The sequence below is a fragment of the Sarcophilus harrisii genome, chromosome 2 (assembly GCF_902635505.1).
Source record: "Sarcophilus harrisii chromosome 2, mSarHar1.11, whole genome shotgun sequence".
Lineage (NCBI taxonomy): Eukaryota > Metazoa > Chordata > Mammalia > Dasyuromorphia > Dasyuridae > Sarcophilus > Sarcophilus harrisii.
Window position 1 is genome coordinate 472,348,463 of NC_045427.1, and position 144,179 is coordinate 472,492,641.

The window sequence follows — 144,179 nt, forward strand, 5'->3', positions numbered from 1 at the left end:
AATGTAACTTAAGTTACTGTCCTGAAACCTCTTCTTTTCCCTTTATAGTCTCTCATTTGTGAATCTCATCATCTCCCAAAATGCATTTTTATGCATGTGACTCCTCGACTTCTCTCATGAACAGTGGTCAAATAGTTCTAACTGCTAGTAGTCATTTCAAATGAGATAGGAATCTCAAATTTAAAATTTCTAAAATATAACACATTATATTCCAACATTTCCCCTCCCCCCCAAAAAAACCTTAATTGCATTCTTGTTCTGGGTTTCCCCATTTTGATGATGCCACAATCCTTTTAGTCTTTCAGGTTCACAACCTCAGGGTTATCCTTCACACTTCTTTATCCCCATAATCAGTGGTTTATACCAACAACCAAATCTTGTAGTTTCTACCTTGACTACATATATCACTCACATCCTTCCCTTCTGTATTCATATCACTGTCACCCTAGATCAAAGCCTTAACTCTTTTTATCTGGATTGTTACAAATCTCTTAATGGGTCTTCCTAATGCTATTCTTTCCTGTCTCCAATCCATCAACAACTGCTGAAGTTGATCGTGTTGTTACCATATTCTACAGATTTCAGTGACTCCTAGTTACATTTAGAATCAAATGTAAACTATACAACCCAAATCCTCCCTTCTAACCAGATAGACTGACCTTTTGCTGTTTTTCATACACAACACTATATTTCCTATTCCCATACTTTTGTACTGGCTATTATCCATCTCTGGAATGTACTTCTTTCTTACTTCAATCTCAAAGATTCAGCTTTTTCTTCAAAACTTATATTAAGCACCAACCTCTGCATGATTTCCTGATCCCCCTAATCATCAGTCCTGCCCAACAATTTTTGGTGTCTCTCTCTTTCCCAGGTGAAGAAATTCCATCTACCAAGGTAGTTTGGTACTACCTTGCATTGCATCCTAGAATCTTAAAGAGTTTCTTACAACACCTTTTCAAAAGGTTGAGTTACTTGCTCAGAATCATATAGCTAATATATGTCAGAGGCAAGACTATTACTCAGGTCCTTCTGACTTCAAACCCAACCTTCTATTCAATTCACTACACTATGAATATGTTTAATATATTCATATGTTGCCTCTCCAAATAGAATATTATTTCCCTTTGTGGGCAGTTTTTCTTCATTCATTTTTTGGTTTTGTATCCCTAGTGCCTAGCATAGAGCAGGTGTTCAATAAATGTTGGTGGATTGATTCATTATATACTTCATTCTTTCATTCAAAAATCACTTATTCCATGCCAGTTACAGTGTTAGGGAAGATAGAAATTTTAGGTAAGACTAGTTCTGGGTCCTCATGCAACTTATAATTCTTCCCAGATAAAGCAGGAGAGAAGTTTATTAGTGGGATTTGGGTGTTATTACTAAAAAAAATCATTAGATCTGAAAAGTTCATTTGAGAGGCAATAATAGCTCAAGGTAACATCATAATTTGGTAGGGAGTATGAACCTACTTGTTTATGGGAAGATACTACGTCTTAGAATTTTAGAGTAATTAAAATAACGATGTCTTGAATGTGATAGTAGGGCTCTGCTTAGTGGGTTTTTTTAAGTTTTTCTTAAGTTATCTTGAACAGTTTCTACTCTAAAGAATCACTAAGTAAACACTTTTCTTCCTTTCTTTGATTTTCTTTCTTTTGAATCTCTCCCACCTTTGGAACACTTAACATGCATGCTTGGTACCTTCTCCCTGTTCTAGCTAAAGGACAATGTGTCTTCATGCCTGCAGTCAGAATGACTTGAGCCTTCATCACTGTCACCATAAATGTGAAATGCGTATATTAAATCCAAATATTTTATTGGTACATATAAATGTGATTTGTAAGATGAGTCAAATTAACAATCCATTACATACTAATGGGCTCTAATCAATAAGTTTAATTTGACTAAAAGGAGGAGGGGCACAAGGAGGGAAGCAAAAAAAAGTCTCATTTTAGAGCTGCATGCTGCTGTTTAAATTATAAAGGTGATTGACATATCCACCTCTTAAGGTTAATTTTGACTTTGGGGTGTAGGGCCACCAGAAAAGATCTGCATTAGTAACATCAGTGCTTAGACCCAGGCACTATTGACGTCACAGAAGCCATTTTTTCCTCCAAAGCTAGAAGAAATAAGCAAAACTGTTGTTGGAGGGAGCAATTATAGTAGTCTTATAAGGGTTGAATGCTGAGATCCCAAATCTACAATTATTTTTGTGACTGCAGACAAGTCATATGACTAATATTTTGAGGACCATTTTCCTCAATTATAAAATGAGGGGGATTCAACTAGATGTAAGGGTATCATTTAACTCCAAATTCTATGAACCTCACTATAATGCATATGATCCAAGGAGGTCAATGATAGAAAGAAAGAAAAGAAGAAGAAAGAAAAAGAGGAAGAAGAAAGAAGGAGGAGGAGGAGAAAGAGGAAGAAGAGGGGGAGGAGGAGAAGGAATAGGAGGAGGAGGAGGAAAAAAAGGAGGAGGAGGAGCCCTCTATGGAAGTAAAAAAAAAAAAAAAGGAAACAAAGCAATTGTCCATTGATTAGAGAATGGATTATCAAGTAGTGGTCTGTGAATGTAATGCAATTTTGTTGTATCCTAAGAGATATTGAATATAAAGAATTCAGAAAACTTTAGGAAGATTTTTATGAAGCAATGAAGAGTAAAGTAATCAGGGCCAAGCAAGCAATACACAACATGATAAATATATATATATATATATATATATATATATATATATATATATATATATGAGAGAGAGAGAGAGAGAGAGAGAGAGAGAGAGAGAGAGAAACAATAATAAATGACAAAATGTAGACTAAAGCAATGAACAGTCTGGAATCCAGAGCATTAATGATGAAATATAATTTTTTTTCTCAGTAAAATAAATGAAATCTAGATACAGAATGTAGCAAATACTATAAGATATTGTCAACCATTTGTTTTGCTTATCTGTACTGTCTTTTGATATAGGAAGTTCTCTGCATAGTAATGGGAAATGATAACATTTTGTACAATGATGATATTTATGTACTATGGTAGGAGAAAGAAGAAGTAAAGTGGCCCCAGATCTGAATCTATGATCTTGATCTGCCTACAATTAGCTTTATAGCCGTGGAAGTAATTCTATTTCTGCAAAGCTTCAGTTTTTTTTTCACATGTAAAAACATAACAATAATAGTTTCAGTATTTACCCACAGGTTATTTTACAGAGATATCTATATTACTATGTGCTGTGAACTCACATCACTCTTTCCTTTGGCAAGTTTTCATACCTTTTCAATTCCCAAATTGATTGGGAAGAATCCTCAGTGGCCATCTAGTTCAATTCCTTATTTTACAGACAAGGAAATTGAGTTTCAGAGAAGTTCTATGATTTGCCCCCATGTTACTTTTAAAAATTGTACCAAACTGCCTTCCATTTTATGGGCTATGCTCCTCAAGTAGCAATTTTAAACAAAACGGACTGGTGACTTTGGTGCCCTATTTCCCCCTTCCTTCTCCTTCTTCACCCCATTTTCCTTTCTTTTTTGCCTGGAAAGATTCAGACCACTTAAAGAAGAGAAAAGACAATGATTCCATTCACAGCACCTCCAGGCTCTTCAGACAACTGACTACTTGAACTCTATCAATAATCCTTGTGTCAGCCTGCTCCCTAGTGTTACCAGAGGTGTCCAACATCTGACAAGAGTTAATGTAAATCCACACACAGATCATTTCTAAGGAAGACAGCACATAGCCCCAGCTGCAGTCAGTTAGAAGAGATACAAAGCCAAAAGGCCTATCTTGCTATCTACTGGGTGGCAAGGAAATCTCAATTATACACCCAAGGGATGTGGTTTATGAAAAAGTAGAAAGAATGTTTAAATTGTATACATAAATTGTTTTGTTTTACAAGCTGGAGTAAATCAGCACATTTGCAGCCCGTATTTATCTGATCCACTCAATAATAATCTTTTTGAATGTGTGCCATTGATGTGGTATTGGGGCCTTTGCAGAACATAACCAGCCCCCTAAATTCAATTAAGGCATTAGTAAAAAATAGAAATGTTGCTCGTGGGCTAGTCACTACTGCTGAGAATTATAGGAATATTTCCTTTGCTGCACCAGAGACTGAAACCAAAGGATAATATTTCTAGAGGAATAAGAATATTTTCTCATTTTCATTTTTGGAATTCATTGGATTGAGATTCCAACAACAACAACAATAACAACAAAATTTCTTTATCAAACTTAACTTTGAGTTCTTATGGGGAAACCTTAAAAGAGCATTTGTCAAACAGCACCTTCTTGAAAGCTCAGTTTAGTATTTAATCTCAGTTAGACATGGAAAGGATGTAGAGAATTGTGGATGCCTTGTGCAGCCTTCAATAGAGGATGTGATCTCAAAAACGTTTGTGTATAATGATGAGTACTAGACAATAATTATTATATTATGTCTTTAAATGCTGGAAAATGATAACATACAATCTTGTGGCATGTCCTATAAATCCCGTGGGAAAACATCCCAAAGAAAGTTCTTAGAAAGCACTCAATATTTCATTTTCAAACCATTCTTCCTAGCATTGCCAATAACTACAAAAAAAGTGAATAAAGGCTACTCAAATGAGTAAAGTTCTAGTCTGTCAGTACCATAAGGAGAATTCATAATGTCATTCTTCTGACAGCAGGGGCTGCTGAAACCTAATCAGTGATAACAGTAATCAAACAATCCTATAAGTTTCATTGTATATTGATGTGGCATTTACAACTCCAGCAAGTCTCCCACTATGGTCGGCACTTATGGCAAGATAATTAATAGTCTACTGAGTTATAGATTCGGAGCCAAAGGCAATAGTACATAATGGAAGCCAAGGTCACCTATAATACAGTAGCTTCTGTAACAAAGGGGATTATTACTGCAATTACCACCCTGTTGGAAAGATTTTGTAAGTTTTCATAATTGAAATTCTTAAATCTTTTTCTTCTCCAGTTAAGTTTTAAAGCCCTCTGATTTATCACAGGAGGATGAAAAAAATCTCTCTTTTGACATGGAAAAAAAGCTTTCCCCTTCTGAACAATCTAGGTGGTTTCTAAGGTTTTCGAGACATACAGAATAAAGAACATTTGCCAAGGTAGGAGTTTGCCCTGGCCTTATAGATTCAGATGAAGTTCTACCTAAACTCTATAGTGTCTATTTTTGAGGGGGGGTCTGGAAAAATGCTTATTCCTATTGAAACAAAAAATATTTTAGAGCAACTTATAAACATATCAGGGTCTAAAAAATTGCAATTAATTTAAAAAGACATCTTTTATGGATCAGATCATCAGCTTCTAGGACTTCCCATAATTTGTGGTATAAATAAATGGGTTGACAGGAAGCAGCATTTGGAATTTTTTCAGAATCCTTCTCCTCCAAATGTTAGGTATTACTAGTTCATATGATCAGGGCATGCTTATGGTTTCTGTATTCTGGACAAAACAACAAGCAGACACAATCATCTTTTAGTATGATAGCATAGCTATTGTCTGCATAACAGGAGCTATAATTAAGCACCAGAAATAGGACAGCTAAGAATGGACAAAGGAGAGTGTGGAACAGTGGGGAGGTAGTTCTATGAGTTGCCAGAGTAAAGATAGTAGCTGAAATCATATGGCTCTACACATGAGGTCACCTTGGGAAAAATGGAAGCAAAGGAATAGAATTAGAACTAAAAGCAGAGTGCAAAGGGGGAAGAGCTTTAGAGAAGGGGAAGAAGCTTTAGAAGGGGAAGAGCTTTAGAGAAAAGAGTAGTTAATGAAGATTGCTGAAAAACTCAATTCTACATGATGGGGCCTGCACATTAGCTTTCTAATTCCTGCTGCTTACAGTCTTATTTGGCATTTATAATAACCACAGCCCCTCAGAACACAAGACCCAGGTTTGAAGATTGTTGTGGGTCACTAGCAACTTAAAACTCATTACTTATTGGTCTTCAGTAATGTATTTTCTTTTATTATCCCAGTTAGATGATACATTAGTTCAAAAGAAAAGATACTAATTAAAAAGGACAAACAAATAAATGAAATGAAAGATGTTTATGTCTGCCTATACCAAAATTTATGTATGGAAACTCAATCAGTACATATTCAATCAGAGGGAAATTATATATGGAAAGTTACTTAGGGAATAGACGTGACTAAGACAATTTACAAGTTGCATAATCTTCATTGTCCTGTGGTTATATATTGCTCTCTTCTCCTCTTAATTTGCAATGCAGTTGCAAGAAAGGGTCTCATTTCTGAAAAATTCAAAAGCCTCAATCTATTTCAGTTCTTTTGAGATTCAGTCACCAGTCAGCAGCACCCAGTTAGTTAGAAAAATCCTTGAACTTTTTCTTATCTGTCTTTTGAAATTTTTCTTCCATTTTACAGAAGTAAAAAAAACCTTTGCAAGTCCTTTTAACTCCCATAATGCTAATTATGGTTTTTGTAACTTGTTTTGGGGTTAGGGTAGGAAAGACAAAGAGGATTGTGACCTTTGTCCTACTTTTCCCAAGCAACCAAATTATCGCACTCTCTTTGCTCTCCTTGGGTATTAATAAATATTGATTGATGGTGATAAAATATGGGCTTCAAAATAGTAAATTTCATCTATCCAATTTTTCTTAGCATGATAATTCATGTGTGACTGGCTCTTTCTTGGAACTCAAGAGACCACTAACTGGTCATTTCTTTAATTGGAGCACAAAGATTTTCAAGGTTATATGTTCTTACAAAGATTTTCAAGGTTATATGTTCTTATATGTTTTGCTCTAGGAATCCAATAGAAAATAATTCAGAAAATATTCTAGAATGGATCTTTCTGTGTCACATCAGTTTCATGCTCAGAAACTTGGAGGGACTGTTTGGCAAATAGTATATGTGATAAGAAAAACCCTCTAGTATTTTTTTTTTGTTTGTTTGTTTCTGGGTTTTTTTTTTTTTTTGATACCTCTTTGAAATTCCTAAGTCTTCATGTTGTCTCTACTCTAGATATCCTACCTAGTGTGTAATATCCTTGTTCTCATCTAGAAACTTTCATGCCCCCTTGGTGTAATCAAATGGACCTTCTGTTGCCAATATTAAACTTTTCCTTGCTTTTGTTATCAAAGATGGAAAATTAACCAGTGGTTCCTAACCAGAAGTCTGTCTCCTTCCTATAAAACCTCTGGTTTGGGGCAGTTAAGTGATACAGTAGATAGAGCACCAGCCCTGAAGTCAGGAGGACCTGAGTTCAAATCTGTCCTCGGACACTTAACACTTCCTAGCTGTGTGACCCTGGGCAAGTCAAAAAATTAAATAAACAAAGACAAAAACCAAAAAACCATGGATTTACCCGTTCCCTTAACCCTAAATTCGCTGCACCATATTACTTCATTTCAAATATGTATCACTTAGTGATCTAGTTACTCTTTGCTCTTGATCATCAAAAATCATATATTTTAAATGTTGTACTTCTACCATTAATTTGTTTCAGCTATGTCCAACTCTTAATAATCCTATTTGGAGTGTTGTTGACCAAGATACTAGAGTGGTTTGCTATTTCCTTCTCCAGTTCACTTCAGAGATGAAGAAACTGAGGCCAACAAGATTAAGTGACTTGCCCAGGGTCACACAGCTATTGTCTGAAATCAAATTTGAACTCAAGTCTTTTGTGATGACAGGCCTGGTGTTCTATCTACTGCATCACCTACCTGTCCTCACATTTTAAAGAGTTTTATGTAGTAACTGTAGTAATAATAGTAGCAATAGTAATGATAGTGATAGTGGTAATATCAGTAGTAGTAGTTGTTGTTGTGGTAACAATAACAATGTTAGATAATTGTTTTTGATTTTCTTACTTGATAGATCTGTGATTTTTATCAGTGTGGGTATTCTCTATAGCAGTGGTTCTCAAACTTTTGTTTTCAGTATCTTTATACTATTAAAAGTTATTGAGGATCTCTCCAAAGCGTTTTTGTTTATCTGGATTATATTTATAGACATTTACCATATTGGAAATAAAAACTATTTTTGAATTTGTAGGCCCTCTAAAAAGGTTTCAGAGATCCTCAGGATTCTTTAGACCATACTTTGAGAACCACTGCTAGCAACCCAGATTCCAACTCATTTAAGTCTTCTGATCCTTTTCTCAATGAACTTTATTTAAAGGATTTACTTACCGTCCAAGAGGTCTTTCTTTTCTTTTTTCTTTTTAAAAAATATCTTTTGATATCTCAGGGGTGCCAATGTATTACTTAGGTTATTTATCTCTTGTCTTTCATTCTCATTATAATGATATGAAATGATACCAAACAACTAACTGCACAGACCCTTTGATTTCTGAAACAAGTATACCTAAGGAGCTGTATACCTAAGGAGCTGTGGAAAGATCAGAACTGAGCAGTCACTGACCTCATGACACAGATTCATTAATGTAGAGCCATTTGAAATATTCTATGCCTAAGGCCTCAAGAGATTTAAGCTAAATTCAGTGAGGATGATTTTCTTCAGGGTTAAGTACAACAGATGCAAATATGAACACAAAAACTGTATGAACTGAAAACTTTACAGGTAAATATGTTCTCCACAGCTGTACTGTCCCATTACTTGGAAAATTCACCTGCTTCTTTACCTTTCTCATTTTAAATAATTTTCTATTGTAGCTCTAAGGAGTCTCAGAACAGAAGAGGGGCTGGTAGTCTCTTTAGGATTATTGGCTAAGTAAACTTCTTTTCTGACTCCACAATTCAATTTCTCTGCTTTTATGATTGTGCCACTGTGATGATTTGTAGATCTTGTCCATCTATCATATTTTGTCTTCTGAATATGCCTTCTGTTTTAGTATAAACTTTCTTTGTCAGGAGTGATGAGATGATGGTGGTAGATAAGAAGGGCAAGAGAGGGGTAGGAGTGAATGTATCATTAAGAAAAGAAGATGGGAATAGCAGGAAAATCCATGTAAGTGACATAGATGCTTCTGCCATAAGTTATGGGGCTTGTTGTCCCAGGTTTTCAGAGTACTTGTCTGGCTTGATTTCTCAGGGGAAGTGGTAAAGCATTTTAATAAATATTCTCTCAAGTTGGAGAACTGCCAGTATCACAATAGATCTAGACACCCCAATGGTAAAGAGCCTGGCTATAGGGAAAAAAGACTCCCCCTCCCAATAATGACCAAGCCAAATGACTTGAATCCCGTCCCAAGGGAAGTGTTAGGCACCCCTATGTCAGACCAGTGGTAGCCTTTTGTGAGGCAGCTAATCTACAAGCATCCTGTCACTGAAGCTCAGAGAGAAGAGAGCCAAGCCACAAGGGGATATTTTTACTCTTTATGTTCTGAGATTATGATAGTGGGGAGAAAAAATCACTGCATCTGTGAAATCATAAATTTTTAAGGTCTCTCGGCTCCATTTTTAAATTTAATGCCTGGATAAAATGCTTGGCTCAAGCCCATTTCTGGTTATTTAAAATAATACTTGAGCCTGGGAAACAAGTATTTACACATCTGGCTGCTCATCTTAATACACACATGCTAAAATGTGGCTCCCATCAGAATACTGTTTAGTAGAAAAAAGAAGTATAAAATGTGGTGCTCAGAAGACTTAAATTCTATTTCTACTTCTGCCCTTAACTTATGGTATGATCTTGAGCTAATTACATCTCTGGATCTCAGTTTTCTCCTCTGCATAACAAGGACACTGGACCTGGTGATCTCTAAGGCTTCTTCCACCATTGACATTTTTTCTATCATTCAGTGCTATGGAATGGTAGAATAGAAATTGAATGTAGAGTCAGAGGATGTGGGTTTGAATCCCAGCTGTCACAGTATCTCTGTGTTTTAGGGTGAATCACATAGCCTCTAAGAGCTTCAGTGTCTTCATCTATAAAAAGAGAAAGTTGGGTTAAATTATCTCAAAATTCCTTTCTAGCTCTAAATTAAAGATTTTAGTGTAACATGATCATGCAAACGCATTTACCAAAGAAAAAAATATTGCTTGAAAAGTTTAAAATTTTTATTTCTTATCTTATTGAAACAATGAAAAATCTACCTTACTTTTAAACCTACAAGTTCCCCTTAAACATTTTAAGCAGTCTTATTAATAATCAATTACCAACTCTCCTTCTAAAAAATCAGTTTTGGTAGTCTTAGTAGCATTTCTCAAATCCATATCTATTTTTCACTTACTCTACTATTCTTCTAATTGAAGTCTTTATTACCTCTCACATGGAATCTTCGAATGGCTTTCACAATAACTTGTCTTCAGTCTCTCTATTTTCCAAATCACCTTTTACTTAGCTGACAAAATAATCTTTCTAATACAAGGTCATAATATCCATGCCACTCTATTGCTCAAAAAAATTCCAGCTGCTCCCTAACCATGAGACAACACGCAATTACATTCACTATAATTGGGACCAAGTTGTACCATGTTCTACTATTCAAAGTCCCCCATAATATATCTGTAAGCTTCTGTCTCCATTTTATTTCTTTTAATTTATAACATGTTCTAACCTATAAGATTAGGAAATATCATTCTGCTTTTCCACACCTCCAAATATTCACAGAGACCATTGCACATGCTTGTAATATATTCTTTCTTCATTGTGATCTGTTGAAATCATTCTCTGTTTTAAAGATTCAAACATTTTTACTATATTCTCCATGAAGTTTTCCCTGATCCCTCAGGATTTCTTTCTCAAAAGAAATCCCCAAATTTCAAAAATTATATTTGGCAAAAGAGTGTAAATATCTAAAGGAAAAAATAACTATTATAATTGAATTATAATTGAAAGGCATTTCTCATAGTATTTGCCTATATCTTTCCTTTGCCTTTATAGGTTTATTTTATAGAATGCTTACATGTGTATTTATATACCTACTTCCACTATTAAGGTATAAACTCCTTAAGAATAGAGACTATAAATTTTCAACTCTGGATCTCCTTTCCTTGGCACACCAATTTGTATACATGGTTAATAAATACTAATTGAATTGAGTTGTTATAATTCAGTCCTTTATTCCCAACAAACATTTGTGTGTATGCATTATACTCAGTGCTGGATATACAAAGTCAAAAATATAAGTCTCTGCCCTCAAGAAACTTATTTTCTATTGAACAGGGCCACTTCATTTTAGTAAATATAACCAAGGGATTGCATTTAAAGCCTGGTGTTAAACTTGTGCAATACCAAGCAAGGAGAGAAATCTCCTATTGTTCCTACACTTATATACTATATCTGACTGAAAGTCTTATTCAATTATAACATACTTTAGGGAAAGGAATTTTAATTATTATTAAAATACTGGATATTTGGGGGAGGTGGATATGAATTCTTAGTGTGCTATTTACTAGCAGTATAATCATATTAAAAATCTCTTCATTTTCTTTGGTCTCAGTTTCCTCATCTGTAAAATGAGAGGTTTGAACCAGATGATTCATAAAGTATCTTCTAGTTCTAAGACCTATATTCCTAAGCTGCAACTTTGAGGGAAGTATAGATGTGCTTTCCCTTTGATCATAGCTTCCTGTTGGATTTGCATAGATGCCTTTGAGACAGTACAATATAGATGTCATCTTAGTAGGAAAGATGAATTTTCAGAAGAAAAACTTGAGAAGCAGGATTCTGTATATCAAATTCTATTTTTGCATTGCCCTTTAATTATTTGTTTAAAATGGAGATCCATCCCCATTGGAAAATGTTTTACCTCAAGACATAATTAAAATATGTTTTATTTTGTCACAGGAAAGTAATATGTTTTTAGAAGTTCCACCCATAAAAGAAAATTAATTTTGCAAGCTAAGCAAGCATTCTCAAAAGAAATCCCCAAATTTCAAAAATTATATTTGGCAAAGGAGTGTAAATATCTAAAGGAAAAAATAACTATTATAAATATCTAGAATGAAAAACCTGTTTCACTGAATGTTCTACAACATTTGAAATGCAACTATCTATGGTTTCTCAGAGCAGTTCCTCATTTGTGGGCCACAACTAAGAAAGCAGGACAAATGATCTCCGAAAAAAAAGGGAGGCAAGGATTATTACTAATGATTCAGATTAGAACACAAACTTCCCTCTGCCTCTGAGGCTGACTCTACTCAGATTATGAAACAAAATCAGTTGAGCTGCCTGGGCCAGTATGTTCAAATCACTGAGTTTATTTTATAACAACAATAGAAAGTATTTATATAGCAATTCAAGGTGTGCAAAGCACTAACATATGTTATTTTATTTGATCTTCTTAGGGCACTAAGATTAAGGAAGCTAGAGAAAAGCTTCTTGTAGAAGGGAGGACTTTAGCTGAGATTTTAAGAAAATCAGAGAATTCCCTGGAAGTATGTATAAGAAGGGAGAACATTCTAAGAATGGGGAACAGTGAAAATGCCCAGTTTTAGGAGATAGTCTTGTTGTTCAGTAGTCAGGAAGCCAGTGTTACTAGATCATCAAATACAAGTGGGGAAGTATGGTATAAGAAGGCTTGAAAGCTAAGGAAGGGCTTTGAAAGCCAAATAGATGGTTTTTATATTTGACTGGTAGTAATAGGAATCCACTGCAATTTATTGAATAGGGGAGTTGTCCTATTAGAGTTTATTAAATAAGAGAGCCCATAATTGCTATGTCCATGGCAATATCTTCTGAGCCCTTATAATTTTCTTTGATGTGTATGCTTCAGAAGTCCCAGTACCCTGGTAGTCAAAGGTAGTGGTACATTTAATATGTCATGAAAACTACTAACCTTTAGAATGCATCAATGGGTCTGGGTTGAAGGGAAGAAGAGATGTAGAAAGGTAGCAGAAGCAACACCTTAAAGTTTAATAAGCAATAAATTAGCAGGAGAGCACATTTACTGCCTACAAGATTACATGAAGTAATGAGGGAATATATTCATTGAAAATTTCAGCTGAGAAGAACTGAACTATTTGGAAAGCAAGATTCTGAGTAATGGGCACATATCAAATCAGTTCCTAGATTTATGTATTCTATGATAACAAATATTTGTATATAAAATTTTATTTTTTAATGATGTTAGATTTATAGGGAGCTTTATTGAAAGTTTAATAGCCCAAATTGGGGCCATATGCAGGAATTTTATCCTAATGGACCCTGAAAACAGTTATGGGATACATAAGAATATGTTAAGATTAGTTAGAAATGTCTGGTCATTTGCAAGATCAGAGGATCATAGATTTAGAATTTGAAGACACTTTATAAATTTCCTAATCCAAAGCCTTCATTTTATTGATGAAAAAACTGAGATCTAGAGTTCATAGATTTCCTCAATATCACATCAAGTAAGTGACAGAGATTAGGATTTGAACCCAAATCTTCTGACTCAGAGAATTATTCTTTCCACTCCTGGTTAATGGGTCATTAAACTATCACTGAGTAATGAGGAGGTTGGACCAGGATAACTAATTTAGAACTGAAAGTGTCTTTTAAGATCATATCCTCCAACTTCCAACCAGATGAGGAAACCCATACACAGTAAGATTATGTGATTTGTCCAAAGCCACATAGTTAATGGAAGACTTCTGAGTTTTCTGGGGTTCAATCTCAGGACCTTGGACTCCAAATCCAAATTTCTTTCTACTATACCATATTTCTTGGGGTACCTCTCATCTCTTTGTTTCTATTTTCCAGAAGTAGAAGGAGTAAATACAATCAGTCTTCTGGATTTTTGTTGTTGTTGTTGTTTAGTTTTTCACGATTGGGTCTCATTTCATCCAGTTAGAAAGTGCAGCAATTACTTATTGACTAGCTCAGAAGTACTATGTCCTGAGATTCACTATATTGATGCTAGACTTTGTATAGACACCTGCTTGGGTCTGGTCCTATTGCAATTCAGAACTCCTAAATTCAAGAGATCCACCAGCCTCAACCTCCTCAAGAGTAGAATTTCTGCTGTCCTTTACCATAAATCCCTTGCCACCACCTCCATTTCCCCCAAGTTTTGGTGAGTGTCCTGCCCTCCATTTTTACAGAGCCATGCTTGCAGCGATAAGCTAGTATGCTAACAGAGTAATAATGATGAAAGGTTAGGGAATTAAAAGTTGAACAGGACCTGAAACAACCTTTTTTTTTTTTTTTTACTGATGAAGAAACTGAGGATGTGCTACTACCTCCGGCCCTTTGGTTCTTCTAATATTTTTGTTCCATTGTCGTTCACTTTTTCTATAGAACTAGTCCACCTCCCCTTTGAATCATATACATTCTTCTTAATGTCCTTCACTCTAGTCTTCTTATAAAAAATAAGAGTTGTATCACAAAATGATATAGCAGTCTGAGAGTCCTCACAAAGCAACATCATTCTCAACTGAATGAGTGAAGTAGACCACTGGGGCTAGCACAGTAGGAAAGACATTGCTACAAACCAGAAGACCCAGTGATCTAGTTTCAACTCTGCAAGTAGTTAGTGTGATCCTGAGCAAGTCATTCCTTCATCTATAAGTCTCCATTTCCTCCTTTGCAAAAGAGTTAGATTAGATAGTTTCCAAGGATCCTTCTAGGACTGACATTCTGTGTTCTCATCATTTATGGGATTATAATTCTCCCTGATGCCCAAAGAGAAAGAGTTCACTTTATGCTAGAGTCAGATGGGAAGGCCTGATGAAAAAGGAATGACAGAGTGCTTTTACAAAATAATTTAATGAATCAAACCATTTGTACACACAAACACAGATGTCATTTATAATTTCATTCAAATAAAGGGGAAGAATCACCTTAGAAATGCTCACACCATTTAATTTCTTGGGTTTGAAAAAAATTAACATAGAACTGTAACCTCCCCTCTCACCTGCTACACACACACATACACACACACACACACACACACACACACACACACACACACTGCCCTCCTGACAATTGCTGTGATTTAGTTAATGGCATTCCTGCTTCAAAGATCCCCACACAATGCCCTTTTTACAAATTTTGCACACCCTTTCTGCCCCTACCCCCAAATCATTTTTGACCCTGCTTCGAGGAGACGATATTGAAAACAGTTGAGAATAACCTCACTAAAAACATGAATCAAAAAGCCAGGGCTCATGGACATGTTTTTAAAATTGCCTGGTTGCATGCAAGTCCCTTTAGTGCTTGAAGGACTTTAATAAAATTGATTTTCTGAGGAGAGCCTTTTAGCAGCTACTGTATAAGCTTGAAATATGAACCCTTCATTGTGGCAAGTGTTTCATTTTTGCCCTGTAACTAATGATGAAGGGAGAGCGTGTGTTCAGAATTCTCCATGGCTGCCATTTCCATAATTAAATAGTGCTAATAATAAGGCTTTGCAGACTTTAAGCAAACTGGCGCTGAAATGGAATGTGCTTTGCTGTATTTCATTTGGAGACCACTGCAATTAGCCCTTAATGAATAAGGACACAACCCAGAGGGAAGGGAGGCACATCAATGGCTGGCTCCTTTACCAAATCACAAAACTACCACACTTTCAACTGGAGGTTATGGAGAATCCCAAGCCCAGGATGCCCAAAGAATGTTTCTTAAGTAATTGTTTTGGGAGACTTATTTAAAAAATAAAAGAATAACAGCAAAAATAGCAACATCCACAAATCTAGACCAGTAATTATTTACTATCTGAGGTCTGTTTTCTACTTTAGGCTAGTCCAGAATAATTCCTTTTTTTCCATTAAATTATTGTTTTAATTAACAAAAATTTTGTTTTTTTCCTTCCTCACCATTGAAAAAGTAAAGGGGAAAAAAACCAAACCATTATAAAAATATGATAGTCAAGCAAAATTAATTTTCATATTGACTATGGGCAATAGATGAACATCCTGGTCTGAGCAAGGGAACATTTTGAAAAAGAAAGCAAATCATGGAAGACACATTTAAAAAGAATATTTCATTTTAAGTTTAAGAAAAAGTTATTTTGCACTATATGTCTCTTAGGATCCATGCAAATGGTATTTCCTAAATGGACTTTAGTGTATTTTCCTTCCCTCCCCCTATTTGCTCTGACCTCATAGAGCTCACACTGTAAATGAAAAGTGAAAAAGCACTCCCTAGATGCCAGGGTAACATGGGTGGCTGAGGGAAGTTTCTCCTTTACTTGCCTTTGCTGGAGTTCTTTAATTTAACTCAATTCACCAAACATTTATTGAGTACCTGCAAGGTTCAGGGCACTGTGGAAAATACATGTTATATAAAACAAATTCCTTTCCCTCTAGTTGCTCCATAGGGAAGACAGGGATACAAATAACCACAGTACAAAACAGAAGATGATAAGTATATGAGAGAGATAGTAGCAATAACAATACTTTGTCACACACAAAAAAGTAAAAGCATACTTGATGTCCTCAGATGCCATGACAAATAGACTAAAAGCTTATAAAAATACTTCTGGAAAAAACAAACTCCACAGAGACATAGTAAAGCATGACATAAGGTACACACTGCTCTAGACTTACCTTATATAATCAATAAAGGTGTATCTTTAGAACTAATGATATTGACTAAGATCCACCTCAACTTCTTGTGTTCAAATCTGGCCTCAAACACTTATTAGCTGTGTGACTCAAGGCAAGTCACAACCTTAATTGCTATAGTTCATCATCTGGAAAATGAACTGGAGAAGGAAATGGCAAACACCTCCAATACCTTTGACAAGAAAATCCCAAATGAGATCATGAAGATTTGGGCACATGTGAAACAAGTGAACAACAAATGATCCAAGAACAGAAGCAAAAGACCTGTGACAACCTTAGAATTCAACCAATTAGAACTTAACAGTGAAGTGTTGAAAAAAAATAACTAAGTCATGCAGATTTGTTTTTAAAAAAAAAAAAGGGGGGGGGTAGTGGTTATATAAGATTAGTTTGATACCAGAAATTTGAGAAAGGTCATTCTGAAGAACTTTGAACTTATTGATCAATCCAGATTTTGAAAAGAAAAGGGAGAAAGGCACCAAAAATTAAAACATAGTGAACATCATAACTAAGCTGTCAAAATTAAATATCAAAATCTTATTATCCTTTATAAATTAACAGACAACTGTAACCCAGGGCTCACGCCTATTTGCATAGGACTTTTTTCATTGGTAAAAAAGAATTACTCAATGTTCTTCCTTGTATGAGATGTGAAATTGTGGATAACTCAAGAAAGGAGAAGCTCTAATTCTTTTGGCTTCCACTATTTTATTTTTGTAGAATGCTTCGAACTGTATTCAGACTCACTCAGTTCCTTCTCCAGGTATGGATAGGATTTTTCTTCATAAGTCCTTCAGAGTAGTTGTGGATGATTATACTACTGAGAAAACAAAGTAATTCACAGCTGATCATACCAGAATATTGCTATTATTTTGTTTACAATATATTTCACATTGTTCATGGGGGACTTCCCTGTTTTTTTTTCCCTGAGAGCCTCCTCTTCCTCATTTCCCAGAGAACAATAATATTCCATCAGAGAAACTTGCCTCAAATTTTTTTTTTACAATTACTACTGCTAATAATATATCCCCCATTTATTCTTTCTCTCCTTTCAACCTGTCCCTCCTCAAAAGTGTTTTGCTACTGACCAATCCCTCCCCCAATATGATCTCTCTTTTATCATTTACCCCCCCTATTTTCCTTCAGGATCATGCATGATCCTATTCATCTCCTATTTTCCTGCAGGATAAAATAGATTTCTATACCCATATTGAGTATGAATGTTACTTCCTATTTGTTGGCTTCCACTTTCAAGAGAGAAGATACACACTTCCTGATTCTTTTCAAGATGTCTTCGAAGAAACTGGAAAGAAGCTGAGAAAAAAACAAAAATAGTGCCTGGATCATGTCCCTACTCCAGCTAACCACACTAAAGCCTTCAGGGAAGACTTGGGTAAGATCAAAGACAATCTCAATTTCTGTGTCTCTGTGTCTCTGTCTTTGTCTCTGTCTCTGTCTCTCTCTCTCTCTCTCTCTCTCTCTCTCTCTCTCTCTTTGTTGAATGTTCAATCATTTTGTGTATTATCTGGTATATTCTTATCTGTGCAGTTTCTCTGATTTACTTTTACTATCAGATTGGATAAATGATTTTCTTTGCTATATGTTATGGTCTTTCTGTAACTAAATGGGAAGGGACTCAGATCTTTGTGTATATAGCTTAGAGTATTCCTATTAAAGGATAACAATCAAGAGCACAGATTGAAACTAAAAAAAATTTCTTCAGAATAACAATATTTAGAAGAACAAATAAAAGAATTCTAGCCTTGTACCCTCTCTCTGAAGAGAGCAAAGTAGCTAGCTTGTGATCAGTTTCGTGTCTCAACTTCCTGGATTTCTCCTGGCAGGAATCAGTCTCACCTGGAGAAGGATAGATGCAGGAGATTCTATTTTTTATTAAAGCTTTTTATTTTCAAAACATATGCATGGATAGTTTTCAACATTCACCTTGCAAAACTTTCTGTTCCATTTTTTTTCTCTTTCTCTTCCCCCTACTCCCTTTCCTAGACAGCAAGCAATCCAATATATGTTAAACATGTGCAATTCTTCTTTAAACATCTCTAATTATCATGCTGCACAAGAACAATCAGATCAAAAATGGAAAAAATGATAAAGAAAACAAAATGCAAACAACCACAAAAAACTGAAAATACTATGTTGTAATCCTCATTCAGTCCCCACAGTCCTCTCTCCAAGTGCAGATTGCTCTCTTGATCATAATGGAACTCTCCTGAATCACCTCACTGTTGAAAAGAGCCACATCCATCAGAATTGATCATTTTATAAACTTCTTGTTGCTGGGCAGCTTATTCTCTTGGTTCTACTCACTTCATTAGCATCACTGTATGTAAATCTCTCCAGGCTTTTCTGAAATTATCCTGCTGATTGTTTCTTATAGAACAATAATATTCCATAACATTCATATACCACAACTTATTCAGCCCTTCTCCAACTAATGGACATCTATTCTGTTTCCAGTTCCTGGCTACTACAAAAAGAACTGCTACAAACATTTTTGCACATGTGGTCTTTTTTTCCTTTTTTATGATCTCTTTGGGATACAGGTTCAGTAGAGACATTGCTGAATCAAAGGGTATGCACAGTTCTATAGCCTTTTGGGAATAGTTCCAAATTGCTCTCCAGAATGGTTGGATCAGTTCACAACTCCCCCAACAATATATTAGTGTCCCAGTTTTCCCACATCCCTTGTCTCTAGAGATTCCTATTCATGCCTCTCTATGAGCCACATCTAGAGAGACTCTGTGGACACACATACTCTATGTGGGTAATATATACATACACACAGAAACACATACTCACAAACTATTCCACAAAGCAAATCTTTATTTTCCAACAACATATCCCAAAGTATCCCTGATAATATGTACTGGAGATAGATTATCATCCCAGAAAATGAAAACAAAAACAAACTGTTATTTTTATAAGGAATAAAGGAATAAAAACCCTTCAAAACATAGAGACCTAAAAGAAGAGGTCAATATCCTGGGAGAACAGGCCATAGTATGTCATTCCTATTCATCCCTATCATCGTCTGCTACCAGAGTTGACCCAAAAATGCTTTCATTAAGCAGGAATCCTGATACTGCTATTCAATTACAAAGAACAATTTTTTTATCCATTCATGCAAAAGTTGAACAAACATTGAATATAAAATAACAATAGTAAGATAAGAACTTCTTTTAAGACTATTTTTATCTGAAACTCACTGAAAAGTATAAAAACAATAATAGCAAAGCTGAGGGGGAAATTGTATTATATTTGAAATCAGGAATTACACTTCAGATACTTAATAGATATATGACCAATTTACAGATCACTTAACCCCTAAAATTTAGCTTCTTGACCTGCAAACTGGAGATTATAATATGTGCATAGTGTGTTTCACAGAGATTTGTGGGGGGAAAAACCCTTTGTAAGTTTTAGAGGAAATGTGAAATGCTATCATACAATGTGTCTCAAAATTTTTAGGGTTGTTTTAAGCTTTAATAGAGGAAAGTAGTATGAATATTTTCTTTTTTGCTTGCTTTCTTCATTTCTTTGTTTCTCTTTTCTTCTTTCATTCTTGTTTCTTTTTTTCTCTTGTAAAAATGAAGGAATTAAGGTTCAAAAATCCTTATATACTTATTAACAAAGTAACTTTTAAAAGTTAACAGAGTTATTATTCCTTTAATTGTCAGATCCAATGGTCTTTTCTCAATTTTCAATTTTCTTTTCCTTGTTGTGGCCTTTGATACTATTGATCAATTTAATTTCTTTTTGTTTCTCTCATCTCTGTATTTTAGGACAGACTTCTTCCTGGCTCTCTTCTTACCTATCAGACCTCTCTTCAGTCTCTCTGGCTAGGTCCTCATCCAGAAAACATATCTATTCATTGTCATACAGAGTTCTGTCCTATACCCTCTTCTATTCTTCCTCTATACTCCTTCACTTGGTAATCTCATTACCTCCTATGGATTTAGTCATCATTTGTAAGCTTATAATTCTCACATCTACCCATCCTGCCCCAACTTCATTGAAGACCTCCAATCATATATCTCCAACTATCTTTCAGACATCTCAAATTAGAAGTCACTACACATTTTAAACTCAGCATTCAAAATTAAACTCATTCTCTTCCCTACCCTCTTCCACTATCCTCCTAGTCTCTAAAGCTTGCAACTGAGATGATTCCTCACTATCTTTCACACCTCCCCTGATTCACATCTAATCTTTTGCCAAGGTCTATTGATTTCATCTTCGCAACAACTCTTGCATACACTCCCTTTTCTTCTCTGACATTTCACTATTTTGGTGCAGGCTCTCATCATTTCACATCTGGACTATTACAATAGCCCTCTGGTGGGTTGTCTGCTTCAAACCTGTTCTTACTTCAATCTATCCTCCATTCATTCAGCCACTAAAGTAATTTTCCTAAAGCACATGTCCAACCATGTCATGACTTCTCAATAAATTCCAATTGTTCTAGGATAGTTTACCTCTCAGACCTGTGGAAGGGGAAGGTCTTTATGACCAAAGCAGAACTAGAGATCATTACTGATCACAAAATAGAAAATTTCGATTATACCAAACTGAAAAGTTTTTGTACAAACAAAACTAATGCAGACAAGATTAGAAGGGAAGCAATAAACTGGGAAAATATTTTTACAGTCAAAGGTTCTGATAAAGGCCTCATTTCCAAAATATATAGAGAATTAACTCTAATTTATAAAAAATCAAGCCATTCTCCAATTGAAAAATGGTCAAAGACTAACTATACCCAGAAAAAGAACTCTGGGAGATGACTAAAAACCATTACATTGAATTCCCAGTCCCTATATTTATGCACACCTGCATCTTTGATTTCCTTCACAAGCTAATTGTACAATAATTCAGAGTCTGATTCTTTTTGTACAGCAAAATAATGTTTTGGTCATGTATACTTATTGTGTATCTAAGTTATATTTTAATATATTTAACATCTACTGGTCATCCTGCCATTTAGGGGAGGGGGGGGGGTAAGAGGTGAAAAATTGGAACAAGAGGTTTGGCAATTGTTAATGCTGTAAAGTTACCCATGTATATATCCTGTAAATTAAAGGCTATTAAATAAAAAAAAAAAAAAAAAAAAAAAAAAAGAAAAATGGTCAAAGGATATGAACAGACAATTCTCAGATGAAGAAATTGAAACTATTTCTAGTCATATGAAAAGATGCTCCAAGTCATTATTAATCAGAGAAATGCAAATTAAGACAACTCTAAGATACCACTACACACCTGTCAGATTGGCTAAGATGACAGGAAAAAATAATGATGATTGTTGGATGGGATGTGGGAAAACTGGGACATTGATGCATTGTTGGTGGAGTTGTGAATGAATCCAACCATTTTGGAGAGTAGTTTGGAACTATGCTCAAAAGTTATCAAACTGTGCATGCCCTTTGATCCAGCAGTGTTACTACTGGGATTATATCCCAAAGAGATTATAAAGAAGGGAAAGGGACCTGTATGTGCACGAATGTTTGTGGCAGCCCTTTTTGTAGTGGCTAGAAACTGGAAACTGAATGGATGTCCATCAGTTGGAGAATGGCTGAATAAATTGTGGTATATGAAAATTATGGAATATTACTGTTCTGTAAGAAATGACCAACAGGATGATTTCAGAAAGGCCTGGAGAGACTTACACGAACTGATGCTGAGTGAAATGAGCAGGACCAGGAGATCATTATATACTTCAACAACAATACTAGATGATGACCAGTTCTGATGGATCAGGCCATCCTCAGCAACGAGATCAACCAAATCATTTCTAATGGAGCAGTAATGAACTGAACTAGCTATACCCAGAAAAAGAACTCTGGGAGATGACTAAAACCATTACATTGAATTCCCAATCCCTATATTTATGCACACATGCATTTTTGATTTCCTTCACAAGCTAATTGTACAATAATTCAGAGTCTGATTCTTTTTGTACAGCAAAATAATGTTTTGGTCATGTATACTTATTGTGTATCTAAGTTATATTTTAATATATTTAACATGTACTGGTCATCCTGCCATTTAGGGAGGGGTGGGGGTAAGAGGTGAAAAATTGGAACAAGAGGTTTGGCAATTGTTAATGCTGTAAAGTTACCCATGTATATATCCTGTAAATAAAAGGCTATTAAATAAAAAAAAAATTCCAATTGTTCCCTATTAGTTCCAAAATCAAATATCTCAATTTGCTATTCAAAATCCTTTACAGTAAAGCTTCTTACTAACTTTTCAATCTTCTTATACCTTTTTTTTTTTTTTTTTTTTTTGCCACGCTCGTCTCTTGTCTTATTCTGTGAACAAAACATTTCATCTTTTAACCCATTTTCGCTGGCTAGTCCTCTTGTCTGGAATGCTCCCTTTCTACATTTCTGACAACTGGATTCCCTGGCTTCTTTTAAGTTTTAACTAAAATTTAACTTTCTACAGGAAGTCTTTCCTGGGCTTTCTCAATTCTAGTGCCCTCCATTAATTATTTACAATTTATTTTTGTCTCTATTTGCATGTTGTCTTCTCCATTAGATTGTGAGCTGTGTTGGCAGGACAATGTTTTGCCTATTTTATCACTTCGCACAGTGCCTGGTACATAGTAAGTGCTTACTAAATATTGATTGATTGATTGATTGATTCAAAGCCTGCCTCTGGAATGGATTAGATGAATGATCATAAGAAGATTCCTTAACTTCTCTGAGCTTCAGTTTCTTCCTATGTAAAATGAAGATAATAGGTATGATACTTTTCTCATATAGATTTTACAAGGATCAAATGAAATAATATATGTAAAGGCCTTTGCAAACTTAAAATGATAGAAAAATGTAGTTATTGATTAGGCTATTGGAGATGGTGATGATAATAATTATTCAAATGCTGAAGTACTGAGCACATTGGAGGAAAAATGCCCGGGCAATGTAGAGGGCCCTCAACCTAAGTTATAGTATTGGTCTCCTTTTATTCTCATGTAGCACATAGTACATAGGTAGCAACATGAGATGTGTGAGTGTGTGTTTGCCAAAAGTTTAACTTGCTAACCCAAAAACATTTCAAGAATAACAATAATAATTAATGAATAAGAAAAAGTAAAATCTTTTGCATACATGAGGATGTTAAATCAAAAGATATATCTCTCTTCCAGAGCACAATTATAATTAAATTTTAATATAAATCACCTGTCACCAAGATCCCAACTTTTAACCCCACTGTCTCCAGCTTATTCAATAGCTAAGGAACAATTTTATCTCTCATCATTATTCACATTGGATAACTTTCCATTAAAATTGACTTAGAAAGCCAGCACTTTTTGATGGCTCTGAAATTAAAAATAGAGAATTGGAAGACAAGGAGATGAGAACAGGGAAAACAGAATGTGATGGGTACATAGGGATGGGGAGCTCACTGGGGGCAGATTGCCACTTAATTAAAGATAATTCACTTTTCAAAATGAACATCTGGGAAGCTCCTAGAAAAGTTTTCTAATGGGTATGTCATTGACTTCTGGGATGAAATTCTGTGTTTTTGCTGGGATTTGAGATCAGAGTAGAAGAAAGGAAGGAAAGAACCTTGAACCAAAAGCCAGGAACCTAGAACAATTTTCAATTCTTCCACTATTCACTAATCTATGTAATGCACTTCCTCTTTCATGCCTCAGTTTCCCCCTCTGTAAAGAAAAGAGGGAAGGGGAGTTGGATTTGTGTTATCTGAGGTGCCTTCCGATCAATTACGATTATAACAGCCACCCACCAATTTCAAGATCATTTTTCCATCAATCTTTGTAAGCTAGTTTAAACTATTTAAACTATAGAAAAATGGCAAAGACTTCTAAGAGTCTAAAATAGCTGCCACCAACCCTGTATAATTTCAGTCATACATAAATATTACTTACTCCCTTTGGTCTTCATTCAAAGCCCAGTTAACTGATTCAGCATTTGAGATACAATTAAGTGGAATTTTTTTTTGCCAAAATATATACAAAAGATTTAATTGTCTGGAAAATTCACTCATGTGGCATAATAATACCAATAATACATGTATATAAAACATTCATATATACACACATGTGTTTATGTGTGTCCATTTGCACATTTAGGTATATTGGAAACACACATACATATATCTATATAATACAGATACACACATACAAAGAGATCCATATTGAATATATATATCCACATAATATATATATATATAGATATAGATATTTGATAAATGCACATACAGAAAGATAATATATATGTGTATAGATAGATATAATTTTAGCTATTTATTGGACTTGACTTGTGATTTCATCCTAGTGAGGATACTCCTTCCACCAAGGCAGATGTCAACTTTTCTATACATTTTTAGTCTTTTATAAGAAATGTAAAACATGCAACGTGTGGGGCTCTGGAATATGGCCCAAACTGAATAAAAAATATAATATATCATAGGTAACATTGCATGTTAAAACATTCAATATGTGGTCTGCAGGGATCCTTATAGAGAGTTAAGAGGCTTCCATTTCTATTTTAGTTTATCATCACTGGTCTTAGAGAATTGCATAGAGTCCTAAGAGGTTAATGATTTAGCCAGGCTCATACAGCTAGTATGTGTCAGAGGGAGGAATATATAAGCCTACATCTTCCCCACTTTGAAGATAAATCTCCACTGCCACTCACATCAATATCATTCATTAATAGGACTGATAATAATAACCATTACATTACTTGAAACTACTTCCATAGCCATTATTTTCGTCCTTATAGGCGACAAACATTTATTTTTTTATTTTGTTCCACCATTTTCAGTCATTTCTGATTCTTTGTGACCCTATTTGGGGTTTTCTGGCAGAGATATTATAGTGGTTTGTCATTTCCCTCTCCAGCTCATTTTATAGATGAGGTAGCTGAGGCAAATGGTGTTAAGTGACTTTCCCAGGGTCACACAGCTAGTTAGTGTCTGAGTCTGTTTGAACTCAGGTCTTTCTGACTTTAGGCCTGGTGCTTTATGAAATAAGTTACCCAGCTGCCTTTATTAGTACCATTTAGCTATTGCAATGTGCTAAATACATTACTAGTTGCTGTGATATATAGAAAGCTTAGCTAACACATGGGCCCTAGCTTCATGGGACTTACAGTCTAGAAAGGGAGAAGACACCAACATAGGCAGATAATCATACTCCTCTAAAATGAATAATGTCACAATAACTCCATGAGAACATGGGAATAGGCATAATTTTACAAATGAAGAAACTGAGGCTCACGTGTTTGGATGCCTTACACCAGGGCACCAAGCCATGGCCGAAGAAACCCTGGGAACTGGCGCCCAGTCTCGTGCTCATGCTCTTTTCCTTATGTCATTCTGTCTCTCTCCCCACAAATACTGGATGAATGAGGTCATTGTTTTCATTCTTGACCTGAAGAAACCTCTGGGCTTAATCAGAGAAAAGGAGCAATCTCCTGATTCCTGTCAGGGCACTGAGGCCTCTGAGCTGTGCTGTGTCTACATTGCTCACACCTGAGTTTCATGAGTGAAAATGACCCAGCACATCCAGGTCCCAGAGCCCCAAAGGCTCCAACACCCAGTCTTTCCCTGAGATCTGCTGGTCTGGGCAAGAATAGCAGCAGGTTTCAGATGGTCTCTATTTCAGAAGCTCAAACAAAAGTGTGTGTGTATCTGTGTGTCTGTATGTGTTTGTGTCTCTGTGTCTGAGTGTGTGTGTGTATGTGTGTGTGAATGTGTCTCTGTGTGTCTGTGTGTATTTGTGTGTCTGTGTAAGTGTGAGTGTGTATGTGTGTGTATCTATGTGTGAGTGTGAGTGTGTCTGTGTGTGTATCTATGTATGAGTGTGTCTGTATGTGTGAGTGTGTGTGTGAATGTGTGTATCTGTGTGAGTGTGTGAGTCTGTGTCTGACTGTGTTTGTGTCTCTGTGTGTGTCTGAGTGTGTGTATGTATGTGAGTGTGAGTGTGAGTATATCAGTGTGAGTGTGTCTGTGTATGAGTGTGAGTGTGTCTATGTGTGTGTGTATCTATGTGTGAGTCTGTGAGTGTGTGTGTCTGTGTGTTTGTGTCTCTGTGTGTGTCTGAGTGTGTATATGTGTGTAAGCGTGAGTGTCTGTGTGTGTGTATCTGTGTGTGTCTGTGTGTGTGTCTGTGTGTGAGTGTGTGTATCTGTGTGTGAGTGTGTGTGTGAATGTTTGTATGTGTGAATGTTTGTGTCTATATGTGTGTATCTGTGTGTGTGAGTGCGTGTGCGTATCTGTGTGTGTGTGCCTTTCCAAAAACTGCAGACAGATTCTTGCCAGTTGTCCTGATGTCACAGTAACACAAGCCCAGAGAAATACAGGCCCCACCCACAAAAGCTCTCTCTTCCTTAACCTTACTTTTGATAATGTAAATTGCCTTTTGTCCCAGATCACTTAGCCAGAGTTTAGAGGAGCATTTTCTAGAGTCTGGCTAGAATCACATTCTGCAAAGAAATAGTTGGTCATTTTCTTTTTAATCTGTCAATTTTAATTCCATGGTATGGAAGTGTGCCTTAATCCCTTTGAGAAAATGATATCTATTTTCTTGTGTGGCCTTGAACTGAACCATAAACCAAGAATCAATTCAAACTGTGCTGAATGCTAAACGGAATGGAATCTCAAGTCAACAAGTATTTGTAACATCTGTTTGTTAGGCACTGTGCTATGTTCTGTGGATACATAGATAAAAATGAAAAACATTGCTTCCTTTAAGAAGCTTATATTTTACTGGGTGAAAATAGCATGTACAAAGATAAATAAATATAAAGTTCTGATAATTGATGGGAACATGCAAATTAAATTTTACTATTAAATGAATTGACACAATGAAAAAGAATTTAAATTTGTTCTGTGAATGGGCTTGTACTTTTTAATAAAATTTTTAGAGAATCAGTTTGAACCCCAAACCTTGGAATTTTCTAAAATCACTGAATTAGTGCAATCACTCAATTTGGCCCTGGATGAGTCCCTTCTCTGTTGATATAAAAATAAATGTTAGTGAATAATGTGTAAGCTGTGAAAAAGAAGAAACCTATCTGGCATTTCTGAAAGCAAGCTCAGTAGGGCCTCCAAAAATATTCATTAGATATTTTCTGTGGCATTCTATGCTCATTAGTACTGATCAGAAAAAAGTACTCAATTTTGCTTTCTCTAGATTTTGTTCTAGATCTCTCTTTATCATATCTCCATGTCTAATTAATTGCCTGGTTTTGTCAATTCTATTTCTACAGAATCTCATAGATGTGTCTATTTTACTCCACTCGTGCAGCTACCACTCTACATCATGACCCCCCTACCTCTCTTTTGGACTAGAATCCTAAATAGTTGTCTTGTTTCTGTGTTTTTTTTTCTTTTGAATTCATCCATCACAAATTTGCCAAAATAATCTTTTTAAAGTATAAGTTTGGCCATACCACAACCCTATTCAGTAATTCTCATTGGCTCTCTATTATCCTCCAGAACAAAATATAAAGTGTCCTCTGTTCAGTGTCTGAAATCATGTACAATCAGACTCCTTTCCAGAATTCAACATTAGTCGCTTTGACACAATCCCTGTTCCCTCCAAAATCACCAGCTTGTTCTTTCTCTTGCTCAACAAACCATCTCTATTACTGGGGCTTAGCACAAGCTGTCTGTCCTCCAAGCCTGAAATGCACTGTCTCATCACTTCCTCCTCTAAAATATCAAACTTCCTTTAAAACTCAGTTCAGGTACCAACACCTACCTGAGATTTCATGCCTTGTATTCACTTATAGGATGCATATATATTGGTAATACATGATGTATCCTACAGGGGAACATAAGATTTTTGTAGGGAGGAAATACTTCATTTTTATTTTTTTATCCCCAGGCCCTAGTAAAGCATCTATATGTAAGGTGTTTGTTTGTTAAAAAATTTTTTCTGAATTAATTTGAATTTTTTATTTTATTGTCAGATGACTGAGACCAGACAGAGAATATGTTTTTGTTGGTTTTTTTGGCGTTTTTTTGCATCTTGTTTGTTTTTTGGTTTGTTTTCAGACAGTAAAGTTGTTAATACTATGGTTAGAATATAGATAATATTCTAAAGCTATAAAGGGAGGGAATGACCATTTGTTTCAACCTTTGCTGAGATCTCATAAAAAAAATAGGATCATAAATAAATAGTTTGGGTCAATGTTAGAGGTCTTTCACTTCACCCCTCTAGTTTTACATATATTAGCTGGTATTTATATAGTGTGGGCTATATGCCAGGCATTATAGAAAGTACTATACAAATATTATTTTATTTTATCTTCATAATAACTGGGTAAATGCTATTATTATCACCATTTTACAATTGGGGAAAAGAAGGCAGATTGAGGTTAAGTGACTTGCCCAGCATCACAAAACTAGTTGGTATCTGAGGCTGGATTTGAATTCAGGTTTTTCTGACTCCAGGCTCAGAGTTCTGTTTGCTGAATCAACTAGCTGCCTTATATACTGCACATATGACAAAACTAAGGGGCAGAAAAGTTGTGACTTGCTCAGGATCAAATAGCTAAGAAGTGTGTGAGGCATTATTTGAATCAATATTTTCCTTACTCTTATTCCAGTGTTGCACCCTTTACACTAATGAATGGTGTCAAACTCAAATCAGAAGAAGAGGAATCCCTGCAGGCAACATATTGACTTAGAAAATCACATATAAGGAGTGAGACCAAGATGGTGAAGTATAGGCAGCTGAAAGCTTTCAACATTCTTTCCCAAGAAGCAGCAAAAGGTGAGAGTGAGACAATTTTCCAGCCAAGACAACTTAGAAAACTATCCAACACATGGTGGCAGCAATACTAGTGTAGATTTTGGAAGTGGCAACAGTAGCAACAACTTCTGAAGCTCATGGCCCAGAAATAGTAAAGCTGGACAACTGGTCAGAAAGAGATTACAATGAGCCCTTTGTTACCACTTACTACAGCTGACACTGACTGGAAACTCTATTAACCATAAGCAGTTCTATGTTTCAGTTAAAGGAGAGGAGTACTAGCACTTGTAGCTGCAGAAGAGTAGGGAATCTGGTCACAGTTCTAGGGCCAAGAAGGATAAGAAAAAGAAAAGAGATAAAAGTGATTGGGGAAAGAAATTAGATTAATGCAAGAAATTTATTGAAAAGAGAGTTAATAACTTGATAAAAGAGGCACAAAAATTCACTGAAGATAAAAACTCCTTAAAAAGAAAAATTGGCCAAATGGAAAAAGAGGCTTTTTTTTAAAGCTCATTAAAAAAAATATTACTTCAAAGTTAGAATTGGGCAAGTCAAAGCTAGTGTCTCCATGAGACATTAGTAAACAATTAAATAAAGTCAAAAGGAGGAAAGTATAAAAGAAAATGTGAAATCTTATTGGAAAAACAACTGACCTGGAAAATAAATTGAGGAGAGATAACGTAAGAATTATTGGATTACCTGAAAGCCATGATCAAAAAAAGAGCCTAGACATCATATTTCAAGAAATTATAAAGGAAAACTGCCATAATATCTTATCACCAGAGGGTAAAATAGAAATTGAAAGTCTCCACTAACTGCCTCCTGAAAGAGATCCCAAAATGAAAACTCTCAGGAATATTATAACCAAATTTCAGAGCTCCCAGGTCAAGGAGAAAATATTGCAAGTAGCTAGAAAAAACCAATTCAAATACTATATAGCTTCAGTTAGGATCACACAAGATTTAGCAGCTTCCCTGTACAAGGAGCACAGCCATGGAATATGATATTCCAGAAGGCAAAGGAGCTGGGATTGTAACCAGAATACCTTAGCCAAAAAAATTAATTATAAATCTTAGGGAGAAAATGGGTATTTAACAAAATAAATCATTTAGAAGCATTCCTAATGAAAAGACCAAAGTTTGAATAGAAAATCTGACATTCAGACACAAGACTCAAGCATAAAAAGATAAGCATAAAATCATAAGGAATTTAAAATGTTTAAACTATTTACATTCCTGTATGGGAAAATAATACATGTAACTCCTAAAACCTTTATCATTATTGGAAAAGTTAGAAGTCTGCTTAGATAGAGGGCATGAGTGTTAGTTGATTATATTGGATGATATCCAAAAATAAAAATTAAAGAGTAAGAAATGGAATGTATTGGGAGAAGAGGGAAGGAAAAGGTAAGAATGGGGATTTTTTCCCCCTACATAAAAGAAGCATGAAAGCAAGAGCTTTTATAATGGAGGAGAAAGTGTGGTGAGGTAATACTTGAATCTCACTTTCACCAGGATTTGTTCAAAAAGGAAAGACTGTGTGTGCCTGTGTGTGTGTGCATGTTGGACCTAGAAATCTATCTGACTATAGGGAAATAGTAGGGTAAGAGAATGAGAGATGTCAGGAAAGAGAGGGCAGATTAAGGGAAGAAATGATCAGAAACAAAACAGACTTAAGAAGGAAGAGAGAGAGAGAGAGAGAGAGAGAGAGAGAGAGAGAGAGAGAGAGAGAGAAAGGGTAAGCAGAAGAAAATAAGGTGGAGGGAAAGACACACTGTTAAACATATCTGTAATGTCAATGGGATGAACTCATAAATGGAAGCAGATAGCAGAATGGATTAGAAACTAGAATCTAATATTATTCTATTTATAAGAGACACATTTAAAAAAAAAAAGAAAGACATACACAGAATTAAAATAAAAGGCTAGAGCAGAATCCATTATACTTTAGTAAAAGAAATGAAGTGGAAGTGCAATAAGCAGGAGTAGTAATCATGATCTTAGAGAAAGTAAATGCAAAAATAAACCTGATTGAGAGATAATCAGAGAAACTGCATTTTACTTAAAGGTACCATAAACAATGAATTAATATTTTTCAAATATTAAAGCAATTTTCTTTGATAAAATCCTCCTTTCATAAATATGTAGGGAACGGAATCAAATTTATAAAAATAAAAGCCATTCCCCAATTGATAAATGATTAAAGAATATGAACAGGTAGTTTTCAGAAGAAGAAACAAAGCTATCTATAGTCATATGGAAAATGCTTCAAATCACTGTTGATTAGTAAAAATGAAAACAATATGTGTGTACCACTTCGTACCTATCAGAAATGATAAATGTTAGAAGGACTGAGGGAAAATAGATATGCTAATAAATTATTGATGGAGTTTTGAAGTGATAAAACTGATAGTTGTGAACTAGAGTGCAATTTGGAAATATGCTCAAAGGTTATCTCAAAGAGACTAAAGAAAAAGAAAAGAAACTTACATGAAAAAAAATTCTAACAACTCTTTTTATGATGGTAAAGAATTGGAAATTTAGGGGATGCTCATCAATTGAAAAATGACTGAACAGGATGAGGCATATGAATGTGATGGAGTACTATTGTGTATAAGAAGTGATGAGGGCAGTGATTTCAGAAAAATATGAGGAAGATCTATATAAATTTTTGAAAAAATGAAATTAAAAATGCAGAATATCATTCACTGTACATAGAAACAACAATATTATAATGATGATCAACTATGAAAGACTTGATTATTTTGTTCAATATAATGATCCAAGACAATTCCAAATTATTCATAATGAAAAAATGCTATCCATTTTCAGAATGAGAAATTATGAACTCAAAGTGCAAATTAAAACGTAACTTTCTTCCTTTTTTGTGCAATATGGTAAACATGGAATTATGTTTTGCATAACACAGTCTTTTCATTGAATGGAGAAGAAAAATATTTAAAACTTAAAAATTAAACAGAAAACTGTCAAATAAATAATAAAAAATTTGAAAGAAGAAAACCACATATTAACATTTTATAGGTTCTCTTGTATTTTTATTTACTTTGTTAAATATTTTGCAATTACATTTTAATCTGATTTAATTTGAGTGTTGTATGTGGGTCAAAATAAAGCCATCACACCTCATGTTGAACATCTGTGTTCTACACTATGATGCCTGAGCTTCAGTACTATCAGTTCCATCTTAATGTCTTCTTTCCCAATAAATCAGTATTATGATAGTGCTGATTTCTTCTCTGGCACTTTGAAAACCATTGTAATGGGTCAGGTTTGAGGCAGATTAAGAGTAGGATTATTACATCCCTTTAAAAGTTTATCTCAATAAAGAACAATTTCCTTTACTTGCTGAATCTTAAATGGACCCAATCCTGGGAAGGTAATAAGACTCAATAGTTGCTACCCCAAACCAGTAGGATCTAGCTTCAGCAGGCATCTACAGACATCTACTACATTGAAAGAAATACAAGAATTACAGTAAGGATTTGTGGAATTGAACCCAAAAGAAATAATGTCTCTCACTTATGAATTTTGCTGACTAGTTGGGAAATGCAGTCCATTCACAAACAACTAGGATGCTATATAATGCAGAATAAAGGCTTAAAAAATATACAAAGTAAGTACTAAGCCACCTCGAAGGGAAAAAGAAATGAAGTTGGATTCCATAAAGAAGGCCACATATAAGCATAGCCTCAAAGATATTAATAAGTTTTTCAATAAGCCAGAATAGGGAAAAGGAGAGAAGAGCAAAGAAAAGGAGGAAAGACATTCCAAATGTAGAAATGATAGGGAAAGTAAGACAACAGGACAGTGTTGGGCATGTATATGGGACAGGGAGCATTCATTTTGGCCACAGTATAGCGTATTTGGAGAAAATTATGTGAGATAAAGTTGAAAACTTAGGAGCTATCAGATTATGGAAGGCTTTGATTACTATGTTAAAAAGTTTGAACTTGCTTAATAAGTCATTAGGGAGCTATCAAAGATTTCCTGGAGCTAAGAAAAGGAATATTTATTTATATTTCCTGTTTCTATTTTCCTTTCTTGCCTGTATCCTCTTTGGAATCTGTTCTTCAAAGTATTACTAATATTTGATTATTAAAATATAATACTATGACAAAATAATATGACAAAATGGGGCAACTAGGTGATGCAGTGGACAGAGCACCAGATCTGGAGTCAAAAAACCCTGAGTTTAAATCCAGCATTGAACACTTATCTATGTGACCCTGAGCAAGTCCCTTAACTCTGTTTACCTCAATTTCTTCATCTGTAAAATGAGCTGGAGAAATAAATGACAAATCATTCCTGTATTTTGCCAAAAAAATCCCAAATGAGGTCATTAAGAGTCAGACATAACTGAAACAATTGAATAAATATGACATAATGGACAAAAAAAAAATAACAGACTTAGATAGATCTGAGTTCAAGTCCTACCTTGGACATGTACTATCTAATTGACCCTGAACAAGTCTTGTAATATCTTATCCCACTCAATTCTCCAATATTATAAATTGTAGGAGACTTGCTAATATGCACTGGTAAAAGTAGTTTTCTCACCAGGATTCCCCTATTCTCATAAAATCCCAGATATGTACCAATGATATTTTAAGAATTTTGCAATTAAATAGAATATCAACAAAGCAGGAGCAGCTTTTTGTGTTATGGATTCACCAATGACTTTTCAAACTCAGCACATCCAAAAGGGAACTTATCTTTTCCTCTAAACTGTTCCCTCTTTCTTTCTTTCTTGTTATCAAAGGCACAATTACTGAAGCTCACAACCTGTGTCATCTTCAACTCCTCACTCACATCACCCAACATATTCATTATAAAGACAAATCTTATCATTTCTAACTTTTTAACAACTCTCCTGTATGTCTCCCTTTCTCCACTCATATAACCACTACCCTATTACAGCCCCTTTCATTAACTCTTGCCTGGACTATTACAATAATTTTATAATTTGTCTCCTTGCCTCAAGTCTCTCCCCATTCCTCATCCTTTAGTCAGCTGTCAGGGTGATTTTCCTAAAGTATAGGTCTATAAATGTCACTCACTAAATAAAATCTGGTGATTCCCTATTAAATATAATATCAAACATAAAACCTTCTATTTGACATTTAAAGCCATTAACAGTCTGGCCCCTTCCTAGCTTTCTGGTCTTCTTAATACTTTATTTCCCTCCATATACCCTTTGATCTTGTTACACTGATCTCTTTATTTCCCTCCAACAGGATTTCATTCAACTCTTTGCATCCCTGACTTCCTTCAGTTCCTACCTTCTGCAAGAGGCCTTCCAGGATCCCTACCTTTCTTCTAAGATTACCTTCAATTACACTGCTTGTATCTTTAGGTATTATTTGCATGTTGTCTCCTCTATTAAAATATGGATTTGTTGAGAATAAGGACTATATTTTTTGCCTTTTTAAGAATCAAAGTCTACTCCATCATGCTGTTCCAAAATAGGGCCACAACAAAGAAAAATTCTAAGAAACATGAAATGGTTTTATGAACTAATGCAGAGCAAAGAAAATGGAACCAAGAGAACAATGACATAATGACTGCAATGCCATAAATGAAAATAAGATGAAAAGGCAACTGAGCTCTGATTAATTTCAATGACTAATTTTGGTCTGTGAAAACAGATGATGAAACATTTTTCTTCTTTTAGTAGAAAGGTAGAGGCCTATGGCAGTACTATTGAATGTTTTGTCAATCAATTTTCATAACTGTTTTTCTTTGTAATAAATGAAAGTTCAATATATGTCCTTAATGTTAGTCCTTATTCTTAGTGTATCTTTGTTGTATCTACATGCTCGATACTTGAAATACTTCTATTTCAGTCCAAAGACTTATATTAGATAGATTCATACATCTTGAATGAAAAAGTTATGAGTCAATTAAAGTTTTGATCATATAAAATGTATATTTTATTCAAAATATTATTGATGAATTTTTGTTTTTTCAATTTTTGAAATTCAGCCATATTTTATTTTTCCAATTACAAGTAAAGATAGTTTTCAACATTTGTTTTTGTAAGATTTTGAGTTCCAATTTTTTTTCTCCCTTCCTGGCCAAGGTAGAAAGCAATCTTATACGGATTATACATGCACAATAATTTTTGAAATATTTCCATATTAGTCATTTCTGAAAGAAAAATCAGAACAAAAGGGGAAAATCATGAGAAAGAAAAAGCAAACAAAAAAGTGAAAACAGTATGTTTCTATGCTAATACAGTTCCATAGGTTTTTCTCTGAATAGAAATAGTAGTTTCCATTGGAATCTATTGGAATAATGTATTGCTGAGAACTAAGTCCATTATAAGTTGATCATATTGCTGCCTCAATGAGTTCACAGTTTATCAGGGAGACTACATACAAACAACTATATACAAATGAGATATATAAAGGAAAATTGGAGATAATCACACAATGAAGGCACTAAGAATAGGAACTAACATTAAGGACATACATTGAACTCTTATTTATTACAAAAGAAAACAGTTATGAAAACAGATTGATAAAACATTTGATCGTGTGTGCAACATTGTGCTGCCTTAAACTTTAGCATTCTACTAAGAGGAAAAAAAAGTTTCATCATCTGTTTTCTCAGACCAAAGTTAGTCACTGAAATTAATGAGAGCTCAGTTGCCTTTTCATCTTATTTTCATTTATGGCATTGCAGTCATTATGCCATTGTTCTCTTGATTCTATTTTCTTTGCTCTGTATCAGATCATAAAGCCATTCCATGCTTCTTTGAATTCTTTATGTTTGTCACTCTTTATTGTGACCTAATATTCTATTACCTTACAATATAATGGTTTTTTCAGCATTCATGAACTTTTGAAATCCACCTTTTTTCCAGTATTTTTTTTTTTGCTACCCTAAAAAGTGACTGTGGTATATGCTGAACTATCCTTTCTATAACCATTCATTCTACCCTTCTCAGTTAGGATGTATTTCTTCTCTCCTCCACAAAGTTCTGGTCTAAAAATGGTCTTCATCTAAACAAGAATCACAACAATAATGTACTATAATGAATAAGTGGTATAAGGCATTAAACAAAATCTGTCTTCAATTTTGTCCCTATGATAGTAGCTGACATTCCAATAGTAATTTAAAATGATAAAGCACTTTGTAATCATGATCTCATTTGCTTCTCCCAATAGTCCTATGAGAAATTTCCCATTTGAAAGATGGGAAAATTGAGGCTCACAAAGGGAAAGTGATGACACTCCAAATGTAGTAATGGAAAGAGTTGAGTTTGAAACTAAAGATCCCTGATTTCAAGTCCAACATTCTTTCCTCTCTATTATGCAAAACATAAACATCACAGTTTGAAAGATGCCATTTGTAGAAGGAAGCCATTTGCAGAGTGGAGCTATTTCCAAATCTTCTCTGTCTCTCTCTTTCTCTGTCACACACACACACACACACACACACACTAGCTCTTGTATGGCTGCAAATAAGAAAAGTTGAATACTTTTCTTAGTGTAATTCATCTCATTTATTGACAAAGGGGTACCCATCTCCTCCCCCAATCCTGTGCATTTGTCTGCCAAAGCTCTGAGATTCTTGGCATTCAGTATGATTTGTAATGTAAATTATATAATTGTACTTTCACATATTTTAACATCAAATGGAATGATTGACTACAGAATCTGAGCAGTCTACAGGTGGGGGTCAATTATCATCGGAATAATCACAGGACCACACAAGAATAGCATAGCCATAGAGTATGACATATTTTTATCTCTATGCATTTCAATGAAGTCAGGCTGGTACATAAAAGGTTATCACCTAGGAAACATATTTTCCTAAGCACAAGTTAAACATGCAAGCCAGATCAGCATAGATATTCAATTTAGCCAGTCAACCCTAACCTATTAATATTTTAACAAAATCCAGTGAGGATAATTTTTTTTCTTTGATCCCATTTCGTTTGAGCAGTCGGGAAAAAGAAGAAAAATTAAAAACAAAATAGTCAAGCATACAGAATGAGGTTATGTATTAAGTGGGCTATTTAATGTTTCTGGCATTTCATAGCCCTGGGGAAAGTGTGGATGGATTTAACAATCAAGATCTGTGTTCCCTTGGCCACAAAGTTCGAGGAACATAAAATAATCTATACTTCCAAGCTGACAAATCTTACCTGACACTCGACTTCATCTCACCGGGACTCCCTAAATCAGCATTAATCATGTGTTACAGGGAATACACAGAATTGTAAAACACACCCAGCTGAAGAGGGAGATGGAAGGTCTTCAGGCAAAGGTTTTAATCAATACTAGGTGGGACGATAACCAGCAGCTATTGTTTTAATCTTCACATATGAGAAGGAACTGATGCAAAACATAAGCTTACCAGGAACCTTGGCAGCTTTAAAGGTGGCCTGTGGAAAACAAAAATTGAGTGGGAGGTTAGCCAAACGGTAGAGGTATATTAGTCAACCAACACATATTATCTTTTATGGATGAGTTATGGTTAGACTAGATATTTGCACTGAATCTTTGCAAGGGGCCTGGGATCTCAGAATCTTCCTTTCCCAAGATTCAAGTCACATGCATTTATTAAGCACCTACTATATGCCACTTATTGTGATAGGCAGTAGAAAAGATATAAAAATGAAGTAAACATTGGCTTTAGTAATTTACATTCTACCAGGAATGTCTAAATAAAAGAGGAAATTCTTTTTAATTTAAATTTTCAGTCTCAAATTCTCTCCCTCCTTTTGCCCCTTCTTTATCCATTGAGAAGGCAAGAAACATATTATCACTTATATATATATATATATATATATATATATATATATATATGTATATCAGCCATTTTTACATTGGCTATATTGCAAAATAAATAAAACAACAACACATACACATGCACATATACATATACACAAAAAAAAGAAAGGAAGGAAGAAAGAAAAAGAAAGAAAGAAAGAAAGAAAGAAAGAACGAAAGAAGGAAGGAAGGAAGGAAGGAAGGAAGGAAGGAAGGAAGGAAGGAAGGAAGGAAGGAAGGAAGGAAGGAAGGAAGGAAAGAAAAAAAGAAAGAAAGAAAGAAAGAAAGAAAGAAAGAAAGAAAGAAAGAAAGAAAGAAAGAAAAAGAAGTGAAAAAAATATATTTCAATCTATACTTAGAGTTCATCAGGCCCCCTCTGGAGGTGAATAGCATTTTCTAACATGAGTGTTTTGGAATTCTTATGGATCATTTTATTAATCAGAGTAGCTAAGTCTTTTTCAGTTGATTATTATTACAATATAGATGTTCTTTTTCTTCTTATTTCACTTTGCATTGGATCGTATAAGTCTAAGGGGAACTTTAAAAAAAAATATGATGCATAAGGGAAAATGAATTGAATTAACTACTTGTGTAATCTCAGGCATTTCATGTTTCCTTTATGGAATTCAAATTCTTTGTCCATAAAATGAAAGAATTGGACTAGGTTTTGTCTAAGATAACTTGTTTCTCTAAAACTTACCATCCTGCTCAGTTCTTTTTACTCTACTCTAGCCAATTAGTCAAAGAGGAGAATATGAAACCTGACAATGTTTAACCATAATATCAACTTTTCATAGAATTGTAAGGGAGAAGTTCTATCTTAATCTCAATAAATATAATCACAAGAGTTAATTGAATCACTCAATGAACCAAAGTTGTAAACTAGTTTTGAGCAGGCCCTTATTAGTTTGAGACTATGACTTGATTTTATTCAATGGATATAAAGCAGATGATGCTAAATAAGAAACATCTCATGATTAGTTGAAAAGATTAAGTCAAATTCCTGACATATGTATAAAACAGTATATAAGGTCACAGTCAACCAGTTAATGGGATAATCCATACTAATAGTAGAGGAGTTCTGGTTCAAAGGATTCTGATTCAAAAGTTGGAGCTAAGGGGATGGGGAGAGTGAAAAAAGGATAGAGGAAGAAAAAAGAGACAGACAGACAGACACACACACACACACACACACACACACAGAAGAGAGAGATAAACTGGGACTATTCTCTCCCTGCCACAATCCCCCACACTCACTGGCCATTTCAACAGAGATTGGACAATTAGAAGATCATGCATTTTGTTGGGATTAAAGAAACTGAATGAGGAGACAACACAGGACTATAATTATCCAGAAAATGGCAACATTAGAGATCATGTCTCTCCCAGAATCATAGTGTTACCTGTGGTTCAGACTACTTCCAAAAGACAAACAAATGTTATGGTGTTCACTGTAAAGATGATTATGGCAAGTTCAGATCACTAATCCCCTGTTTTTATGAATTTAATTATTGTTCCTCCAGCTTCACAGACCCATGGATGATACTCTTCTTCCTCTGACAGGCATGTTATTCAAGAAATTCCCTATTCTCTAGGCGATTCTTGGACTATGGCTAAATTTCAAGGAATCTGTGAGCTTGGGTAGAGAAAAACATTTTTATTTTCACTCACCTTTGATTTCCATTGTAACCCTATGTATTTTATGTTAGGCATTTAAAAACATGGCTCAAGAGGAAATCCAGAAACTTCATTGTTAGAATCTTTACAAACTGTTAAGTCATTGGAGTTGATTTGATCTTAGAAGAAGATATTTTGGGCCAGAACTTGAAACAAGGTACTAAGTGGAACTGATAGAAACAATGCTTGTGTTCACACCTTTAGAGAGCTCATAAGTATCTAGGTACTCCATGGAGTTCACATATTTGGGAGATTTCAGAGAGCATGCTGGGAGATATCCCACAATCCCACTCTCAGAGAAGTAGCATAAATACAGTTCCAGTGAGCCACTCGAAGGAATTTTGGGGACTAGGGTCGGAGACAGAGCATTCTGGAAGAAAGCCTACAAGCCCTATCTTCGAGGAAAGAGATTCATTGCATCTTCCAACTTGATACTGACTGGAGGCTGAAGAAAGCAGAGGCAGAAGCCAAGGGCAAAGCTTCAAGACCTCTTGGAGCCAAGCAGAGAGTTAGGCCTCAACTAATCGGGCTATTTTGGAAGGAGAAATAAATGTTTGCATTTTTACCACCTGGCTGCATTTTGGAGTAATTATTGATTGAAACTAAGGCTGCCTCCAAAAAACCTTCACATTTTGGAGCCCAATGTGGGGCTCGAACCCACGACCCTGGGATTAAGAGTCCCATGCTCTACCAACTGAGCTAGCCGGGCCATTTTGGAAGGAGAAATAAACGTTTGCATTTTTACCAGCTGGCTGCATTTTGGAGTAATTATTGATTATAACTGAAAACTAAGGCTTCCTCCAGAAAACCTTCACACTTCATGAACCCAGTGGGGTTTATGACATGCACATAAACACACACATACACACACACACACACACACACACACTACACACAGAATTTAACACCTCCTGCTCTAATCCTAGACTCTTGAATTTTGGATAATTCTTGAAAAACTACTTAATCTCCTTTCTTTGAACAGAAGTCTAGATTTGATATGACTGCATAAGAAATTCCCATTCTAAGGAAAAACTGGATTCTAAGACTTTTATATTTAGGAATATTTGCAGAGTAATATGCAAGGCTGATGCTGTCCCACAAATCTCTAATTTCTTTCTAGAAGCTAGATTATAGGATCATTCTGTCTAGAAAATCATAGTCCGTAGGAACCAGGGGTATTGTTCATTGTCTCCCTCTCAAGCCAAGTAAGCGAATATATTTATGCTACATGCTTTTGCAGGAACACTATCATTGTCCAAGTTTCTGCCACCTTTTGGGTTGAGCAATCCAATTTCAGAGATGACAGTCTCTTGGGTTAAAAATTTTCTTGGTTGAGAAATTAAGGTTTCCATACCTCTGATCCATAGCAACTTCCATTGTTTGATTGTTCATTAGTTCCTGAGAGGAGAAGAAAGGCAGAGGAAACTGCATAAGAACAGTCATCTCTCTTTCTCTTAAGTCTTCATCACCATTTGAATCTGTCAGTTTTTAAGTTGATGAAGACAGTTAACCCTAAATTTTAATCCATGTAGCTACTACCTTTTAATGAGTGGCTATTCCCAAATTCTAGGTGAAACAAAGAAATAGAACAAAGTTTGATATGAATTAAAGGTCAGTTTGTCCAGTGGACTTCAGCTAATTGTTTTTGTTCTGGGAGAAGGGGAATGAATTCTATCATACTACATGGTCCTCAGTGACTGCATCCTCATTTTCATTAGCAATATCTTTACCCAGTTGGTTGCAAAGAGCCCACTGCAAATTCTGTGCAGAATTCATATTGATGCAAAATAATTTGGCAACTGCAAATGAAAGAATTCTTTCCATCTTGCCCAGCATGAATGTGAGACGGGGCAGAGTCTGCCTGGCAAATTGAAAGAGGGAAAAAAAAGAAATGTCTGTTCACAATCAAGAAAACATGAGCACATTAAGGAACAGTTTCCATTCTCCATGCTTGAAGGGAGACAGCCACCACCAAGCTACTGAAAACAAAAAGCCTAGTTTGAGAAACCCGCCTGTCACTCTCTCCTTGTTTTCATCACATGCTTTTTCCTTGACCTAATTAAAGCTCTTGCTTTATGCTAAATAATTTCCGAAGCTGGCTGTCATTTTCCAAAGCTGGTCTTTTTAAACTCTATCAACACCTAGAACAGAATCATGCATCCAAAGTACCCCAGTAATTAATATGAATGTCTTAAATGCTCCTTCACACCAAGGGAAGAAGGTACTCTGCTTTTTGCATTTGGAGATGACAAATGTCTTGAAAGGGCAAATGCTTTCTCTTGGTTGGAAGAGTACATTTGAAAAAGTCCTGTACCTGGTATAACAGCACCTGAGTTCAAATCCTGCCTTTTTCACTAGTAACATAACCTGTTGTTGTACTTTCTTACTCTGAATCTCAGTTTCTGCATTGAGAAAAAAAAGATGATTGAACTAAACAATCTCTAGGATATTCCAACTCCAAAGCATGTACTGCCTTGCTTAATTTTTAAACCAACAAATATAAATACTTCAGTGTACAAGAGAAAGGATTGCAAATGAAACCATGAACTTCTATTATGTATAGTTTATTTATTAAAGTATATTTTGGGGCAATTAGATGGTGCACTCGGTCTGGAATCAGGAAAATCTGGGTTCAAATTCAGCCTCAGATACTTATTAGCTGTGTGACTCTGAAAAAGTGACTCAACCCTATTTATTTTAGTTTCCTCATCTGTAAAATGAGCTGGAGAAGGAAAAGGGAAATCACTTCAGTGTCTTTGCCAGGAAAACCTCAAATGGGATCACAAAGAGTTGGACATGACTGATACAACTAAACAATAACAATATATTAAGTTGAACACGCTTTTTGTTTATTGTTTTTTGGCAGGGAAATTGGGGTTAAGTGACTTGTTTAGGGTCACACAGCTGATAAGCGTTAAGTGTTTGAGGTCAAATTTGAACTCGGGTCCTTTTGACTCCATAGCCCAGTGCTCTATCCATTGCCTTCTAGCTGCCCTTGAACAAGCCTTTAACAGAATGGACTCATTTGTATACCCTTCTGAACTTTTTGGGCATTTTTCCTTCGTACTTTTTAATGCCTTAGTGATGTTTTCTGTCACTTTACTCCTGTCTCTCCCTCAACTCCTACCCTCTTCACCCCAACCTTTCTCTTATGTAGTCAAATGAAGCAAAATCAACACACTGGATCTGTATAGAGATGTCTGTCTTATTCCAAACTGCTAGTCCATCACCTTCTTCCAGAAAGGAAGGAAGCATATGAAACTGAAATCATGATTTCACCCCTTGTTTAACACATTTGCATATATGGATGATCCCTTTTAATCCTCAATTTGCAGGTCTTTTTTTACAAAACAAAAAATAAAGCAATCACTATATTCTGAATTCAGTCAACATGGACTTGAAACAAACAAAGTTTTCTTTCTCATCCTGACTGCCCAGATTTGTTTTTTATACATCTCTATGTACACACGTGAATGTGCATGCACAAACACACACATCACTAGTTTGAATTTTAAATACATTTCCAGACATCTTACACAGGAGGTTGACTCAAGATTGCTTTTTCCTAGAGGATTAGAGAGAGAGTCTGAGTCTCCTTAGGTGCCAGAATAGCTATACTCTTTATACCAGACCTTTAATTCAGTATCTAATAGGTATAATATTTGTCAAGTTCTGTGTCCTTGGAATTGGACTCTGTGCCTTCCATCGCTCCCTTCTCCAATCTATCCTTTATATAACTAACAAATTGTTATTTCTTTTTTTAAATAATTATAACTTTTTATTGACAGAACCCATGCCTGGATAATTTTTTGCAACATTATCCCTTGCACTCACTTCTGTTCCGATTTTTCCCCTCCCTCCCTCCACCCCCTCCCCCAGATGGAAAGCAAACCTATACATGTTAAATATGTCACAGTAAATATGACACAGGTACAATATATGTGTGCAGAACCGAATAGTTCTCTTGTTGCACAGGAAGAATTGGATTCAGAAGGTAAAAATAACCCGGGAAGAAAAACAAAAATGCAAGCAGTTTACACTTATTTCCCAGTGTTCTTTCTTTGGGTGTAGCTGCTTCTGTCCATCATTGATCAAATGAAACTGAGTTAGAGCTTCTCTTTGTCAAAGAAGTCCACTTCCATCAGAATACATCTTCATACAGTATCGTTGTTGAAGCATATAATGATCTCCTAGTTCTGCTCATTTCACTTAGCATCAGTTCATGTAAGTCTCTCCAAGCCTCTCTGTATTCATCTTGCTGGTCATTTCTTACAGAACAATATTCCATAACATTCATATACCACAATTTACCCAATCATTCTCCAACTGATGGGCATCCATTCATTTTCCAGTTTCTAGCCACTACAAACAGGGCTGCCACAAACATTTTGGCACATACAGGTCTCTTTCCCTTCTTTAGTATCTCTTTGGGGTATAAGCCCAGTAGAAACACTGCGGGATCAAAGGATATGTACAGTTTGATAACTTTTTGGGCATAATTCCAGATTGCTCTCCAGAATGGTTGGATTCGTTCACAACTCCACCAACCAATGCATCAGTGTCCCAGTTTTCCTGCATCCCCTGCAACATTGATCATTATTTTTTCCTGTCATCTTAGCCAATCTGACAGGTGTAGTGGTATCTCAGAGTTGTCTTAATTTTCATTTCTATGATCAATAGTGATTTAGAACACTCTTTCTTATGAGTGGAAATAGTTTCAATTTTATCATCTGAAAATTGTCTATTCATATCCTTTGATCATTTATCATAAATTGTTATTCCTAAAACACAGGATTAACCATTCTACTCCCTGTTCAAGAAATTCTAGTGATGCCCATTGTCTCTCTGATAAACCACTGACTCTTCTATTTGACAGTTAGTCCCTTCACAATCTTTCTACAGCCTACCCTTTCCTTGTTATTATCTTTATTCATTTTGCATTTTAGCCAAAATGGCCTATTTACTTTTTCCCCATGCAAGATATTCCAATTTTAGCTTCCCTGACTCCCTCCCCAGTTGTTGGTGAACCCCTTCATCAGAGTACTTTGTTTTTATATGCAAGAGGAAGTTCAAGGAAATTCCCAATCAATACGGTAAGATTAAAGAAGGAGGAAATTGATCTGAATGGTATGTCTTTCCTATGGAGGTGGTCATGAGGCCCCAATAATCTTGCTGACTCAGAGAACTCTTACTGGTCCTCATGTAGAGGTTTTCTCCAAGATGATTGGTGACAGAAGGAAAGCGTATGATGGCAAACTCTTTGCAAAAGCATTATCTTTTTTCTTGGTTTAAAAAAAAGTGAGTCATGAAATTGTTCATTTTCTTTTCTCTATTTTTTTCTCTCTCTAAAATTTCCAAACCTGAGTATAGCAGAAAGGTTGGGAAAGATTGGGAGGGCAACGTCTTCCCTTTCCCTTCCCCTTGGAGAGAAAATTGGCAATTTTAAAGAAATCTAAGACATCTTGTACTTACTACTGCCCTCCTGATTTCTATTCTGAGCATTGTGTCAAAGATAAAAGTTTCTGAAAATAGACTTCTCATGCAAGCTAGAGAGTTCCCACAAGATTTGAAAGTCCCTATGTTCTATTATTTGGGAATCAGCCTCCCAGAGGGAGAGTTCCATAACAACATAGTAAGAAAAGGAAAAAGAACGAATATCTCAAAGCTGAAGGACTAAAGTAATACTGTGCTTGGTCAGGAAATCTGGACTTTGTCAATCTTCCATGACCTTATAGTGAATTATTTGGATAGTATAGTTCTGAAGTGAATGGAAAATGTTCTTCAGTAACAGCTATATATTTTTACCTTTCAGAGAGAATATGATGGACTATCTGGGTACTTATGTTTTTACATTTGTTCATAGATTCTTGTTCTTTTGCATCTTATATATTTGTGATGTTGGATAAAATAAAAGATGTCCCACACCTAATATCTGTGTATAAGTAAACAGACAGACAAAGACAGAGACAGAGAGACAAAGATCAGACCCCTTCCTGTGTTTTAACAGGAGAATAACAAATGAGGGAGAAATTAACTCTTTGGGATTAAGCCCCTAGGATCAACTCCATTTTATGAGTCCAGAGATCCTTGGGGGATGAACTCTAAGTGTACCCACAGAAAACCTGTATCTGTTATATGTTTTATCCTCACAATTATATGCAATGTCCTTAAAAGCATGAATTATTTCATTTTAATCTTTGTATCACCAGGACCCAACAGAGCACCTGACATAACGTAGTCATTTAATAAATGCTTCTTAGATAACTTAATAAAATATACCTCCAAATCATCTCATATATCTTACTAGGATGACTACTAAGCATTTATTCTATAACCTTGATGACCTAAAAGTTGTTGAGTTATTTAGGGGCCAGAAGGCTCGTGAGGCATTGCTTTAAAATAAACTCTATAATAATGTATTTTTTTTACTCTATTCCTGGTATTGGGAGTCAATATGAAAAGAAGAGATGATCTGTTCACAATAATCTATTGATACAACATCACAGAAAGAACACTGACTTTCTTCAGTGGAATCAGAGAATCTGAATATGAATCTTGGATCTGCTGGGTCAGTTTTAACTTTCCCTTTCTGGGTTTCAGTTTCCTCCTTTCAAATACTGAAATTATTGAAATTGAAAATAAAGGAATTAAACCAGCTAAGGTCTAAGTTGTGTAATATAATAAATAAAGAAAATCCCTGTTGATGCTGCCAAAACATTTTAATATCAATTATATTAACTTTCAGTAACCATCACAAATATGTAACTTCATAAAGGATTTTGTTGTTCAATTTTGTCCAATTCTTTATGATCCCATTTGGGTTTTTATTGGCAGATACTAGACTGTTTTCCATTTCGTTCTCCTGCTCATTTTACAGATGGGGAAACAGAGTAAAGTGACTTTCCCAGGGTTATACAGCTAATAAGTGTGTAAGGCCAAATTTGAACTCTGAGAGGTGAGTCTTGCTGACTCCAGACCTGTCACTATCCACTGCACCATCTAGACTTAGGTTAAAGTCTTCCCTCTTATACATATTAGCTGTAATGCTATGAACAAAAGTCACTTAACCTCTCACTGTCCCAAGAATCACCTTAAAATGATGAGTTGCTTACCTGTAATTTGGTATAAGGAGTTTCCACATAGGAACATTTGAGCTGAAAGGGATCGCAGAAGCCATTCAGTTCAATTTCATGTTAAGGATGAGTAATTGAGGCACAGGGAGCTTATGTGGTATTCCCAAGGTCAGGGAGTCAATGGTACAGGTTGTATTTGTACACAACTTTTGATTCCAATTTATTTATTCTTTCCATTTTGTCATGCTGCCTTGAATTTCCAGCACCAGTGAAATCATAACTACCATATAGGAGCACAGGTATTTCCAAGGTAACCATTTTCATACATATTTATATATGTGTGTGTGTGTATATATATGTGTGTGTGTGTGTGTGTGTGTATTTATATTTATGTAGCTAAAATTTATATAGGATCTACTGTGCCTGGCACTATGCTAAACACTTTACAAGTTTTAATTCATTTGATCCTCACAACAATTCTAAGAGATATTATTATTCCCATTTTACGGATAAAGAATCTGGAGTAGAAAGAGGTTAAATGGCTTGCTTAGAGATAACACACTTATTGAATGATTAAGGCTTGATTTGAACTCAGGTTTTTTTTTTTTTTTTTTTTTTGTTGTTGTTGTTGTTGTTGTTGTTGTTGTTGTTGTTGTTGTTGTTGTCTCTAGGGCCAGAGCTCTATTTACTGAGCCTCCAAACTGCTGAGGTGATTCATTTGAAATTATCAGTGCAAAGGGTCCATAATTATCTCTTCTGGATTGGGTTTAATGAACAACATCCAGACTTCTGAGACAGCCTAATATAAGAGAAAACAAAAACAAAAAATAAGTTAACTCGAAGTCAGAAAACATTGGTTTGAGTCTTTGCTCAGCCACGGATTAGTCATGTGGCTACAAACTTGTCACTGCATTTTTCTGAGCTTTTATTTGCAAAATGAAAGGTATTTTAGCTTAGAACACTTGGCCTGGAGTCAGAAAGACAGCTCTCAAACATTTACTGTGTAACTCTGGACACATTATTTAATCTCCATTTCCCTCACTTTCTCCATATGTAAAATAGAGATGATGATGATAATAGCACTTACTCCCCAAGGTTGTTGTGAGGATCAATAAGAAAATAATTGTAAAGTTCTTAGCATTTAGTAAATGCTATTGACAAATATTGATTATTATCATTATTAAAATGGAAACAATAATGCTAAATAGTTGATTTCCTGACCATAGGGAATTTCTTTCACCAAAGCAGATTATCACCTTTCTATGATTTAGTTGAGAAGTTCTAAGCAGATGCCTGAGGCAGATAAGGATCAAATATATCAAGGTGAAGAATGTGAGTTTGGGGCTTCCTGAGAAAGCCCATCTCTCTATCCACTCAACCACAGTTTCTGTGATATAATGATAACCAGAGTATAACATTGTCAGTACATTATTTTGTTTGATTCTTATAACAACTCCATAGAATACATATACTCACCACTAGAATGTGAGTATCTTGAGAGCTGGAATTTTCTTAGTTTTCTACTGCTATTCTAAGAACTTAGCTCCATGCTTTGCACATAGTAAATGAATCCATTTATACAATACACATTATTATACTTAAATTTACAGATGAGAAAACCAAGGCTCAAAAAATTTGAAATAATTCACCCGTTTTTCACATCTAGTAAGACTCATAGTTAGGATCTGAACCCAAGCTTAATACTTCATACATAATTATGCTGCCTATTTGTTTGATCTTTATCTAAGAACTATCAGGAATGATGAGCCTCAGGATCTCACAAGGCTTAATCCATTAATTTTGTCAAGTATGAATAAAGTACAATAGAGACTATGGTTCTACCAAAAGCTCATATACACAATTATATACAAGATTGACCTTTGAATAATGCAATCATATAATGGGGTCTTTGATATCATCTTAGGCATTACCCCATTTAATAGATAAGGAAAATGGAGGCCTTGAGAAGTTAGGTGATTTGTCTAAGCTCCCTACAGCTAGCAAATAATAGAGGTAGGATCTGAATCCAAGTCTTGGGACAGTACTATTTCTATAGACTGCACTATTTTGAATTCTCAGAGAGCGGTTTGCTAATTAGAAATTTGAGTTCAACTACCAAAAGACATCAATAGTTCTGAGCACAATCAGTCAAGATCCATGGTCAATTAAAGGCCACATTGGATTCTCAGACTTGGGGGATAGTCATTTTAATCATGTAATTTTTGGAAAAACAAAGAGCTCAAGGATCCTAATTTGGGACAGTATTTCTGAAAGACTGTTTTCACCCATGTTGTGCTTAACAAAAGGGCAGATGAACACTGTATTGTACTTAGCCTTACTCAGTGATTTTCTTTCCCTCAAATTTAAAGTCTACCAAAGAGGATATTAGTACTCAAGGCAAGTCACTTCCCAAGGAATCTCAGATACAAAGTAGCAGTTGAGGTAATTTGAGGTTGAGAATAGAAACAAGCTTTGAAAGAAACTTTTTCCCTCTCTCTATATGTTCAACTGCTTCAGAAATCCATCAGAAAGTTAATTATAGCAGCAGCCTCAGCAAGAAAGAGACACTGACAAGCAAGCTCTCTGGGAGCCTGCACAATGCAATGTTGCACCCAGAAAACCCATTTGCAGGAGTCCTTGTTTTAGGTGATTATAGAAAAGCGAGAAGTTTCAAGAAAGAAAAATATCAGGACAAATCATTACTTAAATGTGGATTACTTTATCTTTCAAAAAAGCACATCAACAATTAGTAAAGTAGGATTGCTTAGAGCCAAGAGAAATGTGTAATACAATTACATCTGTAATAGACACCTTCTAATCCCTACATATACAAAAATTCAATGGGAGAAGGTAATAATACCTATTACTCTCAGGTTCCAATTACTCTTTAACTCATTTTCATTCCCATTCTCTGGTCACTTCTCATCCTTTTTTGAAACTAGTCATTGCTAACAAATTACTTAGACGTTATGTCAGTAATAAAGAACAAAGCATTTACTTTGTATTATAAGTATTATAAATTCATTCCCTACTCAAACCCTAGCAGATTACTTGTTGATTCCAAAAGACTCAAGGAAAGAAGCTGGATCCAGTAATGGTAAACCCAGTCCCAGTGCTGAAGATAACCTAGAGAAAGTGAAAATATTGAGGGTAGTAATTTACCCATCCCATGGGATTAAGAAATCCTCAGGATTATAAAGTTTCCGTTGTTTGAAACAGGAATTTGACTCCACCTAGGAAATTAATTGTACTTTGAATAGGATACAAACATTAAGTAGTCTGGCCACAGAGCCTATAAACTAGGCATTAGTAGTAGCAAAAGGATCCCCATGACTAGTTTAGAATTCAATGTCCTACCTTGGAAGGAAAGGAATAAAATCACAGTCTCATACCCCACCATAGAATAAAACATATATAGTTACAGATGTTTCAGCCCTTTGTTCCTTTTTTACTTCTTCCAAATGTTCTTTCTACTATATACTTAGCCATAGTAGTAATAATGGAAATAATAATAATAAAATAGCTAAAAGTTATATGTAATTTTTAAACGTTTGCAAAGCATTTTACAACTGCAACATCTGAGTATTCTCTGAATCACACTTCCACTTTTAGATCACATTGCCCAAATATCAACCACTTATCTGATCAGAGTAAATGGAGACTAGAAGTGACTTTTCTCTTAGTGTGTTTCTCCCCATGTTTCTGATTTGCTAAAAGTCATTCAGACTTAATTAACTTTTAAAATAGGTTATTTACCAAAGTGGCATAATAAAAATTGTCACAAAACATCCCTCTCCAACAGTTATACTAAATCTAGGGAGAAGGTGGGTTCAGTGTTAGAGAGCACATGTAGCAAAGAAATAACTAACAATCCTAGTTTTTGGCAATCCTTTTCCCTCCATTCTGGAGTATTCATAAAGTTCCCCTTAGGCATAGTATAACTTTTATGCTGGGTTCCTAAAAGTGTTTCTCAGTCAATCAATAAACATTTATTAAGCGCCTACTTTGTTCTAGATACTATACTAGGGGCTAGAGTGCAAAAAAAAAATAAATAAATAAATAAAAAAAGCCAAAAGTCAGTCCTTGCTTTCAAGGAACTTACCATCTAATGGGGAAAGAACAGGCAAACAAATATTTACAAACAACCAGATACAGGAAAAATAGGAAATAATTAACAGAGGAAAGATACTGGCATTAAGAAGAGATGGAGATAGCTTTACTCTGCCTTCCCACATCATATCTAGTCTGTTATTGACTCTTGATATAGACAATGCGTTATACTGGGATTACTTCTAGCATCTCAAAGAATAAGCCCCAAATCCACTGTTCCTCCAAAATTCACTAGATCCTTTTCTAATCAAGGTTGAGCAGGAGAATAAGGCCAAATTTGAGGCTCTCTTATGCTATTAAAGCAACTATTCAGGCGACTGGCCAGAAATGTTCTTTCCTACCCCCCTATTTACTTGAATCCAGAAGTGAGTCAATATTTTATAGACAACCTGAAAGTTTCCTTAACTAACCTGAACATACTTCCTGTGCAGTATTATTTCAAATCATTTCATTGCTTTCAAGGACTTTTTACTTTCCCCAAGCAAGATTTCTTAACCCAGGGTCTATGAACTAGATTTAAAAAAAAAGTTTTAACTATACTTTAATATTATTTGTTCTCTCTATAAGTCTACACATTTTATTTTATAATGTTTTTTTTCAGAACAGTTCTTTAGGCTTCACCAGTCTACTAAAAGGGGCCATGTCACAAAAATATTAAATATTTTTGGTTAAAGTTTTTGATTGGTTATTGACTAAAATATATTCTCACATAAACAAGTGAAACAAGGTCCATTCTCCCACATGTAACTTGGGGATCTTGATGTGTGGTTTGAAGGGAAACTGAATAGATTATATCTAGCCTCTTCTCACCTAACTCTCTCTAAGGGAGACTAATTCTTGCCAGGAGCTGGAAACAGGGTTAGGGCTAACAGAAGCTTGTTCACTCTAGAATTATATATATCTACTCCCTTAAATATTATTTATGTAGGGGATATATTTTTCAGATTCAAGTTAATTTTTGATCATTATTTCATTATTGGAGTAAGGAAGACCCCAAGCTTTGTACCTAATGGTTGACCCATTTCCTACTATGTACCAATTCTACTATGAGCACAGGTTTCCAAGAAATTCATTTATATAAGTCAAAGCAAAATAAAAAATCAAGATAGCATACATAGGAGAATATATACTAGACAATATAGAGTGTAGGAACTCTCCCATTAAGAGTGAGATAATTCAATGATGTGTTCTAGATCTCAGTCAAGGGAAGTTTCCCAGAGTCTCTAGTGTAGCAAGCAGGGGAAAGGAACATGATAGAGACTTCCAGCTCGTCTCATGTTTTCCCAATCCTTTCTTTCAGCAACCTAAACTGGGGTTGCCTTCATCCATCTTTTCTCTTGATGCTGATAGTTTGAGGTATTCAAAGCAAGTTGAAGATGTAAAGAAAACTGAAGAGTACTAAGTCAAAGGATATGCACAGTTTGATAACTTTTTGAACATAGTTCCAAACTGCTCTCCAGAATGATTGGATCAGTTCACAACTCTACCAATAATGTATCAGTGTCCCAGTTTTCCCACATCCCCTCCAACATTCATCATTATTTTTTCCTGTCATCTTAGCCAATCTGAGAGGTGTGTAGTGGTATCTCAGAGTTGTCTTAATTTGCATTTCTCTGATCATTAGTGATCTGGAACACCTTTTCATATAGAAGTAGCTAAGAAGTAGCTATTATAAATCAAGTCTTCCTGACTCAAGTCCAGTGCTTTCTCCACAATGTCACGCTGCCTCAGAGTTAAGAGGGGAGGGAAAGACAAGAAAATTGAATGGTCAAAATACTGGCAAAGTAATGACTAATTACTCTTTACAGAGTGAACTTTTATTCTTGTCAGTTGTTGCTTCTATACTATTTATTGAAGATATCCAAATTTTAGTTAGGTAAGAATCATCCCTGCCCAATAAACTCTTTACATTGGATTATTAGCCAAATATTCTCCTGCCCTCATTCATTTAGGCAACATACATTTATTAAGCACATTTTAAAAGTGTGCAGACTACAGTGCCTAGTGCTGGGCAATATATAAAATGTCAGTAAGATGAAGTTCTTTGAAGAGTTTATAGTTTTATAGGAAGATAAGATATCAATACAATGCCAATGTGCAATATTGTAAAATGAGTACATTATACCATTACCCCAAAAAAATACTTTTATATGGATTAGGAAAAAGTTTATTCTAAGCAGAAGAGGCCTTGGAAGACTTCATGGAAGAGGCAGCTTTAAAGTATGGTCTATCTAGGACAATTCAACAATGCCTACTATCATATTCAGTAATTTAAATGAACCATTTTTAAAATAATAGTACTAAAAAACAGAGGGAGTGAGATTTTATGCTAAAATATTATAGCAGGCTCTCTTGCAATTGCTCTCAAATGAACAACCAGCAATGAGAGATTATTATAAAATTAAGATCTTTAAAGAAAGAAGGCTATGGAAATCTAAAATCAATAACAAAGTAAATTTTTATATTTTGTGCCAGTAAAAAGAGAATTAAAGGTATAATATAAGATTATGGTTTAGAAGAAAAGCTGACTAGATTTCTTTGTGTGATTTTTATTTTTGCTGATACATAATTGATGCATTTATAATTCCTTAGGGAAGATTTTTACTTCCTGAAAAGTTTGGCTAAGACAGTCTGGTCCAATAAAAAAGCACTGGACTAAAGGAGACTACTCTTACTAATGAAACTTAACTAGATAGATGGCTTTGGTAGTTCACTTTCCTGGGGGCTTTATATTCGCTCTCTACTAGAGGGATAATTATACCTTGCCTTACTTCATTAGTTATGAACATTTCTCTGTGATACTTTTTGGGGTTTTCTTGGCAATGATGCTGGAGTCATTTGTCATTTCCTTCTCCAGCTCATTTTACTAATGTGGAGACTGAGTCTGTAAAAAGGGTTAATGAATTGTCCAGGAGGTATGTGGAATTGGATTTGAATTCACAAAGATGAATCTTTCAGATTCCAAGTCCAGTGCTCTATTCATTGTACCACTGGGCTGCCTACTTACTTCAAAAGTATTTTCTGAGAGCAAACTGAAGGGGAAAAAATGAAAACTGGAGTTTCTAAGAGGCTGAAAACATTAATTGACTTATATATGCAACTTTAGTATTTTCCAAGTGATATATATATGTATATGTGCTATATATATATTTTATATATGTAAATATGTGATCATTTTATCCTCACAGAAACCTTATAAGGTAGTTATAGTTATACTAACTGTAACTGTATTAATAATATAGTTATTATTAATATCATTTTATAGATAAAGAAAGCTGAGGCCCAGAGGGAGGTAATGAGTTGCCAAGGCAACACAGCTCATAAGCAGGAGAGTCAGGATTCCAATCCAAATCTTATGACTTGAAATTCAGGGCAGGTTTCATTATTACACATAAGTTAGCGCATATGATTCTGTGGCATGTACATTATCTTATGCGCCAAGTCCCTTCAAATGGCTCATTCTAACATTTCACATAAGTTTGCAAAATATGGGTATAATTTTTCATGAACCTTTGTGAGGAATCAGAAATGTAGAATTACTACTCTTCCTCATTGCTGTGATCTGTTTGAAGTGCTAGATTCTCTTCATTCATCACAAATACTTGCAAGACTAATTCCTTTAGCATTTTATCTTTTTAGTTCTCTCTTTTAAGTCTAACTACCAGAAAAAGCAAGCTATAAACCCAGTGTACATTTCTCCACTTCCCAATTCCTTACAATTTGGCTTCTGACCGCCTCACAAGTGACATTTCTCTGTCTAAGTTTACTGACAATGATGACTGGTAAATCTGATAGACTTTTCTTAGATCTCATACTTCTTGACTTCTCTGAAGCTTTTTACATTGTTGGCCACTCTCTCCTTTTGGAAATTCTTTCTTCTTTCAGTTTTTCACAACACAGTTTTCTCCTGGTCCTCCAACACATCTGATTTTTCAATTTCTTTTGTCATATCATTGTCCATGCTCTTGTGAAGTTTTTTTCTAGTCTGGATTTTGTATTCCCCCTCCTCCACCTTTTCCTACTCTTCCCCATCCCCACCTCCACTCTCTTCTACCTTGGTTTCTGTCTCTTTGCCTCTCTGTCTATCTCTCTCTTTCCCCCTCCTCACCTATAACTGATCACATAAATTCTCATGAATGTGACTTATCTCTATACAGATGACTCCCAAGTTATGTATTCAACATTTCCAAATAGATATACCATATGAAGCTCAAATTCAGTATGCCCAAACTGAAATTCATCATTTCCTGCCCTCAACCCACCCATCCTCCTAATTTTCCTATTTCTGTCAAAGATACCACCATTCTCCCCATAACCCATTGATATCTTGGAATTATCCTCAACCATTCACATTCTTTCCACATCTTGTCAATTTACCTCCATTTTCCACCTCTGTTTTCTTCTCTATTTACATGCTACAATGCTAGTTTTAGCTTCTCATCAACCTCCTCTTGCCCAGACAATTGCAATAATCTTCTGATTAGTTTCCCTGCAGCCCTCTTTCATCCTCTCACAAGCTGCCAAAATAACCTTCCTAGAGTGCAGGTCAAACTATATCCACTACTCTCCTCACCCTACTCAATAAGGAACCACTGATACTTTTCATGACTCTGAAGTTTCAGTTGCTCCCTATTACCTCAAGGATAAAATGCATATTTCTTTGGCATTTAAAACCCTGAGGAGCCTTTCATTTCCAGACATTTAACATTTCTCCTCTCACTTAGTATTTGAGTCATAATGGTTTACCTGCTCTTTCTAATATTTGGCACTCCATCTCCCATGCTTAGAATGCTTTCCCTTCCCATTTTCTCCTTTTAGAACCTCTACCTCCCTTAAAGGCTCACATCAAATGCTATTTCCTTAACCATGCCTTTTTTCCCTAATAAGTTATTAGTGGTTTTTGTCCTCATTCATTTTTTCTTTTACTTTATACATGTTTTCCATTTATTAATCTAAATACAAATTAAATCCTACCAATAGATTATAAACTTCTTGAGTGTAAGGATTATTTCAATTTTATTTTTGTAATTCCGAAACCTAGCATAGTGCTTTCACAAAATAGGTACTTAATAAGTGCTTGTTAAATTAAACTTATTTGAATCTGTTGCTTCCTCTTATAAGCCATTATTATATTATATTGTATTATATTATATTATATTATATATACTATATTATATTATAAGCCAGCTATGCCAAGAAGTAAATTACTAGAAGCTATGTAAACTACTCTAGGTGCTTAATCTTTGCTTTTGATCAATAACACCACTAATATTAATAAGAACTACTACAAAAAAAGTTGTACAACTTGCCTGGGGAAGTGCTGCTTTTTCTCTGCTGATTGCCCTCAGACATAGCTTGAGTGAACATTTAACAGGGAAGTCATAAAGATTATGCTTCAAGTTAAACTAAATGACCTGTAAAGTCCAATTCAAAGTAATTACACAAGCTTTTCTTAAAAATAAGGCACTGTGCTAGACTCTAGGGGTACAAAAACAAGAGAAAACCTGCTCTCAACTTTATAGTCTTATGGACCAATGATATAGGCAAGTTATATATTGATCACTGGATAAGGAAAGGTTTCCAGTAAGAGGCAGCACATGAGTCTTGAAAGAATAAGGGAATTATACAAGGTAGAGGGGAGAGAAAGGTGCATTTGAGGCAGTAAGGACAGCCTATGAAAAATCAGGAAGGGTTGGACATAGTGGAGAATGCCAATATTTCCTTTTACTGGGGAGGCTGAGGATGGTGAGTTGCTTTAACTGGGAATTTTTTTTAATAACTTTTTACTAACAGAACTCATGCCAGGGTAATTTTTTACAACATTATCCCTTGCACTCACTTCTGTTCCGATTTTTCCCCTCCCTCCCTCCATTCTCTCCCCCAAATGGCAAGCAGTCCTATACATGTTAAATAGGTTACAGTTTATCTTAGATACAATATATGTGTACAGAACCGAACAGTTCTCTTGTTGTACAGGGAGAATTGGATTTAGAAGGTAAAAATAACCCGGGAAGAAAAACAAAAATGCAAGCAGTTTACATTCAATTCCCAGTGTTCTTTCTTTGGATGTAGCTGCTTCTGTCCATCCTTGATCAATTGAAACTAAGTTAGATCTTCTCTTTGTTGAAGAAATCCACTTCCATCAGAATACATCTTCATACAATATTGTTGTTGAGGTATATAATTATGAGGTATATACCTCATAATAATAATATATATGAGGTATATATTCTAGGTATATGAGGAGATATAAAAGAATCTCCTGGTTCTGCTCATTTCACTTAGCATGAGTTGATGTAAGTCTCACCAATCCTCTCTGTATTCATCCTGCTGGTCATTTCTCACAGAACAATAATATTCCATAACATTCATATACCACAATTTACTCAAGCATTCTCCAATTGATGGGCATCCATTCATTTTCCAGTTTCTAGACACTACAAACAGGGCTGCCACAAACATTTTAGCACATACAGGTCCCTTTCCCTTCTTTAGTATCTCTTTGGGATATAAGCCCAGTAGTAACACTGCTGGATCAAAAGGTATGCATAGTTTGATAACTTTTTGAGAATAGTTCCAAATTGCTCTTCAGAATGGCTGGATGTGTTCACAATTCCACCAACAATGTATCAGTGTCCCTATTTTCCCACATCCCCTCCAATATTCTGCATTATCTTTCCCTGTCATTCTAGCCAGTCTGACAGGTGTGTAGTGGTATCTCAGAGTTGTCTTAATTTGCATTTCTCTGATTAATAATGATTTGGAGCATATTTTCATATGGCTAGAAATAGTTTTAATTTCTTCATCTAAGAATTGTCTGTTCATATCCTTTGACCATTTATCAGTTGGCTTGATTTCTTATGTTAGAGTCAGTTCTCTATATATTTTGGAAATGAGGCCTTTATCAGAACCTTTGACTGTAAAAATGTTTTCCCAGTTTATTTTTGAGCTACAATAGGCTTAAGCCAACCAGAGGTCCACATTAATATGATTAGCCCCTAAGAGGAGGGCTAGTAAACTATATTAGGGGAAAATATCCTAAGTCATAAATTGAGCCAGTCAAAGGTTCTGTGCCTGTCAGTTGTGAGACTACTGCACTTTCAGCCTGGTTTCAAATTAAAAAAAAAAAGTCAGGCAGGTGGGATGAAATAAGGGTGCATGAGCTAGTTTGTGTGGAATTTTGTAATAAGAAGAAATGTACAGTGCCTATAAAATTTGGTTGGAATCAAACTATGGAGGCTTCAAATGTCATTTGTATTTTAATCTACAACCATTAGGAAGCACCTGAATTTTCTCCGCAGAATGATTGTATTCTAGGAGAATGATTTTGGCAGCTATATGGAGGGTAGATTGGAGAGGGGAGAGGCTAGGGTCAGGAAGACAAATTAGGACATTAAAGCAATACTTCAGTGAAGAGGCGATGAAGGATTGAACTAATGCAGTGGTCACGTGAGTGGACAGAAAGGGAAAGAAATGAGCGACATTATAGAGTTACCAATATAAGATTTGTTAACTGATTGTATATAGAGGATGAGAGAGAATGAAGAGATAGAGAAAGATGACTCCAAGATAGTGAGCCTATTCCAGTCAGGTAGGTGATACCTTCTTACTATGAGATTCTGTGATTTGGTAATTCTCATCATAGAAACTGACTGTAATATCTGGCTCCCCTAAATATGTCACAGGTCAGCAGCTGCAACCTGGTACTATGGTACCTGTGCTGACCTGGCACCAACAAGCCATAGAAGGGGTGAATATTTCAGAGCACATTCTCGGAACTCCTTATTAGAGGTGCTCTTAGTTTCTCTCTGCCTATGATTTTCTTAGCATAGCAATGACAAACTCCACACATCTGGGTCCTGGGTTCTGTCCCATGATTCTGTGCTTGATTTTGGGTCAGTTCTGGGTGAACAGATGTTTCATAGAGAAAACATTTGCATTATGATGGGCACAAGTCGTCACCTCTGTAGGCTGTTTCAGTATTGTAGGCCAAGGATTAAATGAACCATGGAAGCTGAATTACCAGGCTGGCCTTTGGTGGTTTTTAAATTATACATTTTTAAACAAAACTACATAGAGAGTAATTATGAAATAGTGCCATGTCCTACCCCCAGGAATGAAAAAAACAGACTAGACCTAACATAGCACATTCCAAATCCTGTGAAATATGAAGGAACTAGAGAGAATTGGTCAATGTCATGGTGACAATGTGTCTTTCAGTTTTAAGGGAAAACTAAATCTGAAAAAGTAGAATTAGATAAAATGGGTCCTAATCTCAGTTCTTTTAGCAAGTTACTTAACATCTGAGGTTCTCACTTTCCTTATTTTAAAAAAAAGATGAGCTTCAATTAGATGACCACTAGCTAGTTCTAAATTTATGATCCATAATTCAATTAAATGCCATAAAATTTTATTTACCCCACTAATGTCACCACTTTATTTTTTGCTTTTAGATTTTCTTTTTTATTTTGAACTTTCCAACTATCAACAAAAATAAACATTTCAACACACAGAAAAAATAGAGGAATGAATAAAAAATATATGAAATTCTTTTATGTATAGTTTTTTTTTGATGAAATAATACATTCAAAGATAGTTACAAAATTATGCTATTTGTTTGATAGGCCTTCTGCACATTTTTTCCTTCTATGTACTTAAAAATGTCTTATTGGTGCTTTTTTTTTTTTTTTCATTTCTCTCACTACTCACTACCTTCCTACCCCATTCTCCTTTACAATATATATATATATATGTATAGTTAAGCAAAAAAAAAATTGACCTATTGACAATATCCACAATTCTTTATCTTGTTTTTCATCTCTTATTTATCATTTCTGAAGTCACAATTGGAGACTGCTATGATCTGAGTTATGAAGTCTTTTAAAATTGTTTTATTTTTAAGTTTTGTGATCTTCATGTGAACTGTTCTTTTGGATGAACACATTTCCCTCTGTATTACCTCACAAAAGGGTAACCTGACTTCCAATCATACCTTGGGCATTGTATGTGCCATTGAGTACATGGAAGGAGAAGTAACTTTGATTAATGGAGGAAAAACTTAAGCATGATGCTGCATGTCTATTAAGGAATTTATTGAGATAGTCACAGAGAGATTCTTCAAGAGAGACAGGTGAACAGATGATGGCCTAAGGAGATAGAGGAGACTTGGAAAGAGCAAATGTACAAGGGAAGTAAGCCCAGATAAATATACAAACTTGCCTGGAATTTCAAAGAATGTCAGAATGGACTTTCTCTTCAAAATTCCTTCTAACTCTAACTAATTATGAACCTTAGTCAAAGAGAAAGTTCATGTTCAATCTCCATGAATAATGCATATTTTTACAATCCTGGCAGGTATTACACATGAAGCACATGGTTTTCAATGCCTATCTCATCTCTCCTTCTTCATAAAGCTTTTCTTGACTTTTATAGCTTACACTATTCCCTTTTTGATAGCAGTTTTAGAAAGTGTCCCCACAACAACCATAAACATTAGTTAATTGAGGTATTATTATCATCATTTTATAGATAAGGAAATGGAAGCCAAGACAAGTTAAACCTTGTTCACTGTCACATAACTGATAACTATAGGAGCAGATGTTTACTCTTTATGTTTAAAGAATGAACCCATATGAATCACCATCTTTCTTTCAACAGCTGAGTTATATGTAACATCATCTGTCATCTAGAATTATGACTGATAATTCAGATTACCAGAGCTCTTAAGTCTCTTAAAGTTGTTTGTCTTTACAATATTGTTATTACTATATAAATTGTACTCCTGATTCTTCTCACTTCATTCTACAATAGTTTGTATAACTCTTTCCAATTTCCTTTGAAAGTCATTGTTGATTATTCTGTGTGTGTGTGTCTGGGGAAAAAAATTTCATTGTAGATGGGCATATCTAATCATTGAATAAGTGATAGGCCTAAAAAGGATGCTAGAACTGCTGTAAAAAAAAACAAAGCAAAATTTATTTTTTTGTTTTTATTTTTAAATAATATTTTATTTTCTCATTTTCATGTAAAAACAATCTTTATATTTATTTTTTTTTAAATTTTGAGTTCCAAATCCTCTTCTTTCTTTTCTGCTCCCTGAGATAAAAATAATTTTATATAGGTTATACATGTGAAATAATGCAAAACATATTTCCATATTAATCATAATAAGGAAATATTATGGGTTGGTGATTCTTGGGTGCAATCCTAACTCCATTGCTCGCTAAAATATAATATTCCAAGTATCATTCCAAGTTCTCCAGTCCTTTAATATATGAGGTACTAAATATTGTGTCATCCACTTGTGGCTCCACTATACTTGAATTGTTTCTTTCAGGATGCTTGCAATATTTTCTCACTTTTAGGAAACTGCACAGTTTTTTTTAATGATTACCAACTTTTCCCTAAAACAAATGTCAGTCTTTTGGTATCAAAAGGTTGCAGGTTCTGGAATATTATGAATTCTATAAAGAATTTAAATTTTCATCACCCAGTGCAATAGAGTAGCATTTGGTGGGTGTTAGTAGGCTGTGACACACTAAAAATAATGAAATATAAAGAACCAGAAGAATAGATATCATCAAAGAAATGCCAAATTAGAAAAAAAAAAAAGATAGGCTGGTCATATGGTGAAAATAAAGCATAGTGGGACAACTAGATAGCACAGTGGATAGAGCACCAGCCCTGGACTCAGGAGGACTCAAATTTAAACCAGTTTCAGACATTTAACATTTCCTAGTTATAAGATCCTGGGCAAGTCACTTAACTCCAATTGGCTCACAAAATAAATTTTAAAAAATTTAAAAAATGAAAGAAAAAGAAAACAAGGCATAAATGGACCTCTCATATGCTCCACTGTGTCCTTGCAAAGCCAAAAATGTTAAGGAAAGCTAACCAGTACATTGGGTGGGTCTCATGGTAGGACATGGACAAGAATGGCATAGGATAGGCAGGCATAGATTGGTCACCATCTGAATTAATTCAAGAAGATCCACATTGATATGATTACAAATCCATTTAAGTATTTTGAGAAATTCCAATCTAAGTAGATAGAACTAGAAAAGATCTTTTTTTCAGAAAATGTTTATATTACTCTGAAATTCTTTCTTAAAGATTCCCTACTATAGGATATTTAATTTAAAAATGGATGGGACCTTAGAGGATATCAAGTTCAATTGCCTCGTTTTATAAGAGGGAACTTAGGTCCAGAGAGGTATGTGACTTGCCTAGGGTCGCTTAGCTAGTAAGAAAGGCAGGATTCAAAACCAGGTTTCCTCATATTCATTCAACATTCTATCCACTGTATCATATGCTCTCAATCCCTGATTCTCTCTGCACTTTAGTTTTTTTCATCTGCAAAATGAGGGATTGGAATAGATGATCCCTGAATCTATAATTCTATGATCCTTGGTGGGATTTCTAGGAAAAAGAGCAGCAGCAGTCATTTCCCTTTGTGAAGGAGCGTTGTACCCAATGCGGGCTATGAAAATGAGATTCAAGTGCCAATTTCTAAAGAATCTATGGCATGTCTCCTATTTATTTGTCTTCTCTGTTCAACAAACCCATCTCAAACCTCTCCTAGTCTTTGTACCTGCCATCTAGGAGGATCTATGAAATGTACTTTATCCTTTTAGCCTGCTGTATTTTTAATGTTTGACTGAAAGAACAAAGGAAGGAGTACACCAGGCAAGATTGTTTCATTCCTCTGCCGGAGCCGTTGTGGAAACCCATCTGAAGCTCAGCCAACATAAATGTTTTAAACTCCAGACTTTGCAGTGCAAGAGTGCCTCACTAATAGTCACCTCAAAAGCCAGGGCTTGCTTTCTTCCTTTCATTGGGTGACATAAAAGACCTCCACATCAATCATTAACACCCTATTAACACAAGCAGTCCAGAAAAGTTCTCAAAGTCCAGTTTACTGCCATGAAGAAAATTCCTGTCATACAACTCATGGGGGATATGTATGATTCTCCCACCTGGGCTGATTTCCACTCTGAAAAGTGCCTGTCGATTCCTCTTTCATCTCTGCTTGAGTAACATATATTTGGGAACCATGCTTCCCTTGTCCTGTTGTACAACTACCCACTTGCCTCTGTGGAGTCCAGCTTTTGGAAGATACAACAGCCAAATCACTTAAAATATTAATGGAAGCCAAGTAGCACACAATGCAGGCAGGTGCTGACACAGGTTAAGAGCAAAATCTGTAGATCAATTTCACTTAAGCAGATGGGAATGAAGCTTTGAATTGACAAGTTAGTGGGAAACTCAAAGTTCCTGACTCAGATTTTATGTGTATTGTCTTAAAATAAGTTAGAATATATTTTAACCATACATCCCCAAACCTGGTACGGATAATAATTCATATATATGTTCACAGATCTAGAAATGGAAGACCTTAGAGGTTATGTAATCCAACTCCCTTATTTGTTAGAGAAGGAAAACTAACGTTTAACAAGGTTTAAGTAACTTGCCCAAGATTAAATCAGTAGTAAGTAAAAAAATATGGGATCTGAATTCAGCTTTTGTGAGCTTGGGTATCTTTTGATCAGTCTATCAATATACATTTATTAAGCATCTGTTTTGTGACAGGTCATGTGCTAGATAATAGAAACAAAGTTAAAAACAAGACTATCCCTTTCCTCTTTCTGTCTAAACAGAAGGCTGGATAAAGTTTATTTTAGAGTTTTCCTTGAAATTTTTCTTTGAATTTGCAGACCTTAATCAGTCAGAAGATTACTTAAAGATCCTGAAAGATCCTGCCCGAGGTTCCAATCTGGGAGGTGGAGAGGTCCCCCGTAACACAAGGTACATCTCAGGTGCTCTTTCCACTATACCATATCATTATCTGTTTTCCTTCTAACACATAAATTAACTAGGTGAATGTTGTTAAACCTATTTGATGGAAGAAAAACTGAGGTTTAAAAGGTCACCAACTTATGAAGTGTAAAACTGATATTAGAAGCTAGGTTTTCTGAATCAAAATGGAGTGATGTTTTAACTATCCCAAGTTGTTTCTCCTGATAGGTGAAATTTTGAGAAGGTAGTAAAGCCTAAAGATACCTAGGTGATACAGTGGGTACAGCGTGTGGCCTGAAGCCAGGAATATCTGAATTCAAATCTAGTCTCAGACTTGTACTATCTGTGTGACCAAGGACAAGTCACTTAACTCCTATTTGTTTCAGTTCCTCATCTGTAAAATGGGGACACACCGAACCAGAAAATGGCAAACCATTTCAGTATGTTTGCCAAAAAAAATCCCATGGACAAAAGTCCATGAGGTCACAAAGAGTCAAGCATGATCAAATGACTGAACAACAACAAAGACAAGGTCCAGTGGAGATGAGATAGGCTGGGAGTCATGAGATCTTAATCTCAGTTTTTCCCCTGCTTTGCTACATATGAATCACACAGTCATTTGCTGCCTTAGTTTCTTCATCTGTCAAATGGGAATTACAATATTTGCCTTCTCTTTCTCATAGGACTATGTGAAATTCAAATGAGATAATGAATGTGAAAACCTTTGGAAAAGAATAAAGGGCTCTACACAGAGAAGGGATTATTATCTAATGGTTTAAAAAAAAAAAAAAGCAATGACAGCAGAGAAATTAGCACATCAAACTAGGACCTGAGAAAAGAGAAATAGAGCAAACCCCCAGACATAAGCCTCTCTCTGATTCCTCTGCCTCACCCTATTTCAGCAGTCAAATCTTAAACCTTTATCCTGAGTTTTGACGACGGAGGCACAGTTAAACATCAGTAGCCTCAAAGATGAAAATCTCAGAATTAGAAACTGACTACTAATGAAAAGCCCAGCACCCTGTGAGCACTAAGGCTCTGTAAGAAGCACCATTTAGTACCCTTGTCATAGACACAGTTATCACAAGGTGGGAAGAGCACTGAGTCTTCCCTCCTCCCACTTCTGCTAGCAGGCTCTTCTCCATCCACCCCCCAGAACATCCTATCTCAGTCAGAGGGGTTGGGAACATTTGCCACTAACCAGATTTAGTTGTCGAAAGTTCCCTGCCTGTGCACGTCTGAAGCTAATGATGGAGTCTTTGAAAATGACATTAGAAGCAAAACATAAGCAGCCGAAAACATGAAAATACCCTGAGTCCATCTGTTCAAGTGTGATACACCTCAGAGCTCCCATTTCGCATGTAAAACAGAATATATGATTCATAATTTATACCACACCGGCGCGGCCCTTACTGAAGCAAACCACTTTGATGGAATGTTGGCTCTGTGCTATCAGGACACTGTTCGAAATCACAAAATGTTTAGAAATGTAACTCAGCTACTGCCCCTTTGAAGTAGGGTTATTTGTATTTTATGTACACGCATATGCGCACACAGACACACAAAGCCCATCCAGACATACATGTGGAAATATGAAAACATTTAAGGATGAATCAGCACCAAAAATAATTAGTCCTTCAACCATTGAAAATATTTATAGACTCATATCTTGTGTTGAAGACCTGGTTCTAATAATTCTTGGAAAACTACAGGATTCATACATGTTTTCATGTGACTAACTTAATTTAATTCAAATCTGTAACATATGAAGAACAAAAATAAAGACAGTTAACTTTCCATCACCTCATCTCTGATATAACAAAGCACTCTGAGGGATGGTGTATAGTTAAGAGGGAAGGCAATTTGTATTTAATTATAGATCATAGGATCATAGATTGTTAGAGGGACCTTAGAAGTCATTTAATAAAGTCTCCTCATTTTACAGAGGAAGAAACTGAGGTAAACAAAGACAAGTAATTTGCTCAATAACATCCAAGACCCAGATGAACAAACAAGTTACCAATTTTCCAATCTAATTTCACAAGTATTTATTAACTTTTTGCTTACAAAGTCAAATCAAAAAATATTCTCTGCTCTCAAAGAAGTTATAATTTACTCGTATGTAGTGGTATTGTAGTTATACTATCCAGGCTGACCAAAATGAATGGGAACAAGGTGAAGAGTCCTACCCATACTTTCATTTGGAGGCATTATATTCCACATCTATGTTGAGAATTCTTTTTTTTCCTTAAATGATGATTATTATCATTTCGATACAAAGACAAATAAAGGGTTTAGAAACAAAATGAGCCAAAAGCTTTGGAAAAACACTGCAATAAAAAGTCAGTTCCTAAAGGGCTTATAAAGTATTTTCTCATGATAATCCTATGAGGAAGGCAATTCAAGCAGTATTATTTTCATTTTTTTTCTGATAGGGAAACTGAGTCTCAGAGGCAAAAAAGTGATTTGTACATGATAACATAACTAGTGAGAGTCAGAGCTGGGATTCAAACAGAGATTTCCCAGATCCAAGTGTGGTGTAGTATTTAAACGTAGGTCTTCCTGTAATTGCCTCCAAGACTCTACCCTCCTTGTCTTTCTCTATATAACTATCCATATTTCTCATTTATTTACCTCAGTAACCAGAAATACTTTGCATATAGTAAGTTCTTTTTAAAAACTCCTTGCCCTTGAGAAAGAAAAATAATAAATGAGCAAAAATTTAAAATAATATGTAGATATTGTTGAATTGTTATTTTTTTTTGTTTCATTTCATGTGTGCAATCACTGAATCTCTAGGATAGAAGAGTTAGAAGATGATTCAAATGTTATCTAATTCACTCCATAGCTGAATAGAAATCTCTTCTGTTACATCCCTAACAAAAGTCTTATTTCCCTAGACGAAAATCTCCTTGAGACCAATCACTGGCCCTGTTTTAGGTTGTAGCGTGATCTAAAATCTTGTCTCTCACACTTATTGTCTGTATGTTTCCTCAAATATAAAAAGGAGGGTTTTGGATTAGATGATCACTGATTTTTTTTCTAGATCTATGAATTTTTGTCTCCACAGCTCAGAGCTCTTCTCATAAATCAACCAGTTCTGCTAACTACACAGTAGAATTAAAGCTGTTAAACAGTCTGTCCTTGATCTATCTTATATCAGTTTACCTTCCTTTAAAATGGACATAAAAATTACTTATCTGCCTCAGAGACATATGTGAACTTGTCAGGCTTGGAAGAATATTTTCTGGAAAGCATCCAGAAGTCCCCTCCAATGCATATTTTCAGAATCTGTTTTTTAAGCATGGCTGAGAGTTCCTTATTCTTCATCCCCTCAGCCCTCTCAAATTCAATCTGCTGCAATTTGGTATGACACAGAGAAAGGGAATCTATCTTCTGCAAATGCAGCCTTTAATGGTAGCAGAGTGCTTTGAAGATGAAAAGTTGTCTGTAAGTGCTAAGCATTATTATTCTGTATCAGATGTCAGTGTGCACTTAAAAAAAAAAAAGAGAGATTCAATTAGACTGGCTTGCCATTGTTTTATAATACAACTATCAGGCAATTTCGAAACGGTCAAGTCATGACAGGAATATTTAACTCCTAAAAGGAAAGAGAAGTAATGAATATGAACTAAAAGAATAGTTCAGCTGGTTGAGAAGATGAAATGTTCCCCAAACTGCAATGCCAGGAGTCAATTTAGCATATGGTTTCTGGGGAAGAGGCAGTCAGATGAAAGAACAATGCAGCTATCCCCCTTTCTTCAGAGGAACCAAAGTTTCTATGCTGACACTGGAATCCTTTGCTCCAGAATTCTAACAGCTAGGTCTGAATGTGGACAGGTGCAGCTGAAGAACACCACCTGGAAGTGGAGGCCAAAGAGGTGCTCTTGGGGAAAGGGAAAGGAGAAGCAATGTCGACAACTCCAGAGGCTTCGGAGACTTCTAGTGCTTAGTCCATAGGAGTTGTGATTTGGCAGGGACCTTAGAGATCATCCAGTCCAGTTCTCTCGTTTTACAAACAAAAGAAACAGAGAGTTGAAGGAATTTGACCAAGATTGCATGAGTAATAAGTAGCAAAAGTGGAATTAATGCCCAAGTCCAATGCTCTTTCCATTATTTTCATAGAAGTTCATCTCAGAGAGATTAGGGGCTAGATATCTGACCTATAGGAGAGAATTGTAGATGGATGAGCTTCCAATATTTTCATGATTCAACCTCTACCCACCACTGTGAGGAACAAAGGGCAAAAAAGAGTTTTGCCTCAAGGCACTATCGATTGGTGGTTCTTAATGACTTGGAATCAGAAAGACCCAAGTTGGAATTCTATCTCAGAAATTTATCAGATGTGTGACATTGGCAAATTACTTAATTTTTCTGGCTCCCAAATGGGAGAGTTAGACTTGATGGCTGATAAAATCTCCTTCCAATTCCAAATCCATGATCCCATGATGATCTGTCTGGCATTTTGGGAAGGATTAGATACTTCCTGCTAGATGTAACAGCTATTATCCTCATACCTCATCTCATGGCCTAGAATGATTGCTGCGTTATCATGCAAGCACTTCCAACATACACTGCCTCCCAGGGCCTTATTCTCTTGTTATCTGTCCTTCAAGATCCACTTTTCCCTCCAGACCCTTCTAGGTTGAAGGTCAAACATCCTCCCACTCGATTATTGAACTATCTGTTATACAACTATCATCTGATGAGAATCTCTTTTATATCCCTCCCCTAAGGCTCACACCCCATCCAATTCAAATGTTTGTAACCCAAATAAAAATATTCCTAGGAATGAGTGCATCTTCATGCACATTTTAAACTTCCCTCTCAGATATACAAATGACTGGTAATGGACATCATCACTTTTTTTCTGGAGAAGAATTTGTTCATTTGCTTTATTATATTGTATACTTAATCTATTCCATTGATCAAGCATTCTGTTTTTTTTTAACCCAGTACCAAATTGTTTTGATGACTGATTTGTAATATAATTTGAGATCTGTTACTGTCACACTCGCTTTTCATTTTTTTCATTTATTCTCCTGAAGTTTGTAATATTTTGTTTCTCCATATGAACTTCTTTTTATTACTTTTTCTAGGTCTATAAAGTAATCCTTTGGTAGTTTGATTGATAAGGCACCAAATAAGAAAATTGATTTAGATAGTATTGTTCTTGTTATGATATTAGTTTGGCTTACCCATGAGAAATTAATATTTTTTCCAATTGTTAAGGTCTGTCTGTGTTGAATATATAGACCATATTATATGTTGTATTTATACATATATAAACTATATTATCTATGGCATACACATATATGTGTGTATATATATATATGTGTATATATATATATGTCAATATATCAGATAATATAATATAATAATATCAATGATATATATATATATCAATTATATATATATATATAATATGATATAATAATATCAATATAACAGATGGGCCTTTGTTTCAGGTTAAAGTTGAAAGTCATTAGGGGAGCTATGCAATCTCCCAAAGGCAATGCAATCTAATCTCTTTTTCCCTGTTTAAGTTCTTACATTGTCCATGTCCAAAAATATATATTTCTTGACTACATCACCACTTTGTCAGCAAAAAATCATGAATAGTCATCTGGATGATTATTGCACTGCTTACAGTTCTCAAGTCTTTCAAAAATGTTTATCTTAAAGGATTCCTTTCTAAAATACATAGAGAATTGACTCAAATTTATATGAATTCAAGCCATTCTCCAACTGATAAATGATCACAGGATATGAACAGACAATTTTCAGATGAAGAGATTGAAACTATTTCTAATTATATGAAAAGGTGCTCTACATCATTATTGATCAGAGAATTAAGACAACTCTGAGATACCACTACATACCTGTCAGACTGGCTAAGATAACATGAAAAGATAATGATAAATATTGGAGTAGATGATGTGGGAAAACTGGGACACTGATACATTGTTGGTGGAATTGTGAACAGATCCAACCATTCTGGAGAGCAATTTGGAACTCTGCCCAAAGAATTGTCAAACTATGCATAACCATATGTATCACTGGATTACACTTTAGTGACTTTTTGCTATATACTTCCAAATTGCTTTTCAAAATGGTCTGAGAAATCCATGGCTTTACCAACAGTGCATTAATGCATCTCTTATCCTGCAACTACTCCAACATAAATTTTAATGAAATTGCCTACGTCCAAGAAGTTTAAATATCCCAGTAACACACTTTTTATAGACTTAGAGACTTGGGCCTTGACAGGTAGAATCCTTTTTTCTTCTTCTGATGAAATACTCATAGGAGTCATAAACTTAACCAATTGGTTTTTATCATGCCTCAGCTAGAAAGTTCCAAAAGTTCCAAAAGAAAGTTCCAGCTAGAACCCAAGATTTGTTTGGCTATAACATATCTTTCTTCTTCTCTCTATGAACTACTGACCAAAAATAATTTGGCATATAAGATAGAAAGGTATCATGACACAGAAAACTAAAGGGAAAAATGAAAAAAAAATTTTTTTCCTCTATAATATATTACTTTGAGTGACAAAATTTCAGGTTGACCTCACTTGTGTTAAAAAAAAAATACCTATTACAATCATTTGTTTTTCTGTCTTTTGATATTTTACTACATGAAGATAAAGAAGAAATAAAAGATCAGAATGGGAGAGCATATTTACTATTTGTAAATGGCAACTCTACTAATGATACATGAATACAATATAAAAATATATTATACAAATACATTTACAAATATATACATACATTATATATATAAATATATACACATTATATGTGTGTGCATGTGTGTGTGTAGTGAGTGTGTCTTCCAACAGAATGCAAGCTCTTTGAGGGTGGGAAAGTTTCACTTATGTTTTTTTATCCCCAGTAACTAGAACATTGCCTGGTACTTAGTTGAAACTTAACAATTGTTTGATGTGATTTCAAATAACATATGTCAACATTTAATAAATGTTTACTATATGCCAAGCATTATAGTAAGCATACATATTTAAATGTATTCCTATTTATGAAAATATATTAAGCCAATTTCATTTTAACAAAAATTTTTTAAAAAACAACTTTTTATTCAGCCCTAAATATACGCAAGGTTGTTTTCAAATATTATCCTTTAAATATTAGCTCTATAGTATATATTAAACAAAGGGGCAAACTGTTTTGGCAGTCTTTAATTTTATAGATCTTTCTGAGCCCTCTTCAGTGATATATGGCACAATTGAGATCTTAGTACTTTGAAGAGAAAGTTTAATGATAGATGCCAAGGTGTCCTCTGGATGCCACATCAGGTGCATAACTCCCTTGGCAACATAAAATTATACTTAATCTATAAAATCAGAGACATGGAAGTAGTGAATGTGAAGTTTGATTTTATTTCATGTGGGCTGGAAGAAGCCTTTGTATGAGTACTGGGCCTTAGTGAACTGGAAGAGAGTATTTCAAGTTGTTGAATATGGAGAAGTCAGCAGAAAGATTAAGCATTGATAAAAGGAGGATTCTTGGAGGCCATGTTTGACAGAGAAAATCTTTTTGTGAATATGTGGGTTATTAAGGAGAAAAAACAAAAGAAAACAAAACTTTAGTGGATATATTTGGGATTCTTGATTAGGGACAGCTAAGTGGCACAGTGGATAGAGTGCTGAGCCTGGGTTCAAGAAGATATATCTTCCTGAGTCCAAATCTGATTTCATACATTTACTAGCTTGGCCAAATACTTAACTTTATTTGCCTCAATTTCCTTACCAGTAAAGTGAATTGGAGAAGGAAATAGGCAAACCACTCTAGTATCTTTGCCAAGAAAACCTCAAATCACATCAAAAAGCATTAGAAGTGACCGAATATAACAAAAAAGATTCAGTGGGAGTAAACAGAAAATGAATAACAATTGATATCCCCCTGGGATCATTTCTCTTGAAAAAGGAGAATAAGAGCAGAAATTTTTAAGAATAGAGTCCAGTAGTGGTCAGCTTTCCAAAAGGAGACTATTACTGGGGAGAAATTAATTATAATAAATGCAAATGACTGGAAAAATTTAGTAAAGATAGTGATGAAAAGGAATTCATGCTTGTGGTCCAACCCTCCCCCTCTTTCTAATTATGTTAATATTATTCTACTGATGTTTTCTCTATGGGTTAAATAAGTTGCCTAATTGACACCAGGGACATAAGAAAAGAGAACTGATCCAAGGCAAGGTAAAAAATGGTGAAAGGCCAGGGTTCTGTCTTCCACTGGGCAGAAAGCCAGAAAGCTATTATATTTGGGGAAGATCACAAAGCCATATTAATTTATAACCCATTTTACGGAATTTCTTTTTTTCTCTTTCTTTTTTTTTCTTAATTTCAAATGACTGACTAGGTGGTGGAATAGAGAAGAATACATTTAGATATAAAAGTGTTGTAAAAATAAAAAAGTATCAATAGAATTGTTTTTTAAAAAAATAATTTATCCCAAATGAGTGACTGTGACCTATGAATTCTGACCATATGCATATAATTTAATGTAATCACAAGAACATATCTGTACATAGGAGATTTCAAGTAAGAATAGATATGTTTTAGTTTAAATTAAATAGCTTTTTTTTGAGTCTAGACTTGTGATTTAATTGTGGTAGGGAACTTCTGGTAAGGAAACTCCCTATATAAAGGCAGATGAGTAATTGCTCTACAACTTACAATCTTAAAGAATTGTCTGGACTACTGAAAGGTTAAGTGAATTGCCTAGGCTCAGACAGCCAATATGTCTCAGAGGCAAGTCTTGAAATAAGTTTTTTCTGGGTTCTAAACCCAGCTGTGTATTTGCCATGTAATACTATCATTTACCACCAGGCAAATATGCACAAACACACACACACATCCCTACCCACAAACCCTTGGTTTGCCTGTTGAATTTTTTGATATGTTAAAATTCCATACTATCCACAGGAACAAAGATTTATAGCCAAAAAAGGGGAACTTTGAGGTAATTAAGTCCAGTCTCCCCCATTTCGATGAGGGAAATGAAATGCAAAGAGAATCAGTGATTTGCCTAAAGACACACAGCTAGCAAATATCTGAGGGAAGATTTGAACTTGCATCATGCTGACTTCAATGTCATTTCTCTATCCACTACATCACCCAGCTGCCTATCTTCAGTGAGGCATGTAATTTTTAAAAGGCAGAGAGAAGTGCAGTGGATAGAGAGCTGACCTGGGAATTGGGAAAATCCAAGTCCAGGTCCTTCCTCTGGCACATATTGAATATGTGGCTTGGTCACATTATTGAACCTCTCAAATCCTAAAAACAGTAAGTGGCAGAAAAAGTACCAACCTGAATTAGCAGAGGGAGCTTGCTCATCAGAGAGTTCCCTAACCCTATAGATCACAGGTCTTGTCCCTACTGTTAGCCCTATGTGTGAAAAAAAATGGTTGTCTCCAAGTCCTTATAAAGTGGCTGTGTTGGTGTATGTGCTCTGTGTGATCACTGCTTATGGCTAAGCACATGATACATCATCCATCCTTTCATCCTCCAACCAGTTTTAACGTCCAAGATCCCTGAGGCACATATTTTTAAAAGCAAAGGCAAAAAAAAATATGGCACTTTGTTTTTGTACCAATTAAAATATTAGAGTGCTTAAGGCAGAGTTTGAGAAATGAGAATTAGAAAAATATCCCCAAAATGTAAGACCCTTAAGGAATGAGTGTACAAATCCTGAGCCACCATGTGTTCTGCCCTTCTCCATGGATTCCCTTGCTTTGCATCAGCATGGGATTACAGAGTCTCAGAGAAGGTCTGCTTCCTAGGGAGAACAGAAAAGCATGAATGGAGGAAAAAGTCCCACCTTATCCTAATTAAGAACCCACTTCTATGGTCATGTATCCTTGATGTGCTGTTGAATTCAAGTAAACCAAGAACACATAAGTGATGTGTTGCTTCATTTCCAAACTGATATAGAGTCCAACATTTTTAACAGGTACAGGATTTATAAGTGGGAAGGGACTTATCACACATCCCTTCCCCCACCCTCTTTCATCTTGGCAAACACTTAGCATAGTGCCAGTTTATTTCTGGGCAATGCAAAGGCTTTTTACCCAACTTAGTATAACTGGCCAGAAAAGGAATGATTCTGAAGACATTTGATGATGCATATTGCATATGCTCTAAATTTCCTCTTCTACACTAACTTTCCCAGTAGCTTCAACTGATATTTTGTTCTCTCCTCCTTTATCATTCTGATTACTCCTCTCTGGATGGTCCCTAGTTTATCAATTGTTGTTGTTTGTTATTGAGTCGTGTCAGTTGTGCCCAACTCTCCATGATTGTATTTGGGATTATCTTGTCAAAGGTATTGGAGTGATTTGCCATTTCCTTCTCCAGTTCATTTTACAGATGAGGAAATTAAGGCAAACAGAGAAAAGTGACTTACGCAAGATAACATAGCCAGTAAATGTCTGAGGTCAGATTTGAATTCTGGTTTACCTAAATACAGGGCTGGTGTTCTATCTACTGTGCCACTTAGCTGATCTTTAACTTATCAATATTCTTCCTAAAATAGCATTTCCAGGAATGAACACAATGAGTTTGATCAGGGCAGAGTAGAATGAAACAATAACTTTTCCTGGATATCACACTTATTCATGGAATCTAAAATTATATAGCTGTTTGAGTTATTTTATAATACCATGAACATATATAGGATTCTTAGTCCACTAAAGTTGTCAGAACATTATCACTTGAACTGTTGCCTAGACATGCTTTCTTCTGCAATTTATTTTCTTTGATAATTTAAAAAAAACACATAAGTGTGTGATTTTACCTTTGTCACTGATAAATTCCATCCAAAATTTGCTCTATTATTCTAGTCTATCAAGATCTTTCTGGATTGTTTCTGTACTTAACTGTGTTTGCTGTGCCTCCCAATTTTGTATTATCTGCAAATTCAGTAAGATTAACATCTATATGTTCATTTACTTTGTTGATAAAAATGTCAAACATCACAGAGCCAAGAACGGATCCCAAGGTACTATACGAGAGTTTTGCCCCTATGTTGCCATTTGCCCATTTTTGACTCTTCGTAAGGTGTGGTTATTTACCAGTTATAAATGAATCACTAAAGTGAGCATGGATATAGAGTTGACAGTTCTTGATACTTCACAGAAAAGACAGTACAGGTGATTATTAGATGCTTTGTTAAAATTGAGGATTGATATGTCTAGGGCACCCTTTAACTCCTGAGTCTAATAGGTATGTTGACAAAAAAAGAGGGGGAGCAGAAATTAGGTTAGTTTGACATGTCTTATTCTTGAAACTACACTATTCTTCATGAATGCCATCTAGAATTTTGTTAATTATTGGAGTCAAGGTCACAGATGGACTCCCACTTCCAGTCTTATAGAACCTCTTCCACTCTCTAAATTTTCAAAGATCACCAAGAACAATTCAGCAAGTACATATGCCAGTCATTTTTTACCTTGGGTTATAATTCCTCCAGGATTGATGATTTGAACTCCAGATTCCTTTTTATTTTCATATTATATATAAAATATACTTGTTGTGCATGATATGTTGTGTTATATAATATATATTATACACTAATATAAAATATATATATCAATATATTATACATATAAATGTATATTATATATGATATCTTTATATTTTATGTTTTTATATTCAGCTTACCATTAAACAGATTTTGCTCTATCCTTTTCAAACTGAAGGTCATTGCTCCAGGTGGACAAAGGAACTAAGTAGTTCTGCTTTCTCACCATTGTGTTTTCTCTAGGTTTGCCCAATCTAAGCAGGTTGACTATGTATATACTAGATATACATACATATACATACATACATACATATACATAAATTTGGCAGGATTGAAGGCAGGAAGACACATGAGTATCTGGCCTCAGATATCTACTAGGGTGTGTGAGCTGGGGCAAGTCACTTAACTATTTCTGTCTCAGTTTCCTCATCTCTAAAATGAGCTGGAACAGGAAAGGGCAAACACGCTAATATCTCTGCCAAGAAAACCCCAAATGGTATCATAAAGAGTCAGACTGAGTCTGACTGAAAAGAGCCATGACTGAAAAAACAAAAACAAACAAACAAACAAAAAAAACGTGTACAACAACCAAGTTAAGCAATGGAGCTATCATTTCTTTGGTCTTCTCTTGCCTTCCCTGTGACTTCTAAAACAAATCACTACCATCACCACTGCCGCTATCACTATTGCCCCCCCCCCCCCCCCCCCAAAAAAAAAAAAGAAAAGAAAAGAAAAAAGTTATTTTGTGGTCCTTAACACTCATTTCCAGGTTCAGTTCATTCAGCATTTTAGCCCTTCTGATATTATTGACATGGGACTTTGCCATTCTTAAATTCGGTCTTCATTACAGCTTTTCCTTTCCACCTTCTAGACACGGCTTAAAAATCTAAGTTGGTTAATGAGGTCCTTGTGCATCTACATCTGTGTGTTTATACAACTTCTATACTCCTTCCTTATCAGAATTATATATATTTGTGCTGTTAGAATTTATTTCTTGAGAACTTCCCATCCTTACTGGGATTATTACATATATGTGTGTGTATGTATGTATATATATAATGTGCATGTGTGTATACAGAAGACACACTTTTAAAGTTCAATTTACACTGCTAACATTTTTCTTCACCAGTTTCTCAAGTTTATATAATCAACAAAAAATAAATTAAACCCTAATTTGTAGCCTTTGTCAATTCTGACATATGAATACACTGAAATTTTAACCATTAGTTCTCATGAACTAGTTCAAACTGGTTCCAACACATCCCTTTTGTCAAGATATGCCTAGTTTTTCTTCTTGTCATTCATAACCTGTAGAATGAAGCAATTATTACCTTCCTGGGTTTCCCCTACTTCTATTTCAGCAACCAACTCCTTCTTTTTGGTATGAATCAGATTAAAAATAGTCAGTTCTTTCATTACTTTAATCTTTTAAAAATGAATTATGATTAAGGAAAGTTTTTTTAAAATTTTTTTTTAGCCTTTTGGGAAAAAGACAGATATTCAGATACCTGAAGTATATTATCTCAATTGTATCACACTTCACAACAGATATTTATGCATTTTCCCCTGTACTTCTCGTCCACTTCCTTTTTCTGACTAAATGACCTATAAAATACTCCCATAATAATAATTGTCAATTTTATAATACTTTATGACTTGCAATGGACTTTACCTAAATCATTTCATTTGAGCCTCATAACAACCCTATGAAGTAGGTAATAGGTATTATTCTTTCCATATTACAGCTGATTAGCTAAATGACTTGACCATGGTGACACAACTGACACATGACATAATTAGTATTTGAACTCCAGAACATCAAGAATAGCAAGAACATTGCTATTTGCTTGGGATCTCTATGTCACCTTTTTCTTCTTTCATACCTGATATTTATAGAGCACTTTAAAGTATATGAGGAACTTTACATAGGTAATCCTAGACTTATTATGTGAGGAGGAAGATTTTTAAAAGGCTCTAAATTTGTAGTAATTCTGCTCTTAAAATATTGTTATTAAATTTTGGAATTACTCATGATTTTGGCTCATGTTAGAGCAGTATAACTCAAACAAAGGATTGAGAGGCCTAGATTCCATTTTTCTATTTTAGGAAAAGTCACCCTTTCCCATATGGCTCTAAGAGTTGTTCCATACTCTAATTCCTGAACAATAAAACACAAGAGAAGTCTAGGACAGAACCAAACAGGTATTTATGAGAAATACAATTAAAGTAATTATATGTTATCTTTTACAGATAAATGGATATGATTATGATTGAGTGCTAGTTCACATACATCTGAAGTAAAGTAGGGCAAGGAAGCATATTTTTCTTAGTTCTCCAACTACTGGAGCAAATGCTTGCAAGTTAAAAAAGTCACATACCTCTCTTCTTATTCAATTAAACATCATCTCTCATAGCCTCATATTATAGATTGGGTTTGAAGAAGGGAAATATAGATATTGCTGCCAGTAGATGCTATTGTCATACTGCTGCTTTGTGTGATTGGGAAAGGAATATCCCACCATCTCCCTCTTCTCTCTTCTCTTTGTGTCTTCTTTTCTCTCCATCTCAAGAAATCTTCAAAAATTCCCATTAGTGAGAACTGTCTCTTCCAGTTCTGCTCTCCTTTTAGAATATTTTCTTCCCAGGCTAATAAATACAGATTCTTGAATTTTTGTGGCCAGGTCTGCCTTAATCTGGCTGGAGGGTTGTCACATATACATCATTTCAGGTGAAACTTAAATCAACCCTGTGAGGTGGGCATTATTATTATTTCTATTCTATAATTGAAGATTACAAAGATTAAGTTATTTGCCCATGTAAACACAACTAGTAAATATGTCACAGGCAGAATTCAAGCCTTTTCCTCCTTATTCCAAGTCCAGTGCTATTTTCCCTATACATTATGTTTCTTTGATTGAATCTCACTCAAATACTCTTCACTGTTTCCCTCTCTGATTTCTGAATTTTCTCAGCTGGGTGCATAGACCTAATATTCAAAGCTATCCCATTACCTTTTATATAGCCCATACCTTTGGAATAACAGATCCATTTTCATAGCCATGCCCTAGTCGTGAGTCCTATCACATAAAGTCATTGTGAATGCTATGAAGTAAAATTTTTATTCCTGAATTAGGATCTCTATTTCAAATTTTTATCTATATTTTGTGCAATTGCACACATACACTATATCTATATGAAATTATGAGATGTATCACATTCACTTTTTGGACATTTTCTTTTGTGCATTATTGCCTCTCTGTGCTATGTATGAGATCATAGATTTTGACCTGGAAGGGGTCTTAGAGGTCATCTATTCCAACACAATCATTTTTTTCCTTTGATATAATTGTTACTTTATGTAGTATCTAGCTTTATGCATAAATTTGATAGTTTTCCCCCTTACTTTCCCTTTTCAATTTAAAGCCCTTTGATAATATTTTCAACATTCTAAGTAAATGTATTTTTACTAGGCTTTAACAGATATAAATCATTCTTGACTAAAAATGCATCATTTTAATATTTTAAACTATGGTCAAGAAATCCAAAATCTATATCAAAGTAGCTTTTTATTTCCCATTCTATTTTTTTCCGAAGTCCCTCTCTTCAACTGGCAATATAGATGAGAATAGCATTTATATCCCTAAGGTCATTATGTGTTGTTGCCCAGTACTTCATATTTTTTATTAATGCTTTGTAGGCTCTGTTTGTTGTTATTTGCCTCCACCAGAACTAATAAAAGTGAGTAGTTGTCATTACATTTGACAAGTCTTGTTAGAATTTCTAACACATTCAAGATTTGAGAACCAGAAGACACCACACTGCTCTGTTATTTATGTGTGAATGATAAATAACCATATCAGTACCACATCCTCAGGAAGGAGTTATAGACTACCATTATTTGTTACTTTCTGTGACAATCATTGAATGATCTTTGTTCTGGTGATGCTTATAAATGTAGAGAGAGGAGGATCAAGTCAAAGTGTTCAGAATGTTGTACTTGGAGGGAGGAATACCAGGAATACTTATTAGAAGTATGCTCTTGGGGATGTCACCCACCATTACTGAGCTACAATTTCCTTTTCTTTAAAATGAAGGTAAAAATACCCATTTTAATAGAATGTTCTGAGTATCAAATGAGCCAATGGATACAAAGTGCTTCGCAAACTCCGAGTTCCAAATAAATAACAATTATTATTCACATAGTTATCTTTTGGAGTACAAGGAAATGTTTCTTCCTCAGAAAGTTCAGTTCTAGATTCTAAGGTAAGAACTTCATATCTCTCAAAGAGTTGCAAATACGTGATTCCTTCTCAATTCCTTTCTTCTCTGGGCCAAATTCTTCCACCTTTCATAACCTTCATAACCTTCGGCCTCTTCAAATTATTTTTTTTCTGTTTTGTTTTCCTTTTAAAACTAATTCTTTCCAAATAATTTTTTATTCTCCCTGATACACCTATAGATTAGAGATGCATTCCTCAATGCCTTTCACCTTCTCTTAGAGATACATCTTCATTTGATGCATCAATAACTTTTACCTGACAATAACAATGGGTCAGTCAAATAGTTTCTATTAAACATCTATTTGTCAGAAACTCTGGTAAGTACTGAGGATTCAAAGAAAGGCAAAAAACAGTTCCCATCATTAGAGAGCTCACAGCAAAATGGAGGATACAAAATGCAGCAACTATGCACAAATAATATATACATATACAGGGTAGGTTAAGGGTAGTATCAGAGGGAAGGTACTAAGAATAAGGAGTACTGAGAAAGATTTCTTGTATAAGATGGGACTTTAACGGAATCTTGAAAGAAGCCAGGAAAACTAGAAAGTTAAGAAGAGAAGAATATTAGTATTTCTTTGACATCTGTTATGTGCTAAGCACTGTGCTAAGTACTAGAGATAACAAAGAAAGGCAAGAAATAAAAAAAAAAAAATAACCCAATTTCTTTAGGCTAATGCAGATTTTCCCTTATCCTTTATACTTGCTGAAAATAAGATCACACAGTTCCTTGTCATCTTTGTTAACTCATATCCTAGTTAATTCTTGTGGTAAAATATCCAGCTAAAATGCCAGATCCTAAATTATTTCACTATATTATCCAGTTTATTTAACTTCCTTTCATAAGCAAATAGCAGATATCTACAAAACTCTTATGAAAGCAGAACTACCATCCAATTGTGCCCAAGTAAGATTCTCAAAAATAGTTCATTTAATAAGCAGTTATTAAGCACCTACACTTGCTAGTTATTATAGTAGAATGCTGGGCATGTAAACAAAAACTCAATGTTGTGAAATTGTCCCTTGTTCTCAAGGAGTTTACATTCTATCAGATGAGACAACATACATACATATCAGTATATGCAAAGCATTTGTAAAAGAAAAACAAGGTAATTATAGGTAGAGAAGAGGCTTTAAGTAGATTGTAATATTTGTATTGAGCTTTAAAGGCAATGAAGGATTCACAAAAGCAGAAGTAAAAGGGAAGTACATTCTGGCAAACTGTGAAAAAGTATATGAGATCAAAGAGATAGGTGTGAGAAATAGCAAAAAGTTCAATGTGGTTGTATCAAATGGATGAGGGAAAATAAAGTATTGCAATCTAGAAAATTAAGTTGGAGATAAGCTATGAAAGGCTTTCCTCCATCCCCATTTTTAAAAGCTTTTTATTTTGAAAACATATGCATAGTTTTCAACCATCACCTGCAAAACCTTGTGTTCCAAATTTTTTTCTCCTTCCCTTCTCCCCACCCTCTCCCCTGGACGGCAAGTAATTCAATATATATTAAACATGTACAATTCTTCTATTCATATTTCCACAATTATCATGCTGCACAAGAAAAATCAAATCAAGATTTGATCTTTGAGAAAGAAGACAAAATGTAAACAAATAATCCTCCCCCCCCAAAAAAAAGTGAAAATACTATATTGTGATTCACACTCAGTCTCCACAGTCCTCTCTCTAGGTGCAGATGGCTCTCTCCATCTATCACAAGACCATTGGAACTGGCCTGAATCACCTAGCTGTTGAAAAGAGCCTCATGCATCAGAATTGATCATTATGCAATCTTATTGTTTCTGTGTACAATGTTCTCTTGATTCTACTCACTTCATTAACATCAGTTCATGTAAGTCTTTCCAGGCCTTTCTGAAATCATCCTGCTAATGGTTTCTTATAGAACAATAATATTTCATAACATTATGAAATGTTTTAAATGATAAATGGAGGACTTTGTATTTGATCCTAGTGGTAAAAGGGAACCTCTTTTTCCTGCTGAGTTTATTCAGCAGGGATGTGACATGGATAGTCCTGTAATTTAGGAATATCACTTGGGCAGCTGTGTGGAAGATGGATTGGAGATTGCAGACCAGCAGAATAATCAGGAGGCTATTGAAATAGTCTAGGTGAGAGTTGATTAGCACCTGAATTAAGATTTTAGCCTTATGAGTAGAAGTTAACAAGCAAAATATGTTGTGGGATTAAAATAAAGAAAGACTTGAAAGCTGATTGGACATGGGGAATAAAGAAGAGCAAGAAGTAAAAATTAAATTACTAGCAATTTGTACCTATTTGCACCTCATGTGTCCTATTCCCAGGATAGATTTCAGATGACCTCTCACGTCTTGCTATAGGATATCTCAAATATCTTAGTGCAATTTTAAGCTCAGCTTTTGGGACACCCCAATTTTTCTGGCCTCTGAGTCCTCTTCTCCCAAGGTCACAGAGAAAATTCATAGCAAAACTAGGACTAAGACCCAGGTATCCTAATTCCCAAGCCAGTACTACTTCTTCCATATCAAACCACTTCCCAGTAGTCAGAAAATTCATAACTCCAGGATGACTGTCCTTAATACTCAAGTCTTCATTAACTAGATATTGGGCAAGTTAAAAAATAAAATCCCCCATTAGCAAAAAGAAAAGAACATAAAACTTTTAGTTTCCTTTGAATCTTTTATTTTCTACCAAATTGGATAATTATGGAGAAATCCAATTTTCAGTGAGTGACCAAAGTAGTTAATTTGTATGCTCCTTGCCCTCAGTAGGTTGGAACAATGGCAGGTAAAGTGTATTGCTACAGACTGCCAGGGAAATAAATTCTAGTCCATGAATCAACAGCCCTTTGCAATGAAATACTGTAAGAAAAGCAGGAAAACCCCACACACATTCTTTCAATTTCTAAAGGGAAATTTGACTCGAGTTGTAGAACAAAGAAAGAAGAAATAGAAGTAAAAGAAAATCAAAGAAAAAGTGATTTGGATTCAAGGGGATCAGATGTTTCATTTATTGCAGGTTGGAGACCTTCAATCAGTCAAATGAAAGACACATTTGTATTAAAATACCTACAAGGCAGAGAGAAAGCCTTGATCGAGTGTAGGAGATTTAAGTTACAGCTCTCTTGCTGAGAGATATGAACCCACCTTCGAGTCTATCTGTTCTCAATATTGAAGGTTTTCTGTGTTACAAACCCGAGAGGAAGGGGAGCTATTCTGATTTCTTCTGTGTGGAAGCCCAGCACTGAAATTAATAACAGAACTTTTAAAGGTTTTGTGACAAGAAGCTAGAATCTGTGATGGGTGAAACCACAGATATGAGAAGCCAATCTATCAAAAATAACTTAACACTAGGGCCACAAAGGGGTCACACCGAGAAAAAATAGTCAGAAAAGGAATGTCTTAAAACTAAAGAACAGATATGCCCAGTGGGGGAATTTGTTTTACTTGGTGATACATTTTCTTAACTGGCATTTTGCTTTTCTTGTTTTCTCATTATGAAGGGTAGGGGGGAATTAGGTAGAGGGAGACAGAGTACATGGACAAGAAAATAAAATAAAATTGATTTTAAAAAATTTTAGTTAGGAAAAAATTCACTAAAGGAGCTCTATGGCATAGCCCTGATTGCAGGCCCCGGAGTAAGGGAACAATACTTTTAATTGTGGTCTTCTTGCTAATATTTCTGAGACTATTTGCAGATTCAGGCAACGGTCCTCTTCTCCAATTTTGAAGTTTGTACCTTGTTCTCCATGGTTTACAAAACATTTTTATATGTACTACTTCACCATGAAATTCACAACAATACAGTGAGGTAGGTATGATTATCTCTACTTTAATAAAGAAGAAACTAAGGTCCAAGGAGAGGTAAAGTAAATAGCAAATTAGCTAATTAGTAGGGGCTAGGAGCAGGAACAGAATTTCTCGACTCTCACTTACTACTTTTTCTTCTACAATATATCATACTCCTTCCCAAATAGAATAGCTCATTCACATGTCTACCAACCACATAAAGAAAAAAAATATATATATATGTATATAATATATGTGTATGCACATGTGCACATATATACACACATATACATATATACATATATGTTTATGTAGATACATTCTAAATTATTGAAATCTTTTGGTCTTATATCACTTTAATTTTTGAATATATCCTTGCCCCTTGTACCCACTCACACAGCAAGCTATCTTTTGTGACAAAGAACAAAAAGGAAAGTTAGTTTAACTAATAAATCACCCTAGTTTATAGGTATTCTCATTGTTTTTTGAATTTAAAAAAAAAAAGGAGGAGGGTACACTTTTTCATCTCTTTTCCAGAGTCCAACTTGGTTTTTTAATTACAGAGCATTCAGTTTCTTGTTTTCCTTTACAGTTACACAGGATAACCACCACCACAACAGCAATAATAATAATATTAGTATTTACACAGTAGTTTAAGATTTGCAAAGTACTTTGAGTATATTTTATAAATTTATACTCACAACAATCCTAAAAATTAAGTATTATTATTATTTCAATTTTATAAGTGAGAAAGGTAGACAGGTATATGAGAGGTAGGTAGAAGATAAATAATTTGCCCAGAATCATATAACAGTAAATATGCTTACTTACTACATATATGATCCTGGGCAAATTGCTTAATTATATTGGAATAACTTTAAACTCAGCTTTTTCTGAGTTCATCACCCTAATGCAGGGGTCCTGAAACTTTTTAAACAGGGGGCCAGTTCACTGTCCCTCAGACTGTTGGAGGGCCAGATTATAGTAAAAACAAAAACTTTGTTTTGTGGGCCTTTAAATAAAGAAACTTCATAGCCCTGGGTGAGGGGGAATAATCGTCCTCAGGTGCTGCATCTGGCCCGCGGGCCGCAGTTTGAGGACCTCTGTGGAATGCCACTTATACAGATCATTATTTAAAATCACTTCTCACATCTGGGGATGCAGCCCAGCCTAGAAGTCCTGTGTTCAAGTTTCACCTCTAATACATACTGACCTTGTGACTCTGAGCAGATCACTTAACCTTTCATTGTCCAAAGCTACTATCAAAGAATAAAGAGCAAATAGTAGGCACATCAGCATCAATTGAGGAAAATTCTTCCCTGTGAGTTTCCCACATGGACTAATAAAATATTAGGTCCATTTCACAAAACAGCCTCAAAATATTTATACACCAATTCCCATAGGGAGACAATTCATGAATGGATACTTAATATTTCCATGAATCTTCAACTATTTATAATTATAGTAAAAACTTCACCTTTTTTTTCCACTGTGAAAGACCCAGCTATGCTGTATGCTGTTCAATACAATTCCAAAGGACTCATGCTAAAAAATGCTATACTCTTCCAGAAAAAGAACTAATGAATTCTAAGGACAGATTGAAGTATAATTTTCTTACTTTCTTTCTTTTTCTTGATTTTTTTTTCTGAAATGGATAAAATGGAAATGTTTTTCATGATTTTACATATATAACTGATATCATACTGCTTGCGTTATCAGGGAGTATAAGAGGAGTGGGAGGGAGAGAGAACATTGGAACTCAAAATTTTGAAAAAAATGTTAAGTAATATTTTAAATAAAATATTTTCATAAAGATGAATAAAGTTCATCTTTCTCTAACTAATATTCATTTTCCTTGACTTGTGGGAAGAGTTCTAGTTATATGCAGAAAAGTGAAATATTTAGAAGCACCTAAAGTCCCTTGATTCAAAAAATGTCTGAACCAGTTTGCCATGGTACCGAAATTGTCCACCAATTAATTTCTTTGGATTTGCCATCAGAAGGCCCAAATTTGAATCTTAGCTCTCTCATTCACTACTTATATGGCTTGTATAAATGAGTTAGTTTCTCTGGGCCTCAGTTTCCTTATCTACAGAATGAAAGGGCTGGAATCAGTCACTTCTAAGGTCCCTTCCAACTCAATATCCTATAACCATGGCAAAGAATAGGGTAAATTTTCTCATTTTTCTTATTTGGGTGCCATTTGCTCTTTATATAATTTCCCAGAATCTATCTTCAGTTGTTTTGTACCCACAATATACAAATTTCCAACATGTAGACATGATTGTCCCAACAGTTGAGTAATTAATATCCCCATTAGGAACATCCCACAAAATTTATGTGCAACAACCAAGTTGTTACCCCAGACTGATAGATTCATCTGAAAAATCACAATTACATCTATCAGTCATACATTAAATAGTGAGCACCTGATTTACTGCTTTAGGTAGATATTGTAATGATTACAAAAGAAATCCAAGTGCTCTGAAAAGAACTGGACATATCTCTTTACTCTCCTACAACTTAGTCTTCTCAAGGAGATGAGGTTAACGTACATAAAGCAATTACCACATTAAACTATAAATGAAACTAAATGGCATGTTATTCATGAAAGAAGGAGGATTGAATTATGACCTGGGACTACAATTAGAGATGTCCCCAAATGGAATGAGCTGTTGAATTAGGTACTGAGTTTCCTATTACTACAAAAGTTCAAATAGAAAATAGTATTTCATCTGTTAGTGATGCAAGAGAGGGGGAACCAGCAAGGTTAACTTTGATGGTTTTGGATGCAGCTTCCATCTGTGAGATTCTGTTGTTCTCTGATTTGAAAACCAGGAGGTGGAATCATGGCAGGTAGGAAGTGGAGTGGTAGCCTAAACAAAAGGATAAGAAGTGAAAATAAAAGCTAATGAGAAGACCAGTCAGGCCGTGACATGAAAGAGAATGAGGTCTCAGAGATACTAGTGAAGGGTGCCTCCAAAAAGGCACTGAAGGAACATAATTGGACACCAAACTTCATCTCCCACCAACATTTTTCTAGATCCAAGAGACTCACCTAAAGACAGGAAAACAATTTCACACAATGGAAAATGGCCGGAGGCAGAAGAAAAGGAAAACTCAGCCAACTGGCAGCAAGTGCTGAGGACTGCTGAGCACAGACCCCAGATCAAACAGGGATGGAATTGCTCTGGGAAGCACATGAGTCCAGACTGTGGAGAGGTGGAACTTCCTTCCTGAATCTCATTAACACTTTGAAGTTAGGGGCAAAACAGCAGGTTTGAGGAATCAGTCTATGTGCTAGAGGACCCTTAAAATAGTCATACCATGGAACTAAGGACTTGGGTAAGGTCTTGGAACTAGTCCACAGGTTTACTTTTATTTTGTAGCACCCACAGTTAAATTTTGCATCAAACAAAAGAAAAGAAAATTAATCATTAGAGAAAGAGCAAGAACCTTCTTTTTTACATTTTAGTTCTTCTAGTTTAAAAAACTAAATGTTTACAGTTTCTATATAAAGATTTCATGAGCACTAATTAATTTAAACCAAATAAATAGCATCTGGAAAAACACCAAACACTGCAACTGTGAGTCTCCAAGTGTATAAAGGAAAATGGATAATTCAGTCACTTACCTAGATATTTCTGAACAGCTAAGTGTTTGCCATAGTGGAGAAATAGTTTGGGTGTGCCATGTCTTTCTGAATTCCCAACTGTATAATAACTATATATATATATATATATATATATATATATATATATATAAAATGAAGAGAACAATTTTTTTTGAGCCAGGATCTTGATTCAAGGCCTTCCTAGCTATCAAGACACTTAGGTAAAATTCTTCTTAGAGGAGAAATGTCCAATATGCAGCCTTCAATACTCACAGTGTAACCTGAGCCAGATTAAAATGGAATTGAGGAATGTTTAGCAAAATAAACAAAAATATAATACAATATAGGTAATGCTAATTTGTGGTTTTCTAAGTGAATATGCAACCAACAGGGATCTGTTTCTTATAGAATTTGTCTCCACTGACTTAGAGAATGTCAGTAGCATGGTACATATATATATATGAAAGAACAATTGGCTTAGGAGGAAAAAGATATAGAATCAAATCTTACCTCTGATACTTGATTACCTATGGGACCTTGGGAAAGACACATAATCTCTCTAGGTCTCCATTTCTTCATCTTCAAAAACAGTAAGTTGGACTGGATAAATTCAAGGTGCTTTTTAACCTATGAGCCTCAGTTTCCTCATCTGTAAAATGGAATCTTTTATGTCTGGACATATGTCTATATATTTTGTACCAGACTTAAGAATTCAATGGTAAAGGGAACTTCCAGTGAGGAAATGAAACACCTACTGCTGTAAGCTGGCATTTGCTCAGTGAATTATAATCTTGAAATGTTACTTGAGGCACATAGCTAGTATGTATCAAGGAAATATATCAAAGACTTGAACTCAGGTCTTCCTGTCTAAGAACAGCCCTATGTCAACTTGTCTATAATAATAATAATAATAATGATGATAAAGGTAAAAACAGGTATTTGTGCTACCTGTGAGGAAGATATTTTATAAACCTTAAATCACTATAGAAATGAGAATTGTAGTGTTTTCATGTCTGAACATACCTGTAATAAGTTTATGTTGGTCTAGACATATGTCTATGGATGTTTCACATATGTGTGTGAGCAAATCTGTCAGTTTTTTCCTCCTCCTTTTGAAAGAAACCACCAGGACTCCAGATGTGCATTGAGCTCAAGGGACACCAAGGAAAGTCATTTGACAACAATGAGAGGCAGAGGTATCTGGGAAGTAATCAGGTCTTCTCATCACACTGATGTTTCCGGAGATAGAAGAGTGAGAGGCCTCTGCTGGCTTGCATTTCTCCAGGAAGAAACCGACTGTCAAAAGGCACAGAATCACTTTCTTTTCTTTCTTTAGTCTGGCAGTTTCCTCAAATCCTTCTTTCTACTTATAAGATAGAGATAAGTAAGACCAGTTACAAAGTATATTTTCAGCATCCCCCAACTCTACTCCATTTCTTGAATCCCTTCCCCTCTTTTAGTTTTCCCTCCTCCCCAAATTCCTAATTCAGTAGATTGTCAGGTTTTTTCCTTTCAGAGATAAAATTAACTAACAAACTTATTCACACTAAGAAATTGAGAACTGGGTGTCTCTTGGAGCATGAGAGGAGGCAGAATGTAGAGAGTAACATGGCCTGGTAGAAGAACTATTGATAACAAAATACTTTATAACCTTTGATAATATTTCTATAAAATGTGAATTTTGTGTTCATGTCTGCATGTGCCTGTATAGATTTTTATATCTTTCTAGATATGTTTTTATAGGTATTCCCCATGATTATGTGTGTGAAAGAATCAGAAAGACCTAAACTGGAATTCCATTAACTAAGATTTTCTTAACTGTGTAACCCAGTTATGAACCTTGATTTCTTCATCTTTAAAAAGGGAACAAGAATACATACAATACCTAACTCAAAGTTATTGTTAAACTCTAATATGATGGCATATATAAAGTGTTCAACAAACTTTAAAGTGTAAAAATGTCAACATTTTTTGTGCCTTAAAAGAAGGGCACTGAGAAAGCCGTAGATAATCCAAAGGCAGGAATTGCTAAAATTTGAATTTGGGTTATTAGAGTAAGGGACATTTTAGACCTTAAGTAATACCCCATAGGCAACCTATCACTCCCTTGCCTATTAGAAAAGAGTCCTGCTCTCTTCTGCCCTTTTCTCTTTTATTCCTCTTCCTCCTGTACTTCCCTCTCCTTTCTTTATATATTCACCCTGCATAAATATGTATAGATTATATGCAAATTTATCTACACCAAAAGTTAGTAAAGGAAAATGCAGAAAAAGGCAGACTTGGACTTAGGAAGATCTGGGTTCAAGCCTTATTTCTATCATATATTAGCTATGTGACTATTGGAAAATGACTTCATTTCCCTGGTTTGCGTTAACCACTCTAGGTTTCAGTTCTATTATCTGTAAAATGACTAAGTTGGACAAATGATCAACTAAGGTGCTGTCTGTTTCTAAATGCTATGATCCGCCCTAAGGAGAACTCATCATAGATATGGACAAGAACACCCCTCTGACTTACATAGCTTTTACATATCGTTATATATATATATATATATATATATATATAACTTTTGTAAAATCTTACATGACATTTTAAGATGTGTTATTAAAAAGAGATGCTGGAAAAAGGAAAGAAAATGGCATCATCATGCTTCTGAAGATTTGTTTTCTAACCTTCTCTCTAATTTCCTATAAACTATACACTCCACCCAACTTACCCTGGAAAAAAAATAAAAGCCCAGTCTGAGTGCAAAAGTCTGGTGGTTACATGTCCCTGCAAATGTGTAAACTGTAGTGTTTGAAAGAACAGAGGAGGCACGGAGCCTGGCACACACTGTTGGTTAATTTTTCTCATCTGTGTAGAGCACAGGAGGGCATCAGAGGCCCAACCTCTAATTAAGAGGCAGTTTTCTTTTCAAAAAGCAATGTGTTCTAATAAATAACATCTGAGCCAGTTAGTAGATTATAACTGTGGCCGAAAACCGTGAGACTTGCAGCAAGCAAACGATTATGGCCTTCGGGATGGGAATAGTTTCCATGTGATTTCGAGATGAGGACCCGCCCTGTGGATGTAGACTCCTCGACTTCAAAGGGACCCAGGACTGCTTGGTGGATGGATTTCTCCCCCACTCTGGAGGGAGGGAGTGCTGGCACAGGAAGGCTGAGGCTCAGCTTACTCTTCCCCAAATGTTCTGGTAGGCTCTGAGGACAAGACTTTTCAGATATTGTTGAACTCGATGGGTTCAGAGTCCCTTTCAACTCTGAGATTTTGTAATTCTGTGAACTGGAGTAAGTATTGCTGAATCCAGGGACATGCTTTGGTAATCCTCTATTCCTGCATGAATTGTTTCCGATACAATAGTGAACTATCTTGAATGAACTTACTTAGACACAGGGGTTAATATCCACACACTTCTTAGGGGTGGAAGGGTAGAAAGAGATTCACTCAACCTGACAGAATTTGTTTTCTCAAGTTCAAATGCCTTAACCCTGAGATAGCCTTTCACAAAGCTAGAGTGGGCAGCAGCCCAAGTGGTGCTATTTTAGGGGTGGCAGCATTGCCCCTTGCTCAACAATGTTTGCCTATGTAGGTGCCACAAATTCCACTCTTAATGACTAAGTTCTCTTTTTAAATCACCAATCCATGGGCTGGGTAAATCACTAAACAAGTATACACTAGGTGGTAGTGATATTACTCTTGATGGAAAAATCTTTGGGTCATGTGAAGGCAATAGGCGGTTACAAAGAGGGGAAAGGGGAGAGAGAGAAAAGAGAGAGAGAAAGAGAAAGGGGGAAGAGAGACAGAGACAAAAAGAAAAAGGGAGGGAAGAGAGAGACAGGGAAAGAGAGACAGAGAGAGCGAAAAAGAGAGGCAGAGAGATGGAAAACTGTGAAACACATATATGCACACAGAGGAAAACAAGTAGATACACAGACAGAGACCCAGAGGATAGGGAAAATATGTGGAAAGAAGTAGATACAAACAGAGCAGGGAACTACCACAGAATGCTTAGGTATGTGAGAGGATGGGGGGAGGAGAGGAAGGGCAGTAAGACTGATTCCCCCATGTCTCATCTAGATGTATTGTGAGTTTGTATTATAAAGCAGCATGACTTTCCCTTGTTCCTACCCTAAAGGTCCCATGTTTGTGGCATCACTCTCAGGTCTGTTTCCTTCTCTGACCCCTAGGAATTCTGAGACCAGACTTTCCAGCGGATTGTCTGCCTTCTTTTCCAGGGCAAATGGCATTCATGGCTCAGTTAGATTGCTTCTGAGCCACCTCTACCCCAAATATGAATTTGCCCTACATTCCAACATTCTTGCTTATTGTTCTTAGTGCCAATGATAAGCTAAATTTAGCTAACTTTACAATTCACATAAAAATGCAAGCCATGGGCATGGGGTGGGTTTAGGCAATATGGAGAGGGGAGTTTCATCTGGACCACAATAATTCCCAAATGGCATTCTGACCCCCCCATCCCATAGACTCAGTATGTTTGAAGAATAAGTTGGACACTTGTGCTGCTCTGTAGTCTAATGGGATACAAAGTCTCAAGACCAATAGCTTAGTTAAGTCTAACACTATGCTTGACCAAAAGTAAATGTTAGACAGTCAGTTTTATGTTTATTTACTTTTTCTTTTTAAAATTGACTATGTCTAAAACATTTTCACAAATCCTCCAACAGTGATTTGTAACAGAAACACCAAAAACATACTGGGGAAAAAATGTATCTGGGTCAGTCAGATAACAAGCACTTATTAAGGGCTTACCATATGCCAGATAGTGTGCTAAGCACTGGGAAACAAAGAGAGGCAAAAACATGGCCTCCAGCCTACAAGGAGCTCAGATTCTAAAGGGAAGATGTCATGCAAACAACTCTGCACATATCAAAGGAGTAGATGGAAGATAATCTTAGAGGGAGGGAACCCTAATTATTAAGACAATCTAGATTCTAGGACTGTGCTGAATTGGCTGCCCATGTGACTTTAGTCTCTAGATTGAGTACATAAAAATGCAATAAACTGTGAGCAGGAGACTCCTATAAAGGTTATTTCAGTAGCCATTTGAAGACAGGCTGACCGTTTTCCTTCTGCCTGGTTTCCATGCTTATATTACCATTTGATTCTTCTCTAGTCTTGAGCTATCCTCACCAAAGTTGTGAGTTCTGGGGCCATTATCCCCTACCCTTTCATCCATGATACACTGATCCTGATCCTTAATAGGATGTCCACACAGATACCAATTCCAATATTTTAATCAACTGGGCTGGTCTATCTGGTTAAATGCTAGTTAATACAGAACTCAAATTGAGTTATGTCTATCTATACACACCAACTGATTATTATTTTTTTCAAAATCTCTTGTTGACTTCAACCAAGCAATTAATTATTCTTAGGATAAATGATAGATGATAACTGGTTCACTGAATACAGCTGATTCTACGTACCTCCTATGGTTTGTGTTTGTAGACACTGAACAAGAAAAGATAAAATCATGAAAAAAATATTCATTAAAATCTCAGCATTTATTTTTAAAATAGCAGATTATGATTTTGAAATATCTAGTTGATGATTTCCAAATAGGAAAGAATCTTTAATTGATTTTACTGTTTTTATCTATTATCTATTGTATTCAACTCAAGTCCTCCAATGTCTCTTTAATTAATTCTGCACTACATTCAAAGGCTTGCTTTTGTACTTAATTCTCTGTTTGATTTAAATTCTTTTTGCAAATAAATAAATAATTATCAAAGCTAATGAGACTCTGAAGATTTGAGATGTAAATATCATATGCAGATTTGGTTTTTTTTGGTTTCCCAGTTCAGTTGAAGACCAAAATAGCACTTGCAAGTTTGATTAAGAAGTCTCAGCTTCCCTTTCTACCCTTTCCTTATAAATCTTTCTTCTGGCAAAAATACGTTATTTTATGAAAATATTATTTTTGCCAGAAGAAAGACTTATTTCCAATGTGGGCCAATAAAAGAAGCTTCCACTAAAGTAGGTACATCTACTGGAGAAATCACAGGACTCGATAGGGAAAAGGAAAATAAAAAAAAAGAATAGATCTCAAAGCACTATGTTACACTGTATATCCCCAACTCTTAACAGCAAATTCTGAGCCAAGGCTACTGAGTCACAGACACCATATGGACCTGAAATTCAGTTTATTATTTACTTAATAGCTATGTGCTTTGGCAATTTATATGGTCATTATGGTTCCTTCCAACCCTAATTCCATGATTCATTAAACCTATCCTAATGTCACACAATGGGCTAAGTGATAAAGATACATAGACAAAAGTGAAAATAATCCCTGACTTCAAGTAGCTTACATTTTATTGGAGGGGAATAAATATGTATACATAGAGAAGTAAATGTGAAATGCATACAGAATAAATACAAATTTTCAAGGGATAGTAGGAAGAGCTATAATGAATAACAATTTATATTTCCTTGCACACGCCTATCCTCCAAAAGTTGCCTCCAAGAGCATAAATACATTTACACAAAGGGTACATCTGTTACATCAACATCCCTACACACAGACACACACACACTGTCTTCATTGTGCAACTTCTGAGATATTAAATTACAAATCTATGAAACATAAAGCCTTTCTCTAATATTCTAACACAAAGAACTTGAGATCTGCAAAGAATTTTCAGAGCTTCTCTCTGCATTGTAGTGGATATTATTAAATTGTATCTAAAGAGTCTTACATTGAGCAATCTGCCTTTGTGAAAGATATTTGTATCCTTTACCAAGAAAGTATGATTCATTTCGCAGAAATTTTCATCTGCGATTAATCTTTCAGGATATAGTTAGTGTTCTGATATTTTCAGATATTGTTTTATGGGGGGTGGGGTGGGATTTAAAGTAGTTGTCCCCTGGCAGCTCTTGAGATTACTCAGTGATTATAAGCAACTCAATACTGTGTGACAGCATTTCCATGCAAGGGACTTACAATCATGTTTCATTAATTCGGCTTGAATGAAGCCTCATTTCTGGCCTTGAGGAGCTTAAGATTTATGTGAAATTAATAACAGAACAGATGTCTTCACAATTTGGTTCCTCTGGAAAAAAAAAAAACTGATTACTTTGAAAACTTCAATGCTTTAAAATGCAGGCCCAGGGAGTTTTCTCTCTAGGGTAAAGAGTTATTCGTTGATATCGTCCACATCTCAGAACTAAGTGGAATTTAAATGTCAGATTTATATTAAATAGTCATGTTCCCCATTATGACATATAATAAACAAAAGCTTATTACTTTCATTAATAAGCTGTGTTGGACATTTAAAGTAAAGCTTCCTGAGATAAAGTATGGCCTCCGAATAAGCAGGAGGAATGAGAGAGGCACAGGGGAGGTATGGAGGAATATTCAGGCAGGCTTGGGTTTTTATCTTTGTTTCTGGTAATTTAATCATCTTTCCCTCATAGGAAAACAAAATGCATCTGTGCTCACACAAAACTCACTGACTTTATAGGAGAGTTGAACTGCCTCATGCGGATGTGTATGCTGGAGGCCAAATGTTTTCTTTTTCATAGGACACTTGAAGCACTGGCTCTTTAAAAATATATATATGTGTGTGTGTGTGTGTGTGTGTGTGTGTGTGTATGTGTATACATATATACACACATATATGTGCATGCATGTGTGTGTGTATGTGTGTATATATACAGATTATTTTTCTCTCACTAAAAACTACCTTCATTTTGTTTGGGTTTCCAAAACAATAGGTGCTTTGCAAGTTATATTCCAACACCTGTCAGATCACTAGGTATGTCTTTAAGGCAAGAGGATCTAGCATTATCCCTTTACCAAGAGGAAAAAATAATAATAATTGGAATAAAAATTCTCCCCTGGCTGGCTTTTTGATCTGTTTGGCTGAAGGGCAGAAGGAGAAATATATGTGAGATGAGAAGCTTCTGATAAAGCTGATAGGGGCTTCAAAGGTATGAGAATGGATACGTCTGCTTGGGATTTAGGATTACAGGATTTAGCTCTGGACAGAGACCTTTAGATCAGTAGTTATTAACATGAGATCCATAGAATCTCAAAAGTGTAACACTAAAGTCTATGTTACATAGATAGATTATAGTCAGGGTGTAAATTTTGATGAGAAAAAAATATATCTCTATTTTCACTAATTTCCAACTGAAATTTAGCATTTCCTTCCACTGTAAATGCTTGCAATAATACGTCGGTATCTATAAGCTTTATCAGACTACCAAAGGGGTACCTGACACTCAAGGTTAGAAACTTCTACTAGTCAAACCCCTTCATTTTATACCTAAAGAAGTGTCCAGCAATTTAACTTCTTAGAAACTGGACAATTAAAATATGTGTTTATGGGGCAGGGGTGTGTGTGAATTAGCACTCATGACCTTTATGTGCATACATTTATACTCCTGGAGGCAACCTCAGAAAGAAGCATTATATAGGGCAAAGAAGACAGATGACGTTCGTCCTTCAACTCCTTTGGGAGGGAAAATCTATATCTATACCTATATCTATATATATGTATACTTGGTATTTACTTAGATGTGTATTGAGTATGTTCTGTCTCCCTCTCCTAGAGCCAGGTCTACTATATCTCCCACTAAGGGCTCCAGAGGTATGCTAAGGGTTGAGTGTTCCACATGTTCCACATATCAGTGACTATTGCTCTAATTTCATGTAATAATATAATATCAATGAACTTTCATGAAGAGCTATTTAATTCAAAGATATATTAAGTACATAAATATAAACATTTCCCTCTAATTCCTCAGGAACATACTCTGTCTCATCTCACCTCTATCAGTGGGTAGAATGGAGTCACCCAGAACAATTTATTTATAGTACTGGTCTCACTAAGTTCACTTTTTGATATAATGTGACTGTAAATTGAGTTTTCATCTCAGCTACACCTCAAGATGGGTCTTGAAGATCAGTCTTTGCTCCTTGGGGCATCAGTACTATTCTGGCTACAAAATCCAGAGGGACTCATTCTTCTGACCTCTCAACACTTAAAAAGTTTGCATCTTCAATCGTTTCACTTAAAGAAGAAAAAAAAAAAAAAAAAAAAAAAAACACTGTGACAGGCAAAATCACCAAGGCTGCAGGGCCTCAGAGGAAAAAAAAGGCCAAAGGTCTCTCATAGTTTTCTCTCTCACTAGATACTGGAGATAAAGGATTTAAGCCAAGACAGAGAAATTGAAGGAAAAAAATGGCCAAGGCTCTGGAAGCTGATTCTTTGGGAAAGCATACCCAGTACTGACTACTCAACTAATCAAAGAATCTTCTTATAACCGCATGGTTAACAGACCAAAATTAGTTGCAGAATGTCTATACATACTCAAATCTCTGAAAATATTTCCATTACATATCATCACAAACTCCCCAGGCTCTTCCACAAGAGGCGACACCATCAGATGTCCTCTGAACACATGTACCCTGTTATATCTGGAACATAATGTCTGTCTCCATAAGGGTGGCAGAACTAGCTCCTCCTCGATCTGCCTCGGATAGCTGTACTAGGGAGAAATATTTGTAGTTAGCCATTCAAACAAAAAAAAAAATATTTCCTATAACTGCCATGCCCTTAGAGGGGCACCTAGGGCAAATCATATTTTGAATCTGCTTCATTATCTTATCTGGTCACATTCTTATAATGGTGAAAACTGAACCCTCCAGCAATCACAATGAGAAGAGTGGGAAGTAGGAATTGTGGCAAAGGAGAGAGGAGTACCAAAAAAAAAAAAAAATAGTATGTCATAATAGTGTGGTATAGAGGAACTATACTGTTTTTAAAGAGAAGAAGCCTGGATTTGAGTTCCAACTGGTAACTAACTGGTACCAACTCTAGAGCCACAGGAATTGGATTCCTAGTCAGGCTGCTACTTATTCAATGTGTAACCCTAGGCAAGTCATTTTTTGTCTCTGGCTCACAATTTCATTTATAGGAAGAAAGTTTGATTTAACATTTAAAATATGTTTAATTACAGAAAAACAAGTATTTTGAAGGTGGGAGTAAAAGGAAGAGGGGAAGATAAAACTACTCATCCATAAATCTGGACAGCTCAGTCCCAGGGTAGAATACCAAAAGTGAATTGATTGACTAAAATGTGTGAGTGGGAAAGGGGGCAATGTGCTAGTCATAAGCAGAAGGAAGCCCTATACTGGGAGCAAGGATCCACTTTCTCCTGGACTTCTTGCCCTGATCTACCATTCTCACTTCCAGCTTGTCCCCATCGTCTACCAATTTGTGAATGGTCTGATAGGAAAATGAAATGAGGGAGGTAGAGTATAGGCTGATAATGTCAAAGAAATTTCATGGCAGGGCTGATTCCTAAGGTCAAGCATGAGATGAAACCAATTCTAGAGCCTGGGAAAACTAGAGAGATGGCCTTTTGTATATCATTTTATCAAATTTGTCTTACATTTGTCTGTTCTGCCCTTCTCTTCCTTCAAATCCAGCAATTGATCCTGAAGACACCAAAAGGTTGGAGCTTCACAATGATTCTGGGTAATTTTTCCAGTGGTTAGTCTGAGAAAGATTTGGAGGATGTAATGGACTGAGAATTCTTTGAGTCAATACTTTGATTGGGTTGCTAAAATAGCTAACACACTTTTAGAAAACAAAATATACAAAACTCAAAGATGAAAATCTCAATCCTCTGGTCTGATCAAACCATATATTCAGTATTGTGTTTTCATTTCCAGGCACTACACTTTAAAAAACAATATTGAGAAATTGAAATGTGTCTAGAGGAGAGCAATCCAGTGAATGATGAAGGTTTTTTAAGTTCATACCCTATAAGAATTACTTAAAAGACTAAGAATATTTAGCCTTAGGAAGGAAAAAAAAGTTAGAGAGAAAAAAAAATAGTCACCTTTAACTATTAGGAAGATCAGAAGAGGGATCCGAATTCATTCTAGCTGGCTCCAGAAGATAGGACTAAGAGCAATAGGTAAGAGTTGCCAACAGTTAAAATAAGGCCTTATATAAGAAAAATTCCTAATAATTAGAGTTAGCCAAAAGTGGAATAGACCACTTTGGGGATAGTGGTTTTACTTCAGAAGACACATTGAAGCAAATGTTAAATGATTATTTGACCATTTGTTGGATATGTTGCAGGAAAAAAAAAGAAACTATTGCTTAGGTATAAGTTAGAAAAATGGCTTTTGAAGTCTCTTAAAGTCTGTGGTTTTACACTGGAATAACCTACTCACAAGCTCTGATGAAAGGCGAGAAATAAACAATTGGAAGAGATCACAGGATTCTCTTCCTGTGTCTTCAAGTTCATTGAGAAGTGCTGAGGTGATCATAAAACCCAGTGTCTATATAATCTGAAAATGAAGACAGAAATAGTAGTGAGGTTACTTGAAACTGGGGAGAGAGAGACAGAGAGACAGAGTGACACACACAGAGATACACAGACACAGAGACAGAAAGAGAGGGAGAGACAGGGGAGACAGACAGAGAAAGAGAGAGAGAGAGAGAGAGAGAGAGAGAGAGAGAGAGAGAGATGGAGAGATATGTTCAGGTACAAGAGAAGGTATTCCCATAGCCACAAAGGACCCCTTATGTGTGAGGTCTAACACTATGAAGAATGGAAGGGTGTTAAAGGAACTCTACTTTGCTGTTTTTCTTTAATCTTAAAGAAATTGTTTTCTCTTCTTAGTGGAATGATTGCTGATCCCCTGGAAAAGGGGATGAGCACCATCTGCTGGACCCTCAAAGGAACTTCAAAAATCAAAGAATACAGCCTATGTTAAAAATGACTACCTGAGGGGGGCTAAAGGATGCACTTACAGAACATAACGGAAAGGAAAAATATCAGTGATACCATTTGAAGAGCAAAAACTGCCAAAAAAAAAAAAAAAAGTAATATTAGGTAGGCAAAGGAACCATAAAGGAAAGCAGCTACATGAAAGACCCTAAAACTGTCCTAAAAGTCACTGAGATTTTAAGTCCAGTAGAAAGTTTCCTTCTGATAGGAAGTATTCAGTATTGTTATTTTCTACAGGCTTTTCTGTTTTCATTTCCTTCTGAATAATACTTTGATAATGGTTTGAACCTCTGTGCTTGAAAAGCAATCAGTGACTTCCCTTATCAAGATGTAAGATTGTAAAGTTCCTAGGGCATCTGAGTGGGGACAATGAGCCAAAGGAGTGAAAAGTCCATGAAACCAGTCTCACCATTTTGTTAGAAAGGAGACCTTAACACTAGCATCAAATTAACATATGCTGTTATAGAAAAAACCAAATCCTTGCCCCTTTGAATTCATTCTCTTTTTTCAGTGAAGTTAAATTCCAGTTTCAAGCCCACTATCACGCTCCTCATTGGTAGAGAGCAATGATCTTCACTGTTTATATGTAGAAGATGACACATTTTTATTCACCAATGCAGAGAAAATTATATAGAGAATCCCAAACCTAATGGACCTTTGGATACAATCTGGAATCTGCTTTGAAGTTTTTGAGTCTTAGAGAGTTATCGGGGGACACTGAGAACTCAAAGGACTTGCTAGGTTCAGTATGTGTCAGAGGATGTAGCTTATACTCATGTTTTAACTCTAGGACTACTAGGCCATGACACCCTCAATCTCAGCTTATGCTTTGCTTAGCTTTAGGCTAGTGGATGGCAATAGAAAGGTGTATTTTCTGAATTTCTATCTATTCTAAGAAGCAGGAAAAGGAAGCTACATGTTCAATCCTATTACCCTTAGATGGGAGATCAACAACTCTTGGAAGTCACTTCCTAGAAGCTTTGCCTAATTTATCAAAATCTTAGGGCTCTCTAAGACCTATTAGATAAAGGTTGATTTCTAAGGCAAGCTTTCTCCAAGACTAATTCAAACAAATTCATCTAAAAGTCACTTTAAATTAGGCTCACAGTATTAGTTGAGGGTCTCCCTTGTCAGAAGAATCCTGAGTACAAATGGTGACCAATTAGGATGAATTTCCTATTAAGACTTTTAAGGCCATTTCTCATAAATCGGAAGGCAGGAGACAAATTGAAAACTAGCTTGATCCCCAGCCTCAGTCTATCCCCATAAAGCCAGAGGAGAGCTTCTAAGAATTCAGGGCATACTGATTGCCTTTCCTACTGGGAAATAACTAAAAAGGACAAGGTTGTCCCTCCCTCTCCCCAGATCTTTAAATATACAAGTTTCAGTGGAGCTTGATCCTTTTAACATGGTTCTTAGTAATGATCTCAGGACTGAGCTTCTTAAGGGGAATCTGCAAGGGGTGAGGCAGCTAGGTTGTGAAATAAGAGAGTAATGGATTTGGAGTCAAAAAGACTTGGGTTCATATCCTACCACAGACACTGTTATCTTGAGCAAGTCACTTAATCTCTCTATGTCTCAGTTTCTCTATCTGCAAAAAAAGGGGATTAGATTCAACATCTTTTAATCTCCCTTTCAACTCTATGAATAACCTTGGGATTTATTTAATTCCTTTGTTAAGCTATTTTTTTGGGGGGTGAAGGGGAGATATTGAGGCATCATGGTATATAGGACAGTACTGAAGACCTGAGTTTGAATCCTGACTTTATTGCTCACTAGGTATATGGCCTTGGGTTTATTCTCTTAATTTCATGAATTTCAATTCCTCATCTGTAAAATGCATGAGTTGGTCTTGGTGCCCCTTGTCCCTTCAAAGTTTATATCTATGATGGGCAGAATCAAAGATATAAAGCTCATCTCAAATGTCATCTCCTCCAGGAAGCCTTTCTTTTTTTTTTTTTTTTTTTTTTTTTTTATTTAATAGCCTTTTATTTACAGGATATATACATGGGTAATTTTACAGCATTAACAATTGCCAAACCTCTTGTTCCAATTTTTCACCTCTTACCCCCCCACCCCCTCTCCTAGATGGCAGGATGACCAGTAGATGTTAAATATATTAAAATATAAATTAGATACACAATAAGTATACATGACCAAAACGTTATTTTGCTGTACAAAAAGAATCAGACTCTGAAATATTGTACAATTAGCTTGTGAAGGAAATCAAAAATGCAGGTGGGCATAAATACAGGGATTGGGAATTCAATGTAATGGTTTTTAGTCATCTCCCAGAATTCTTTCTCTGGGTGTAGCTGGTTCAGTTCATTACTGCTCCATTGGAAATGATTTGGTTGATCTCATTGCTGAGGATGGCCAGGTCCATCAGAACTGGTCATCATATAGTATTGTTGTTGAAGTATATAATGATCTCCTGGTCCTGCTCATTTCACTCAGCATCAGTTCGTGTAAGTCTCTCCAGGCCTTTCTGAAATCATCATGTTGGTCATTTCTTACAGAACAGTAATATTCCATAATATTCATATACCACAATTTATTCAGCCATTCTCCAACTGATGGACATCCATTCAGTTCAGGAAGCCTTTCTTAACCACGACTGCCTTTTCTTCTTGTTATCTTTCTAATGTATTTACCATGTAACATTGTTCATTATAAATACAAAAATTTGTGCCAAACCTGCTTACTGGACTGTAAGTTCAAGGCGGGCAACCATTTGTACCCAGGATTCTTCTGACAAGGGGCTCTTTCTTAAAGGACATACTCGAGTAATACTGTGAGCCTAACTTAAAGTGACTTTTAGATGAATTTGTTTGAATTAGCCTTGGAGAAGGCTTGTCTTAGTACAGTGTTTTGTTCACAATAGGTACTTATCTCACAAAATAATGTTACATAAATGTTGAATTGTAGAATCTTTGATAGGGAGACATGTGGAACCAGATACATATTGAAGAAATGCCATTTATCTTTTTATCTCCCACAATGCTTAGGACACTTAAGACTCTCCACTGCAAATAAAGAATCTTAAATGGTTGTATAAATTAATGAGTCAAACAACAAATGCAAATATGCATAGATATAAAACCACAAAAATGTTGTCACTCAGATCTAGCCATAACCAAATATACAGATGTAGAAGGAGGCACATAAAAGCAGAGAAAATGCTGCATGGCAGTGAACAAGTCAGTTCTCCTTTCTGGGTAAAATAAGAGTATTAGACTAGATGCTCTTGAAGACCTTTTCCAGGTCTCATATTTTATGTTTTAAGTATCCCACCCAGTTCTAACATTTTATGTTTTATATTCTTTGACATTTAGGCACATCTATTTTCCTTCCTCCAACTCCTTTTTTGTTCCTGAGTTGACACTAAGAGATTTCTTTACTCTTTACTATTAAATGGTCACACAGAAGCTGGGAGGAGAATTTTAGGGTTAGGAAAAAACCACTAGTGGGTATAGAGTTTTAAAATCTATTTGGAATCTTTTTAAAGAGTGTTTTTCTGAAAGGTTTTTGTGTGTGCAGCTGAGTAGCTCTGTGGATATTGTGATGAATTGCAGTCAAGAAGACCTGAATTCAAATACAGACTCAGTTATTTAGTAATTATGTGACTCCCAATATGTCACTTATATGTTTTCTAATTCAATTTCCTCATTTGGGAAATGGAAATAATAAGAGCACATACAACCTCGGGTTGTTCAAGGATAAAAGGTATCATATTTGTACAGTGCTTTGCAAATCTTAAAGCACTAACTAAATGCTATCTATCATCATTAGTTATATGCATCTGTGGTATTTAATGCATTGGTCTTTGAAGACATTTCTTTCAGGAAAACAGAGGGGCATGTGGGTGGAGTTGATACTTTCTGACCTCTTCCTCTACCTGCCAGAATTGATAGTCCTCAACAAAATTATTAAATGAATATTGTAAAGAATGGGGTCTCTTTCTCTTGAACTTTGGGGATGACCTGTGTGTCAGGTTACATTAGTCTAATCTAAGGAGAGGAGAACTCTGTACCTGTTTTGTATTTCCTGGATTTTCTTTTGCTGGAAAAAGGGGGAAGTTATTTAGCGGAACATTATGGAACACTAGGTTAAAACACCAGCAGCCCAGTGGTATAAAGATAGCCATATGTCGTCAGTCTTCCCAGTCATGGGAAGAAGATAATTCAGGTTTAAAGGATCATATGTTATATCTGACTTTCAATTAATCAATCAAGAAACAGTGATTATGTGCTTTCCTACCACATGTCAGAAATTGGACTAAAAATCCAAACTCTAGAGATATACAAACTTAAATGAATAGTCCCTGCCCTCATGGAGCTTATATTCTAAGGAAGGAAAATTTTACATTGAATCTATAGAATGGATATATTTTGTGGGGGTCCTCTTAAATACATTGTATGCTTAAATGCATTAAATTCTCTTATTTCAGAGCAAGAAAGACTCTGATTATGGGCACAAATAACTCAGAAGAGCACAGACCCTACATATAAGGCCCTTCCTACCTTTCCTGGGAGTATAGCAATCAGACATTCAAGTATCAAATGTAGTAATAATAATAGCACTGCATTAGTATTTCTCTAACTCTTTGAAGTTTATAAAATACTTTACAAATATTATCTAATTTTAATTTTACAACAACCCTTGAAGCTAGATACTATTATTATCTCCATTTTACAGATGAGAAAACTAAGGCAGGCGGAAATTATATGACTTGCCCAGGATTACACAATCAATAAACTTCTGAGTCTAAATTTGAACTCAGATCTTATTCCGGGTCCAGTGTTTAATCCACCATGCCATCTAGAAGAGAAAACCACATCTGAACTATAAGCAGTTTTGCTGACTAATGAATTCTCTACTTTCTCATGTATTGTACCGTGAATGTTTCAAAAGATGGATCACTAACAATTGTACACTGGTATTTATTTAACATATAGGGATAGAGGTGTCTGTAGAAGGTCAGAACTCTGGAAAGGTATACTTGAATCAAGGACAGCTGGGTGTTTATAGTTAAGCACCTACTCAGTGTGATTGATGGGATAATAGTTCTCTAGTTAAACACATACTTAATGTGATATAATGATGTAATCACTCTGGTTGGCATATACTTAGTGTGATATGGTGATGTAATGTTCTACTGTTGGCACATGCTCAGTTGCTGTAGTAATGTAATTGTAGTGAGGTATTTAAAGGCTGAGAGATCTGGGAACTCAGAGTCTCAGCCACAGACACAGAGAAGATTCCAGCCTCTGGACTTCATCCTTGACCAGCCTCATGGTGGCTCTCCTGCCTTCATCACTTCTCTACTTAAAGACCAAGGCCTATCCAGAGATCCTCCAGAAAGCTAGCCCAGACATTACAGACATCAACGTTCATCTCCAACATATGAACACAATTGTGTTCCTTTATCATTGTACCCACTATTAGTACCAATATAACACTATGGATTTTCTCTCTCAACCTCATTGTTAACTAATCAGAGCTAGGGAAAATTGTAGGCCAGACTATGCCCAAGAGTCTTAACGATTAGAGTAGAAAATTTAGATACCACTTAATTTGAGGCAATGAAAATTTAAACACTCAATATAGTTCTTATTATCTTACTCTAGAGCATTATTTCTATATTTTTAATCCCCTTTCCCTTGTAACTAAACACATTTAAATAAGGTCACTCTTATCATCTGTACTAAATAAAGGACTAAAGTAGAAAGAAAAGATGAAAGTGGACCGGAAAAGTGAGGTGCCAAGTATTTGTGGCTAAGAAGTAAAAAAAAGTCAGATAGATAGGATGGAGCCTAGTATATCTCTTAAAACTAGATGGTTAATTGAATTCAGAATCCACAATAGTCCAAGTCTAGTCCTGCTAATTGGGGTTTAGAGATTAGTAATAATTTAAAAATAGTAAAAGTTGGGGTATGGTGGCTGAATCTCAAAGAGCCTTGAACTCACTAAGTATTCAAAAGTCATTACTGAAGTGAAGAGAATTTAATAGTTTTATGAGCTATGTAGTGTTGGATAAGTCATCTCCCTCTCTAGGAGTCAGCATGGTTCTATGGAAATGGCACTAGATTTGGAGTAAAAAGAATTAGGCTCAAATCTTGTATTTGATGCTTACTAATCATGGTATCTTGTACAAGTCACTTGTCTCAACTTAGCATGTCTCAATTTCCTCATCTCCAAAATGATGGTAATAGATTAGATAGCAACAAGGATCCTACTTTCAGCTCTAAATCTATGATTCTAGATCTCAAAGATCCTTCTAGTGCCCATTTCTATGCTTATCAAAATCTATGAGCCTTTAGTCCTGAAGCTTTTGGATTAAGGTGAGATATGACAAGAAGCAGGGCTGAACTCTCTCACTCCTAGACTTAAATATGACCCTGGAAAGCCTGTCACATCTTTTGTCCCACCAGACCCGTACTCTTTCCCATCACAATCCACACTATTGTGACTTTTACTTCAGGTGCCAACTGAAATAGGGAATTCTTTCTTCAGAGCAGGGTAGCCCCATCCCCCCCAGAATGGAAGAACTTCCCCTAAACCATGGCCAGCTGCTGGGTGAAGAAGGCATGGTTGCTTTTTAATCTTCTTAAAGCAAAATCCACTGAGCAAAATTATAATTTGCTATGGCTGTGCTTAGCCAATAGAATTTCACAAAACATCTTAACATCATAATGCATTGTAAAAAAAAAAAAAAAAAGCATTGCTAAGTGCCATAAAACATATGGGAACTGCAGGTCCCCATTCATCTCTTACATTAGGCTAGGGAAGCATATTAAAGTGATTTCAACTTCAGAGCTGAGCTCCCCCAAGAGTGTTCCAGTCTTAATTAAAATGTCAATGAAATACAAAAGTGCATAAGGGACATTTTCGGAAATGATTTGCTTCCTATTTTTCAGGACAGCTGCTCTTTCTATGAACTTACCCCTTCACTTCACCCTGATCATGGTCAAGTAAGAGAGATTGCAGGGTGGGTGGCAGGGGAGAGAGGCACAATTTACTGACACATCTGCTTCAGGATTTCATAGAAATGACATTCAGTGGATTTTCTTATTTCTTTCTCTCAGATGACCCACAGAGGTTATAAGCAAATCACACTCCCTTTCTGAGACTTCTCTGTTAAAAAAAAAAAAAAAAGGCAGCAGTATTGTACAAAGTTATCTTTTAAGGTCCTTATCAATCATAACATTTACCCCTTCAGAGATTTCTTAGTTGAGAAATTCTATATTCATAGGATTGTGGATTTAGGGCTAGAAAATTCTTTAGTAGTCATTTAATTGAATTCTTTCATATTCCAGATACAGAAACTAAGATTCAAAGAGGTGGTTACTTGTCCAAGATCAAAGAGCTAGTAAGTAACAGAACTGGGATTCAAACGCAGGTCCTAGGACTCTGTGCTTCATGCTCTTTCTACTGTACTGAGATGCCTCCACTCATTGATGTTTTTATTTTCTGCATTCTAAAGTTGCATCTGTGTTAGAATTCTTATAAGCTGTTAACTTATTAGAGTTGATAGAGACAATAATCATCTAATTTAGCCTGGTTCAGTATGATTGATCTAATCTTACAAGGAGATGTTATGGGCCAAAACTTGAAACAAGGTACTAAGTGGAACTGATAGAAACAATGCTTGTGTTCACACCTTTAGAGAGCTCATATAAGCAAGAAGCTCTTAGGGCCAACAAGCACTCTGGGACAGACACAGAGGCACTCTGGGACATTCACAGAAGCACTCTGGGAGATTGAGAGCCAGAAGCCCTTTCTCGGAGGCAAGACAGATTCATTCCAACTTTCACCTTGGTGCTGGCTGGAGACATTCAGAGTTGAGCTAGAGGCAAAAGACTAGCAACGAGAGCTCTTGGAACCAAGGAAAGCTGAGGCCTCTAAGAAAGCTACCTAGGCCCAAGGAAGGAGAAAAATAAACATTTGAACTTTTATCACCTGGCTGCGTTTGGAGTGATTATTACTTGTAACTGAAACTAAGGCTGCCTCCAGAAAACCTCCCCGAGAAACTTGCTCTCCTCCAGAGAGAACCATTATATTTTAGAGAACACCACATATCTGGACTTGGGGCCTAAAACCTTTCTTTTCTATACTGTTAGTTTGTCCCTTAAAAAGCCTTGGGTGTGCATGTGGGGAAGGAATGTGGAGACAAGATAGTGGAAAGCAAGTACTTGCCTGACCTCTCCCAACAACATTATATATATATATATATATATATATGAATATATACACACATATACATAGCATGAATGTGTATATATATGTATATGTGTATATAGATATGTATGTATATAGGTATAATATATATGCATATATACATCTTATATATGGGTATATGTGTGTTTTTCCCCCCCAATTTCATGTTAAAAAATTTTTTTTTAACATTTGGTTGATTTTTTTTTTAAATTTGAGTTCTAAATTTTCTCCCTACTTCCCTTCACCTTTCATTGGGAAGGAAAGCAATTTGAAATAGCAATGGAAAGCAATGTTATATACATGTGTAATCATGAAAAACATACTTTCATATTAGTCATATCAGGTAAGAAAAATAGACAAAAACAGCATCAACAATAAAAAAATGAAAAATAGTATTTTTCAATATTCATTCAGATTCCAGGTATACAGCATTTTTCATCCTGAGTCCTTTGGAATTGTCTAGGATCTTTGCATTGCTGAAAAAAATTAAGTCTGTCAGTTGATCACAGAATCTTTCTGTTACTGTATACAATGTTCTCCTAGTTCTACTCATTTTACTTTGCATCAGTTTGTATAATTCTTTTCAGGTTTTTCTGAAATCATCCTGCTTGTATTTTTTTCATCACAATAGTATTCTATTACATTTATATATTTCTTTAGCTATTCCTTACTTGATGGACATTCCCTCAATTTCCAATTCTTCGCTATCACAGTAAAAATATTTTTGTACAAATAGATCTTTCCCCCTTTTTACTAATCTCTTTGGGATATAGATCTAGTAATGCTATTTCTGGATCAGAGGGTATATATAGTTTAATTTCCCTTCAAACTTAGTTCTAAAATGCTCTCCAGAATGGTCGAGTTAGTTCATAACTCCACAAATAATGGATTAGTGCCTCAGTTTTCCCACATTCCCTCCAATATTTATCATTTTTTTCTGTCTTACTAGGCAATCTGATAGGTATGAGGTGGTATCTCAGATACCTTGTTTTAATTTGCATTTCTCTAATAAATAGTGATTTTAAAGCATACTTTAATACTTTAATATGATTAGAGATAGCTTTGATTTCTGCATCTGAAAACTGCCTAAAAATCCCTTGATGAATTATCAATTTGGGAATGACTTGTAGTCTTATAAATTTGATTCGGATCTCTATATAGTTGAGTAATAAGGCCTTTATCAGAGACACTTGCTGTAATAAAAAATTTCCCTATTTTTTGCTTCCATTGTAATCTTGGATACATTGGTTGTGTTTGTGTAAAACCTTTTTTTTAATTTAAAGTAATCAGAATGATCCATTTTATATCTTGTAATGCTCCCTATCTTATTTGGTCATGAATTCCTCCCTTGGTCAACTATTCCATGCTCCTTGTACTTGTTTATGGCTTTATCCTTTATGTCTAAATCATGTATCCATTTTGATCTTATCTTGTTAAATGGTGTGAGATATTAGTCTATACTTAATCTCTGTAAAACTGTTTTCCAGATTTGCCAGCAATTTTTGTAAGATAATGAAGTATTGTCCTAAAAATTTGGATATTCTGGTTTATCAAACTGTATGGTCAATAATGATTGTGTATGATGTACCCTAATATATTTCACTGATTTACTGGTCTGTTTCTTAGTCACTACCAGATTGTTTTCAAGATTACTGCTATGTAATATAGTTTGAGATCTGGTATGTCTAGGCTACTTTTCTTCATTTTTTCCATTAATTCTCTTGATATTGTTGATAGTTTTTTCTTCAAGATTGCTTTTGTTACTATTTTGTTGTAGGTCTATAAAATAATTTTTGTAGTTTGATTGGTATGCCACTAAATAACTAAATATATTTAGGTAGAATTGTCATTTCTGCTGGATTGGCCTGGTCTACCCATGAGCAATTAATATTTTTCCAATTCAGATCTGATTTAATGGGGGAATTAAGGAAGGGAAAAGTGCTTTGTAATTGGGTTCATATAGTTCCTGGGTATGTCTTGGCAAATGAACTATGAAGTATTTTACATGGTCCATCATTAATTTATTTCCTTCCCCATTACATGTCAAGAAAATTTTTAGCATTCATTTTTACAACATTTTGAGTTCCAAATTTTTCTCTCTTCCTTCTTCCCTTCCCCTCTTCTGAATATGGTAGGCATTTTGATATAGTTTATAAATTTACTGTCATGTAAAACATATGTTCATATAAGTCACAGTTATGAAAAAGGAACAGCTAAAAAGACAAAAACAGACAAGACAAAGTACAAATAGTGAAAAAAGCATCAATCTGCAATCAGAATCCTTCAATTAATTTTTTTATAGAGAGCTTTTTATTTTCTAAAAACGTGCATAGTTTTCAGCATTCACCCTTGCAAAACTTTGTTTTCCAAATTTTTTTTTCTCCCTCCTTCCCCCCATCCCTTCCCCTAGATAGCAACTGACTCAATATATGTTAAACATGTGCAATTTTTCATCTGTCAATTTTTTATGGGGATGTGGATAACATTTTCCTTCATAAGTCCTTTGTACTTGTCTTACATCATTGTATGTTTGAAAAGAACTGAGTCATTTATAGTTGATCATCCTACAATCTTGCTGATACTATATACAATGTTTTCCTGATTTTCCTTATTTTATTTAGCAACAGTTCATATAAGATTGCAGGTTTTTCTGAAATCTTCCTGTTCATCATTTCTTATTACACAATAGTATTATATTACATTCATATACCACAACTTGTTAAATCATTTCTTAATTTTTGAACACCCCCTCAATTTCCAATATTTTTGTGACCATGAAAAGGGCTGCTAGAAATATTTTTGTACAGGTAGGTCCTTTTTTCTTTTTTTATGGTCTCTTTGAGACACAGACCTAATAGTGATATTGCTGGATAAAAGGGCATATAAATCGCTTTTATTTCTTTTCACTGAGGCAGTTGGGATTAAGTGACTTGCCCAGTGTCACACAGTTAGGAAATATAAATCTGAGGCTAGATTTGAACTCAGGACCTCCTGACTTCAAAGTCAGTGCTCTATCCACTGTGCCACCTAGCTATCCCATCTATTGTGCCATCTAGCTGCTCCATCTATTGTGCCATCTAGCTACTCTTATCACTTTTATTTATTCATCTGAAAACTGCCTGTTCATATTCTTTAACCATTTATCAATTGGGGAATGACTTGTATCTTATAAATTTGTCTCAGTTCTCTATATATTTGAAAAAAGCAGCCATTGTCACAGACATTTGCAATAAGATTTTTCCCAATTTTCTGTTGCTCTTCTAATTTTGGTTGCACTGATTATGTTTTTACAAAAGCTTTTTAATTTGATGTAAAACAAGTTTTTTTTCTTTTTTTTGCATTTTGTAATGCTCTCTATCTCTTTAGTCGTGAATTCTTCCCCTCCCCATAAATCTGACAAGTAGACTATTCTTTGCTCTTCTAATTTGAACATACACAGTTATAACTGCTGTCTGTGTCTTTCTCTCCATCCTATTCTTCCTCCTGTTTGCCACCTCTTTCCTTTCACCATTTCTCTCCTCACCATTGTTTTCCTCCTGAGTATCACCTCCCCTGATCTGCCCTCTCTTCTGTCATTCTTCCCTGCCCCTTTAATCTCCTTCCTTCCTATTTCCCTGATGTGTAAGATAGATTTCTACATTCAACTAATTGTGTTTATTATTCTCTCTTTGAGTGAAAACTGATGAGAATAAGGTTCAAGCAATATTCACCATCCATCCTTTTATCTTTTCCTCCCCTGCAATAGGTCTTAAGTGCTTCTTCATGTGAAATAATTTACACCATTCTACCTCTTCTTCCTGTCTGTACTCAGTGTACTTCTTTTTCTCATCCCTTAATTTTTTATGTCATTCCTTCAAATTCAGCTTGTACTTATACCTGCTATCTATGTATATTCCTTCTAGCTATACTATTAATAATACAATTTTTAAGAATTATGAGTATCATCTTCCCATATATGGATGTAAATAATTTGGTTCTATTGAATCTCATGTATTCTTTTTCCTTTTTTATCTGTTTATGCTTCTTTAGATCTTGATATTGTAGATCAAATTTTTTATTTAATTTATGTCTTCTTATGAAAGTTTGAAGTCCTTCTATTTTTTTGACTGACCATTTTTTCTCCTTGATGTATTGTGCTTAATTTTGTTAGATAAATGATATGTGGTTGTAGTCCTAGCACTTTTACCTTCTGGAACATCATGTTTCATGACCTCTGATCCTTTAATGTTATAGCTGTCAAAACTTATGCAATCTTGATCATGACTTTCTGATACTTGGATATTTCTTTCTGACCATTTGTAGGATTTTTTCCTTAACCTGATAATCTGAAATTTGGCTATAACATTCCTTGGAGTTTTTATTTGGGGATTTCTTTTCCAAAGTGATCTTTTTCCTATTTTGCCTTCTGGTTCTAGGCTATCAGAGTAGTTTCATAATTTCTTGAAAGATGCTGTCCAAGTCTTCCTTTTGATTATGGCTTTCAGGGAGTCCAGTGATTCTGATATATCTCTCCTGGATTTATTTTCTAGATAAGTTACTTTTCCAATGAGATATTTTATATTTTCTTCCATTTTTTTCATTCTTTTTAACTTCTTTGATTGATTCTTGATGTCTCATAGAGTTATTAGCTTCTAGTTGCCAATTCTAATTACTAAGATTCATTTCCCTCAATTTCTTCCTTTTTTTCTTTTTTTCCTTGCTTCCTTTTCCCTTCTTTTCCTTCTTCTTTCCTTTCTTCCTCTCTTTTCTCTCCCTCCCTCCCTCCTTTTCTCCCTTTATTTTACTCATTTTTGGTGTGGGGAGGTGTTCATTTCTTTTAAATTTGAGCTCTGATCCCATGGTGGAAAGAATATTATCTCAGGTTTCTTGTGCCAGTGGCTGAAGGACCTGGCACTTTCTATAGTGCTGAGTTGATATTTCTCTGAGGACCACAGGAAATACTTGTGTCTGGTGCTGTACCGATGAGGTGAGGTAGAGGAGGCTATAGGTATCTTGCACTTTACCTGATGCTGAGTTGGGGTCCTAGTGGTAGTGTCTGGCATGTGCTGAGGTTGACCTAGTGAGGTGCTTCTGCCTTTCCCCAGAGGTCTGATCTTTGAAAGCTACCTGTTTGCCCAGGGCTACACTGAAGCAAATGCGGGTCTGGCTACTGAAGGCTTCCTGTTTGCCTGGAATCATGCTGAAGCACTCAGAGGTCTGGCCAGTAGAGGATGCATATGTGCCCAAGTCTACACCATAGCACACAATGGTTCCTGAAGCTGGGAGTCTACTTGCTCCCCAGACTATGCTTAGGCATGTGTATGTGTCCTGGGGGAGTTTTGGATTTTGGCATTTGCTTTTCCAGCAAACTGGGGTTCAGGATCTCCTGTTGGTTTGCTGAACTGAGAGGCTTGCTGCCAGCTGACTAGGAAGCTTCTATGCTACCCCTTTACCCCCAAAAAGATGGATCTCTTTTGTCAATCTTTCAAGTTTCCTGGACTAAAAGATGGCTTCACCGCGTCTATTTGTTGGTTCTGCTGTTTTAGGACCTATTTGGGGGCACTATTTTATGATTGCCTGGAGATGAAGATGGGGAAATTATAGAGATTCACCAGATGGTCCAAGCTTTGGGGACAAAAACTCACTATCTAAAAAATTTGCTAGCAAAACTGGGAAACAGTTTGGCAAAGCCTAAGTATGGACCAATATTTTAAACCATTTACCAAAATAAGGTCAAAATGGATGCATTAATTAGACATAAGGGATAATACTATAAACAAATAAGGGTACCATGAAATAGTCTATCTGTTAGATCCATGAATAAGGAAAAAAAATTATGACCAAACAATACTGAGAACATTAAGAGATATAAAATTTGTCATTCTGATTAAAATTAAAAAAAGTTTTTGCACAACAAAATCATTGTATCCAGGGTTACAATGCAAGCAGACAGTGGGAAAAAATATTTACAGTAAGTGTTTTAATAAAGGCTTCATTTCTCAACATATAGAGGACTGAATCAAATTTATAAGAATACAAGTCATTTCCAATTGATAAATGGTCAAAAGATATGAACAGACAGTATTCAGATGAAGAAATAAAATCTATACACATATGAAGAAACATTCTAGATTGTTCTTGATTAGAAAAATGCAAATTAAAACAACTCTGAGATGCATCACACCCATCAGATTGGTTAATAAGACAAAAAAGGAAAATGATGAATTTTGGAGAAAATGTGGGGAAATTGAGGCATTAATCCATTACTGGTAAAGTGAACTGGTTCAACTATTTAGTCTGGAGAGCAATTTGGAGTTACGCCCAAAAGACTGCAAACTTTGATCCAGAAATACCATTGTATCTGTTTCCTAAAGAGATTTTTTTTAAAGGAAAGGGACCTATACATACAAAAATATTTATAGCAGTTCTTTTTGTCATGGAAAAAAGTGGAAATTAAGGGGATTCTCATTAAAAAGGGGAATGGCTGATGGTATATGATTGTGATGCAACACTATTTTGCGATAAAAAGGTATACAGAGGATGACTTCAGAAAAAAAAAAAAAAAAAAAACACCTGGGAAGACTTACCTGAAGTAATCCACAATGAAGTGAGCACAACCAGGAAAACATTTCACACAATAACAGCAATATTGGATGATGATCAACTCTGAATGATTTAGATATTCTAAGCAATACAGAAATCTAAAACAATTCCAAAAGGCATCATGAAAAATGCTATTAAGCTGAAATCTGAATGCAGATTGAAGTATATTACTTTTCAGTTGCTTTTGTTGTTGCTTTTGTCTTTTTTATCTTCCACTATATGATAATGTAAAAATATTTTACATAATTGCATGTATATAGCCTACATCAAAATATTTTTCTTCTTAATGAGCAATAAGAAAAGGTAGGAAGATAATTTGAAATTCAATTTTTTTAAAAAATAAATGTTAAAATTTTTACATATAATTGGAAAAATAGAGTATTTTTAAAAAGTAAATAAATAAAATAAAAAGTGATAAGCATATTTTAAAAATAAAAGAAACCATTCCCCAATTGATAAGCATCCTATCATTTTCTAGTTCTTTTCAACCAATTTTAAATTTCATAATGCTCTCTGTTTGGTCAGAAATTTCTTTTCCGGGGGCGGAGCCAAGATGGCGGAGAAGACACACGCGACTTTCTAAGCTCTTCTCTTACCCTCTTTATCAATATTATATCGAGCCTCAAAAATAGTCTTGACTGCTACAATCAAAGATAAGTAGAACAACTCACCGCCGAAGAAAATCTGCAGTCTCACCAAAAGGTTGGTTGGGGCCAGGGGAGATCCAAGACTGGAGAGAAATTAGGTTCCAGGAGAGTCTCAAACGAGGGTGAAGGCACAGATCTCAGCACAAGGCCGAGCCCCAACCCGCAGTCGGGGCTTTTCCTTGGGGAGTTGATCCTGCACGGCAGGAGGACACAGCCTGGTTAGCCTCTAATCTGTGCAGTGGGAGCACGGCTTGGGGCCATAGAGCTTTTCCAGGGCCGATTTGCATCAGGCAGAGACGCTTAGGAGAGTTTGTATGGGTCTGCGTTCTGCATCAGCTGCAATACTCATCCACAAGAGGCTCCGGCCTGGGGGGTGACACTTTCACCACTTAGTCTCTAGCCGAGGGCAATCGATAATCCACCAGCCCTACTAAGCAGTTTGATAGCTCGGCCATGCAATCCACTTCCTGTTGGGGAAGGGAAAACTTCACCCAGAGCACTCCCATACCTGTGCCGGAATCGCTAAATCTTTCCTGCTCGAGAGGAAGCTGGTAACCCTTGCCTAGGAGACCTACCCAAAGGCTTTAAAACATGAATAAAAGATGAAAAGAACGATTGACAGCTTCTATGCAGAAAAGAGCAGGTCAGCAAACCTGAAGAGACCTCAAACAGCAAAAATGCATCAGACTGTCCTCCTTTACTAATGCTCTCATAGAAGAGACTATTAAAAGTCTCAAAAGAGAGTTAGAAGATAAATGGGAAAGGAAAGAGAAGCCTTAAAGAGCAACAACTTCCTGAAATAGAATTGAAAAGTTAAAAATTTAGGAAGTGCAATTGGTGAATTGGAAAAATAAAATCACAGGAAAGTAAAATTGTGAATTTGGAAAAATAAAAATTCACTAGAAAGTAGGATCTGTGAATTGGAAAAGAAAATAATTCACTAAAAAATTAGTGAAATGGAAAAAATTCACAGACCAAAACAATACATTCAAAAACTCAATTGGACATATACAGAAAGAAGTAAAAAAGCTAATGAAGAAAATAATTCTTTAAAAATTAGAACTGAACAAATTGAAACTAATGATGCATTGAGACAGCAAAATCATCAACAAACCAAAAAATGACAAACTGAAAACATGAATTATCTACTTCAAAATGACAGACTTGGAAAATAGATCTAGGAGAGATAATCTGAGGATTATTGGACTTTCCCAAAACTATGATGAAAAAAGAGCCAGATACTATTTTACAGAAATCATCAAAGAGAACTGCCCAGATGTAATAGAATCAGAAGGTAAATAGGATTGAAAGAATTCATCGAACACCTTCTGAAAGAAACCCAAAATAAAAACCCCAAGGAATATTGTGGCAAAATTTCAGAACTATCAGATTAAGGAAAATTTTACAAGCAGCCAAAACCATTTAAATACGAGGTGCCACAATAAGGATCACCCAAGATCGGCTGCCTCTACATTAAAGGAAAGAAGGGCCTGGAATATGATATTCAAAGGCACAAGAACTTGGATGCAGCCAAGAATAAACTACCAGCTAAGTTGAGCATTTTCTTCCAGGGAAGAAGATGGACATTTAATGAAACAAATGAATTCCATTTTTTTCTAAGAAAACCAGAACTAAACAAAAATTTGATTCCAAGAATAGAAACTAAGAGATGCAGAAAAGGTAAAATAACTTTGAGAATTGTATTTCTGTTGTGGATATACAAAAAAATGTAAAATTTGATAGTACTGATATAATATATAAAGGGAGTAGATATGGAAAAGGGATGATGCAGAAAAGGTGGAAGGAGGGATAAAAGAGGGAAACAATCACAAAGAGGCTAAGGAAACTTATCATATCTGAGGGAATTTGAGAGGGGAGGAACATGTGAATCTTACCTCATCAGAGTTGGCTCAAAGGAAAATAATTGACATTTGTTTTGAGAAAATTTCTCGCCCATTAAAAACGGGAGAGGAAAGGAAAAGAAAAAGAGAATAGGGAAGGAAGGGAAAGACTCAAAGGGGGAGGGAGGGATTAAAAGAGGATAAGTATCGTGATACAAGAGGGTACATAAGTTTTAAAAGGGAAAGAGGGTTGGGGAGGCAAGAATAAGAAGCAATCTGGGTTATGGATGGCAGGAAATACAGATTTATAATTAACCGAAATGTAATGGGATGAACTCATAAAGAGGAGGCAGATAGCAGACTGGATCAAAAGTCAGAACCCTACAATATGTTTGTTTACAAGAAACACATTTAAAGCAGGGGGATACATATAGAGTAAAGGTAAAAGGCTGGAGCAAATTATTATGCTTCAGGTGAAGTCAAAAAGAGGGTAGCCATCCTTATCTCAGATCAAGCAAAAGTAAAAATTGATCATAAAAGAGATAAGGAAGGAAACTACATCCTGCAAAGGAGTATAAACAACGAAGCAATATCAATATTAAAATATATGACCAAGTGGTATGGCACTCAGCCTTAAAGGAGAAGTTAAGAGAGTTGCAAGAAGAAATAGACAACAAAACTGTAATAGTAGGAGATCTCAACCTTGCACCTCAGAATTAGACAAATCAAACCACAAAACAAATAAGAAAGAAATTAAAAGTAAATATTAGAAAATTAGGTATGTTGATCTTTGGAGAAAATTGAATGGAGATAGAAGAGAATACTTTTCTTCTCAGCAGTTCATGGAACCTATTAAAATTGACCATATATTAGGACATAAAGACCTCAAAATTAAATGCAAGAAAGCAGAAATAGTAAATGCTTTTTTCAGATCATGATGCAATAAAACTAATTAACAAAAAATTAGGGAAATAGACCAAAAGTAATTGAAACTAAAAATCTCATCTTAAAGAATGATTGGTGAAGCAGCAAATTATAGATACAATTAATAATTTCACTCAAGATAATGACAATGATGAGACATGATACCAAAATTTGTGGGATGCAGCAAAGCGGTAATAAGAGGGAATTTTATATCCTTAGAGGCTTACTTGAATAAAACAGAGAAAGAAAGATTAATGAATTGGGCTTGCAAACTAAAAACTAAAAGACCAAATTAAAAACCCTAATCAAATACTAAATTGGAAATTCTAAAATTAAAAGGAGAAATTAAAATATTGAAAGAAAAATCATTGAACTAATTAATAAAACTAAGAGTTGGTATGAAAAGCCAATAAAATAGATAAGCCTTTGGAAATCTGATTAGAAAAAGGAGGAGGAAAATGAAATTAGTAGTCCTAAAATGAAAAGGAGAACTTTCCAAAGGAAGAGGAATTAGGAAATAATAAGGAGTTATTTTCAACTTTATGCCAATAAATTTGATAACCTAAGTGAAATGGATGACTACCTCCAAAAATATAGACTTCCAGATTAATAGAGGAGGAAGAATTTTTGAATAGTCCATTTCAGAAAAAGAAATAGAACAGGAATTAAACAATCCCTAAGAAAAACCAGGACCAGATGGATTTACATGAATTTTACCAAACATTTGAAGAACAATTGCCTAGTGCTATAAATTATTTGATAAAATAGGAATGAAGGAGTCCTACCAAATTCCTTCTATGACAAGAATGGTAATGATACCTAAACCAGGTAGGCTGAAAACAGAGAAAGAAAATTATAGACCAACTTCCTAATGAATATTGATGCTAAAATCAAATAAGATATTAGCAAAAGACTACAGAAAATCATCTCCAAGATAATACACTATGATCAGTAGGATTTATACCAGGAATGCAGGGCTGGTTATTAGAAAACTATCAATATAATTGGCCATGTTAATAAACAAATTAACAAAACATATGATCATCCAATAGATGCAGAAAAGCATTTGATAAAATCCAACATCCATTCCTATTAAAACACTTGAGAGATAGGAATAAAATGGACTTTTCCTTAAAATAATCAGCATCTATTTAAACCATCAGTAAGCATTATGTAATTGAGACAAACTGCAATCCATTCCCAATAAGATCTGAGTGAAACAAGTTGCTACTATCACCGTTACTATTTAATATTGTATTGAAAGCTATATAGTAATAAGAGCTGAGAAAAGATTAAAGGAATAAGAATTAGGTAATGAGGAAGCCAAATTATCACTCTTGCCGATGACATGATGGTATACCTAGAGAACCCCAGAGATTCTGCTAAAAGTTATTAGAAATAATCCACAACTTTAGCAAAGTTTTTTATAAAATAAACCCACTAAGTCATCAGATTTTATATACCTAAAAAATCCAACAGTCAGAATTACAAAGAGAAATTCATTTAAAGTAACTACTGATAATATAAAATATTTAGGAATCTATCTGCAAGGGAAAATAGAAAACCTTTATGAGCAAAATTAGACCCTTTTCACACAAATTAAGTCTGATCTAACCAATTGAAAATATTAAATGCTCTTGGATAGGCGAAAATATAATAAAGATGAAATTACCTAAACTAATCTATTTATTTAGCCTATACCAATCAGACTCCAAAAACTATTTTAATGACCTGAAAAATAAATAAATAAAGTTCATATGGAAAACAAAAGGTCAAGAATTTCAAGGAATTAATGAAAAAAATCAAATGATGGTGGCTTAGCTGTACCAGATCTAAAATTATATTATAGAGCAGCAGTTACCAAAACTATTTGGTATTGGCTAAGGAATAGATTAGTTGATCAGTGGAATAGAGTAGGTTCAAAGGTATGTGTGTGTGTGTGTGTGTGTGTGTGTGTGTCTACCAATTGTAGAGACCAAATCTCTCCTTCCAGTTCATCTTACAAAATACTACCACAATAATTATCCTTCAGTAAAGATCTGACTGTGACTCCTATTCAATCAACTTCATTGGTTTAATATTGCTTCTAAGAAGAAATATATAAAGTCATCTGATTAATTTTTGAATTCCTATATTCAGCCTATTTTCCCAGATTTATTATAAATCACCCCAACCCATTCTGCCTCCTTCTATACATCCAAAGTGGCCTTCTCTCTATTCTTAGAAGTCACTCCACTTCCCGATCTTTGCATTGACCATCACATGTGCCTAGAATTCAATCTTCTCTTAACTCTGCCTCATAGAGTCCCTCTACTACTTTCATATTCAATTCAAGCACGCCTTTCTACATGAAGGCTTTCCTAATCTCCCCACCTATTGCTGCCCTCTCTATCAAAGTACTTTGTTTTTAGCTATGAAGAAAGCTGAGTGCTACAGAATCTATGCTTTCTATTTGTAGCACTGGAGAGGACTTTTGAAAGTCCCTTGGACAGAAAGGAGATCAAATCAGCCAATACTCAAAGAGATTAATTCAGACTATTACTGAAAGGTCACATCTGAAGCTTAAGCTTAAGTACTTTGGCCACATAATGAGAAGACAGGACTCACTGGAAAATACCCTGATGTTGGGAAAGATTGAAGGAAAAAGGAAAAGAGGATGATAGAAGATGAAATTGGATAGATAGTATCATGAAAACAATAAACATGAACAATAAACAGACTTTGAGAGATGGTGGAGGATAGAGGGCTTGGAATACTATGGTACATGCAGTCACAAAGAGTCAAACATGACTGAATGACCGAACAGCAACAAAGCAGTATTTCATAGATATGATTGATAATTATTTCTCTTATTGTTTCATTATTTGTACTGGTGATCCGAGCACCTAACACAGTACCTAGCACACAATTGATGTTTAGAAAATACTTGATTAACTAATTGAATCTTTCTGAGACTCAGTTTTCTCATCTTTGAAATGGGGACAGTTATATACTATCTCCCTGAAAGGGTTGTTTATACCAAAATGCTGCATGATTCTTAAAGTCCTATGGAAATAGGGACTATTTTTGTACTTAGTCAATTGGAGGGTCTCAAATATGCTTTTGCTCTGTTTCTGCTATGTCTGCCTTCATTGCTCATCTGAAAAGGCCATTAATTGAATCCTTTCCATTGTCATAAGCAGAGTCACTTTTTAACTGCTTTCTAATATGTCTGTAATTTAATATTTTTGTGTCTTTTCAACTAGTTCAAATATTCTTATTTCTTCTTTCATGCTGCTAAGCCATCATCTTTTTGGTGGGGGTGGGAGGATGATTGAGTCTGCTCTGGCTTTGTTTGAATCTTTTTCTAATACATAATATACATTTTGTTCTTCTTATCTCTCTTTCCAGCTTTTGATCAATAGTGGAGTGTGTGTTTTCTATCCAAGAACGAATGAAATATATTCAACAGATTATACATTAATTTTACCATTAGGACACAATATGAACAGATAATCCACAAAAAATGCTTCAGATTTTTTGAAGTGAATTTAATTATAAGTAGTAATGTGTGTCTGTGAATTATAATTATGAAAAGTCATATTCTATAAATCCAAAATGACAGATTATATTTCAAAGTCTCATTGCAGAGGAATTAGAGGACTGATTTATTAGTTCTAAATGTCTGATTATTGCAGCTTTGCTAAAAAACATGATCACAGCACATTTGAGCTGGATTTAATGCATTTAATCCTTTTGACAAGAATCATATTTTGCACCAAAAGCTAGAATTCTGTTAATTTGTTTGTGAGATAGATATGAATAACTAATAGTTGTTTTCTGATTCCAAAATAGCAATAATTTAAAACACTTTGAAGGCTTGTAATTTTGTAGCTTGCAAACTGATTAAGAAATTGATATGAATTAAGAGGCAGGATAATTGTTAATACAAAGCAAGATGTAAATTTTCCTTAATTGCCCTCTTACAGTGGTGAATGGATATGTGATTATCTCTGATATTCATTTTGGTTCTAACAATTTGTGTTTTAAGGGTTCTCTTAGTTTTGAACGATCTCTCCTAGCTCTGAAACTATCTTTTAAAAAATAATATTTTGTTTTTCCCCAATTACATGTAATTAACAATTTAAAACATTAATTATTTTTTTAAAGTTCTGCGTTCCAAATCTCCCTTTCCCTCCCTCATCCCTGAGATGATAAGCAATCTGATATAGGTTATATCTGAAATGATATAAAACATTTCCATATTAGTCATTATTTCTCTTAGTCAAGATCTCTCTTAGCTCTGATATTCCATATTCTAAGGTTCTTTCTAGCTTTGTCATTCTTTACTTTAGGGTCCTTTCATTCTTTAACTTTCTTTGATATAAGGCAAGTTCAGCTTTGACAATCCATGTTCTAAGGACCTTTCCACTTCTCTGATTTTTTGACTCTGTGGATTATTTTGTGTCACCAGGAGAAAGAATATATGAAAATATTGGGAAAAACCCTAAAGTATATAAGAAACCCAAATCAATTGTCAATATACAATGCAGAGGAGAGTAAGATAATATTGTGCCTCCTGGGTTCATGCTAAGGAAAGTTTTCCCAAAATTTAATCCAACAGATATGTACTCCTATTTCCAACTAGGACATTTTTGGGTAATTCTGGTAATAATAGAGTTTAGTAGATTGTGGACACTAACTGTATTTGTAATCCTCATTCCATGATGAACATATTAATGTCTTATATGGTCCAGACATCCAAGAAGAGTCACTTTTTTAGGTTGCCAGATTCCAGAAGGGATGGGAACCTGATGGACTGGAACTTGAATAGGATGAATGAGAAGAAGCTATGTTCATAATGGACCATGCCAGGAGAAGAGAAAGAGAAGGACTTTCTTCTAATTTGATTCCTCTGGGAAACAAACATGCATCTAACAGGGTTGGTGAGCAGTCTACATAGGGATGATCATAAGGGAAGGGGATATAAAAGCGCGGTTACCTTGCTCTTCTGGATGCAAGTTACATATGCTTTGATAAATCAATGAAATTTCCTCTTATTTTCAGAGGGGACACAGCTGACCTACCACTTTAGAACTGGTGTCATTCTCTGAATTATTGCTCTCAATGAGATTGCATTGTTATCATCTACCTACATTTCTTTGACTAGTCTCCATGAGTTCAAGGGCACACATTTTGAGATGAATTAGGGGTAAAATCCGTGAACAATTCAAACTTATGGATTCATTATTATCATGCTATAGCTTACTACAAGTATCATATGGTTCTTAATTAGTAAGGCACACATATACCTTTTTTTCTCTTTCAGGATACATGTGGCAGATACACATGGCTCAACTTCACCTAGTCAAATTTTCCCATGTCTATCACACCATCAGTTATTGTTCTGCACTCATCCCTGCTTTGTAGAATCATCAGAGTCTTGTGATTCTAGAACTGACGTGCCCTTAGAAATCATCTAAGCTCCAGCTTCTTATACAATGGGTCATGACCCCATATGTGGTCTCAAACATCACTCAAGGTCCCCAAATTATGATTTTTACCAGTAAAGGTTTAATTTGTATATTTTATATATCCATAGGCCCGGGGTCATGTAAAAATTTCTCTAGCAAAAAAGGAGTCACAAGTGGAAAATATTTTAAGAGACCCTGACCTAGACCAACCCCTTTATTACATAGGAAAGGAAACTAAGGTCTTTAGTTGAGGAGAAGGGGGAAGGGATGTTTTGGTCACACAAAGATTAAGTGGCAGAACCAAGATTCAATCCTAGGTCCTCTGACTCCTTCTCCTTACCCCTCATAGTCACACTGATATATGGCCACTTGTCAGATTAATCACAAGGAATACAATCCTCAGTGTGGGTCCAGGCAATAGTCTGTGAAGACCTAGAAACATTGAATTAAGCCCCATTTAAAATGCTCTGTGTTTTCCTGTTGTTTGCAATTTCCAATTCTCGTATTTTTTCCAGAGACTGATTTTAGTCCATTTTGCTCAGTACCTGCCTGTTCCTTTCACTGTCAATCATCCCTAGGGCCTGCGCCTCAATGTTCAATAAGGCTCGAAGGATGATTTCTGGATGGTATTGCTGTCAGCAGGAAACAGAGTTTTGAAGGATAGTGACTGGATAGGGTACTGAGGTAGTGGGCAATAGAGACATCAGGGATGTGTAAGGAATCATTAAATGGAGAAGTTTTGAAAGTGATGAAAATAAGTTGTGCCCATTTCACCAAGTATGTATTAAGCAAGAATGAAAAAGGAGAGTTCTTTAGGGAAGAGGGATAAGGTGGGACTTGAAGCATAAAAAAAAAAATAAAGAAATGAAATGGCTCCAATCCTATGTGTGGAGATTGATCCCTATTTTAAAAGGTTAAATCTCATAGTCACCAGACTGGGAAACAGGAAAACATATACACTAAAACACTCATGGTAGAATTGTGAATAGATTAAATTATTCTGCAATGAAATTTGGAATTACACTTTGTTTTAATTTTAATTTTAGTGTTTTTGGAGGTAATAGAGTTTAAGTGGAATTATAGGAATTATATATTCTTTATATATAGTAATTATATTCTTTAAAAGTGATTAAAATGGCTATGTTCTTTAATTCAGGAATCCCTTCGTTGTGGTCATTTAGCTATTTCAGACTCTTTTGTGAGTTTTATTGGAAAAGATGCTGCAGTGATTGCTTCTCCAACTTATTTACAAATGAAGAAACTGAAGCAAACAGGGTTAAATGACTTATCCAGGGTCATATAGCTCATAAGTGTCTGGGGTTGTATTTGAACTGAGGAAGATGAGTTTTCCTAACTAGTAACTGACACTCTATCCACTGTGCCACCTGTTTGTCTCCCCAGGGATTCCTTGGCTATAAAATATGCAAAGAAGTCTAAAGGCCCTGAGAGGAGGGTAGGGGGGAAAGTTCCCATTTATACTAGAATAAGATTCATGGAAATTTTGTAGTAGTAAAGCATAGAGATTTCCATATGTGTTTGTTTGTGTATGGATGGTGTGTGTGCATGTGCATGTATATTTATGCACATGTGTGTATCTAATCATGCATGTGCTTGTACATATATTGTGCATACATACATCAAAGACTTTCAGATATTCCATTCATTCTCCCCATTTAGTTATTCTCTGGTCTAATTATACTAGATCTACTTGTGAAATCGCTGAAAAACTAACTAGGGGACACGTGAATATAGCATGTTACATGATAATAGAATATTATAGTACAATAAAAAATGGTCCATATGAAGAATTCAGAGAAGCATGGGAAGACTTTTATACAAACTAATTCAAAATGAAGTAAACAGAACCAGAACAATAATCTACACAAAGACTACAATATAAATAAAACAAAATATAATTTAAGGTTGCATAATTATTAATGATCAAGTTTTGCCCCAGAGAACTATTAAGAAAACATACCTTCCTCTTCTCCTTGAAGAGGCAGGGGACAAAGGGTGTGGGCTATTGAATATGCTATCAGACTTCATGGATTTGTTAGCTGCTTTTGCAAAATTGCTTTCCCATTGCCTTTTGGAATCTTTGTCACCAATGGATAGCTTGCTGGGAGGAGTGGGGAGAAACAGTGATTTATTGAAGTATAGAGACAATGGGATTGGTTCATGAAGTCAGAACATTCAAGGGAAAAAAGCAATTCAAAATACTAGCACTTTTCCCTTATCCCCCAAATCTTCATTATCCTAGCCCAATTTTATTATCTTTTCCCTAAAATCTTCCTCAAGCTCTCCAGTTTTTAACATCTTCCAAATCCTAAGCCTAGAATACATCATTCCCCTGTCCCTTTCCTTTGGCCTTAATCCTTTCCATCAGTCCTAATTCATTTCATTAATTCCTAGCATTCTCAGTCTGTTTCAGGTCTCTATATTCCCTTTCACATATCCTAACTCTCAGTTTCTATTTCACTTCTCTAAAGTTCTTTCCCAGCTTTCTTCATTATCCTTAGGCTAACTATTCCCCAATTCTAAATGGTCCCAAACCCTCCATATTATATATCATGCACATATTCACTCCTCATACTTTGATCTCTTTTAGCCTAGAGATGGCCTGTGCTAGAGTATATAAATGTTGAAGCTGTCTTCCCTACAATTACTTGCTTAAAAAACAAAAGAACCACTAATCTGATAGGTCAAGAGAATGCTTCAAACAAGTATTTGTTTGAAATAAAGCCTTTGAGAAGAGGCTTGAAGGAAGGAAGGAAGGCTGGTACAATCCTTGGAGACAATATGGTTAAGGGTGGAGTGAATAATAAAAACAGTTAAATATATTCAGGATGGGTTCAAAAACAGGCTAGATTAAAAATTATTAATTAATGTAATACATCCAAACCAACCTGAAGAAAATCTCTAGTGATATGCTACAAGATTTTTGTACTCAACTCTAATATTCCTGTGATGGTCAGAGAATAGGCTATGCCAGTATCAGGATCTCAACATACAGTAGGTTAAACTTTAAGCTAAATCTAACAAGACTAAATTGAAAGAGAATAACTGTAAAGTCTTATATAGAGTATTAAAAAACATCAACTGCACAAGAGGTTTTTAATAAATATTTACTAAATGTCTACTATGTGCCAGATACCATGCTGATTGATTACAGATATTATTTCATTTAATCTTCACAATGATATTTGGAAATAGGTGATATTGTGATCCCCTTTTTATAATTGTGGACATTTTTTCTTACATTTGACAGAGATTAGATGATTTGTTCAAGGTCATACAGTTAGTAACTCTCTGAAATTGAATTTGAAGTCAAGTCTTCCTGATTCCAGGTCCTAGACACTGTACTTTCTAGTTGTACAAGTACAAGCTAAGAGAGAGTTAGGTTAAAAGCAGATTACGTGGGAAAACAAAAGAAAAGACATATAGAGTGTTTGTTAGTTTCAAGCTCAAAATGAGTCGATAGCCAAAAAACTAATTGAATATTAGCTAACATATACAGATATAGATGAGATGATAGTCTCATATATTCTTCCCTAGAATGACTACATCTAGAACATTATGTTCAGTCTTCAGCACCTTTAAAGAGGGAAATTGAAAAGATGGGTCATGTCTAGAAGAGGACACTGAAAGATATGCCTTATGGAGGATCTTTCAAAACAATGAAGATGTTTAGTTTGGTAAAAAGATTTAGGATGGTTTTGTCCACACTCCTATTCCCTCACCTAAAGCTGTCAAAGATTAAGTAATCTCCAAACACTGAAAGGGATATCATTTATATGAAGGATTTGTTCTACTTGATTCAAGAGAGTAAAACTGGGACTTAGGAGGCTAGCTAACTAAATTTGATTCTGCAAGCTTTTATTTGTACCAATTATGTGCAAAGTATCATTGGGAATTAAAAAAAAAAGAAAAGTGAAACAAACTATGACCTAGAGAAGGCTAGGAGTGAGAAGCATTACATACACATCTATTGATATATATACAAATAAGTAATATAAGGTAGAATGTGATAGAGGGTGAAAGAGAGATCCAGGCAACTCCTTCCACAAGAAAAAGGTCATTTTCCAACTAAGGACAATCAGGAAAATCATAAGAACATATGGCATAAGAGCATAAGGAGCACAGAAAAAAAAAAAAGATAATTTCAACAGGTATGAAGGAAGGACTGGATTCTAAGCTAGTACTGATAAACAATTGTTTAGAATTAGGAAATCTTGCAAATGACCAATCTATAGAACTTGTCTAACAGTGTATATGTGTATATATAAAACACATGTATACATATACATACATATATGTGTATACACAGATGTACATGTATGTGTATTAGAGAGATTGATGCAATACTGCAGGTGGACAAATTTGGTCCAGAATTGAATGAAAGGAGGAGAATGGTCTGGATTGCCTTTCATAAATTGCAAAAGTCTTTTAATAACTCGAATTTCATCCTTGAGATGAATATGTATCATTTTAATAACAAAATTCTTTTTGGTGATTCATATAGTTGTGAATCAGACAGTTAATAAGCATTCATTAGATGCTTACTATGTATCAGGCACAGAACTAAGAACTGAAGTTACAAAGAAAAGCAAAAACAACCACAGTACCAGTTCTCAGGAAACTCAGTCTAATGAGGGAGATAAAATACAAACAACTATGTATCAACAAGAACATAAATAAATGAACAGATGGAAGTCACTAAAATTAAGGAGAGTAGCCAAAGACATCCTACACAACAGGATGTTAACTAGTATGGGAAGGAAGCTGGGAAACCTAGGGGCTGGAGTAAGAGGATTCCAGACCTGGGGGAACAGTCTGAGAAAATGTCCGGAGTAAGGAGATGGAATGTTTTGTGAAACAGCAAAGAGGAACTGTCACTAGATCACTAGGGAATTGTATAATATTTAAGAAGATAGAAGGGGACAAATTTGGGGAGAACTTTGAATAACAAACAAGGAATTTTCTATTTGATTCCAGAGGTGACAAAGAGCCATTGGAGTTAGGTGAGTAGGAGGATGGGGAGTCTCCCGATGGGGTGAGAAGACAACAACACACCAGTGTGAACAAGGAATTACACTGCAGAAACAGTATAAAGGATATCATTAGAAATGTATAATTGAAGCATTAATTGGTCACATGGAAAGAAAGGTATTTAATCATTTCATAAATCAACAAACATTTTTCACACATTTGTTTATTATATAACAATTCTTATTCTGAGCAATGAGGTTAGAAAGCAAGGCTAATCATGTGCTATCTAGAAACCTTGAAAAGAATAGAAAGAAATCTAATGCTCCTCACTCCCAAATATTGGGTGGACTTTCTATGGTTAATTTTTGGGAGAAGATGGAAGAAACAGAATAATTAGGCTTAGATAATCTGTGATTTCCATTGTCAGAGATAACAACATGAATGAGATCACAGACCCTTTGAAATTTTACAGTATTTTAAAATAACAGTTAAACAAAAATAGGATGGATTTCCTTTCAGGATATTTAGCAGCCCTTTGATGGAAGGGACAAAGCAAAAAATAGATAATTATGTTTTGAGAATCTCCTAGACCTCAAACTTTTTATATCAGGAACTCCTTTGGCATTCTGGTAATATCACGAACTCTTTTTCAGAATAATGTTTTAAATCATTGAAAAAATATTAAATCTTAATGAGAAATTAGTGAGAATATTGATCTAATTTTTTCGCTTGAAGTTTATGTGCTTCAGTGCTAAAAATCTGTCCATGAATTCTTTGAGTTAAGAACAGATTATTGCAATGGATGGGAGGCTAGATTATATGCTTTTTCATCACGATCACTCCCACTACTGATTTCTTTAATTTAAATATTAATACATTCAGAAAGGGCTAATTCTGAGGACTTGGGCAGAGTCTAAGATTGAGGAGTTCAAAGAGAAAGAAGAAGTTGTGACAGAGAAAGAAGAAAAAAGAGAATCAGTAAACAATGAAGAACAGCTTGAAAATTAGGTACTGTTCTCAAAAAGCAGGAATATGGGGTCCAGGCTAAATAGAGGAAACCAAAAACATATATACTGAATATCGTTTGTAGGGAATTTGGAAGAAGGGGAGTAGAACTACCTTGCTCTTGTAGTACAAACTGGTACAGCTAAAGCAGTGAGAAAGCTTTTTGGCTTAGCTGTGATTTCATATAATAACCACTAGATGATAGTAGAAGCTCAGGGAAGGCAAATGGCTTTAACATCTTAAAGCCTTCAGGCTGTGGTTCTATGAGTGGCCACCAGATGGCAGAGGAAATCTTAATAAGACACCTGGAGAGTCCTAAAAGGCAGAGGAAGAGAGTTATAGATTCTTTTCTTCAAGTTCCTCCTTTCCCTGTAACTCCTCAGGAAAATTCCTGTTAACCCAAGAAAACTGGTATGGTAGAGGAGATAAGCTGTATGTAATACACACACACACACACACACACACACATACTACACATACACATGTGTAATACACTCACACATTTATATATACATGTATACGTATATGTATGTGTGTGTGCAAATACATGCAAAAACATTATACCAGTAGGGACTAATGGAAGCATAGACTTAGAGCTACAAAGTTGATGGACACATACTAGCTTTGTTACCCTAAGCAAATTACTTTAGCTTGCTCAGCTTCGATTTCCTCATCTAGAAAATGAGTGTAATAATAGCACCTCTCTGAAAGGGTTATTGAGAAGATCAAATGGAATATTTTAGGATTTCTTTGTGAACTTTTAAATTCTATATAAATCCTACCTATTAGCCTGATGAATATCATTACTTTTATTACGAATTACACCATATTTCTGTGACTTTCTCAAGTGAATATTTGCTGTTATATAGAATAATCAGATCTGCATAGTGTTAATCTCTGAAAGGCTTTGAATCACAGATCTATCACTTCTCAATAATGCAAACTTGAGGTGTATCAATTTCCCTACCTATAAAATAGAGGTATAAAATTTATATTTGTTTACTGACAGCTTAGTTGTGATATATATAAAATACTGCATGATCAATAAGTTCCTATGTAAATAGTGATTATTATAATTATTATGTTCTTGTCCCATGCCTGGTTTCCAAATCACTTTTTTTAAAGTATTGTTATTTTTTGTTTTTCTATTTCTATCATCAGAATTTCCAAATATATCCCTTCAATCTCCCATTTCTAATGAGGCATCTCTCATAACAAAGAAGAAAAAGGAAAAAAAAGTTCAGCACAATTTACCTTCAAGTGAATCCATGTTAACAATGTATGTAATATTCGATATCCCATAATCCCATACTTCTGCAGAGATAAGGAAGGTGCATTTCTCATCTATTCTATGTGGCAAAACTTGCTTATTATAATTATACAGTGTTTAAATTTTTTTGCTATTTCAATTTTTATTGTTGTCATCATTATACATATTGTTATTCTCCTAGTTTTGCTTACTTTTTGTATCCATTCACATAATTCTTCCTATTTTTCTCCATTCAAAGATTTTACACAACCATTATCTGATTTGAACCTGATAACAATAATGTAAGGGAAGCAGGGTAAGTAGTATTATTTCTGTTTGAAAAATGAGGAAACTGAAAGGCATCAGAGAATAAGACAATTATAAAAATTTTGAATTCCAAAGATCTTTAAACACTTAGCGTCATGGACCCCTTTGAAGTCTTGTGAAACTTATGAACTTCTCAAAATAATGTTTTTTAAAAGCATAACATAAAATGAAATGGTATTAAACCATTTATATTTTTTAAAAATAGCCATCATTAAAAAAAACAAAACACAAACTCCTTTGAACCACCTCATTGAGTCCAAATACCTCATTTCATAAATGAGAAAACTAAGGCTTTTTACAAGATCATTTTATTAACTAACAGCTAGGATTCAAATCCTAGTCTTTTGATTTCAAAATCAAATGTTATTTTCACTAACTAGTAGTTCAGTGGCATAGTGGATAATGTTAGAATTGTAGTCAAAAAGATGAGTTTAAATCCTTTACTAGCTATGGGATCCTGGGCAAATTAACTTACTTGTCTTAGTCTTCTCCTCTAAAAAATGGGCTTCATAATAGCACTTACCTTATAAGATTATTGTGAAGCTCAAATGAGATCATGTAAGTTAAACACTTTGTAAATATTAAAGCACCATATAAATAATAGTTGTTATTATTATTATTATTATTACTAACTACAGCACATTTCAGTGATTTTCCCAATCCCTTTTATCTCCTCAGGGCTTGTTTCTAGTTACTACTTCCTATGTAAGCACATTTTAACCTCTAGTAGATACATGATTCTCTACAGGAAGCTACACATAGATATATTGTGTGCATTCCTTTCCTAACAAGTATTTTCAAGGTATTCCCCTCTAAGGTCCGGCACGTCTCTCCTGGGAACTGCCACGTTGCTCCTTTGGGTGTGACTCCCTTCCTCCCAATGCCATCTTGTTCACCCTTACAAGGCTACCCTCAGATTACCTGAGCCATGCCCTGTGTGATGCCCAAGGGTGGCAGGGGGTTGGCAAGTCCTCTTACATGTATATAAATACATATATGTGTGCATGTGTGTGTGCACATGTATACGTGTGTGTGTAGATGTAATGAGATTATAATAGGAAAGCACCTTATAGGTCATTGTTGAATTCCACCCCTATTTTTTTCAGACTAGAAAACTGAAACGTAGAGAAATAAAGAGATTTGCCCCAAATAATTGAGGAAGTAAAAGATAGAGAATGGATTAGAATCCTGGTTCTTGACTCCAAATCCAGATGTATTTTCCACATATGCAGGTACAAATGACTACAGGAGAGAGTCATCCTTGGGTAATGGCCAAATATTAGACTACTTAGTAGCTGGTTGGGGGTCAGGTAAAAGGGGACTGGCATTACAGAAGGGGACACTAATCACTGGGAGCTCAAGTAGTTGGGGAATAGGGATAATAAATAGGGAATCTAGAGTTATGGACATCTCAAAGCTTGATGGTACATAGAAAAAAGTCAAAATAGCTTTAGTCAAGGTATCAGTGTTCATATACTGGTTCTCACATTTAATACAGGATTCTGGATCAGTCACTTAATCCCTCTATGTTTCAGTTCCCTTAGCTATAAAGTGGGTTAATAATATGTACATTACCTGCCTCATGGATATTAAGAGGAAAGTGCTTCATAAAACTTAAACCTCTATTAAAAATGTAAACTATTATTATTTTATTATTATTAACAATCTTAAAAACAATAATGATATCCTCAGATAGTTATTAGTTATGTTACCCAGACAAATTAGGTAACTTCCCTCAGTCTTAATTTCCACATCTATAAAATAAGAAAAATGTTAGTATCCACCTTATATAGTTTGAGGATGAAATGAAATAATAAAATTTTAAATCACTTTGAAGATCTTAAAGTACTATATAAATATTAATTATTATTATTTAATAATTAATTAATTATTACTCATTCATCTTATCTTTTTTGTTAGGCTAGGGTTAGGAATGACCCTGGGACAAATTGCTTTCTTTCTAAAATTCTGATATATACATTGTTCTAAAGACCATTTCATAATAGTCAAAAGAATATTAAGTAAGTTAATGAAACAAACAAGTTTTAAGATTAAATAAAAATGTTAGGATGCAAGACTACTTCTAGACTCACTGAAACCATCATCGGTACTTTTCTAATAACACACAAGACAGTAGGGTTGGCATATTAGGAATACCAAATTCAGTTTCAGACACTGACTAAATAGATGAGCCTAAGAAAGTGACAATCTCTGTTCATCTCAATTTTCTTCTGTAAAATAAGGATAATGATAGTATCTACCTTACAGAATTGTTTTGGGGATAATTTGTAAAGTACTTTGCAAACTTTAAACCATTATACATATCCTAAGTATGATAAGGAGAAGAAGGATAATGATGTATCTAATCTTGATGCCATATATCTAATGGTAATACCTATTAAAAATGTTTCTAAGTTTTTGATCACATGAGCAACAAAATGGTTGACTAAACATTTTCTCTGATTCTTATGATGTCTCAAACCATGGTTAAAGATACTCAGTATTCAAAAATCACAGGAACTAATGATCACTGGCCATGAGTTCACTCAGCACATTTCTTCCACTTCCCATACTACTAACTACAAGACTGCACTGGAAGTCTCAGGAACCTGATACAACTTTATTTTAAAATCCCAAATCCCAGTTCCCTCTCCCTCTTTCCAATGCCATAGAGTTCTGGTTCCAGGATATGGAGCTCCTTATCCCCCCTATTCCAGGAATAAAGCCTAACATTAACATAAAATTCCAAATCAAGAAATAGGGTGGGAAAATGAGCAATTGACAAAATGACAAAAGGCTATTATGATAATAGGATCAAGAGAAAGGAAAAGCAAAAACCTTGACCATAGAAAGCTGTTATAGTGACAGGGAAGACTAAATCACCAACTTAGATGAGATTGAAATGTCCACAGTGAAAATCTCAAAGAGTGATTGATATGAAACCAAAGAAACTTTGTGGAAGTATTCATAGAAGACTTTTAAAAGGCAAATAAGAGAAGTAGAAGAAAAAATGAGAAAATAAATGAAAAGTATGCATGAGAGAGCCTCTGATAAGAGTTTGTATCCAAGATATATAAACAATAAATATGTATACTAGTAGACCGCTAATAGATCAGTGTTCAAAGGATTTAAACAAACAGTTCTCAAGAGAATTGAAAAGTATTCACAATAATATGAAGAGAATATTTCAAATCACTAGTAATAAGAGAAATGCAAATCAAAATTACTCTGGAATTTCATTATACAACCCACAAATTGAAAAATGGCCAAAAAATAGGAGCAGTCAAGGAGGAGGTTTGCAAAGATATATGCACTACTATATTTTTGGTAGAGCTGTAAAATGGCACAACCATTTTAGAAAACAATTTGGAATTATGTAAATAAGATATCTAAAATGTCTATTCCTTTTGAACCAGAGACTCCATTATTTGGCTTATTCCCCAAGGAAGCCATTGATAATAATAAAGTATTCGTGTACATCAAGTTATTTATAATCAATTTTTTGTAATAGTTTTTGTGATAGTTCCCCATTTGGGAAATAGGTAACCAAATTTTAATATGTGGATATAATGGAATATGATGGTGCTATAAGAAATGATGTGTGTGAATATCAAAATGTATACAAAAATCTATATGAATTAATTAAAAATGAAGTAAGCAGGGCAAAAAAAATCCACAAAAAACATAACAATTTAAATGAATAACACATCAAAAGTTAAAAGTAAATAAAACAAAATTATAACGATAATCAGGACTCAAATGAAAAGATATAAGAATATATTCAAGGTGGGAGGTCAGTGCATAAGTATTAAACTTTGCACATATTTTAAGGCTCTCCATGTATTGATCAGTTGTCTTGACTTTTTCCCCTCTCTTAAAAAATACTATTTGTCTTGGAATAGTATTTGTCTTGGAATAGCTCACAGGAGGGAAAAGGGGAAGGGAGTCAGAAAATATCATGGTGATATAAGTAGCAGGAAAAAAATGATTTTTTTTTATCTTTTTAAATTCTTTAAGAATCAATGTTATGTCTAGGCCCATGGTTTCCAAACTGGGCTACATCCTAGGAAGTTCCCAAAGACTCCAAGAAATGACTCATGACATTTTAAAATTTTCAAGGGAAACTCAGCAATACTTGACAACTATCAGATACTGCATGAATTACTACTTCTATATAGACCTCAATTTTAAAATTAGAGCATGCTATGTTTGTTTTGATAGCTCCATTGATGCTCAGATGGTTTTGTTTGTTTATACTTTTCACTGTGGCAGCAACTTTTTTTTTCTTTTTTAAAAATTATTTATTTGTTTAAAACATCCCTTTATTTTTAAAATTTAAATTTCAAATTTCCTCCCTCCTCCCAAGTTTTCTTATGCCTACTGAAAAGGCAAGCAAAATAATATCAATTATACAGGTAAAGTCATATAAAATATATTTCCATATTAGCCATATTTCCAAAATATGAAAAGTAAAGAGAGTGAAAAAATTATGCTTAAGTTTGCACTCAAATTATACTCAAAGTTTGCAATTCATTAATTCCCTCTCTGAAGGTGGATGGCATTTTTCCATCATGAGTCCTTAAGAATTGTTATGCATCATTGCTTTGGTCAGAGCAGTCAAGCCTTTTAAGTGATCTTCATTACAACATTGCTGTTTTTGAGCAGTATGATCTGGTTCTTGTCACTTTACTCTACATGAGTTCATGTAATTGTTATCATGTTTTTTCTGAAACTACCCACCTCAGCATTTCTTATAGCATAATAGTATTTCACAACTATATGCTATAACTTGTTCAGCCATTCCCCAAATGATGAGTGTCCCCTAGATTTCTAATTCTTTGCCACCACAAACAGGAGCTAGTATAAATATTTTTGTGCATATAGGTTATTTTCCCTTTCCTTTGATCTTTTTTATATACAGATTTAGTATTTCTGGGTCACAAAACATGCAGTTTTATAGACCTTTGGCCATAGTTCTTAATTCTACTCCAGAATATATGGGCCAATTCATACTCCTTCAACTCATTTCATTAGTGTAACCCATTTTTCCCTCCCCACTTCCATTTCATTTTTCATTTTATGAGAAGTATGAAGTAATATCTCATAATTGTTTTGATTTGTTTTTCTCTACTCAATAGTGATTTAGAACATTTTTCATATAGTATTTTTCAAATAGGTTTGATTTCTTCTGAAAACTGCCTTGCATATTCTTTGACCATTTATCAATTGGGGAATGGTTCTTATTTTTATAAAATTTATTCAGTTCTATATTCAGTATATATTTGAGAAATTATATCTTTATTAAAGAAACTTACTGTAAATTTTTTGATATTTCATTGTCTGGGGTGTCTTTTAACATAATGTGGTTTCCCTGATTATCTCTTTTATCTCTTTTTGTTTTTGCTTTATCTGAAATCATGATTGCTACCATTGCCTTTCTTATATTAGCTAAACTGCATTAGATTTTGCTGCAAGTCTCTGTTGGCATCATTCTGTTTTAAGTGTTTTGTAAGAATTATTATTGGATTCTGGCTTCTAATTTATTCTTATATATGCTTATATTTTATGGATGAACCCATTTTTATTCACATTCACAGTAATTATTACTGTGTATTTTTCTCCATCCCATTTTCTTCTGTTTCTTCCTTTGTCTGTCTTTTTACCCTGTCCCTTTTCCAAAGTTTATTTTGCTTCTGGCTACTAACTCTCTTAACCTTCCCTCACATTTATTATTCTCCCCTTTCTCTTATTCTCTTCTCTTCCTATTTCCCTACTAAGTTTCATTAATATATAGCCCTGAATTTGTAAATAGATAGATATTTATATAGATATTTGTATATGTTTTTCTTACATTAAACTAATTCCAGTGAGAGTGAGGTTCAAGTCACTCTCCTCTATTTCCCCCTTCATTATAAAAGCTCTTCCTTGTGTGCTTTTTTTATGTGAGAAATTTTCCTCACTTTACCTCTCCCTTCCCTCTTTTCCCAGTGCATCTCTTTTTCTCACCTCTTCATTTTTTGGGAGATCATTACAAGTTAAGCAACTTATCTATACCCTTTGTCTACTTAAACTCCTTTTTACTGTTCTAATAACAAACAGTTCTTAGAAGTTATAAATACCTTCCTATATGGAAATATAAATAGTTCAATTGTATCATTTCCCTTACAATTCTTCTTTTATGTTTATCTTTTTATGCTTCTGCTGCATATTCTGCTTGAATATCAAATTTTCTATCAAACTGTGGTACTTTCATCTGAATTAGAAGTCCTTTATTTCATTAAATATCTATCTTCCTTCTAAAAAAATTACATTCAGTTTTACTGGTTAGATTATGCTTGGTTATGACTCTAGCTCCTTTGCCTTCAGAATATCATATTTCAAGCCCTCTGCTCCTTTAATGTGAAAGCTGCTAAATCTTGTGTGATCATAACTGTGGCTTCACAATGTTTGAATTGTTTCTTTTTGGCTGCTTGAAATCTTTTTGACATAGGAAGTCTTGAATTTGATTCTAATATTCCTGGGATTTTTCATTTTGGAATTTCATCTGAGGTAATTAGTAGATGCTATCAATGTTAGTAACTTCAATTTTCTCATTTTCAATGTCTTATCTTTGAAAAGCTAGGTTTTCAGTAATTCCTGTGGTTAAAAAAAAAAGTAAGTACTTATAAAAGTATATAAAACAGGAAATGAGAGTAGCAAGGTTGAGTCAAAGGTTTATGAAGTTGTGCAATGTCCACATATCCCATTAGTGAGCAATTGTGCTTACATGAAAATAAAATTTTTAAAAATACTCTTTTCTCTTAGTTGTTAGAACATAAATGTGAATTAAGTTGTTTTTATCTTATAAATTAACAGAAGAATTAATTGGCATTTCCTTTTTTCTAAAGAGTATCATGAAAATAATTACTTAGAACTGAGGATGCTATGATCCAAGAAACTGCAGGAAGTTCGATTTAACTATATTATATATATAGTTATATATATAACTATGAGAAACTGTGAGAAACAGTTTTGTCTGAGATAATCCAATTCCATGTTATTTATAGGTTGATTTCTGAAGGACACTTTTAAATCTGTATTTTTACAAATACAAGGAGATTTACCATCTATTGTATATGGACGAGTTCAAGCTAACTTGGCTGTCATATTTTCTTTAGTAATCTATTTTGCTTTTTAAGGAAAAACTTTCTGCAATTTCCGGTGGCAACAGGAGAAAGGTCATAGGCAGGATCTGAGCAGAACCCAACAAATGAGTAGCCTCAAGTCATACTCTTGTCACAGCAGAAGAAAGATCCCAAGCAGCATCTAAGAAGTCTGGGTGCAAACCACAGCAGGAAAAAAGACCAAAATATTTTTGTAAGAGGTGAAGTCCAGTCATAATCATTGAATTCAGAATCAAACAGGGATTGACTCCACTATCCAGTGGTCACAGAAGCAAAGTTTGAAAAAATCACAAATTCCAAACTGGATGCTGAAGCTGGTAAGAGTAACAAAGATAAGATCAAAACCAATTAAGAAATACCTTGGTTTGAGAGATTTCCAAAGGGTAAAACCCAAAGAACTTCACTAGTACAAAGAAAAACTCAAAGTTAAAATTTTCTTTTTACAAAGATTGTAAGAGTACCTGAAAAAAATGAAACATAAAATTTAAAATGGAATTGCTATAGAGCAAAGATTGGAAAGGCAGGTTGACATTTAGAATAGTCATTGGGAAATGTAACTCTAGAAGTAAATGACTTGACAATTAGAATGGGCCACATAAAAACAATGACTCAATAGGAGAATAAGAAATATTAAAACAAAATCAAAAGAATGAGAAAAATAACAGAAAATAATGAGGAATATAACAAAAAAAAAACCTGGAAAAAAAGATCAAGGAGAGATTTATTTTGTATCCTGCAACTTTCCTAAAGTTGTGGACTATTTCTAATAGCTTTTTAGTAGAATCTCTGAGGTTCTCTAAATATACCATCATATCATCTGCAAAGAGTGATAATTTGGTTTCCTCATTACCTACTTTAATTCCTTTAATCTTTCTCAATGCTTGTTGTTGAAGCTAGCATTTCTAACACAATATTGAATAGTAATGTTGATAGTGGGCAACCTTGTTTTACTCCTAAACTTATTGGGAATGGTTCCAGATTATCCTCATTACATATGATGCCTACTGATGGTTTTAAATAGATGCTTCTATTTTAAGGAAAATTTCATTTATTCCTCTACTCTCAAATGTTTTTATTAGGAATAGATGTTGGATTTTATCAAATGCTTTTTCTGCATCTATTGAGATGATCATATGGCTTTTGTTAATTTGGTTACTGATATAGTCAATTAAGCTAATAGTTTTCCTAATATTGAACCAGCCCTGCATTCCTGGTATGGGAGTTAATTGTTCTTTAAATGTTTGGTAGAATTCACATGTAAATCCATTTGATCCTGGGAATTTTTTCTTAGGGAGTTGATTAATAGCTTGTTCTATTTCTTTTTCTAAAATGGGACTGTTTAACCAATTTACTTTTTTCTCAGTTTATCTGCACAAGCTATATTTTTGAAGGTATTCTTCTATTTCATTTAAATTATCAAATTTATTGGCATAAAGTTGCACAAAGTAACTCCTAATTATTGCTCTAATTTCCTCTTCATTGGTGGCAAGTTCTCCCTTTTCATTTTTAAGACTAACAATTTGATTTTCCTCTTTCCTTTTTTAATCAAATTTACTAATCTGATTACTAATTTACTAATTACTAATACTACAAATTAAACAAATTTATTTTGTTGTTTTTTTAATAAAACCAATCTAATGGGCTGAGGCTTGAGTTGATGCACTGAGGTCCCAAGCACGTGAGGTTAAATAGTAATTGGACTATACTCTATTAATATACATGCTTGGAGAAACAATGGCCCCTGCCCACTCTCTGTGCAAGTCCTGATGTGTTGTATAGGAAATGATGATTTTGGTGGGTAGAGGCAGGGAGAAAGGAAGAGAGTCTGGGAGTGATTGCTGCCTGAGTTCTATGCTGGTAGCTACTGGTCTCGTGGCTTCTGGTCTGGCTAGCTTCTTGGCTCAGCTGCTGACATTGCTATTGCCAGTTCTCTTCCACCTCTGATCTTTCTTCACTGAGAATAAAGATTGATGATTTTCCCCTAACCCGAATTCCTGACTCCGGCTGATTTTAAAATACACAGTCATCACAAACCAACTCTTGGTTTTATTTATTAATGCAATAGTTTTTTTTTTTTTTACTTTCAATTTTATTAATCTCTCCTTTTATTTTTAGAATTTCAAATTTAGTGTTTGGGAGTTTTTAATTTGCTCCTTTTCTAAATTTTTTTAGTTGCAAGCCCAATTCATTGACCTTCTCATTCTCTATTTTATGCAAGTAGGCCTCTAGAGATATAAAATTTCCCTTTATTACCGCTTTGGCTGCATCACACACATTTTGTTATGACGTCTCAATTATTGTCATTTTCTTGGGTGAAATTATTAAATGTCTATTTTTTGCTGTTTCATCCAATCATTCTTTAGGATGAGATTATTTAGTTTTCAATTATTTTTTGGTCTATTTTTCCCTGGATTTTTATTGAATATAATTTTCATTGCATTATGATTGGAAAAGAATATATTTACTATTTCTGCCTTTCTGCATTTGAATTTGAGGTTTTTATGTCCTAATATATGGTCAATTTTTGTATAGGTTCCATGACCTGCTGAGAAGAAACTGTACTCCTTTCTATTTGCATTTAGTTTTCTCCAGAGATCTATCATACCTAATTTTTTTTAGTATTCTATTTACCTTTTTGACTTCTTTCTTATTTATTTTGTGGTTTAATTTATCTAATTCTGAGAGTGCAAAGTTGAGATCTACTATTATAGTTTTGCTGTCTATTTCTTCTTACAGCTCTCTTAATTTCTCTTTTAAGGATTTAGATGCTATACCACTTGGTGCATATAATTTTAATATTGATATTGCTTCATTATCTATGCTACCCCTTAGCAAGATATAGTGCCCTTCTTTATCTCTTTTAATTAGATCAATTTTTGCTTTTGCTTGATCAGAATGGCTACCCCTGCTTTTATGACTTCACCTGAAGCATAGTAAATTCTCCTCCAGCCTTTTACCTTTACTCTCTATGTATCATCCTGTAAATAACATATTGTAAGATTCTGGCTTTTAATCCAGTCTGCTATCCACTTCCGCTTTATGGGGGAGTTTACCCCATTCACATTTGTGGTTAAAATTACTAATTCTATATTTGTTGCCATCTTGTTAACCCCTGCTTATGCTTTTCTCATTTCCTTCCCCTTTTTTCCCCTCCCCACTATTAAACTTGTGAGCACCATTTGCCTCTTATAGCCCTCCCTTTTTAGGATCCCTCTCTCTCTCCTTAGAGTTCCTCCCCTTTTCTTACCCCTTTTCCTCACAATTTCTGTATTCTCTTCTGCTTAGCTTACTTCTTCCCTTTTCACTTTTCCTCTACCACTTTTCAATGAGGTGGGAGAAGTTTCTCTGTAAATCGAATATATCTAATATTTTTCTCTTTAAGCCAATTCTGATGAGAGAAAGATACACACTATGTTTAGCCCCCTCCTTTCTTTACCTCAGATATAATAGGTTTCCTTTGCCTCTTAGTGAGATGTAGTACCCCCACTTTACCCTTTTTCTGGTACAATTTCTTTTCTACCTTTAGTTTCTTTTTTATATTACAACTGTAAAACCAAATTAGACATGTGTTTTTAATGTATATTCATAACAGAAATAGACTTCCCAAGATTTCTTTTTACCTTTTTATGCTCCTCTTGAGTCCTATATTTGGAGATCAATTTTTTGTTTAGTTCTGGTTTTTCATCAGAAATAGATGAAATTCACCTATTTCATTGAATGTCCATCTTCTTCCCTGGGAAAAATGCTTATTTTGGTTGGGTAAGTTATTCTTGGCTGCATATCAAGTTCCTTAGTCTTTCAGAATATCAGATTCCAGGCCCTTTGATCCTTTAATGTGGACACTGCTAGATCCTGAGTAATCCTTATTGTGGCTCCTCTATATTTGAATTGTTGTTTGTTTTTTTTCCTAGCTGCTTGTAGTATTTTTTCTTTGGTCTGATAGTTCTGTAATTGAGCCACAATATTTCTTGGAGTTTTGATTTTGGGGTCTCTTTCAGTAGGTGATAGATGAATCCTTTCAAAGTCTATTTTACCCTCTGTTTCTATAATATCTGGGCAGTTCTCCTCAATGATTTCCTGGAAAATAGTGTCTAGGCTCTTTTTTTCATCATAATTTTCAGGAAGTCCACTCAGATTATCTCTCCTAGATCTGTTTTCTAGGTCTGTTGTTTTTCCAAGTAGGTATTTAAAATTTTTCCCATTGTTTCTTTTTTGGGGGTTTTGCTTGACTGATTCTTAGTGTCTCTTTGAGTCACTCATTTCCATTTGTTCAATTCTGATTTTTAATGATTTATTTTCTTCATTTATTTTTTAAATTTCTTTTTGTAATTGTTCAATTGAGTTTTTATGTGAGTTGTTTTGTTCTATGGATTTTTTTTCATTTTGCCAATTTTATTTTTTAGAGAGCTATTTTCTTTTCCCAACTCGTTAATTCTGTTTTCCTTAGTATTGTTTACCTTTTCCAGTTCACTAATTCTGTTTTTCAGGGATTTGATTTCTTTATTCACTCTATCTTTAAATGAATGGGATGACTTATCCAGACCCTCTTGCCAAGCTTCCCTTTCCTTTCCCCATTTTTCTTTTAACTCTCTTGTAAGAGTCTTTTAAATTTCTTCTATGAGAGTCTTCTGTGGTGGGGATCAGATCATATTCCCCCTCTGGGGATTCATCTAGAGACACTGTTTTTAGTCTCCTCAGGGTTTGAAGTCTTCTCTCTATCCATATAGAAGTTATCTATAGTTAGAGTTCACTTTAATTTTTTGCTCTTTTTGACAAAAAAAGAATCAAAGAAAACAAACAAACCAAAAAAAGCAGATGGAGATAGCAATGAAGCAGCAGTAGAACAGCAATGGCTGCACTGCCTGCACAGCAGCCACCCTCTGAGACTTTGAGAGCGTGCTGAGTCACTCTGGGTGTTGGGTGGGTGTGGTCAGGTCCCAAGAAACCCCAGTGTTTTGGGATTGAAGTCTTTAACCCCTGTGTTTATAGCTCCTCTGCTGATCTACTGGCTTGCTGCCAGGGCAAAGAAAGTTCACACTGGGCAAAGTTCTCCCTGCAAATTTTCTGATGGCTTACACCCTGACCCTCTCCAGTCTGCTCAGTGTGAGCTGCTTTCCATATTCTTACTGCCTGCCTGCAGTCTGTGCCTGGTCTAACCATTCCTGCCTATGAGCAAAAAGAGACCTTTTCTGGCTAATTTCGAGGGTATCTTCTGTTGGTAATGTGTTTGTGGGCTTTTTCAGTCAAGCACCAATTCTGAGGCTGTATCATGAAAAAAAAAGTATTCTGAGGGCAAGAAAGAACTTAGATAGATGCGTGTATCCTCTCCACCATCTTGGCCAGAAGTCAAGATGAAAACTTTCAAATATTCAAATTAAAAATTTATTTGATGGGACAAAGTGAGATTGAACACAATCAGAGAGAGAAAGGGAGAAAAGGAGGGAGGGAGGAAAGAAGGGAAGAAGAGAGAGAGAGAGAAACCGAGAGAGAGAGAGAAAGAGAGAGAGAGAGAGAGAGAGAGAGAGAGAGAGAGAGAGAGAACAAAAGAGAACAAAAATATGTTAAACTCAAATGAGAAATAGTAGGGGACCTGTAGTGAGAAAGAAGGAGATTAAGACAGGAAAGTGAATATCCATAAACGAAGCCAACTTCAGCAGCAGAAGAGAAAGAGTAAATGGAGTTTTGTTTGTTTGTTTGTTTGTTTGTTTTGTTTTGTTTGTTTTGTTTTTAAGAAGGAAAAGAGTAACAATCTGAGATCAGAGGCAATGGGAAAAGAAAAAAAGGGCAATGGAGTAGAAACAGATGGTTTCATTTATAGATAAGTGTTAGGCAAATAACCTTTCTTTTATCCTTCCTCCCTTTTTATTTGTGAAGGTATGGTCAAAGGTTAAAAAAAGGGGAAGAATATAGGAGGAAAGGATGGAGGGAAATAAGCAATTAACAACCATGACCATGACCATGAATGGGATGAACTCACATAGAAATAAGAAGAGAATGGTGAAATGGCTTAAAAGGTACAATCCAAGAACATAAAAAAATACTTGAAACAGTGAGTCCCAGAGTTAAAGAGAAGTGTTGGAATGAAATGTATTGAACTTAAGGCAAATTTGTTCAGCCAAACATATACCTTTCTAACAGACAAATCTAGGAGACTAAATAACTTAGTCCTAAAGAATGTGTGTCATGGAAGACATAGAAAAAACTAGACAAATTCATCAGAGAAATTGACAATAAAAAGGTAATATAGCAAATTTTAGGATGCAATTTAAATAGTCATTAGGGAAAAAATTAGGTCACTATATCCCAAAGAGATCATACAAAAAGGGAAATGACCCACAGGGGAAAGTAGCAGCCCTCTTTATAGTGACAAGGAACTAGAAACTGAGTGGATGTTCGTCAGATGGAGAATGACTTAATGTCATGGTATATGAATGTTATGAAATATTATTGTTCTATAAAAAATGATGAGCAGTATGATTTCAGAAAGGCCTGGAGAGACTTAGATGAACTAATGCTAAGTGAAGTGAGTAAAACCAAGAAAACATTGTATACACCCAAGACAAGATTATGCAATTCCAATAGACTTGTGATGGAGAGAGCCATCTGCATACAGAAAGAGGACTGTGGGGATTGAATATGAATCACAACATTGCATTTTCACCTTTTTTGTTGTTGTTGTGTGCTTGTTTTTTTTTCTCATTTCTCCCTTTTTGATTTTTCTTGTGCAGCATGATTATTGTAGAAATACGTATAGAAGAATTGCTCATGTTTAACATATATTGGATTACTTGCTGTCTAAGGGAGAGGATGGGGGAAAGGCAGAGAGAAAAAATTGGAACACAAGGGTTTGTAAGGGTGAATGTTGAAAACCATGCATATATTTTGAAAATAAAAAGTTTTAAAAAATTCTGAAAAACAATTTTTAAAGTTAGATCACTAAAGGGATTCATCCACCAGAGAAAGAACAAATCAAATAAATGGATACACAATTAAAAAAAACAACAACAACAAAGAAAAAACCAACTGAACAACAAATGTGAAATTTTGAAAATCAAAGAATAAGTTAACAAAAGGGAAAGCAAAAAAAAATCTCAATTGGTAATTAAAAAAAAAATTTTCTCCCCACCAAATTAAATAAAATATATGGAATTGGCTCAGTT

At 35.0% G+C, this 144,179-nt stretch overlaps 1 long non-coding RNA gene and 1 other non-coding gene across 2 annotated transcripts; both read right to left on the reverse strand.

Annotated features, from left to right (window-relative positions):
- Positions 1 to 40,289: 40,289 nt before the first annotated feature.
- Positions 40,290 to 40,362, reverse strand: TRNAK-CUU. The gene has a single exon. It is a non-coding gene; the product is annotated as a tRNA-Lys (tRNA).
- Positions 40,363 to 47,336: 6,974 nt separating this feature from the next.
- On the reverse strand, positions 47,337 to 105,749 carry LOC116421169. Its single transcript, XR_004231472.1, has 4 exons — positions 105,566 to 105,749; positions 98,060 to 98,176; positions 87,868 to 88,210; positions 47,337 to 47,525 (listed from the first exon to the last, which is right to left on the reverse strand). It is a non-coding gene; the product is annotated as an uncharacterized LOC116421169 (long non-coding RNA).
- Positions 105,750 to 144,179: the final 38,430 nt, after the last annotated feature.